This window comes from Lichenostomus cassidix, chromosome 2 (assembly GCF_008360975.1).
Source record: "Lichenostomus cassidix isolate B80296 chromosome 2, HeHo_3.0, whole genome shotgun sequence".
In the NCBI taxonomy this organism is placed as follows: domain Eukaryota; kingdom Metazoa; phylum Chordata; class Aves; order Passeriformes; family Meliphagidae; genus Lichenostomus; species Lichenostomus cassidix.
Genome location: NC_139482.1, coordinates 14,813,615 through 14,957,793, shown reverse-complemented (window position 1 = coordinate 14,957,793; position 144,179 = coordinate 14,813,615). Strand labels below are relative to the sequence as shown.

General features: G+C 44.5%; 2 protein-coding genes and 1 long non-coding RNA gene across 7 annotated transcripts in view; 2 read left to right on the top strand and 1 right to left on the bottom strand.

Annotated features, from left to right (window-relative positions):
* Positions 1 to 3,494, top strand: part of MTPAP (mitochondrial poly(A) polymerase) — a 14,075-nt gene extending 10,581 nt beyond the window's left edge. The window contains exons 7-9 of the mRNA XM_085050436.1: positions 640 to 732; positions 826 to 899; positions 2,615 to 3,494. Coding sequence (XP_084906562.1) covers positions 640 to 732; positions 826 to 899; positions 2,615 to 2,953 — 506 coding nt within the window. The 3' untranslated portion in view covers positions 2,954 to 3,494. The remainder of the gene's footprint in view (positions 1 to 639; positions 733 to 825; positions 900 to 2,614) is intronic.
* A 47,407-nt stretch (positions 3,495 to 50,901) lies between these two features.
* Positions 50,902 to 114,752, top strand: JCAD (junctional cadherin 5 associated). Of its 5 annotated transcripts, none has more exons than XM_085050431.1 (4): positions 50,902 to 51,056; positions 60,843 to 60,921; positions 94,923 to 95,284; positions 101,655 to 109,376. In XM_085050431.1, the coding sequence occupies exons 3-4, from the start codon at positions 94,983 to 94,985 to the stop codon at positions 105,397 to 105,399; spliced, it is 4,047 nt and encodes a 1,348-aa protein (XP_084906557.1). In that variant the 5' UTR covers positions 50,902 to 51,056; positions 60,843 to 60,921; positions 94,923 to 94,982; the 3' UTR covers positions 105,400 to 109,376. The 5 variants fall into 5 exon arrangements, with proteins under 5 accessions (XP_084906557.1, XP_084906558.1, XP_084906559.1 ...); XM_085050433.1 differs by lacking the exons at positions 50,902 to 51,056; positions 60,843 to 60,921 and adding an exon at positions 82,287 to 82,395 and having other exon boundaries at positions 101,655 to 105,304; positions 109,298 to 114,752; XM_085050432.1 differs by lacking the exon at positions 60,843 to 60,921 and having other exon boundaries at positions 50,907 to 51,056.
* On the bottom strand, positions 114,745 to 119,473 carry LOC146440839 (uncharacterized). Its single transcript, XR_014849692.1, has 3 exons — positions 118,078 to 119,473; positions 115,645 to 115,741; positions 114,745 to 115,447 (listed from the first exon to the last, which is right to left on the bottom strand). It is a non-coding gene; the product is annotated as an uncharacterized LOC146440839 (long non-coding RNA).
* Positions 119,474 to 144,179: the final 24,706 nt, after the last annotated feature.

The following is a 144,179-nucleotide window of genomic DNA, read 5'->3' as shown; positions in this document are numbered from 1 at the left end:
TTATCTTCAGTGAATTGTATGAAAGCATAGAGAATGACACCTCAAGTTCTTGATTCCTCACTCATGTCTTCTGCTTATTGACATGCTTCCTTGGAAGCTTTGAGTGCTTTCAGTGGAGAAAAAGGTCTGTGCTCAGTTGCTTTAAAATAATTTTAAACATTTCCATCAGAATTCTGTGGAATTTTTTATACACAAAACTCGTGTTCTGATATTTTACAAGAGTATTCCTAATTCTCTGAAGTTTTTCAGAAAAAGACAGTGGACACTGGGTCTGACTATTTTGAAACCCTCATGTGGGTAATAACCTCAGAGAGTTGTGCTGTTTAGCATATGCTACAGCCCTCTATGCAGAGATACCATGTTTGTTACTTATAAAAAGCATTGTCAGAGATATGACAATGTCGTTTATCTTATTCATGTAGGATTTACTCATGATGCTTTTCCTTTGCCCATCTGTAGACTATTTTCTTTTAATTCTTTTACCACTTAGGTTGAACCTGAAAGTTCACTTGTGAATTCCTAATTTGATTTATGTAATATGGTAGCATTGTTTTCAGTCATGTTTGTTTTCTGAATTTTGTTAAATACTGTGGCATTTATTGTTTATTGTTTGAAATGTGCCCAAAATTTTTCTTTCAGGTGAAAAAGACAAGCATATAATTGGAGGATATGATTGCTCATTTGTTAGTGATTTAAGGAAGATTAAACCTACAAAAAATACAGAAACACTTGGTAGGTAAATCTCCATCAATTTTGTTTTATGAGCATATTGAAAATAAACTTTTCCTTAATATTACTGATGGCCTTTGTTTTTCTTTCCCTTAGATGTGTTGCTGGGTGAGTTTTTTGAATATTTTGGAAACTTTGATTTCAGAAAGAATTCCATAAATCTTCGAAAGGTAAATGGATTTTAATTGCTCATTGTTATCAATTGAATCTCTCAATCTGCCATTTGACAAACTACATATGCTAAGCAACAATTTCTGTCATTTTTAATTGTACAGAAAAACTACATTTATATAGAAATGGAGTCCTTTCTGTGAAGGAGGAGTGTTTTGCTCTTGAAGCCAAAGAACTTTCAATTCCATTAAGATCATTTACAGTGTCATTACTTGGATATGCTGGAAAGCACAAACTGATACACAGCCAGTGTGATTTTACTAGAAAGCCCTGTAATAAAAGTAGCAGTTTTAAAACATTGAAGATATTTTCCTTCTGTGGGAAGAAAACTTAAAATGTCATAATGTCAGTCATAGCAAAAGTCTGTGACAAACCCTGTGCGCCAACAGACTTTGCATTTAAACTTGGGAGTCCAGACCCAACCAGAGCCTGCATTAAAACTCACAGCTGAGTTCTGGGGATGCTTTTGACACTGGAGTTTTCTACTGCAGTTTGTATCAGCCTGCAGTAACCGTACAGCAGCTCAGTAAGCGTGCCATAGCATGATAATTCTGTGCTATCACTTTAGTTTGCTTTATATGTTTAAGTTTTCCTATTGATCTGTGTGTGTATGCCAGTATAATAGAAATACATGAAAATGTAACTACTGTAACTCACACCTGTTCCTGCTGGGCTGCTTCCGGAATGGGGGATTCAGTGCTGTGCTGATGTGTGGATGCTCGTTTGTGTTCTGCTTCCTGTGTGGGCACTATGGATCACTGGCATAAGAGCTCTTTTTGCAGGTTGATGTAGAATTGGATTTATTTAGGTGGAGAACTCCTGTTTGCTATTAAGCCTTAAAAAGGCAAGCAAAAACACATTTGGAGCCTGAGCTAGTCAGGGGAGGTATCTGCACTGCTGTTTTTCTGACAGTCCTTTTGGCTGGCCCTGGGGCAAGAGTATGTAATGTGTACATAGACACTTCCTGGACCAGCAATAGCTGGTGGATTCGTGCTGGAGCTTCCAGGTGGAAAGGCTTGAATATGTTCTGCAATACAAAACCAGTCAGCTAAGAAACACTGATAAGTACTGAGATAGAAGTGCATTTGAATAGCAGACTGCATAGTTGTCAGCTACTTGTCTTGTACTACACCATGTGCTGAACAGTGGACCATGACCTGAGTAGTTCTGTGCTTAAAAGACAGACCAAACTGGGAGGAATTTCAGCCAAGGCAGCATTGCTGTTCAGTTACACCAGCTCTGTGAGCTCTCTGAGCACTGTGGGAGGAAAGGTTTGAACAGTTTAAATGCTTGCAATACATTATCAAACTGGACTTAATAAGTTCAGGTTAATATGATGCACTGATGCTGCCCATACACAAGTGGAGATTAGGGGTAGGAGGTTGCAATGGGTGAGATCTGAGTTTTGTTGGAAAGCAAATAGGAGAATGGCCAGAAAGATGTGTTAAGCTGTAGTTGTGTGTTCTTTACCTTGAAGGAAATCTAAGCTGAATGTGGCAAAGAAAACCAGCATTGAGAAGTTTCAGAGAACAAGAATCACATAGTCAGGTTGACAGAAAAATTAACTTGATTAATAACAACTGGGTGTTTTGCAAAATGTTCTCTAGAAGGTCAAAACACTTTTAATGCTAATGTTATAACTTGAGTGATTTGTTATTTGCTCAGCCTACAATGCACGTATGCAACTTCGGGTTTTTCTTTGTACTGTCTGCAGGGAAAGGAAGTAAATAAGCCTGAGTCGTCCCCTCTTTATATCTGGAATCCCTTTGAACAAGACCTTAATATCAGCAAGAATGTTAATCAGCCACAGCTGGAGAAATTTATAGCTATGGCCAGAGAAAGTGCCTGGATGTTACAGAAGGAAGATAAAACTCAGCAAATGATCGATAAAGAACCTTGGGGACTGGCAGCACTACTGATACCATTTGGAAAAAGTAGTTCCAGAAGGATGAAGAATAGGATGAAAGGAATAGGAAGTGAAACGATCAGAAGCCTCTTGGACTCCTTAAAGTTAAATAATGCAAACAGTCAACAAAAAGCAGTGGGAAAATGACTTGAAGCACAGAAATGCAGTAGCTAATATTCTGTTTTAGGAATTGAATGTGACACGCTGTCCAAAGAACATTACTTTTAATATTTCTATTATGGGGAATGGAGAATCAAACAATCTCTGTTTTTCATTGTGATGATTTTTGTATAGGTCTGCTTTCTTTCGGTACATTTTTCTCCTTACTCCTCCCTTTTCCATCTGTTTTATGAATGAAAAGTATTCAAATGTAAGTTTTACAGATGCGTTTTGGAAGTAGTCTTCAGCTGGGCACTCTTCTGTAAAAAAGGCTGACAGGAGCAGTATGGGGAAAAGCCTTTGGGAATTCTGTTGGCTAGCATACAAATGATATGCTAATTAAAAGCTCAAGACACAACCACCTTTCCATGAGACCACAATTTGAAAGAAGATAAATGTGTTGGAACCGCTGTTTCCAATCCAGTCATGTTTTGGAAGCCAGTAAAACCCAAGTGCATGTAACTATTTTTGCAATTGTTTTCCATTCATGTAGATAGTGCCAAGACAAAATAAAGAAAATGGAATTAGATAGTAGGGTGTGCAGTTTCATAAAGCATTTTACTACCACAGCTCTCCAAGGATAGTACAACTGTTTTGTGTTGGAGAAATGGGTTTGAACTTGTGTTTATTACCTGTTCAAATGTCTTTAGTCAATTCTCCTTTGTTTTCTCTACCCATAGAATACCCATAGACTGGTCCCCACCCACACTTGTTTCTTATTTTGCCTTCAGCTTCACTTTAAACCTGTATTTCAGGTTCAGGCAGGGGTTCTTGCATGCCCTTCTTGCTTTATCACTCTCCCCAAAGCTGCTGCCTACTAGGTGACATCAAAGCATTCTTGCAGAGGGATCTGTCTGATGCAGAGATCCACAGAGTCATGTATTATGCTGGAGTCCTATTTCCAATCTTGTCTTGGTTTCCATAGATTCAGCAGAACAGTGATTGTCCCCCTTGCAGATAAGTTGGGCCAGCAGAGTCAATGCTTTTCACTGACTTAGAACATTGAGTGCTGTTTCCTTCTGCCACAAAAAAAAAAGTCATTTCAGAGGAAGGAGGAGAGAGGAGGGAAGGAAGGAAATCAGAAAGGAAAATGGGAGAGCAGGCAAATATCAAATTTTAAAAGAATATTTGTGAGTATTTCACCTGTCCAGTTGGAGAGCCACTCATGCATTAAGACTAAATGGTAGCACTGTTAGCAATTCCACAGTGTTTTCTTTATTCTTAACAGAAATTCTGTAAAGGAAATTACTGTATTCAGAGATTATCATATAGATGCAACATCAGTCTTTATGATTACTGCTTCATTTTCAATACTTTTAGATTCTTTAATATTGCAGTGGTATATGAGCGTGTGTAGACGTTTTTCTAATGGTATAATCTGAACAATTTATAACTGTGTTTTCTCTTTTCTCTAATATGTTATTCATTGGAAATACTGTGGGCAATAGTGCATACTTCCAAGTACATGTAAAAACTGGGCAAGGAAAAGTATCTTCTAGGAGTTGGCAAACTAAAGGGTTAGAACTTCAGGTCAATTCTGTAATAGTTTATTCAGAGTTTAAAATAATACTCATATGCGTCCATTTCTGATTTATAAATGTTTTCTTAAATAATGACTCATATAGTCATTATCATGGTTGCTGAAATTAATTCTCATATTAACTTCAAGATTGAGCCTTGAATTTGAAACCTAAATCCTGATATTAAAACTTCTTTTTGCAGGCTGGTATGAAGTTTATTGTAACTTGTTATTGGTGCAAACCCAAAGCCTTTGATAGCAAGCTTGACAGAGATTCTGTAAGGAGCCTGCTGTTATCTTAATCTTTACAGGACCTAGAGGTACATTTTCTGCTGTTTACCCAGGAGTAGACTTAGTAGCTTTTTGAAGATTATGGCAGTACTTGTGAGTTTTCTTTTTTTTTACATTAACCAAATGGATAATAGTGCAATGATAAGAATATGTGTTACCAGGGACAGACGCATGCAGCAGAACTGTGGCAGTGTGTACCTACTTGCATTATATTCACAGTGATCCACTGATTTAGGTAGGAAAGATTTTATATGACTTTTGACACATAGATGCAGGACACTTGTAGACAAATAACAATGAATTTTGTATTTTGGTTACATGGTTGAGCCATGCTGAAGCATTTGTAAGTGATTATAGATGTTGAAGCTGCTTAGTATTCCTTAAAAGGCAGGGCAGAGTATGGTTACTGTACATGCAGTGCCTTTCAGTATCACTTTTCTGTTTAGACTGCCTGTCCCTTTTGGGAATAGTTCTGAACCCTTGTCATGGCTGCAGGCCAATTTCTGAAAAGAGGAGAAGGAAGCCAAAAGCATTGTAGCAGTGGAATGCACAGGTTATTTTTTCAGATATCTACAAGTCAAGGGAGCTGGTGACCAGGGAGCTGAAGCCTAGAGGCTTCAAGGGTCAGCTCTCATTGATGATGTAAATAAGCCCAGTGGGCAGCTTTGCTAGAGGATGCTGCAGCTGAAAGGCTGACCATGGGCTTCCCTAAAGTATGAGCTGTGTCTGGAGAAGAGCTGAGCAAAACTGAAGCCAACTGTGGGAAGTGAATCAAGACTTGAGGGGGTGTATTTATCAAATCAAGAGAGATGGTATGATTGTAATTTCCTGAGGGCAGCAGTCTTACACTGAAGATATTTAGAAACCATCAATATGGTTCTGGTACTGAAAACAAGAGCTGGATATATGTCAAGAAAGGACTATGATTGTGATCTGGATTTGAGAGCTCATTCATATGCTCCAGAAACACGTAAACAATGTCTCTGTGAGAGCAAGGCAGTAAGTTTTAGTTACTTGTCAAACTTGGCGCTGATCTGCTGTATTGTATGGTGGGCTGCTAGGGAAGTCACAGGAAAGGAGTGCCAGTGAATGAGACAGTTTTGCCCCTCTGCCCCTTTCCCTCACTGGAAATACTTTTTAGTGCAAGACTCACATTTCTTGGCTCTTAAATGGTTAGGGAAACTGAAAACATTCAGAAGTTCCTTGTCCTGAGAAAATGTGCTTTGGGATATTAACTTCAAAATTAACATTTGTTGCCAAGGATTTTTATTTTTATTTTCCTAGATGTTTGATGCTCACAAGTGTTGGAGGAATAGGTTCTGCTGCAACTGCCACTGTTCCATCATTCCTCTGTAGCTTCCTGGGAATCTGCTGCCTTGGCCTACAGCTGACTCCTGGGCTGAGCATCCTAGTGCCATGCTTGTGAAGACACAGTCACAAAACACACTTCTTGCCTGGGAGCAGATGCTCTATTCCTCTGCCTCCATTTCAAAACTACAGTTCCTGTCTCAGATTCTGTTCTTTAGACTTGGAATCACAGTATATTTCAGGCTGGGAGAGAACTCTGAACCTAGTCCAGTTGCTGTCTTAAATGGTATCAACTGTGAGATTAGACCAGGACTTTTTATCTAGTCAGGCCTTGAAAATCTCTCCAAGGATGGAGAATGCATAGCCTTGTTCTAGTGCTCGACTGTCCCCATCACTGTGGTGAGCTGGGCTGGAATATACTGCCCCATCCTTGTCACCCTTAGTGGCTTCTTTTCTGATTCTGATACATGCTCTCAATCAGACTGCTGTCCACTACAAGTGTTCAAGCTGCTCCTTCATGTAGAAGAAAACCCTGAATTTTCCCTTCTTCTTTCCCTGTCTTTCCAGAGGAATTCATCCATTCATCCATCCATTGTCAGTCCATCCATCACAGTGCTCCTATCACATGCAAGCACTCCTATCATAGCCGTTATTCCAACAGTGTTGTGGTAACAGCACAAGGAGCTCTAGTTCCTCCTGCTGGTTCCCCAGGCTGTCACATGTCTGTAAATTTTAGGTGGATACCTGTTCACAATTTTTTATTATTCTTGAGATTAATACAAAACCTTTTGTTTCTGTCACTGTATCCTTTTCTCTTAATCCATGACCACAAGCTGCCTGCCATAACTGGGGGTTATGGTTGTCCTCTTTATTGTTCTAGCTGATTGCTTTGATATGGCTACTGTGCACATACAGCTTGCAAAGTCCTTGTGACACTCAAATCCTGGCTAAAAATTAATTTCTAAAAGGCTCTGCAGGAAAAGAAGAGGCTGTGAGTATCAGGCTGGTATATTGCACTGGCAGAAAAGTCCCAGAAAGTACATGACAGCACGCAGAGGTAGTGATGCAGGTGCAGAATCACCTTAGGGCACAGTGCTGTGTCTCTGGGACCTTGTTGCTTCCACAAGTGCAGTAGTGTGGCACAGGATGCTGCTGCCCAGCAGAGCTTGTTCCAGGTGGATCTAACACGTTTGTGGTGCTATGTCACTTCTGGGTCCAGAGCAGTCAGGCTCTCTCAGCTGCAGCCTTTCTGTGCTCCATGCTTGTGCTGGGTCTCTGGTCATTGAGAAATTGTGTTCTTAGAACAGAAAATTTTCCGTCACAGAAACAAATTTCCAAGTTCAGGGTTTTTTTTATACTCTCCAGAGATACAGATTATGTTTTTGCTTTACAAAATTTTGTACCTTTGGAAAAAGAAAAGGTAGACAAAGAACCTCTCTTAAAATAGTTTTGCAAACAAACTAGTTAAAGATCCATGCCAAGTTCAGCTGAAGCAAGTTTAAGATTTCCAAGCTGGGCTGCTTTGGAAATATGCTGAATAAACAATTACGAAGTTTTTCAAAGTGAAATCAATCCTGTTCACTGGAAAGCTCTCTTCCAAATGGTTCACCCTGCTTACCACCAAGGTTCTCTTCTAGTACGAAATTCTTCTAAACATCATGGGTAATTTGGGGTCAGTTTGTTTAAAACAAGGGTTAGGATTTATATGAGGCTAACCTGTGCCTGGAGATAAAATCTCCTTCTCCATAAATCCTCTTAGTTGAAAGTCTTGATCCACTGCTTTTGCAGACCTGTTTCTCATACTTTCTTTAAGCAGAGGATTGGTTTGCTTTCTTTTGCAGGAGACCTCCCTGCTTCTTTTCACCCTCCTCATTGTCTTTTCATCGTATCTTGTCTGATCTGATCTGTAAAGAAATATTTCGCTTCCCATAGTATTTTGTGGAGCAATAGTGAATACAGCTGCATTCAAGAAATAGGTAGTTTTTAAAAGGTGGTTCTCACATTGCAATGTGATTTTTTTTTTAATACTGCTTCATTTCTTGTGTAGATTGAATTCCCACTCTGCATTTCCCTTGGCTTGTAGAGGAATCAGTAAGTTGGACTTGATGTGTCTCACCTTTATTCAATGTGTATTTTTGGGAAGTCTTTTCAGTAAAGAGACTTGTTTAACACAGTCTGTTGTATTACAAAGCAGAAGTCCCCTGCAAATTTTTGAGAGGCGCTCTACCCTTCAGGATTATTTCTGTTTCCCCTTGTTGTTATGGGGAAAACCATGTTCAATTTGTTTCACAGAATGACTTCAGAGATAGGTTTTTGTTCCCATGCTGAGCTTTCTTGTGCACACAGATCTGTAGTCAATGTAAACACTGCAGCCCTGTACAGGAATTTTGCATGGAACAACTCCCAGAATATGTCTTGTAGGTATTATGCTTGCAGCCCAACAGGGGAGGTAAAAGCCCCACAAATTACTAAGTCATAGCCTCTCATTTATGGTGCTAACTCCACAGTATGGAACAACTTCCATAATTCTGTATTGCTTTTTCTCAAGTTGGACTGGAAAGACATTGCTTTCCTGCAGAGAAAAGGTAAATAATAAAGGTTCAAAGTGGGATTGTTGGGGTGAAGAGCTGTAGTACTTAGAGTATTTCTGAATATTTCTATCTTAAGTTTAGTTTTCTAAAGCCCTTCTCTAGGAGCTATTGCTAGAGATTTTGAGGATAAGAGAAGTGGGAGAATACACAGAGGCTTCATATTTGAGGTAATCAGATAAATGGTACTTACTATTAGTTTATTATCAAAAGTAATTCTATTGGGGGAAATAATACATGTAACAATCTGCCAATAACAACAATCACTGCCTTGTCTCTTTGAACCAGTTTTTCTGCCTTAATTTTCTGTAGTTGTTCCAGTGGTGCACTATTTTTAAAGAGGGTTGGGATTTCGGATAGCATACTGAATGGAAACTACAGTATCAAATACATGGGAGAGTGAGTACTTAGCCGTTGCAGAAAGTAAAAAGAAGCAGTATCAACTCCATCATTAAATGAGATTCAAAGTTTTTTTTTCTCCAAAACCAAATTATATAGAATTGTTCTGTGAATCTTTAGGTGAAGATTCTTAGTTCTTCCTTTTGAAAATTATCTTTGGACAACAATCAAAAGAGGGTTTGCTGTAATTGCTTGATATCTGAGCTTGCAAAGTAAGGTCTCATTTGAAATGACCATGATCTGTTTTGTTGAGACACTAAGTGATTACAGTTCTGCTCTAAACCTCATGTTTAAGAGGGTTTGCATTGCAGTTGGCAGAGGAATCTGAAATATTATCATTTTCAGTCATCCTAAGAATGCAAGTGCATACAGTTAGCAACAGACTTTCACACTTCTGCCACTTAGGCTGTTATGATTTTAGTCCCCCTTTTTACTGTAGACAGTATTTTCAATCTTTGAACTGTGTTGCAGCAATTAATTTTATATTTCTTCTGTGAGATAAGTAATAAAGTAAAACATGTCCTCTGTATTTGTTCAGTAAGTTACTGTTCCATTGTGCTGTTGAAGTCTTTGATAAGATAAATAATAACATATTGGGTGCTTTCCTTCCTCAGATGCAGGCAGAGATTACTGAAATTAGGATGCATTTCAAAGACCAATGGTTTTGAACAGTTGGTCTCTGAATGCCCCAGTCCACCGTGCTCACCAAAGAAGTAAGAAAACAAACCCCTGAGAAAGCAAATCTCATTGTCAGCCAGCTTCAACTCACCCAACAGACATTTTTAACTTTGGGGATTTTCCAAATAAAACAGAGGTCAAAAAAAATGCTGTCAAGTCATGGTTGGAGATGGAGCATTTCTTGCCTTCCAAAATCACTCTATGATTAATAATTTGTTTAAGTTAATGGTGGTCTGTGAAGAGTATGTCTCTGTCACTTACAAAGCAAGGTTTCTAATTAAGAGAGCAGAAATAACACTTTGGATGTCTGACAAACTCTGTGAGATATCTCTTAATGGGAAGAGAAGAAATTTTTTCTAGCTAGATATCTAAAGTTCCTGAACCCTGCCCTGGCAAAAAACTTGCCTTTTATCCTTATGAATTATAAAGGGGGAATACAAGCATCTCTGTTTGTCTTTATTTAATTTTATCCCACATGTATAGGGTTACAAGTATGTGGCAGTTAGGCATAAGTGATAGGATTTTATGCTCCAAATGCTGGTAAGAGAGAAGCTTCAGATCACATAGGTTAGTGCAGGCTTGATTCAAAGACACCTAGTCCAAATCTCCTACACTTTTTTAGATCCCACCCACCATTGCAGCAGAAGACCATAAATATTAACCACTGCCAGCTGCTCACTCCTGGGAGGGATGACTTCCCCTGGAGTTAATCTTTCTAAGTCAGTGGAGACCTTTAATTGCCAAGCTGACTTCTTAAGCTTGAGAATGCAAAGAATGGTTTGCCATCTTCATGCCTCTTTCCTAGCAAGACTTTTTCCTCCTGACTCCAGGAGCAGCAGGACATATCCCTAAAATTCTTCTCAAATGCAAAAATAATGAACAATTATGCTGTAGCACGGCCATTTCTATTCCTCAGATGTGTCTAATTTATGGGTTTGGGTGTGTGCACAGCCATTTTTATCTAGCATCTTTATTCTGTTTCTCAAAAAAGATTGATGAATTTTTTTTGTTGTTTTTGTTGTCCCTGGAGTTTAATAAGCTAGAGATTTCAGAGCTGTGCTTCACTTGTTCCCATGTTTTTCCTGGCAAAGAGCAAAATTCAAAGCTGAGCCTTTTTCTGTTGGATGTTTTTCTTTTCTGTGATAAACACAAAGTATGCAGTTGGTGTCATGAGAGCAGTAGGTGCAGGATTCAGCTGACACTTCCCAGCAGAAAAGTCTCCATCTTGCCAGGCCTTTGAGGAGACATGACAATGATTCATTTTGGTGATAACACAGCAGGAACACAAGTCCAATTGTTTGCTATGTAGGTCAGAATGGGATATGTTGGCATCTCTGTTTGCAGACTTTACAAAAATGTCTGGGAATGGGAAGCATGACAGCAAAAAACCTATTCTGATATAAGTTAAATTGTTCCTCAGATGGAAGTAGGCTATGAACAGTTTGCTGTCTAGCTGGCAGAGCTGGACACTGTCTATATATGAGGAGGTCTAATTTTTCACATTAAACAGCCATTTACGCTTTACCCAAGCTCTGCAATTAAAGTCTGTCTCTGTGCCAAGGAGAAGGCCCTTAGAAATACTCAGTCTAGCTGTTCCAGTATGAGTTCCTTACAGTAGCTGATGTACATGTACATGATCTATCTAAAAATCAGAGGAAATTGACAGTTAACTTGGTTAGCTCAGGACCTTTCTTGCAGCCTGGTGCCTTTTAATGTCTGTGCTTCAGAAACTTGTTCAGCAGTCAGTTTGGGTTTTGCTTGTTCAGTCAAAACTGGCTTTGGGAATGTTATTTTTTGTAACACATTAAAACATTTTGCTGCACACCTCATTGCACATCGTGCATGAAGATGACATGTCTTTTTATGGGAGTCTACCAGCTCTCCCCTAATGTCTCTTCCTTCCAGGAAAGCCTCTGGTTGTTGAAGCACAAAAGTTTTGTCTCTTTCCCTCTGTGAGTGCTCCAATGGAGGGCCCTGGGACTGCTTTTGCTTGGGATGTTTGGATGTCATGCACTCTTTGGGCCAGGCGTGTCTCCCAGCTTATGCCTGTGCACTTGCCTCAGGTTCTCACTTCCAGGTTTGTCCCTCTGACCCTCTGTGTCCATCATCTACATAAACAGCAGCATTGCTGCTAATTCTGCTCTAAAGCTAGGAGAAGCTGACACACCTTCCTATTTTGGGGAGAACAACTCTTTCCCAAATGATGCATTTCCTTTAAATTGACTGTCAGCTTCTTCTCATACCAGTGGGAGAAATGTGCAATACCTTATAGCGTTGCGCAAATATATGTTGTGACACACATTACAGCCAAAACCCTACTTTTTTTAGGTTCCACACCACACACATTCAAGGAAAAATATACTCTCTTTGTCACATATCTGGAGGGCTGAATAGGTTTTTGAAGCATTTGGAGGCAGTGTTCCAAGATCAGAGATCAGATCATGTACCTTTTTTTTTCTTCTTGAAAGAAGGAAATAAATCCTGATGGCTGACCATAATGTTGTCTGTGATCATACTTTTTCTTGGCATGTTTATTAGCACAGTGTGGACATTTATGAGACTTCTCCTCCCTCTCTCAATCCTAAGCATTTATAGCGATTACTTTCTGTTGATTATCTTATGAAAATCTGTCTCATGCAGGAAAGATACCGAGTCAGATGATAATGAGTTTGAAATAACAATATGCGCAATGATTTAAAGTCCAACACAGTTCAGAAGGAAAGTGGGTGGTAACTGATATTTTTATTTCAGTCTCATCAAAAGAATTTGATTTAATCTATTTTTTTTTTTATTGCTGGTGAGGCTTATTTTAAAATAAATAAAACAACACAAAAATCAACCCAAGAGGGAAGTTCTGTCTACCTGCCCAAAGGTGAGATTTCTCCTCTAGGAGGGCTAAAGCACTAGACAGTGTTTAGGGAAGTATCTGTGGCTTAATGCTACAGTAGTCCCTAGCTGAGGGTCTTGATTGTTTTTGATTATGAAGAAAGGCATAAAGAGTAATTATGGGAGGGGGTCTTGATTTTTGCTACTGCACTCTTATGTGAAATGCATGCCAACACAGAGCAGAGCACCAAATTCTGATACAGAGAAGCATCTGTATGTAAATGAACTTCAGTTTTCAAAGGCCTCCAGTGTTGAGCTCCAAATCTTTTCAGCAACTTTGAAAATTCGCTAAAAAAATCAATTACAGAGCGATTTATGCTGGGAAGAGGAAACGGAGCATGGCCTCTGCTGAAGCATCACGCTGTGATGAATGGCCAGCAGGTCTGGTGAGCCAGTTGTCCGTTCCAGTTCGGTCTTTGTTCCTGTAAATGAGCCAGTGTATATCTGGAAGAAGGGGAAGTCGTCTGGAAACTTGATCCAACTGATCCAACAAATAGCTCACTTGTTGTTGTGATAAAAGCATAGGAGGACTATTTCAAACATTCAAATAATGGTGATTTTTAATTAAACAAGTTATTATAACCTTGTTTAACACTGTCATTGCTGTTTGTTGCAGAAATAAGTAGGAAAAAAAATGTAGATCATGTGCTACACTCTAATCTTTCCATTTAAATATCTCTAAAACCAGAAAAGAAGTAGCATGATAGGATGGAAAAACATCTTTTGCTAAATCTTTATCAGACACACTTTGACTGCCAAGCTTAAAGATTGTATTTAGATTTGGATGGTGGAATAATTGCTGTTATATTAGGCTATTTTTATATGCATTTATTTAATGCACTAATCTAAATAAACCTACTTTTAAGAAGTGCAAGATTTGGTCTGATTACTACAATAATTAAGAGAAATGGGATCCCCCTTGATTTTCTCCTTTGGCGCTAAGGGTGCAGCTGAGAAGATATTCAAAATTCCCACATTGTTCAAAGCTGGGTTTCTCAGTTGCTCCTGAAAGTTTTCTTGTTCCTCCCTCAGAGTTCTGAGGCATTTTATACACATTTATATAAAAGATTTTTTTTTGCATAGTTAATCAATGGAGGTAGAGGAGGGGAGTTTTCCCATAATCAGTAAAAAAATAAAAATATTAAATTCTGCTGTAGTCTAACCCCCTGCAGAGTGGAAGAATGGCCATTAAAAGTGTCCTGGACACAGCCCACATCCCCTGCTCCATCCCCTTAATGAACACAGGAAGCTACCAACTTGGTTTTCCTTTGCTTTTTTGAGCTCGTGCAGCCTGCTGGCAGTAAATACCAGACCAGTTTCTAATAACTTATGTTCTCTTTATGTTTTAATGAGCAAAAGACTGACGTGGGCTTTATTCCTAAGGCAACCATCCCTGCCAGGGCTGTACCGTGCCTGATGCCCACACAGCCTCCCGTGACGCAGAGAGCTGCTGGCAGCGCTGGGCTCAGGAGCTGCACTGCTTGGGAAATCCCCCGTGTGAAAGAATCCTTCTCGTGCAATAGCACAGACCTCACAGCTTTTGCTGCTAGAGCTGTTGAAGACGTAACCTGGAAAGCTCTATCCTCATCCAACATGATTTTGGAGCTGGCAGTGATTATGCTTTGATGCTTGAAGAAGTTGCAGCTCTGACTGGGGAAGTTTTAGGGTACGTGCTGTGTCTCACAGGGAGTTTCTCAGCATCCTCCCCCATTGCCCCTCCTCGAGGATTCCCTGGGAAGCTGCATTCCCCAGATCATCCGAAGTCCCTAGGGATGGGAGTGATGACTGCTCTGCTTTCTGTTGGCAGAGAAAATCACCCCAACCTTCCAAAAAGGGAGAGAGGAAACCCTGATTGCTGTCACACTCCTGGGTTTTGCTTCAATTCTGAAATCTTGGGCTCTATTTCTTCCTGAAAATGGAAATTCCAACTGATGAAAGTTAATAAATCTGTTAATACAGAAAGGGCCAAATTCCCTCCTTTGCCTATCTTGTCTGCAAAGTCCATGGGAGTGTTTCTATGCTGCTCAACCCTGTCAGAGATGCAATGCACAGCAAGTTTTCTCTTGGTCTAACACTTGAGGGAGAAGTCCCTTTCTACACAGACAGCATGAAAACTGTGTTAATTCTGTTTTTACCCTTTTAAGGCATTTACACAGCTTGAAGAAATTTTGCTTGTATTTTTCAACCTGAGAGGAAAGGCAGGTGGATGATTGCTGTCAGCATGAGTGGCTCTGTACTGCACCAAGCCTGAGGGCAGGCACAGCTGATGGATTTTGGGTGAGAACTGGCTTGCCATGAGCACCTGGATTACAAAACAGCTGGCAGTGAGTTAACTTTCCCAAAACCCACTTCAGTTCAAAACAGGAAAACTGTTGCTTCTTGAATGGGAAAGTCCACAAGAGAAACCCCCTCTTCCTTTCTGAGAGACACTTTTTTGATATGTGATACTTGGGACAGTTTGTGAGACTGGCATGTAAATGTGAAGCTTAATATTTGTAAGCAATTAGCTTCACGTTGGATAAACACAGCCCTTTCACCCATCACCCATCTGAAACACCAGTGCATTACAAGCTGGAGCCCCACTTCCCCCCAGGTGGAGATCTCTGAGGTCCTCAGGGGTTTGCTGTCTCCCTGTGCTGTAGCTGCTCTGCCCCATGTGCATGTCCAGGTGCTGTACCCTTGCAAGCAGCTGCTGCATCTGTGCCCTGCATGGTGTGTGCTAAGTGAGTGCCCACACCAGCAAGTCAGCTGCTCCCATCAGCCTTTGTCACCCAGCCTCTGCTGGCAGTGCCTCTGCAAGCCCCTACCACCCCTGCATCCCCACCACTTGTTTTCTGCACCACTTACACCTTTCTGGTGCTAAGTCCACATTCTGGGTAATTGTTGTCTCTCTTCTGCACATCCAACAACTGGGAAAAGGGCAGATCCTGACAGTCAGAAGGCAGCAAAACACTCCCTCCTGTTTTGACTCTGAGTTTATCCCCAGCATTAATAGGAAAAAACTTTTCTCTGACATAACCAGTCCTTGGTGATGGTAAATAGTATGTTGGAAAACTGTCCATCCCACAATGTGTAGGGACAACATGGACATGGCCCTGCAGTAGCCTGTAATGCACTGAGAGAGAGAGAGTTTGGGTGGTCTGCTCCCAGGAGTCACAACTCAGTGGGTGGGGTGGTGCTGTAGATTATAATTTTGGATGACTTCGGTGCAGCACAGAAGACTTAACTTCACACTGCTGTTCCTTGTCAAAAAATATTTACTGCTTAGCTGAACCACAGCCGAGCCTCCTCATCTCTGCTCTGTGGAGTTCCACGTGGCACCACAGTGTGCAGATTGTCCTGTTCTAAGGGTACATGGCCCTGCACCAGCAGAGGTGACAGGGGCCCACAAACCTGAGCATTTCCCCCAGCCAGGCAATGACTGCACTGATGGGCTCTGCCCAAGGGTGTTTAGAAACATTCCATCACAAGTGCTTGGAAAACTATGAAAAGCAAAGAAGATCTCTGGCTCTGCCAGCAAAAATATCTCCTAACAGGAGAAGATAAATTACTTCTTCTATGTGGTAGGCTCGCTTTCCAGAAAGACAAATGCCACCAATAGTGGTGGGAGGGATAATGGAGGCAGCTTGCATGAGGAGGTGATTTCTTTCAGCATGAAATTATACATCTGTTCTGCCTGCCACAGACCTTGCAGCATCAGCCCTCCCTCCCTTGGCTCAGCTTCTTTCTCTCAGCATGAGGCTGCAAGCTGCTGTGCTAAAAATATATATTTTTAACATGGAATAGCTGCTTCTGCAGGAGCACACGTCAAAGGCACCACAACACTCCTTGCAAGCTCTGAACCAACTTGCTTGGACTTCTCTCCTGAGGCTGGAACACAAGGCCATCGATTAGAAAGGGCTTTTTTGACATTCCAGGTGAACTGGGAAACCTTTCCCATCCCTCCATGGATTTCTCTAAAACTGAATTTGAAAAAGAGTCTTCCCAGAAGGTTTGTTCACACTTCTCTAAGCATGAACCAGAATAGTGTTACCATTTGTTCTGTGATATTTTCCTACAAATTCTCATTATTGCAGGGTAATTCTTTCAAGACCTGTTGGGTACATGTAGTAGCTGGTGTGTTTAATCTCTGTGAAGAGCTGTAGACTTTTCTGTTTGGGCTGAGAGCTGACAAAGTCTGGTATATCAGATGCTTCTTACCAACAAAAAATTGTCATTCACGAAATAAGTCATTCTATCAATCATTGAATGAAGAGATAAAAATCATAACAAATTGAAGCTGGGTAATATTGGAATCACAGACTGATAAGGCTGGATAAGAGCGGTGGGGACCTCTGGAGGTTATCTTGTCCAACCTCCTACTCACAGCAGGTCAGCTAGAACAGATTGCCCAGGACCATGTCCAGTTGATGTTGTCTCCAATGTCTCCAAGGATGGAATCTTCACTCCTTCTCTGGAAAGCCTGCTGCAGTGCTTGACCACCCTTACAGTAAACCATGTTTCTCTTGTGTTTAAATAGAATTTCTTACCTTTCAGCTTGTGCTCATTGCCTCTTGTCCTGTCACTGGGCACCACTGAAAAAAACCTCAACTCCTTCTCCTGTAAATCCTTTCATCACGTTTTTATACGTAAGAGTGAGATTCTCCCTGAGTCTTCTCCAGGCTGAAGAGTCTCAGCTCTCTCAACTTCCCCTTCTACAAGAAGGATGGTTCCAGTCCTGTAATCAACTTCATGAGCCTTCATTGGACCCTCTCCAGTGTGTCCATGTCTCTCTTGTACTGATGAACCCTGAACTGGATGCAGCACTCCAGGAGTGAGAGGGGACCTCCTGGCAAAGCTTTGTCTCATGCAGCCCATGACACCATTGGTCTTCTTTGCCAAAGTTCCACAGATGTTATCACTGCCTTTCCTGAAAGAGGATGAGTATTTTCTTTCTTCCAGTCTGCAGGTGCCTCTCCTGATTGCCAAAATTACAGTGACCTCGCAATGACATTGGCCAGCCCTTCAGCACTCGTGGGTACATCCCATGAAGTCTCACAGGCCTGCATAAATCCAGTTTGTTTAAATGTTCCCTAACTTGTCCACTGAAAGTAAGTCTTTTTTGTTCTGATCTCACGGTAGTTATAGCATCATATAGGAAAGATGTAATTTTCTGTTAATTCTCTGCAGTGCTCACAGCATATTGAGGTTTTTTCCCTGTTCAGTTCTACAGTATTCGCTAGAAAAAAACATTAGCTCAACAGCAGTTTTTCCATGTAATTATAACCTCTATATCTACCTTCCTTCCCTTCCTTTTCCTCCCACTCACCTCCAGCACCTCATTTCTAAATCCTCCTCTTCCCTCAGTGCTTATAGGGGAGCACAGGCAGTACAGCATGTCCATGGACTCACATTGACTGCTCTGAGAGGCCCAAGAGTTGCATGCTTAAACCCTTGTGGTGTATGCTTGAAAATTTCAGCTTCATTTTGCATAGCAGGAGAGCTCTGGTGAAGATTTTCCATTTACCTCATCCTATCCCCAGCACTGACATCATCAAATCCCCAGCAAGGGCTACTGTTGCTGCATTTTCACAGTGAAAAGGTGAAAAGACTCTGTTTAAACATACAAATTTAACTTGCTACCCAGGGTGTGCTTTAGAATACTGCAGAATTTTCCTGAAAGATTAATGATGTCAAAATGTGCTAATGGCAGGCGAGAGCAGCACTGTACATCCATCGGGGTGGTGCAGGCTGTGGAGCTGCTCCCTGGGGATGCTCTCCCGGCTGCCCCATGCACGGGATAGCACAGCATGGCCTGGAGCCCACCTGCCCCACCACTGTGAGCCTGGCCTGAGTTGATTGTGCTCTTGACAAGCCTTGGACAGGCCTGGGGAAGAGTTCCTGGTGGTTGCTGTCAAGCGTGCCAATCCTCACGCTTCCAGAGAGCAGGCGTGCTCTGAAATGACAGGTTTTTTCCAAAGTGCTTGTCTGTCTTTTATGTTTGCCTCCTCAAGCAGAAGAACACTCTCTGCATTAATACACCACTGCAGCCTTTTCAGAAGTATTGGCCTGGCCTTTGCCTGTCCATCTGCAGAGCCCCTCAGCTGGCTTGTGAAAAGGATGAGCCCTGCTCCATTGCTTTCTGTCTGTGCCTACATCACCCCAGCAACCTGCTTTGGCCTCAGCCTGCTCCCCATCTTCCTGTCTGGTCTGGATGCCAAAATGTGCCTCTGCTCCACGCTGACAATTTTTTCCTTCTTAGCTCTTTCATTGAGGCTGGATCTGTCTGTAGTTTCAGCCATGTGGTGACAGTTGGATTTTGGACACTGCTAGCTGAGAAGCTCCTACCCAAGAAAACATTACCCATGCTGTAGGACAAAAAAAAGGAGAAAAAATGTAGCAACTTGCACTCCCAACCTGGGGGACGTCTTGAGAGTGAGCATTGAGAGCCAGGCTTCATGTCCAGCCTGTTCCTGCACACCCAAACCGTGTTTGCAAGCCCAGAGCAGGTTGCATTTGGCATAAACCAGATGGCTAAAGCCAAGTATGAGATGGGCATACTGAACCCCTAAACAGACAGAACTGTTGGTCTCTGACTCCAAGCCCATGCCTCTGCCAGTTTGGGATTCTTCCAAAAAGATTTCAATTCCATGTTCTAGAGCACGTAGTTTTAACTTGCAGGGAGGGAAATCCTGCAAGGGTTAGAAAATGAGATGCTTCCATAAAGCACCTTCTTTTTTTGCTTGTAACAGAAAATTAATTTCCTGGTGTCCTTCTCTGTTAATCTGCATATGACCAGTGATTTTTACAGAGCCCAGTGGGTTAATCCCATTGCCAAGGCACACATTGCAATACAGCTGCTCAATGAGTCACCAGAAACTGGTGTGTTTTTTGTTGTGGAGGACACTGATGGGGTAGAAACCAAATTAACTATTCAACTGCCTGCTGGAGGAGGAGCCTCACCATGTTGAGCCGGGCTGTTCTGTGGCACTGCTTCCAGAGGAGCAGACTGGATCCACACAGCCTCTGTTTTGCCTCTGACGTGACAGAGGAGAAGCACTGCAGCAATTGCTTGTGCTCTGAGGTTGATCACATCTGACTTTCTGCAACCACACTCAATGGACAGAGAAGATTAGAGTAAATTCTGGGGCTCTTTGTGTCCCTCCAGTGCTGGGATGCTGACGAGCAGTGACAGTTGCACCACTGCTGTCCTTTTCCATGGTGGATATTGGAGATGGAAGGGTAGAGACATGGCAGTACATGCTGCTTCTTGCAGCCCTGTTCTGGGAGGCTTTTGGCCCTGAAGATCCTCACTGCCACACAGGAGAAATAAGAATTGCATTGGAAGATGTCTGGACCAGCAGAATATTTGTGTGGATCCATAGACATATATATCAGTATATTTATCTTTATTTCTCCAAGTCAATGTGAAGATCATTTTCTTTGGGGACAGAGGGGAAGGTCAGAGTGGACACCTTAGCTAAAGGCACCAGGAACCAGGTCATACTGTGTTTATTCCATGAAACAATCTCTCTCCAGATCTCTGTCACACTCTAAATGCCACCAAAGCCAAATTGCCTCCTGGTAACTTGTATTACCCCAGTTATGCCCTCTGCCCTCTTCTCCCTGCGCAATCGCTTCACTTACCTAATGATACAGCACAACCATGATAACACCCATAACCATATACCATTTTTCTGGAGCTCAGTGGGAAATCATCACCATCCAGAAATGCAATAAAAACATAGCAGCTCACAAAGAGCTGCGAAATCAAAGAGTCTGCATGTGTTTGAGCAGTTTGTGAAGGGCTCCTGCTACTGGAGAGGTGCCTGGAGACCAGCATGTGCTGCTGCAAGGTGAGCAGAGGCACCTGAGCAGTGCTGTCAGTGTGCTGCTGTCTGGGCTGAGGTACCCACTGCAGGGGATGGCAGTGCTGGCTGCACAAAGGCAGCATCCCCTCCTCTTTGAGTTCTGTTTGCAGAGCCTTGGTCTCAGTCAGCAGCAGCCACGCTGACATGGCCAGCGGGAAGGTGGTTGTATTCCAGGCTTCAGAGAAAAAGAAGGCATTTTCCTGTCTTCAAAGCCACTGAGCTGTGTGGCAACTGTTTGTAGGAGATGCTTCCTGTTCAGGGGGAGAGAGCTTTCAGAGCAATAGCCTCTCGTCTATCATTGGTGTCACATGGGACACTAAGCACCAAAAGGACAGTGGGACACCATGTGTTGGTTTTTATGGCCTAACTTTTGGTAGTGAGGGGGGCACAGAGGTGGCTTCTGTGAGAAGCTGCTAGATACTTCCACCATGTCTGGCAGAGCCAATCCCTGATGGCTCTGAGGATGGACATGCCACGGGCCAAGGCTGGGCTAATTAGAGATGATAGTTATGCCTCTATGATAACATATTTAAGAAGAAAATCAAAACAAAGTGAGGCACAGTTTTTTCTAGCCAGAGAAGAGAAGGAGGTGAGAACATGGGAGGTAAAAAACATGGAGACACCAAGGTCAGTGCAGAAGGAGGGGAGGAGGTGCCCCAGGCACCAGAGCTGAGATTCCTCTGCAGGTTGTGTTGCAGACCATGGTGGAGCAGCTGTGCCCCTGCAGCCCATGGGATCCATGGGGGATGCAGAGATCCACCCACAGCCATGGGGAGGTGACCCTGGAGCGGGTGGATGCCTGAAGGAGGCTGTGATCCAGTGGGAGACCCATGGAGAGAGAGGCCTTGCTCCCAAGATGGAGCAGCCTGTCCTTGGAGGCCTGCACCCTGTGGGTGAGGGACCCACACTGCGGCAGTTTTGGGAGGACTGACTGCCTGTGGGAGGGACTCACATTGCAGCAGGTTGTGGGTGTGTGGGTGTGTGGGTGTGTGTGCTGCTGCTTCTGAGATGGACCCACACTGAAGGTCACAGAGAACTGTCTCGTGTGTGAGGGATCTCACAGCACAGCAGGGGAAGGACTGCTCTCCCTGAGCAGTGGAAGAAAGACCTTGGTGATGAACTGACCCAAAGCTCCACACCCCTGCACTATTAGTGGGAAGGAGGGAGGGGCTGAGGGGAAGAACAGTGTCTTTAAGGGCTTATTTTACTTCTCATTATCCTCCTCTGAGTCTGTTAGTAATAAATTTATTTTGTACCTCTAAGCTGAGCCTGTTTTGCCCTTGGCATGTTTTCTCCCAATTCCTTATCTCAGCTCATAAGTGCTTTGTTAATTTTTTCCTCTCTTCTGCCCAGCTGTGGCAGGGGAGAGTGAGTGAGTGGCCAACGTCAATCCACGACAGACACTAAAGTGAAGGACAGGACATTTTGCTTTGAAGTTTCAGCACCTGATTGCAGAGAGAAAATAGTTTTAATATTAGGTCCAGCATGTCCAAATTTGTCAGTAGAGAGTGTCCAGTGGAGTTTTAACTGGTTTACATATTTAAGAACAGATGTGAAGCTGAAGTTCTGTTATTCCTGTGCATTTCTCAGTTATTCTTTGCCATGAGACATTTCATATGTTTTATATCCCAATGCATTTCCCCTCCCATTGCTATAGTTCTGAAGTATGTAATCATAAATGCACTTTGCAGAAGTGGAAAAAGAAAATATATTATTGCCTCTCACACACAGAGTAATTATTCAAAATACTGTTCTAGGGTCTCTCTTGGTCTTTGTCATGCATGAGGTGAAAGCTTGGTGCTGAATTTTTTTGTTGCAGCAGAAACAGAGGTCATTCCCACTGTCCACTTCAGCTGAGTCAGTGCAACTCTTTTTGAGGGCTGTAACATAAACTAAATCAGTGACATGATTAGGGTTAAGAAGCAACAAACCAGAGGGGGAAAGCTGCATCTGTTTAATATATGTTCAAGCAGAGAAAATAGTTTACTTTTCTTACCCATTTTCAGAAGTGTGGTAACTGTCTGATGCTGGCAAGTGAGGTAAGATGCTGGGCTAGCTGTGCCCACAGCTGTGCAGCCCCAGGCACAGGGGTTCCATGCTGGAGGCCACTGAGACCCCCAGGCAGGTCTTGGAACAGGGATTGGCTCTGCTGATGTGGTAATGAGCTGATGGCCTTGTCCCAGGACATGCCAGGACCTACATGCCAGCTAACAAGGGATGAGTTGGAAGTCACCACATCAGGAAATCCACCAGTAACACAGTGCTGGGAAATGTGTCATCCCCAGTGCAGCAAATACAGAATAAAGCCATGAAAATAAGTGGCCCAAAGGAACAGGGGCATTATGAGGCATTATTGCTCCGTTGTGCTCCATTTACAGACCAGGACCCTATGCTATATCATTCAGCTCCTTTCTTGTATATCACCAAGGGGTTCTGTGCCTGGCCATGCCATCAGCCATGGCCACAGTAGTGCCTTTATACTGCCTCTTTCTTTCCCCTGATCTAAGATTCTCTTCAAGCATTGCCAGCTACATGATCCCACTGTCATGAAAAAACAACAAAAAGAAGTCTTTTCCAGCAGTCAGGAAGTTGGCATATTTCTAGCTATAACAAAGAAAGTGGCCATAGCCTGTTTTGTACAGATGACTTCCTTTAGTTAGGCCAAAAAATGTGACTATTTCAAAGCTGATTTATGTTTCCAACTGAAGTCCAGAATCTTAATCTCTCTTACTGTTTCCCCTGTCTGAACTGTGCTTGGCTGTGTGCAGGGCAAGGAATTAGGGTTAGAGGTGGAAGTCAGAAGGAAGAAAGATCAATTGTTCCTATTGCAAAAGTAAACAGCAGTAAGTGCTTAATAATTTCTGTATTTTCTAATCAAGTGGATTTTTCAGACTGCTGCAAAGAGCCCTCAGTGTGTCCAAGCAGCACAGGCTGAAATTAAATCAATATCAATCCACATCCTCCTCCCCTTTTGAGGTGCTTGTTTTCTTGTAACTGGTCCAGGGCAAGGACAACCTCCTTCAGTGCTCCAGCCTTCTGCAGAGAACAGAACAGCAAAAACTTCACTTCTCAGTGGATCAAAATGGTGGTATCCAGACCCAAACTGGGACAGGTCTAAAGGAATGTCTGGAAATCTTACTGGATCACGTTCTGAGTGCAGCAGAGCAATGATCAGCCCCAAAAGCTGAGTACTGCCTTCACAGCTGCCACCAGCATCGAAGGACGACAGCACAGGGCTCTGACCCCTGACAGCCCTTGACACTGCTGGAGGAAAATAAGCTTCCGTGAAAACCAGCCCTTTGGTGAACACACAAGCTCCTGATACCTTGTTTCCAACAGGTTTGTGTTTGGTGTTTGCCCTGGGGAAGCGTGGTCTCCTATGCTATAAATACCAGAACAGTGGGGCTTCACCCAAAGCAAAAAAAAAGGGTGTTTTCCAAAAACTCACTCAATTTTCAGCATCAGCCATGCTCCGTGTGCTGTGGTCCTGATGCTAACCAGGCTCTGTGAAGATGTTTGGATGCAGGCAAATCACACAGCTTTGCACTACACGTCAGACTGTGGTGCTCTCACTGTCTGCAGCAGCTGAGTACCATGGAAAGCATCAACTGTTTTGGAACAAGTTCTGATCCCAAACAAAGCCACAGTCTAAGCCCCTGGCTGCCCACATGTTTGCATGTCTTTCTATCACCCCCAGGCTATCCAGGAGTTTCCCTTTCAGTGGGATTTTTAACTCTCCCTCCTTGCCCTCCTGGAAGTGTGCTATTTATTTTAGCCCTCACACATGTCCTTTAGAAACAAATCTTCAAGTAACCAAAGGCCAAACTGGGCTCTGCTTCAATCTGATTTTTAACAGACTGGCTGCCTTCAGCAGCAATGAAATCCTGCTACCCATATAATCCCTCTCCTTCCTCCACTCATGAAGGAGCTGAAGGGTGTAATTCTCCACAAAGACAAGGATGTTTGATGCTCTGGGACTGAACTGGGTTGTCGCGGTAATGAATGATACCCCTGTGCTTAAAATGGCCTTGTGGATATTGAGATGGAGAAGGATTGGATGAGTTTCCAGAGGCTCACTGTCCTGTATGTCGTACAGATGATTCCCCCCCTTCCTATTTTTTCCCCAAGGTTTCATGTGTTTTGACAAACAAATGTAACCAGGATGCTGGAGGGATTAACCAGGATCGAAAAGACTTTCTCCACTTGGTGATTTGGACTGTCAATCTTTGGTCTGCATTTCTCTGAGTCATTGGAAGGCTGCAGTGTTCCTGTGTGGGATGTAATGGGTGTCACATAAACCCAGGCTGCTACACCGCAGGTTAATTGTGAGAAGAGCAGAGATGAAGAAAGGAATTTAGCGTGGGCAAGAGGCACACCCTCTATTTTGGCAAGAAGCAGTTCACATTCTTACTCTGATTTACACTAGTTTATAGAGAAGGCTGTACTCAGTTCTTGAAGCATGTGGTAGTGTTTAACTGTATAAAACTTGGAATCAGCTTCAAGAACTGCATGTGGAGAGATCAAAGCTATTAAACTATATATTTTGTGTAGGAAATATCTATGATGAAGAAATAAATTCATCGAAGAAATAACCAACAGGGAGAACTCTTTGAAAACTAAGGCTGGTGTGGTGACGTCCCTCTGTTTACTTGTTTTGCAGGGAGATTGATTATTAGAGCCCCCATTTAAACATAAACTCTGCAAAGGCTGTGTACTTTGCCCCAAGCCACTCGTGCTCCTGAGGCTGAGGCCAAGGCACGCAGCAGTGACAGAGCTGGGCTCTCTGGACTCATGGTGCCAGGGCAGCAGCTCTGCCTCCCTGGCCAGGGAAGGGATGGGGGCTGCACCTTTTTTTCTCAGTTACATGGCAAATACTTTCCTCCTGGTGTAGTCAGGTTCATATAACTGCCTCTGGCCATGTGTTTCCAAAAGTGAAAGAGGGAGAAAAAAGCCTTTGCTTGGCTTTTTTTTTGGCACATTCAGTTGTTGCCTAGTCCAGATCAAGAGGAGCCAAGGATGAACTGCAAGGCCTGTCCTAGGGAATCTGTGAAAGCCCAGGGTCCTTCTGCAACCCTTGGCACTGGCGCTGACCTTCCTGCCATCATCATGGAGGGTCCTTTGCCACTGAGGATGACAGCCATTTCCTCCATCATCCTGTTCTGAGACCTCCCCTCTCCTCCTCCCTTCTTGCTTTGCCTCACCTAGTGCAGTTCATCTTTCATGTTCTGGTTATTTATCTGAAGCCTGTTCTCCAGGGCTGCCCCACGTGGCTATTTTAGTCATTTCCTCCAGCAAGTTCCTGCAATTGTTGGGCTGGCATTGTGTGAGTCACCCACCACACTTCCTCCCACGCTCCCTCCCAGATGGGAAAACCTCCTCCTGCTAGTTTTCCTTTGTTAGCCAAAGCATCCTGAAGCAATTCCACCTTTAACAGCACAAAGGCCATACTTGACTGTGGCAGCCAGGTGCTTTGCAGGACCAGAGCAGAGACTCCATCAGAGCAGAGGACACCACCGACCTGCCTGGCAAGTGGTGCAGGCAGGGGAAACCAGCTGGGCTGACCTGCCCCTTCCTTTTCTTCCTGCAGGTCCATGTGGTCACTCTGTCCCTGGGGCTTTTGATTGGGAGTGAAGCCAGATTTCAATCACAGACAGACCCAGGTCAATTTTGCTCCTGCAAGGTGACCTTCCTCATGGCCTTTCCTGCCTGGAGGACACTTGCACATTGCACCCAGTATCTGCTTGCCCCAGCACCAGCAAAAACACCCTGGACCAGCCTGTCTGCTTTAGTAGACACGAGGCACAACAAACTGCTGCTCAAAGCCACAAGTCTCTGTAAGCAGAGCCCTTTTGGTGACAGGAATGCTGGGGCTGACTGTCACCACGCTGTGATGGAGAGCAGGGCTGGCAGGAGCCATCCCAGCACGCTGTGTGTGCAGGGCAGTGGGAGGCTGCCCTGTGCATCTGGGCACCACATGGCCCTGGAAAATGGCAGCTCACACCTGGCCACACATTGGCTTGGCTTCCCAACAAATGGGCTGCTAGCATGTGAGCACTGAACTATCCAAAATATATGCAGGGCAGGTACCTAAATATGTGTGATGGGCATGTGTTTAAAATCTGAAGGAAACAGCCCAGCAAGTTTTTTTTTTACATTCCATCATGTTTCTTTTTGCCTGTTTGTTTGGTTTTGGGCTTTTTGTATGTTGTCATACAAAATAAAACTGCATTTTTTCACCCCTGAGTGCCAGACTGGTATGGCATTAACATTTCTGTCCCCGTAAGAGTGGCAATCATTGGCAAATTTGAGCCAAACTATTCCTTCTGTTTATTTGATGAAGGCATAATATTTTTCCTGCTTGTGCTGTGCTGGACAGACTAATCCTCAGGGATGCTCACTGCACACCAGCTTTGCCTCCATTCAAAGAAGTCTAGAGTTATGTTTGTGGGAACATTACCTTGGCCACAGGTCCCCCCAGGAGGTGCCCCAGGGCACCTCACCTCTCTGTTCTGCCTTGCACTGAGCATGGGTGAGGTGCAGCAAAGGAGCCCTTTGGAGTAAACCCATGTGTGCCTGTGGGTGGCTGCTGAGCCCCACAACAGCCAGGCAGGAGATGGCACTGACAGCTCCCAGGTGGATGCTCTTCTGAAGCTGTCCCTGGAAGACCAGGGACATACATGGGCTTTACACAGCTCCTCTTTTATATAAGAGGAAGTCTGGCATTTCTCCCACATTAGCACCTGAGAACATTGCCTCAGCTGATGTTATTTGTGCTTCTTGTTGGGTCTGCTTTTCAGTAACCAGTAACACATTTCCCACTGGGAAGACCTAAAATCATCACCCAATTGCAGGGGATAATTATCATTTCTGCAGGAGCGATCCTGATCAGCACAGGGCTATGAAGAACAACTGAGGGATGGTGCACATGTTCTTTTCAGTGCAAGTGCAAGCAGACAAATTTCTTATCCTAAACACAGTGTCCTTGCCCCACAAGGAACACAGAGATACCCTGTACTTTTGAAAAGGCAGGCAGCACATCCAATTTACTCTATTCATCTCTGGAGACATCAATTCTCTCTCTACCAGACAGCTGCAAGGAAGCTGTTGGCTCTGAGCCTGGTGCAACTGTGCAGCAACACAGGGGTAATACACCCAGACCTTTCCTTCCTTTGTAATTTCTCAGAGCATCTGGGATCTTATTTCCTCAAAAAAACAAAACAAAATCTGAAAATGACCTAAAACTCATCAAATCAGAAGACTGGGAGGGCTGAAAGTGCCTCCTCACAGCTGTTTGGGGTTGTGCTACACCCAAGGGCTATCCTGCTTTCTGAATTTGTTCCTCTAAACAAATCCCTTCTGTTGGGATGGTCATTGTAGGCAGGCTGCTGTGGGGCCCCAGAAACACTCTCCTGAATTTGGTGCCACACAGGTCCAGCAGATCCCTGCTGAACTTCTCTCTGCTCTCCTTCAGTAGGTCTACTGCACTTTCACAGGAGCAGGATTTTAAGGAATCTACTTCCTTCTGAATTTAATAGGCCTGGAAACTCTGAAACCTGGGGTTTGAGGTGAAGAGGTTGGTGAGCTGGAAAATGTTTGTTTTACTCCCAGTCCTGCCACCTCTGACACTTGAAAGAGCAGAGAGAGACAGTGAAGGATTCATTCCCTTTTTATTCTCTATGCCCACAACTTCAAACCCTTGTCTTCTCCAGGGCCATGGAGAACAGGATCCCTGGAAGTATTTTTTTCTAAAGATGAGCTTCCCCAGTGCAGCCAGCTGTTACCATGAGTTAGAGACTAAAATATCCAAGAATCTGAGAAGTCATATCCCAAGTCTGCCTCACAGAAAGCTGTCGTTTTGCTGATCTGCACATGCTACCTTGGTCAGTAGAGCAGGTATCCCAACCACTCAGGTACTCACATTAACTATAAGACTGGAGCATCACACAATGCTGAAAGTGATTCTCACATGAATTCCCTTCTACAGTTGTGAGTGGAAAAATCATAAGGGTAAGTGACTGGCCAGGGTCAAATGAATGTTTGCAGCAAACTGGTGTCCCCTGAACTGATTGTCACCAAAGTCATTGCAAGACTTCAGCAGAACTGGACCTGCTGGGACCAGGATGCTCAGGGGTGACTTAAGACCCCTCACAGCCTCTGTGCATTTAAAATGTGTATGCCTGCTCTGCTCTAAAGTCAGCCCTCTAAGCGATAAGGTTTTCTGGCACTGGCACAGGGATGCTCAACCTGACCTAATTTTACGTATCTTTCTCATCTATAACCTCTATGGTTCGTTGACTACAAGGATTGCTGCATTTCTCATTAGGGGTTAGAAAGTATTTTTATGCTTTTGCTCAAGTTGGCACAGAATGCAGAGCAAAATCTTCCATGTTATCCTTCTGTGTTGGTTGGGGCTGCAATCCATGAAGAAACAGCATCCTGCTGCAAAATCAGCTCTTTTCCCTAAGAAAGATGAAACCAAGAACACTGGGACCAGACCTACAGTATTCACACATAAAATTCTCCCTGTGTTTATATCTTATTTTTTTATGTATGCTGCTCAAACTCATGGCTTCTTTAGTGAGGCCAGTTCTCTAAGCTCATCACAGAGCCCACAAGAGGGTGATGAACAGCAGCACTTCTCCCATGGCCAAGATGCCCCAGGGGGTATTTCCATCCTTCAGACACCAGGATGCTTCCACTTGTTTCCTCTTAAAGAGCAACTAGCTGTTTCTCATGACAGAAGTAATGGAAAAAGAAAACAAAATAGAAAAACAAGAGGAGAAGAAAAAGAAAAAGAAAGAAAAAGAAAAAGAAAAAGAAAAAGAAAAAGAAAAAGAAAAAGAAAAAGAAAAAGAAAAAGAAAAAGAAAAAAGGAAAAAGAAAAAATAATTAAAAGAAACATTTAAAAAGAGCAGCTATTAATTAAGCGTCAGATTTCACAAATACCTTCTCAGAGGCTTCTGGTGAAGATCATATGTAATATAACATTAAATATTTAGTGTGTCCTCTCAAAAGGGATTTGATTTTTACATATGAAAAGGGGATGAGACTTAAAGATTAAACAGATCTTTTTAATATCCAGCTTCAGTTTCTCAAAATAACAATGCAATCTGCAGTGACTGAAGAATTTGCATAGGGGGGATTAGTAGGCAGAGTGATTAGACATTAGGGACAGAATGCAGGTCTGGGGAAACTGTGCCATATTGAGGGTGTCGCTGAGGGAGACACAGAGAGACCTGGGAGGAGAAACGCTGACAGCCCAAAGGGGAGGGGCAGGAGAAAAGTGACCATATGCATGAGGAAGGGTTGTGTAACACTCAGGTGTGGTGGCCTCATAGTTTCCCAGTTGACAGTCAAGCAAACCACACATCCTACTACACTGCTGTGGTATCTCTCTGTGTACAGGGAGGCTCAGAAGTCTTCCCAAAGGACTCTGAGGAGTCCCTCCTGCCCCAGATAGTGTATTCAAGCAGGAGACACCATGCCGTAGGTATGTATATTTATATACATAAATGCATGCATGTTAAAAAAGAGGATTGGTGAAACGTGTTTCATAGGCAGACAACAAAATATTTCAAAAGGCAGAATCATAGAATGGTTTGGGTAGGAAGGGACCTTTAATGGTCATCTAGTTCAACCCCCCTGAAGTAAGCAGGGACATCTTCAAGTTTATCAGGTTGCTCAGAACCCTGTCCAACCTGGTCTTGAATGTTTACATGGCTGGGGCATCTACCACCCCTCTGGGCAACCTGTTCCCGTGTTTCACCAACCTTCTAACAAAAAATTTCTTCCTTCCAATGTTTAAAAGCATTGCCCCTTGTCCTGTTGCAACAGGCCCTGCTTACATGTGTGTCCCCATCTTTCTTATAGAACCCCTTCAAGTACTGAAAGGCCACAATAAAGTCTTCTTGAAGTCTTCTCCAGCTGAACAACCAAGTCTTTCCAGATGGAAAGTCTTTCTAAGTCTTTCCAGGCAGTAAACATGTTCCATCCCTACGTAAGAAGAAAGGGAAAATCACAGCATACACAGTTTGATGAAATGAAGGGTTAAAAGAGAGGGATGCCTCTGCTGCCACAAACCCTTCTCTTTTTCTGCTTTTAAGCAAGAAAACTGTGAGATGAAGACAGGTCATGTCAGAGCCGACAGTTTGTTTCTCTAAATGCCTCTGGGAGAGCTTAACTAATGTGATGTGGCAGCAGCACGAGGCACAGCATAGAGCCCTGCCTTGGTAGAGACCAACCAGACATGGCCAGAGCTGTGGGGATGCTGCCCTTCACTGCTGCCCTGGCTCAAGCCCCTTTTTCATTTCAGTCTTTCCTAAACAATGCATTTATAATGTTTGGCCTGGGAAAACATGCTTGCCTGACCTTCTGTGAAGTTGATTTCAGCCCTTTTTTCCAAGTACAGCTCTGTGCCATTTTCATGTCTGAACGAGCAGCGACTACCGACATGGGAAAAAGGTGGGGGTGCCTCAGTCAAGAAAATAAGCCTTCCCAGACTTTCCACAACATTCCAGTTTCAATTGTGTCCCTTTTTGCTCTGTGGAGCAAAACCCTGACTGATTTCAGTCATTTCCCTTTCAAAATAATTGCTTTCCTGACACAGCTTTGGACAGCCCAAGCAAAGAAGCAAAGAAGTGTTTTTCTTTCCAGCAGTGCTGGAGAAGGAGTGGCAGATACTGCGAGTGAGCCCTGGTGAGCTCAGCATTACTAATGCCCATCAGATCCAGTTCTCATCACTGGATTGCGGCAACTCGCAAATCTTAAAATGTACTAAAGCTGGTGAAACCTGTCTTCAGTTTAGCATTTAGATTTGCCAAATACACAAGCAGAAGACATTCCTATACACATTTGTTTTGACTTCCCAGGCAGCTCAGGCCAGAGGTTCCCTGAATTAATCTGCCTTTGAACTGGAATATTTGTGTTTAAAAATGCGATGTAGGAAAATTTCTGGGGTTTGAAAATCCACCCCAGTCTATGCTAAATCTCTCCCATGTTTGTTTAATGTCATTCCTAAAACACTTTGCCTTTGATCTACACCCCACATCGTCTGACATGCAGCTCTAGATTTTGCTGCACTTTGTGTTCCAGATTGATGAGCTCTCTCACATTTTTATTCTCTTTAGCTTCACTTGCAGTGGGATTCACCTTGCCTTCCTTTGGGTAGTTGCAGTGAGGATGTCTCCAGCAGAGCAAGTCACTGCAGGCTCTTTATACTCGGTTGAGGCAAACAGGTACTTTGAGGATATATTTTTGTCACCTGCTTTAGACCTCTCTTTTAGAAGGAGAATTGCACCCCTAAAGTGCTTATTTTCTGTGGATTGACTTCAAAGGGAGTCTAAAGGATAAGTTTAAACTGTGCTTAGTCAGATGAGAACCACCCAAGCAGGCAGTGATCCCAGTGCTCTGACTTCATCTCTGACAAACTCCAAAACCACTCTGAGAGCCCCAAATGCTGCATTACAAAGCACAGTTATCACTCCTTGCAGTTGTGCCCATCACACTTCCCCAGTCCTTCCCAGTTTCCCAAACCCTTCCTGCAGTGGCTGCTGCCATGATTCACAGGATCCTACCACATCCCACCAGCCCAGCAGTCAGAGCTGGGGAGTGAGCTCCCTACCCATGGCAGGGGTGTGGCATTTTTTCATTGTGACATATTTCCAGGGTTTGTTTTTACCGTGTTTGGGGAGAGCTCCAGGGTCCATTTAGCAGCTCCATGTTTGCAGTGCAGCTGACACCTAAATAATCATTACCTTTTTCTAGGGGATGGCACATCTCCTTGTCCCTTGCAAGACAGCTCTCCCATGCTACCCCACTGCCTCACACAAAACACCGGCATGCACTGAAGGAAGGAAATAAAAAGGGAGATATTGTTGATACAAGGCTGGAATGGAGTTTCCTCATCTCTCAGAGAGAATAGTCTCACTGAAGAGAAAGCTTCTTGGTTTGGCTGGGTGAGCCCTGAGCAGAGACTAATATCTGGGAAAGACGGTTTCTCCAGGGAAAAAGCATCTTCCTGCTGGCACAGCAGGGGCACATCTGGCTTCCTCCATGTCCCATGGCAGAGGTGGCTCTGCAGCTGTAGTGACACCAGTGCTGGCTCTGACCACTGCTCCTGCCCTGGTGACAGGCACTGAAGCTGCTGGGCAGTAGTGGTGCATCCCTCCTTCCCTCCCTGCTTTCCCTGGACTGCCATTTCCCCTTGTCACCCTGCTCCAGGTGCTCTTTCTGGACACCCTTCTTCCTAGACAGCCTTTGCCTGCACCATTTATGTGTACTTTCACCTCATCCAAAAATGCTTGTTCTCTCCTAGGCCTTTCTCCAGGACACTGTGAACAAGGAGCAAGCAGACAGACTGACTGAGACCAAAACAAGAGGGCCTCATTTTCCTTCCCCTCATCAGCTTCTTGGGACTATTTACTGCTTCTGCAAATTCAGAGAAAACTTTGCATGCTATGGGGCTGTGTCTAGTTCTCTGCTGGGTCCCCAGAATGCTTGACATTCCCCTGGCAGCTAAGGGAAGGAAGAGAAGTTCTCTTTGTTCCCAGCCAGGAGTACTTGCTTACACCTTAGTCCAGCCTCCAGGCAAACATCCAGTGCCTACATGAGGGAAAGGAATTGCCACCTCTGCAAAGCAGCTGAGAAATGTGCAGAACAGAAGGGAACACAAAAAAAACCCAGACAGTAAATTCTCTGTAAGTGGATGGTTGGCACATTTGGAATGAACACCTGGAGAGATTGCTGACACTCCATCCATCCAGGCAGCTTCAGGCACTTCAGAGCAAACAGCACAGATCCAGCTGAGAGATATCTGCCTTCCCAGCCTGGAAAGCTAGTCCTGTCCCTGCTAGTCCTGTCCCCTCCAGCCTTATTTCCCTACATCCTGCCTCCTCCCCTGTCCCTTCTACACCTGTCCCCTCAGTCCTTAACTTCTACCCTTGAAATTCCATCTCTGATGTCCCCATAGGTTTTCCATTAAAATGCATAAAATGTGACACATTGTCAGCTGGGCTCATTGTAGCCACCTGGGCTGGAGGTAAAGGGAGGCCTGGTGAGAGATGGAGGATGAACTGCTGGGAACCAAAGGGTTCCCTTCACCTGCACATGGGGTGAGGATGATTTGGCATTGCCTGCTTGTGCTCTATTGACTGCTGGAGTTTAACATCCACCCCTGGGCACAAGGGGGCTTGGCTGAGCCTGACCCACAGCCAGAAGCAGAAGACAGAGCTGAGAGCCCCTGCTGTACCAGGGATTTCATGTGGGCTGGCCCAGCCAGCTCCAGCCCCACAGCACTCCCGTGGGACATAGCATGCACACCCCTTCTGTCTTTTGTCACTCATGCTCATGTGGGCAAGGAGAAACTTCAACCTTTTTGTATATTCATATTGCTTCAAAAGTAGTAGTGGATTACATATATTAATAGAAGACAACATCACTGTCACAGACTGAGGATTTTTTTCTCCATGGCCTGGCTTTGACAGAGATTCCTGTGTTTCTATTGAACTTTTTTTCCCATTAGTTTTGCTACCAATTCATCCCATACTGACTTTCCATCAATTGTGTCTTAGCTTTTGCTTTTACACAGTTTTTCAATAGCAGAGAATTTCTTTAAGAGGTAAACAAAACCATCATTGTCTGCAATTATTTATTGCTATTTTTTTCCATATGTTATTCATCACTGATCCATGGGAAAGTGGGTTGTTTTGTTTTAAAAATATGTCTGTTGAGGTAAAGCCAAAAGGAAATCAAACAACCTACTGGAGAAAAGTCTTGAAGGCAGTGGAGGGTCCCAACCAGGGATGCTTCTTTCCTTGATAAGAAAATCTCCACCAATGAAACAGTTCATTGAGCACAACTCTGGGGAAAGGCATTTGCCCAGTCACCTCATACTATGGATCTGGAAGGTCTGAGCTTTGGTCTCCCTGTCATTTCCTTCTGCGTGTAATTAGCATTGATCCTGAAATATAAAGCAGTCCTTAAGAAGGATAATACCTGCTAAGTAAATTGCATTGTTATGCACAAGTCTATTAAGTGTGTATTTCTCAAAGACAAACCTTAAGGCTTAATGTATGTTTGTATAAAGACATCAAACCTCCTCGAAGGCTGTAAAGAGTGGCACAGATAGAAAAGGGGGGGGGCAAGTGAGATAAGAGCAAACCCAGAATATCAGTATGCACAATGTTCCTTTGCAAGTGTGTCTGCCTGTCTCTGAGGCAGAGTCCACAGAGGTGAAGGAAACGCTCTTTACATTTCCATTGAACTGCATATATTGAAGGGCCATTCAAATCCATCCCAATTGTCAAAGGCATTTTCTTTTCAGATAACCCAAGCTAATATAATGCAGCAGCCTCAGGCTGAATCCCAGCTGAGAGCAGAGTCAGGTCAGTTATGTTACTTCAGTTTGTGATTGTCCTCACAAGTCCTTCATAAAATAATACAACTGTGGCTAAAGTAGCTTGTAGGTGACAATGAATACTGATTTGTGAGGAAGGATTTTCATGCTAAATGGATTATATAGAAATCCTATCAGCAGGCAGAGTGTGAGAGCACATCATTGTTCTGTCCCTGCAGTCACTGGGTTGGGCAGAGCTTGTCAGATATTGGCCCTTCATTAGGGCTTGAGGTGGCTCTCTAAACACCAGCTTTTATCTTCCTCTGTCCAAAGTGACCAACAGTGGCACCTTCCTCAAGAGATCCCCTGCCTGATGTGACCAGCCTGGGGTGGTGGCTCCCAGCTCACAGGCAGCAGGTCCATGAGCCCTGTGGTCACACTGACAAGGAGAGCAAGATTTCTGAAGCATCACATGCATGCAGCACATGGGAGAGACAGTCAGTACCTTTGGTATAAATGTATGGTATAAAACACTTAATGATCTGGGCTGCTCTCTGATTGTTTATTTAATAATAATTAATACTGGACTAATATACAATATTTTTATTCATAGAACTGAAAGCAAAATATAGAAATGTTAATATGCTCATATTACATATAGTGAAAGTGAAGCAGAGATGGGTGGAATGCCTTCAATGTCACACATCAGTTTACTCTCGGTTCTGGAAATAAAATCTGTTTTCCAAGTCTTGGTCCAACCTGGAGCTGCCAGGTCCCCTGACAGTGTTTTCTGAGTGCCTGTGACTGCTTCAATGACTCTCCCTTTGCAGCATTCCCAGAAACTGAAGGAAACCACTTCTGGGCCAGGGTTAACCCTCTTCACTTGAAGGTCACACTGAAAATCAGCTACTTGATAAGGATTTTCTCCAGGGGAGTTGGTGGACTGTCCCATCCTCTATGCCACTACCCAAACACAAACCACCACATACATGTTTTTCTTTCATGTTCCTTATGCTGTGGTAGCCTTGATACCCCCCACTCCATGCATTTTATTTCAAGATCACCTTGTTTTTGCAGCCTCTTCACTCTTCCTGGCTCTGTTGTTTGAATTTGCTGTGTATCCTCAGTGTGTGTTCTGCAGCTCCAGTTAGGGTTTATGTTCATCCCGAGGCCATGAGCAGAGGATGCCTTTTGGAACTGCTCTCCTCTGTCCACTTGTACAACGTGAGACACTTGTCAAAGGTTGTCTGACACCTTGCACACCATCTCTACAGCACTCACTGTCCCTGGCATGGACATTATGGGTTTTGTTGAGTTTGTGTAATATACAAGACCACTGGGAACCCTGTTGCCCTGGAGGTATTCAAGGATGATAAACTGTAAAGGTATATTTCTGTTTGTATTTTTACAAACTGAGATTTCCTGTATTTCTCGTATTTGATTAGCTGAATTGTTTTATAGAGGGAAAAAACCTCAACTTTATATTTCAGTGAAACAATACCTCCATCCTCTATATCAATGAGTGAGCTCCTGCTTATCTGTTTGCCAGACCAAAATTTTTGGAACATCTCTTTCAGACAAGGCTGTAATCCTGAAATAACACAAGTTTGAGCAATCATTTTGTATCTGGATATTCCTTGATTCCCCTCATATATCTAACTAGAAAGGAGAGCTGAAGAACAGCTGGGAGAAAGTGGAGTAATTTCTGTATTAGCTAGTAGCAGGCCAGAGATTTTTCCTAAGGAAACTTGCCCATTTAAACAGAAAGCTGAGAGCACACAGTTTTTTTCCTACATCTTCCACAGAGAGTGAAATTAAATGTAGGCATTAGTGTTAAGTTGTTTTCAATTTTTGTAATGGCTTAACATAAATAGCTTTTCCTACTCCAAGTCAGTACACCTGACAGCTGTTAAATACCCCTCTTGCCAAAACAGGCCCTTGTCACTTCAGTCCTCATCCCAGTAAAGCTCCCAGTTCCCAGCTGAATCCCATGCTGCAAGGGAGCCACTGCACAGCTCTGTGTGGTTCCTGATAATGGGCAGGCAGAGAAGCCTCTGCAGGGTGAGGCATTTGTGAGGAAAGGAGGGGAGCAGGAGGGTGTGGGGTTGGCAGCACGTTTCCCATGGCTGAGCATCTGACCTTCCTTCAGCCCCTCCAGCTTTTGGCACTGTCTGGTGTCCACCCAAAGGAGGATGTGCACCAGGGGGAGATGGCTTTGGGTCCCACAGGACTGGCTTTCTGATAAAGCGCCTCCCACTCTCAGTGGCACAGGTTAACCATGGTGACAATGGCTGAACAAACCTCCTCAGGCCCAGGCCAGGGGCACAAAGGAGCAACCAGGGTGCCACCATCAGCTATTGCAGCTGCTCCCTCCCTCTGCTGCCAGAAGGACTTAGCTGCCAGCAGAGCTGTGGCATCTCTTGAGAGAGGAGCACCAAGGGCAGCTGCAGTCCACTGCTATCCTGCAGCTATGGAGTAACAATGCATGAACCCACGTTATTTTTAGGGGAGTGTCTGCCATCTTGCAGAGGTAGTCTCCTCAGAGTGGGAAGGAGTCCTGTAAAGCACACTAGAAACATCCTTTCAGAGTGTCCTGCATTTCTGGGGCTGCTGCAGCCCCTTCACGTGTCATGGAGGAGTAGGTGACCCTGCCTCTGTGGCACCAGACCTCCTTCTAAAACCACCTCTCCAGGAGGTGAGATTACCAGCCTGGCTGGATGGAGCTGTTTTATCTCCAAAAGCCTTACCAACAGCACACATGTGTGTAATTTGCCCATTACACCAACAGCAAAAAGAAAATGTTGCTTGCTTTCTGCACCATTTTTCCCTGGTGTCCTTTCTCTGTTATTTTGTTCTTTTCCCTCACAGTAGTAATTTAAACAATTTCCAGTCTCACATTGACATGAAGTCATTTTAAGACGGCTTCCTCCTGTTTAAATTAGGAGAAAGGAAAGGGAAAGAAAATCTTTCTTGCTTTGCTTTGCTGTCAGTCCTCCAATATGAACAAGTAAAAACTATGTTTGTTGGAGGTAAGTCTCCTCACCATTCTGGCAGGAGTACCTTGCCTATAAAGCTACTGTCACATTGCAAATCTGAGATTAAAAAAGTGCAAGGCACTCCCATGAATGCAACTGCTAGGCCAAAAATATCTAGTGTGTTTGGTATTCTTTCACCAAAGTTGTGGCGGTTGTTATAGGCTTTCAAACACAATATTTTCATTATACTGATATTTTCCAATACTATTTTGAAATACATGCATTGTTAAAAAAGCTGATCTTGATCAGAGGAATTATATTTTTCAAAATTAGAATGTTATCCTGAAAGATAAATAAATAAAATATTGAAGGAAATGCTTCTGTGTATCAATGCAGGACAATAACCATTAAAACAAACAGACACCCTGCAGTACAGCTGCAGCAGCCAGGACACAGTCCCAAGGGGCTGGGGACCCACAGGAGAGGATGCCCCTGCACAGCCCAACACCTTTTTGTTCATCAGCTACAGATGTAACCAGTGGGACCACTTGTTTTTTTGGTCCTCTACCTCTGGCTGATCAGCCTGGCCACATCTGCTTCTACACTGGCTAAACTTCTTGGGTCCAATTCCTGGGGATTTTCTTTTTTTTTTTTTTTTTTTTTTTTTTTTTTTTTTTTAATATCACTTCTAATTGACTGCTGTAGGAGATGGGAGAGTGGAAGAATATACATGGATATTGTTCCAGGTATACTGGAGAGAGTAAGAACAGCTTTTCTGCTCAGCCAGGGGTACAGGCACAGCCATGACCTTGAACCAGGCATTTGCTCTGCTCCCATCAGCACCTCACCTGCTGAATGCTGAATGTGTTTGGGCAGTGCTCAGAGGTTAGGGCAATGAACACCACCAATGAAAGGAGGCTGAAAGAGGACATCTCACTTCCCAGTCCTGCCTCTCAGGGTATTTTTCCCAGCCTTTCCTCCCTCCAGGGAGCTCTGGGAACAGAGAGAGGTGCTCAGGGCTGCGGCACTGCGGCTGGATTTAAGCTGCTTGGCCAGGAAGAGCCACAGTGAAGGTGCTGCATCCCAGTGTAGGAGGGCAGCTGTCTCCATCCATGGCTTCAAGCACTACCACAGCCACTAATTAGTGTTGTTTATTAGTGCTGCATTCCCCTAGCATGCAGGGGATAACACTCCCTACCGCCCCAGGAAAAGCCCTGGAAGCAAATTGCCTTGTAGCATGCCCTGAGGGTCAGCTAATCCTGCCCCTGCGGGACCAGAGCAGATGGCTGGGCTTCAGACAAGGAAACCTCATGCAAAAAATCATCTGTTCAAGGAAATGATTAAGGGTTTTCATCTTCTCTGCAGTGAGATACTTCTTGCTGTCTGATGAGAGCAGACTTGCTGAGGATGCTGGAGCTGTAGGAGCTGAGAGTGATGCAGCAAAGTGCCCTCCCCAGTGCAGCCTGATAGGAGCTGGTGGTCTGAGCCCTCCAAGCACCTTCCAGAGCCCCTTCCTGCCTGCAGCACACACCCCAGCATGGCCAGCAGCTCACAGGGCAGCCTTGCCTGCACACCATGGGGCTGGAGCCCAGCAGGCACTGCTCAACACAGACACCCAGCAGTGATCCTGATGAGGAACACCCCATGGCACCACCAGCTCCACAGATGAACAGCACATTGATGGCAACATCTGCTCACACCACATCTGCTGCCAGCTCTTCTCTGCCAGTGACCACCACTGAGCTTGCAGAAGTGAACACTCTGGGGTTAAATGAAAGAGCAATTTGGTTTTGTCTGGCTGAAATGGGGTAAAAGAGGATCCAGCATACGTGCTCCTGGTGAGAGGATGGGAATTTGGCTTTGTCTAAGGCAGGACTGATATTCAGGAAACACCTCCACAGGGTGCTTGGTTGAGTGTAACCTTGCTGTCCCTCCTGGGTAACTTGTGCTTCCTCACACTCCTGTGCCATGTCCACTGCCCTCACCAAGTGGGCTTCTGCCAAGTCCACAGCAGTGCCCTCACTGCACACCTTTGCTCCTGGTGCAGCCTCTCCCCTCAGCTCAGCCTCTGCTGCCCCTCCCAGCACAGCAGTCCTGCAGTGGGGTGGCAGTCTAGCCCAATGCTGACTTTTGATTGATATTTTGTGTTAATAGTCATTCACAGAGGAAGTGCACATGGCCTGTGGCTTAGAGAGCTTCTTAACAGGCAAACAAAGGTCTCACAAGTGAGAGAGCACCTCATAAGTAAGGGCAAGCTGAGGGAGGAGCTGAGAGAAATCATCCAACAGCTCTTTAATTTGGGGATTTTGATCCCCTTAGTTTCATATGTTTGAGCTTTTCTCCTCAAACAAGCGAGCTACTAATATTTTCCTTAAATAAACTTTCACATAAGGCATTTTCACATAATCAGATTATTCCAGGAGCTGGAGTATTAGAGAAAAGCCAGAGCCTGTTACATGAGGTGTGAACACAGAATCCCCTGAGCACCAGGGTGCTGTCACTTGGATAGATGGAAGGCACATTTTTGCAGGGGGAGGATTATCTTTCATTTTTAAGATTCACATTTTGATCCAGTGAGCCTCCTGAACATTTAGCAGCCCATCCCAAATTTTTTCAGAGCCTCAAGGGACCAGTGGTGGGAGAGCAGTGCAGGAGGAGGACAACACAACATGACAGCACAAGGCTGCAGCAGCTGGAGAAGAGAAGCTGTGAAAAGAGCAGGGTCACTGAGAGGACAGTGCTTGGATCCTGGCTGTGGCAGGGATTCTCTTTAGTTTGATGCTAAATTCTGTGAACTTGGATTTGCCAGTGGTTTTGAGCAGGTGGTGGTAAGACGACCAGCACCAGCCAGATCACCCTCATTATTCTGCTGTGAACTTCTGAGACAGCAGAGTCAGATGAATCAGGCACAGGTCAAGAGCTGCTCTTTGAGTCATCAATCTGACAAGGACCCACAGTGTGTCTTAAAGACAGCAATTTAAAACCTCTCAGGTTTCTGTTCCTTTAACTGTAAAATGGAGCAAATAAAGTATTTCACTTTAAAAGCCTGAAACTCAAGTTTGGGTGACATATTGTAGAGCAAGGTTATGATTAATCTATCTGTGGATGCTTAGGAAATAAAAGTAAAAAAGAACTCTGGTCTTCAGTTTCCTAAGTTCAGAAATGATTTTATCTTCAGATTGATGCAACACTATGTTTCTTTTCTTTAAGAGGTATGAAGGGTCAGTACAAAGTAGATTGGGACTGTGAGGGTCTAATTCCTGCAATTTCTTCTCTGCCCTTTTGTTCATCATTTGAGTCTAAATGGGAGGAGAAGGACCAGGTTTGCTTTCAGGCAGCTTGGTTTCCATGGGACTTGGAATTATCAATGGGTTCACATCATCACCACAACAGCTGATGTGGACTGGCTACAGTCACATTCATGGCACTGCCTGGGTTGGCTGCTGCACAGTTTTGCTGCCTTTATATCCCAAAGCTGGCTCTGGTTCCTAGTGGAGGCTCCTCTTGAATTAATTTACTTGTGGAAGCCATGCCAGCCCCCAGTGTGTAAATGATGTGCCAGTGCAGCACACAGTGGGGACTGGATCAGGTTGGTTTTTCTCCAGCTGAATGTTTTCTTCCATTTGAAGATACCAGTTGGCCAGAATGGGAATGTTCTTCATGAATGTGTTGATTTTGACACATTGCAGCAGCCAGGGGAGTTAAAACCCATTAGTTCTGTTATTGGGGTTATTGCTACAAAGCCCTTCCACAGCAAAATGCCTTCAAACTCCACAGCAGCTCACACACCTGCAGGGCTGGAAACAGGCACTGGTTTTGCCTCCGGGCACCCTCCCCATTTTCCTCCAAGTAGCCTTCCAATGCTTCTGCAGGCAAACCAGGCAGGCATCTCTGCTTCCTCACAACAGAGCTTTCCTAAGCTTTTTCAAATCTTATGAGTTTTCCCTTAGTGGAAGTTTGTTTTTCTGCTCTACCTCAAATAAGAATCCTTAAAATCCCCCTGTTTATATGTCATTCTGGAATATCAGTACACACAGATGCATTGGAATAATCAATGGTTAACTGCTTTGCTTCTGAGAATTAGTAACAAATGCAACTCTATCTCTTTCAAAGGAAGGCAAACAAAATGGAAAAGAAAAATTATTATGAGACCAAGGAGACAAATGTGAACAATAATGGAAAATGTTGTGTGGGCCTGAATTTGGCAGCACACCACCTTGCCCTCCTCTCCCTGGACATCCTTGGGGCACAGCTCTCTCACATCTGGGCAGGGGAAACACCAAGCAGCAGCAAGGCACAGCAGCCTGGCTTTGTGCCCAGAGAGCCAGTGGTGCTCAGAGAAGGAAGTGCCTGTGATATCTCACTCATCTCCTCTCGAGGTTGAGGACAGGGTGTAGTGGGTTTTTTACCCCATCTGGAAACAGGGATCAGGATGCTGGCTAGGGCTGCTGCTGACCCTGCTGTGACAACGTCACATCTTCTGGAGCCTGGCCTAATTCATTTCATTTGAGCTGCCAAGTAGTTCTCAGAGGGTAAGAGCTTCAAACTGCTCCTGTCTTAAATTGATTTGAAGAGATTTGCTAAAAGCAAAAGACTTTGTATCCAGGCTACTCCCTTCATACAGCCCAGAGGATCCTCAGGAGGCTTTTTTGTAGAGAACTGAAATGTATTACATAGGGGGTGGTAAGGAATGAAAATCACACAAGATTGTTACTTACAGTTTAAAAAACTCAGCTTCAAACTGAGGAACATCCGTACAAAGGGCTAACATACCAAACTAAGAAATTTGCACCCCGGTTTTGCTCAGGTAAATGCTCCCACTTCTGTCTTCATAAACTCTTCCAGGTTGTGGGAAATGTCCCTGCCTCCCTGTCCCTGTCCAGGAGTCCTCCCTGGCTATGTTTGGAATGGTGATTTGGCACTGAAAACTGCAATGGCAGAGAGGGAAAGCACAGGAGTGTGGCTCTGTGCAGGGTGAAGACACAGAACATGGATGCAATTGTTAATCTTCTTGGGATGCTTTCTTCATACTGAACTGACCAGTGCCCAAATTAAGACTTGTGGCCTTCTGTGGGTTTTCTGGCTCTCTGTGGGCAGGTGAGAATAGAGCAGACCATGACACAGGGCTGACCCTGATTCTATCAGTAGCTGCCTTGTGATGAACTCCCTGGCAGGTAGTGCCAGTACAGCCCCAGCACAGCCTCTGTGCAGGATTTGGCCCATGAAGTGCCAAATGCCCTGGCTTTAGAAGAAACTAAAGGCACTTATAACTTTCTACAACACACTCAAGATTTCAAAAATACCACCTTGTCAGGCCTGCAAGTTGTGTCTCTGAAGGATGGAGCTCATCTGCTGCCCACTGTATTATTCTCCTTAATTTTACCATACTTCCTTGTAATTTTGTTGGGAATGGTTACTATGAGCATTTTGGTCTTAGTGCAAATCTCACTCTGATTTATCAGAACTTTGCCAAAAATATCCTTATTTTTCTCCATCACCTCTAAACTCTTGTGCACTGCCAATCAGTGCACATCCACAGTGTAAGGCTTTCTGGAATGCAGAGAGGAATGAGTTTTGGTCTTCTAGGGGCAGTGCATAATTTGAATACAATTACCTTTGCACCTTAGGTTGTGAGTAAATTTCCACAGCTTAAAGGAGCAGTTACAACACCCGAAAAATGCTATGCTAAACATGAATTTCAGAAAAAAAATCAAGAATTGCTATGGCCATAAAACTGAGGAAAGTTCAGTTTGCTCTGACCTTAAGTGAAGTTTCTCTCTACTTCCTGGGCAGTCCTGGTGTTTTGCTCCTTCTGATGCTTACCCTGGAGAAAGCATGCTCATCCTTATTCATCTTCATTATTAAAAAGCCAAAGAGGATTTACACTGCCTTTTGCAAAAAAAGTGACTACTAATCCTCCAAGTACACACAGCAGAAATAGGTCCCAAACACTCAGGATCTTACAAGAAGGAACAGATTAAAGTGCATCAAAGAGGAATCTAACATGATGTTTTATTTCTGTTTCCAGTGTCCTGCCTCTGTGCAGTTTACTTTTTAAAGTTCAATTCCTGTTGCCAACAGTGTGCATTTGTGTAACAGGGCCAGGCAGATGTGTGCCAGAGGTTTGTGCCCTGCCATGGAAGACAGGTTAGGACACCTCATGTGAGGGAGGTCTCACCACCTGCCTTCATGGTTGGAACAGAAAAGCCAAACAAAGGGCTGCAAGGAAAGATGGTTTCTTTCAGTGTACAGATGGGAATGGAGACAGAGAGGTGTAGGGATAAAATTTCCTAAGAACTCGGGGCTGCCAAGTGTGGGCAGGTTTTCAGAAGAGCTGTGCTTCCATTAGTAAGTAAAATAATGGGCTAATTTATCCAAAGAAATCTGGACAAGGGGAAATGAGATCTTCTGGGGATCTTGCCTCATATAGTTACTATAACGACTTGGCCTTAGTGCCAAGTGTATGAAAATCCATCAATGGTGATTTGCCAAAAGTGATGCAGGGAGTCTGCGACACATCTGGGGATCAAATCCTCATCTCTGAGACACAGTACGTTATTCAGGACTCTTGCTTGTTTGGAAAGGACAAGATTTAGCTTCAGCTTAGCTGTCTTGCTTTAGAACAATAGACAAAACGAGCTCAAAGCAGCTCTTGCAGATCCTTTGGGGCCTTTTAGTGTTTCCCTGGGTGAGCTCTGGGCCCAGGTTGGATGGGGCTCTGAGCAGCCTGGTCTAGTGAAAGGTGTCACTGCCCACGGCAAGATGATTTTTAAGATCCCTTCCAACCCAAACCAATCTGTGGTTGTATGATTCTCTCCAAGAGGAAATTTTATCATGCCAGGGCTGATATGACTGCAATAAGGCAGAGACAGCCCCACATCATCCTACCCACCCTGGACAGTGCAAAGGGCTTTGGGGCGTGGTACAGTTTTAGACCTTCCATGCACATTCCATAATTTTTGAACAAATTCCTTGGGGCTGCTAGGTGAGATGAAGGCTTGGAGAACGCCTGTGAGCAGGTCAGTGAAGCATCTTACCTCAAGTCTTATAATAGCATGTAACTTCTTGTGGAAAACAAAGGCAAAGCTTGAGCTCTGCTCTGCAGTGTGAGGGGTAAGCACTGGAGTGGTGCCACACTTTCTGCCCTTTTCATTCAGATACATCTCTGGCTCAGCATTTCCTTCAAGCAGGTTTTCACATTGCATCCTGGACAGCCCCTTGGCTAGTTGTAACAGAAGGAATTGCTGATAAGTATCTGAAGGCAAGACACACAAACAGAGGATTTCTTAGGGAGGCTGTGGTTCTGGATACACTAAAAAGAGATTTTTGCCCTCCCTGCCACATTTATGCATCCTGCCTTGCTGAAATAGTCAAGCTGTCACATGAAAATAGGCAAGGAGCCACTGAGGCCATTGGACAGGACTCCAGTTCCTGTCAGATCCATCCTTGCCTTCATTAGCAGCAATTATTCCTTTTCTCAGAGGAACAGCCATCATGCCACACCTGCTCCCTTCCAGGTGGCTGGTTTTGCAATTTGCTTTCATGGCATAGAGTGAAAAGCCAAAATGACCACCAGACACTGGCCATGTGATGGCCCCTTCCACTAGCATGGCTCATTTTGCAGTCCATGGTAATGGAAATTGCCAGAGGTCCCTGGGCTCACAACCAGGGGTACGAGAGAAACAAGAAAACCACTGCTATTGCCTGACAAGAACCATCACACCTTTGTCTGAATACCAATATTTTCTTTAGTTTAGGAAAGAGCTCTGCTGTTTTCCTCATTAGCCTCTATTTTCTGGACCTCTAAGATTTCTGGTACAAAACCCCCTGTTCCTTTCCTCTCAGCCTACATTTTCTCCATTTTCTCCACAATGTGCCCTGACACCTCCATCTAAACAAGGACCTTTGTTACTTGCTTCTGTCTCATTGAATGCAGCAGCTAAACCAATGACTTCATCCTGACATCTTGCAGCTGGACCCCAGAGTGGGATTCTCCAGCTGGACCCCAGTGTGGGGTTCTGCACCACAGGCTGCAAGAGGATCTGCTCCAGTGCCTGCAGCACCTCCTCCCCCTCCTTCACTGCCCTTGGGGTCTGCAGAGTTGTTCCTCTCATACTCTCTCACTCCTCTCTCCTCTGCTGTTATTCCAGGCAGTTTTTCCCTTTCTTAAGAAATGTTATCCCAGCAGTGCAATCCACTGTCACTGATAGGTTAGTGCATGGCCAGTGTTGGGTCTGTCTTGGAGTCATTTCATCTTTTGCTCCTCTGCAGAGTCCCACCCTGCAGGGTGAGCAGAGCCTGCACCATGACAGGTAGTTTATGATAAACTTTAGGTTTTGTCCAGTACTCACATACTAACACTCAGCACAACTTCAGAGGTTTCAGCCTTGTGGAAGGAAGTTCATTGCTGAAGCAGGGGTAAGCTGTGAAACTTAAACCTTCCTCCACAAGTACTCATTCCAGAAAGAGATTGATTTGAAGTTGTTCATCATGCTAGTCAAAGCCTGCAGGGCCTGGCTGTGGGGCTCACCCCACACCAGCATGTCCCTGCACTTCCTCAGCACACCTGGACTGCCTGGGGCTGGGCTTGGGGTACCCCCACTCCATGTACCCTGGAGCTCCCAGCTCCCTGTGGCTGCCTGGGGCTCTGTGCTCTCTCCTACATACCCTGAATGAGAGTCAGAGTCAGAATGCCATTAACTGGGATATCCTTGATGTGTTGGGTGCAACTTCCTCATGGTAGGGGAAAGACTTGCTAGGTTTGGAAAGGGGAAGCAATGCCCACGTTGGGTCAGTGTCTGCCAGAGCCCTTTCAGAGCCAGCCAACAGGGCCTGGAACCCCCAAGCTGAGCACCCACCCTTTTCCTCTTGGGCTTCACACTTCATTTAACGGGAAGCTCTTTGGTGGAATTTCCTGGATTAAGCTGCAGTTAACTGTAAAGTTGTTTGTTTTTAGCTTGTCATGTTGTTTGGTGTTTCATGTTCACTGATGGCTGTGATTGGTGTAATTTTAGAAATAAACAGAACAGAAGCAAGCACTGCCACCTAGAAAGAAAATAATTCATATGCATGAGCTTAAATTCAGGTTTTTTCCTGGTTTTTCTTATTTTTAATTTTGACAGCTATCAGTTTTCTGTCTTATTGTGCTTGGTATTGTGAGGGGCTGGTTCAGGGCCTCAGTTCATGGAGTACTTTGACTAAAGAAAACATTTGCATTCTTTTACAACAGAAGTAAGCACCAGATGTCAAAACTGTAGAGCAGAAGTGTGAAAATGTGGTCTGTTACCATTCCCAATGCGGTCTTTTCCCCAAAACCTTGTGTATTCAAGATCAATAATGAAGTTTTGTGTGAATCCTAATGGAAGATCCTTGAATGATGTGGATTGGCAATATCACTTCTAAAAACAGTTCTCAAATTCAAAAGAAATAGAAACTTTTTTCCTCCAGTTTTCAGTTCACTATATAAAAAAGGGCGAAAACATGCCAAATAGATGAACAACTATTCAAGTTCCTTTAACATGTAATTTCCCATTGACAATGTCTGTTACAAACTCTTCATCCCATTATCTCAGAAGGAGTGGCCAGTATAGGAGTTCTTGATGTTGCAAAATTGTACTTCATTGTGCAGTCCATTGTGCTTCACATTTCTTTTCATTTGTCGCTCAATTCATGCAAACGCTGACTGAAGTACAAAATTGAATCCCTAAACAGTTCCAGCACAGGCTATGTTTTATTCTGCAGGCTTTAATGGGAGGCAGGTGAGCACCACAGCTTCCAGACCTCAGCCAGTGTGATTATAGTGCAGAAATATCCAGCACCACATGAGGCTGCTGAAAGGGAATGCTCCTCTCACAGGCCAGGAATGATTTGTGGCTGTGTACACCTGGGAAACAGCCATTCCAACTCTGAGCCATGATGCTAGGTTGGGTGAAAAGAGAAAGGGAATTGTGGAGCTGCCTTTTTTTTGGAGGCAGCATGTTCATGGTCTGTGCTGCAACAGGGTACATCAGGCAGCAAGCAGGTCTGAAACCCCTTGAGGGTTTCTCCCTCAAGGCACGGGAGAAAAATAAAAAACTTCATCAGTAGGCAGGTGTTTGGCTTCCAAATGCTGGTTGTCTAACTCTGTCAGAGTCAGAGTCTAAGTCTGGCAAAGGTTTCAGACTGAAGTTGTTTTTTTTGCAAAATAATGTGAACTTGAAGGAACTGGTGGCAAATTTGTGTTCAACTTGTTGACTTGTCTAGGACAACAAAGGAAACAAAAACTAAACCCATCCCTCTGTTAGTACTTTTCTCCACATCCCAAAGATACAGGAACTATGTGGAATACTGAAATGTCTTGCCTTAATATTTTAGAAATGAAACTCTAAATTTCCTCAATGTTTGTTTTCAAAGTTTTTTTGTAAATTGAGCACAGGGTGTAAATTGAGCTGTTTTTTTTGTAAATTGAGCACAGGCTGACCCAAGAGATAAGCTAGAAAAACCAAACCATGCGTTACGATCAAAAGCTTTCACTTAATTCTAAATTATTTTTGCTTTCCCCACCTCCCACATTTTTGTTTTTAGTTTCTCTGGAAAAATGGACTCTTTTCAAGTCAACCTGCAGAGCAAAGTCTACTGGCCTCTCTTCCTCCTGCTGTTTCCTATTGAACCAGCTAAGCAAAAATGAAAAATATACCCATCTGCAGCACAGAAACTTCCTTTGTACACACAACATCCCCCATCCAGGTGCAACAGGGACCACAACAGAAGTCCTCTCTGGCAGATTGCAGCATTGGTGCACAGGTCTGATCCCTGACACACCAGTATGTGCAAACTGAGAGACCTGGGCTCTTCCACCTGGAGCTTCCTCCCTGTCCCTGCCCTGTGAGCATTTCTCACACCTGCTTTCCTTGTGAGCTCCCATGCAAGGGTGAGGTGGAGCCTGCAGCTGGAAGACAGCAGTGAAATTGATGTTATGACAATTACAGCCAAGGAAAGCCCACTTGGGTGGAGGGAGCTGCTGGAGTGGTGGAAGGAGAAGTTGGTTCATGATGCAGAGGTAAGGTGATGGGAGGTGTGGGAGGTGTGGGGACATTCTGTGTCTAGCTCAGGTGCACATGTCTGCCTGTGGCACAGGTGCTTGGGATCTGTCCTGGTTTCAGCTGGGATAGAGTTAGCTTTCCTCCTAATAGAGGGTACAGTGCCATGTTCTGGATTTAGTATGAGAATAATGTTAATAACACACTGGTGTTAGAGCAGCTGCTGAGCAGTGCTTGCACTAAGTGAAGGACTTTCCAATTTCTTATGCACGAGAAGCTGGGGGGAGCCATAGTTGGGACAGCTGACCTGAACTGGCCAAAGGGATGTTCCATACCATAGGATGTCATGCTCAGTGTATAAACTGCAGAGAGTTGGCTGGCAGGGGTCAATCACCAGCAGGTGGTGAGCAATTCTATTGTGCATTTTTCCTATTATTATTATTTTTTAAAGGTAAAATTTATTTCAATTATTAGACTGGCCTTACCCCTCAGATTTTGCCCTTTTCCAATTCCTCTCCCCATTCCACTGGGGAGGCTGGGGAGAGGGAGTGAGCAGCTGCTTAGTACTTGGTTGTAGGTTGGGGCTAAACCACAACAGGTTACCTAATTGGCCCATAAAACCCCAAGCTCAGGGGAGCCAGGCTGAGCCAAGCATTGGGGAAAGCTCAGAGAGCTCAGTCTTAGCTCTGGGAAGCAGGCTGGCAGCTCTGGAGGTGCCTCAATCCACCTGGGGAACCTGCAGGCTGAGATGGGTGTCAGGCTCTGAGCTGCTGCTGGTTGGTAAAGACACCAGACCTGTACACCAGAATGAGCTCTCTCAGCCATGCCCGGGTGACCCCACAAGCTGATTCCCCATGCTCCTGGCCAGCACCCCAGGAGCTGGGCACTGGCTGTGACACCCCAGCTCCTGCCGAGGGACAGGAGGCAGCCAGGCTGCTGCTGGATGCTCTGCTGCCTTCCTCTGCACAGCGAGGGCTCCGATCCTCCCGATCCTCCCGGCCAGGGCGGGAGCTCTGCCCGTTTTTCAGGAAGGATGATTACATCTGCAAAGCACCCGGCAGCGCTTTGGGATGAAGAGCGTTATGTAAGTGTAAGATAATGTTATTTATAGAGCCAGGTTTTATCCAAAATGGAATTAAACTTGTGTTCCTGAAGCCTCTGCTGTCAAAGACAAATTGGAATTTGTCCACTAGCCCCTAGTGCTTTGCAATTCAAATTGTTTTTCTCAGTTCATCCCAAAGTTTAGGAATGTGTTTTATTTACAAGTCATACATCTCAGAAAGTGAGGAAATCTCTTTTCCATCAGCTGTGAGGTGACCATGGAAGCCTGGGCTGTAGCCATGCTTTGCAACCACATCAGCTGTGGCACCAAAGAACCATAAACCAGGAAAGGAAGGCAGAGTTTGAGTTGGGTTAAACAACAAAACCACAAACACTGGTCCTAGGCACAATATTTTGCCTGCATTTAACACTCTCTGTAGCAATCCATGAGCTGCAGGGAGGGTATCCAGCTTACATCCCTGTTGGAGGTCACACTAGTTCATTGGGTTAATGTCTGTGCTCCCGCAGAACTACAGACCCTGTGACCTTTTAAAATCATGCATTATTAACTTAGAGAGCTTTACTTGCTCTTTTGAAATATTAGATTCAATTATCTCATATCTGTACTTTTTACAAGCCATGAAAATGCAAATTTCTGGGATGCCTGCTGAAATCCCTGCTAACAGGTGTTAGGAATATTGTTTTATGAGGTACAGCACCTTGCATAGGTTAGTTTGTAGAGTTCATCTGCTGCCCCTCACTTGTCATAATATCTAGCATGGAATTCCACACATGCCTTTTATTTAGGAAAGAGCACAAAAGTATGTTATCTTATTCCTCTGGAATTTTCCACAGTTATTTAACGTGTTAGTTTAAGCATAATTGGTTAGTGTGCTCTTGAAATCTATATCTTAGCTGTACTTATTTACATCGGGCTAAAAGTAGTTCATTTCAGTTGAGGTAAATGTGAAGCATTAGATTGCAAACGTACCTAATCCATCTCTCCTCCCCCATGACTAGAAATCCTGTGGTTAAAATAACACAGCCTCTATTCAGAGCACAAACTTAGAGCTGTGAGCAGGAGCAGGCTTGGGATTTAAACAACTCTCAGCAGATGAGTCTGTTCAAGGGTCTTTCTCGGGTTTGTTTTTCATCCTACTTTTGATCCATGAGAGGAAACCAGGCTCTCTCCTCTGGGCAAGCAAGGTAAAGATTTTCTGCATTCTGTATATGGCTGCATGTGCTTGTAAAGGAGCTTGTAAACATGATTGCAAAAACGCTGCTGCAAATGCAATTGTAAAAATGTTGCTGTTATAGAGCAAGAAGTGTTTGGCAAATGGCTTCGCAATCTTTAAACGTTATTCTGGTCTTCTGGCTATTTCCACACGACAGAGAAAAGATGAAATGATAAGCTTTGCACAGACAAGCAAGGAGCAGTGATTCTCCATCACACATTAGAGAAGCTGAGCATGTAGGAAATAGCAAACGCAGGTACTACGGTGATCTAGCCAGACTAAAGCAAAACTGGCATTTTGTTAACTGCCAGGTATTGCCCCTTCTGGGTTTGTCCAGCTGCTCTAATCCCATTTGGGAGGCTGAGGCTGTGCTGGAGGATGGCAGTGAGTCTGTTTACAGAGTATATGCTAATGCTGCTCCGGCGTGACTCTTACAGTAACGGCAGAACAGTGCTTTCAGGAATGTTTGGATGCGGCGTGCCAGATAATTAACTGCCTTTATTTGCTCTTACTGCTTTCCAAGTCACTGGGGATGTAGAAAAGCATCATCTTTCCTTGAATCCTTATTTTATTTGAAATCCAGGAAACAAGCGTGATGTCTGTGCTAATGCCCGTGGAACTGTACTCCCAGTGCCAGAGTCTGTTAACTCTCCCAGCCCTGTGCTGTGTTTCACAGGGGATCCCGAGTACCACATCAGTCCTCCTGCACCACGGTGCTCTAACACAGAGGGTGGCACTGCTGGAGAATATGGAAACACTGGTACTCACATTTTTGCTTAATTTAAAAAAATGCTGCCCCTCCTTTCCCCAGGGCTTGGGACAGTGTGGTTGTGTTGGGGGGACACTTACACTCTCCCTCCATTGGGGCAGCACGAACAGATGCTTCTCCAGGTGCTCCCTTTCCAGTGCTGGAGAGAGCCTTGTCTCCCACACAGAGATGCTCCCTTTCCCCTTCCCCTGCTTTCCACTCCTTTTTCCCTTCCCTGAGCTAGCCAGGATAGTATCATCTTGTCCTGTGTGCAGTCACTGGCCTCCCCTGGTCCCTGCTGTCCCACTCCACATGGCAGCATGCACTGCACTCCTGCTCGGCCAGAGGAAAGAGGAGGACTCCGCTTAGCACTACAGGTCCTCTCAGCACAGAGCTGCCACGCTGTGGGAAAGCTTTTCGACTGGAAAAGGTGCCTTCGTCCCTTGAGGCAACAGTGCTGCTTTGTCCTGGGGGAGAAATGCAGCTTTATCACATGGGTGCCCGGCAGAGGGAGGGACAAGCAGGACTATTAGGAATACAAACACACCGCTTTTCCCCATACTCTGAGCATACTGTGGCAGAGAGGGAGCTGGGAGGAGAGAGAATATGTGCAAAACAAAGAAATGCGGTCAGGCAGGAACTATAAAATTCCAATATAGAAAGTGGAGCTGATGTCATTTTAACATCCTAAGCAGTGCCAAGAATTCTAAGCTCCGTATCAAGATTCAGTGCAAAACCCCCACAAACTCACAACTTGTTCTTGTGGAAAAATTAACTTTTATGGAAAATATGCATGGGAACATGCCAGAGGAGTGTGTTGCTTTATTTCTTTTATTAATTTTGAATACATTAGTTCAGAGAGCAATCCCATTTTAGCATCAGCTGCCTCTATCCAAGGAGCCGAAGCTCACATATACAGCTTGCAGATACTGGAGGCGAGGGAGCTGTGTTTTTCTGGATGATCAGTTGTTAGATGGAAAGAGCTGTTCGAGTAGGAAGGGGTGTGGGAAGGCTCAGTGGGATGACTGAGTTAAAGCTTTTTTCCTGGTGACATATCTGAATCGTGATTAGGTGCACCTGAATGGAGCAGCATCATCAGCTATTATAGCTCAGAGTGCGTCAGAGGTGGGATCGCGTGCGGCTCCTGTGATAAAGGTTACTCATCTCTGTCCTGCTGCAGGACCGCCCTCGCTGCTGCTTATAACTTTGTCAGACTTGAGTTCTTCCAACTTGATTGTCTGCCTGGGGCTAAGTTCTTTTCTGGAAAATTTCAGCCAAAACTGTCCAGCCAGTTTTGTCCATTCCAAGAATGAGCATAGGGAAAAAGGAATTGTTGTCCATCTGGAAAAAAAAGAAAGGAAGAAACATGAGGGGGGAACCTGGTGATCCTTTCTTTGGATAGTTCTTATCCCTCTGTGCTCTGGAGTTGAGATCTGAAATTTGGCAGCATTCTGTTAGGAATGTGATTCTTTTTTTTAAACTTTGTAAATCTCCTCCAATTTGGCTTAGTGATAGCCTTTGAAGGGAGAAAATAGCAACTTCTTAGGGATGTGCTAAGGTTGAACAGTCAAAATCTGCTGATTCCTTCCCACATGAGTGAGCTCAGCCCAGCATCCCAGCAGCTCCCAGTGCTGACCCCAATGCTCCTGTGCAAACATTCAGTGCTATCAAGTTCCTGCAGATCCTGCTGCTTCCCCAGAGCACTGCAGGAATCCCTGTTCTCTCTCTGCAGTCCAAGAGTCAACCTCAGCTCAAGGAGCAGAATGAAGCTGGGCTTTTCACGGAAGGCTGCTCAGGGCAGAGTTGATGGTCAATGGAAAGGCAGGCAGGGAAAAACACACTTTGATTGTTTCCTGGCACAGCCAGGTGGCAGACAGGGACCCTGGGGATGCTGGGCTAAACAAGGGTCTGGTACTCAGATGCTAAATCCGGAGGGTTGCATGGGACTGGGATGGGGAATACATGGTACAAGTGAGGAGTCAGAGGGCTTGGGAGCAGGTCAGGAAGGTGTGTGTCAAGGTGTGAGCCATAGGGAGAGTCTGAACTTGCCAGAGCCTGACATGAGACCTCAGCTGCCCCATCCTTGGTCCCTCTTCAAGACTATGAGTGCTGCCTCTCAGAATTGGCGTCAGTCCCACTCTCCCTGCAGGGTCTTCTGTGCCAGGTCTTGCTGAGGCTCTCCCCAGTCTGCAGCAGTGGCTGTAGGGTGCCCTACTGTCTGCATGTGCCACAAGACCCTGCTCCTGAATGTCTGTGGCTGGGATAGGAGTTGGTGAGAGCTCTGCCTCGAGCATGCCCAGTGTGCCTGATGCTGAACACTCCTGAACTGTCCCATGTTTGTTGGTCACCCCCTGGAGACATCTGGGATGAATGACCAAGATCCTGATAAACTGGTGCCTGGCACAGTGAAGCTGCTGCTCACATGCCTCTCTCTATTTCTATATTGTTCAAATGGCTAAGGAACCACCACCTTTGAAAGAGGTACTAGATCTCAGGGACACTTGTGAGGAATCCAGATACCATAGGGAGGTGTGTCATTGTAGTTCCCAGTTTTGGGAAAATCAGTAATTTTTACTGAGAACTTGGGATGAAAAGAAAACCTAGGACTACACTGAACTCTAAAGGAAAAAACAAAACTATATAAAATATCCAGTGAAAACACTCCATCCTATACCATGGGATAAAGCTGAGACCTCTGGCAAAATCCTGTGTGTTCATCTAATTAACAATTGTATCATCATACATAGCACAAAGGAAGCCTAATTCTGGCATCTCTTGCTTCATGGATTTTTCACTCATAATGGTATTCTTATAGCCTATTTTTGTATGCAATGCATATGCAACATTGGAGACAGATGGTGAAATCTCAGTGTTCATTGTGCTACTTAACGTGATTTCCACATCGAAAGGTAGGGAGCTGCAGTCTGCTTGTTTCCACTGCTGCTGGAGTGGCAGGGAAAGGTGGTTCACTTCACTTCTTTTATGGCTGTAGACTATGGAGCAACCTGGACAGCCCCTCCTTCCACAGAGGCAGGCAGTGAAGTTTAGTCCTCTTCATCAGCTCCTGGGAGCTCCATGCACACACCAGGACTCAGCTCTGTGAGGCTGTGTAGAAACAAGACTAGGACAGGAGCTGTGAGAACAAGGTGAGAAGATCAGAGCTGCCTACAGACTGCTATTTGGAGAGGAGGGAGTGCCAAGGAGCTGTGAGACTGTTGGCCAGTGTGGTAGGCAGTGCTTGCTACACACCAACAGCCTCACCTTAGTCAAGGATGACACAACCAGGAGTTTTAAGCAGGAATTGGCAGGAGAACAGGAACAGAAAAGGAAAAGGAGTGGTGGATACTTATGGGCTTCTGCTCCAAGGGTCGAGGTGGGAAATAGACATCCCTAAAGTTTGATGCTGAATGAGTGGAGTAGAGACTGACAGTTGAAGGACCAGAGATACTTACTGGGGATGTCCTTGTGGAAGTAGTCACAAAATAAATAAATCCAGGAGGATGTTGCTATTAAAACATTGATGAGATGATTACAGCTAGGGAGTGACATCATGGATGAAGCAGTCAGGTCTGTGCACAAGGTTTCTTGCACAGATCTAAAAGAGCTGCTGCCTTCTCTGCCACTCAGCTGGTCCAGCCAGCTCCTTGCACTGCACACAGCCCTGGAAAAGAGTCAGGTCACCTCATGAGTGCTAACCCACAACCTTCCCTGTTTAGGAATTGTTTGACTTACTTGAGGCTCAGACTCCACACAGAGAATCCCATGCTCTTCCTACAGTTTTGGTCTGAATTAAACCGGCATGTACAACATGACTACTTCAACAATCACAACACTGTGCCTTGGGACTTTGCCTCTGCTGGAAACTAAAGTATGTGCAATTAATTCTCAATGAACAAAATGGAGCTTTTGTGTAATACTAATGCTCATTTGTTTCCAATTAGTCATGAATCATGAATTGTTTTGTCTCAGGAATTAATGCTATTTTTTCCCAAATTATCAGGTTTTACCTACTTTGCAGATCCCAATATTTCCCCAGATTGTGTGGGCCAGGTCTTCTGTCCTGATCCATGCCAGAATCTTGGGTTTCTGAATGTAATTGTACAGTAACGTTTAGGTGTCCAGATCCTGTGGCTTGAGAGAACCAGACTGTTCTCACACCTGAGAGAAGGTTGCTACCTTCCTGCAATTGCACTTCAAATATAAATACATCTTCCTGTTATTCTGCTGTCCAGTGATGTGGGTAAGGGTCAAACATCAAAGGAATTTGCTCATGAACATCATGATGTACAGATTTTTTCTCCTATCAAGGCATAGCCCTGTCTAAATACTCTTGTAAGTGACCATCTTGGTAATCCAAACAGTGTTCTCATATATAAATCAGATCCTGCTTAATACAGGGCATCTGCCATGCCTTCATATGCATCCACGAAACATGTGTCACTTGGGTTGTGTGACCTTTACAGAATCCTGCAATTTCAGGGACACTTTGGAAAAGTGACTTTGTTTTTCTATTGTCTTTCAACTCAGCTGCAGAGGGGGAGTGAATACAGAGTTGTATCAGGAAAGAAATACTCATTTCTGGTAAGGCAAAGGCCTTACCTTTTTCAAAAGATGGAGGCTAGCACAGGGTGAGGAAAAGAATTTCAGCCTTTTGTACTGTTGAATTTGGGAAACCCCTACTCAGACACAAATTCAGGTTTCCCACGGTGAGACAAGTGTTGTGATTCCCCCACGTCCTCTTTGTATTAATTCATTTATAACAGCCTTGTGAATCCTGCAGTCTGTATCTGAGATCTATGGCACACAGAGGTTCCTGACAACCTCAAACTCACTGAGCACTTTTAACTGCTTATGGGAAATAGTATCCTTGCACTTTTCTTTAGATATCTTGCCCCTCAGCAGTTAACTTCTTCTCTGCTACTACCAGATGGATGTTCATACTCTTGGCATTCTCCTCCTGGAGGGCAGACAGCAGCTCCTTGTTCCCACCATGGAAGGTGGCTCCAGCTCTGTACCCCCCGTGCACAATAAACTCTCACCTAAGTTGCCATCCCTGACCCTCAACCAAATCCAGAAGGGTTTTAAATCGAACCCTCATTGCAATGTGCAGCCTTCTGCCATCAAGGCTGTGCTTGTGTGTCCATCAGGGACTGGCCAGCTCATGGGATGGGTCATGCACAACCAGCCATACCCACCTTTTCCCCTTCTCCTCGGACTCTCAGTCCCACAGCTGCATGTTGGGGAGCAGCAACCTGTGGAGTTAAACCTCCTTCCCCAGCCACCTCCTCAGACAAAATGCCAGTGGGGCTTGCAGAGTGGCTTTCTTGCACTGTGCATCCACGGGCTATAACTGCCAGGGTTTGCACTCCTGCTGCACGTTGGCATGAGGCAGAAATTGCATTGTCAATAACTTACATTGGAGAAAGAGAATCAAACAAAATTATGTCATCCACCTCCAATGCCTTTGCTCATAATGGATTGTTTTGGTCTCTTGCATGTGTGTAATCAAATGCTGCTGCTTTTCACATGCTGCAGTTCACTGTGTTTAAGTTGAGAGAGCTCTCCCTTAAATATTTATTTAAACAATAATATCCCTTGAGCTCTTTATAAATTGCTGTACAAAACTGACTCCAAATACTACTTAAAAAATTTAATTAAACTGGTTTACTGCCTGAGCACAGTGTTGTGGGTCAGCACCTCCTTCTGTCAAGGCTGAAGATCCTGCAGCTCTGAAAGCCAGTCCCTGCTCCACAGGACTTATGGACCCAGCCCTCAAATTGTTCCAACAGCTCCTGGAGTTGCAGGGCACAGTTTCAGAGGTCATATTGTTTTTGCCCCAGGAACTCAAAAATCCTGTAACTTCCAGGAGTAGGTTCCTTCCCTGGATGCAGGAAAACTACTCTGAGAGCCATCTCTTCCTACTGGTACCCACACACCACGACTGAGGCTGGAAATAGCAATGCCAATCCTCTGCAGCTCACAACTGCTGGGGAGCAGGAGGAAGCTGAGGCTGCTGATAGTTTTCGATAGTGTTTAAATTATAACTTCATAACCTGCAGTTCTGGTAATTTTCTGAGCAAAAGACCCTAAAAATACATAAAACACATGACATGCTCTGCACTATTTGGCTGGAATCTGCAAATCTAAGGTGGACTCACCATCCCAAACAAAATATTTTTTTATAGTATATAAAAGAGAGGATTCAAACTCTTCATTTAGCAGGTCATTTTTTTTTATTTAATTTGAGTTAAAGGTGTACTTGCACAGAAGTGTGGCTAGTATCAATGCTATCTGTTAAAAAGCTTGCATTTGATTAGCAGTGTTCAAGTGGAGGAGAGCTACAGCCCTTCTTCTTCTGCTCTTTTAATTCCACATTCTTCCAGCATCTTGATGAATCAGTTATTGGCTAAATCTTCATAGTCAACATGGATTTGGGTGGAAATTGAATTACTCACCAGCTAAAGTAAGTGCAAAGAAGCTAATTCATTATGCTGCTCCTTAGCCATAATTGAGGCTCATCTCCTCATTTGAGGCTCTGTGTGGGTTTAATCATAGAGCTGAACTGGGGAGAAATACCAAAGCTTCTCTGAATAATTTTTATTCTTGCCCCAGCTCTTTATCATTAATTACATCAAGACATATCTCCAAGGAGACCAAGAATGGTGCCATCAGCCTGCTGTCCCGTAGGCTCCCCCTAAACCTTCACTTGCTTTGCTCAGTTCAGTGCATCTCTGGATGATCCCTTGGGAGCAAGAGGAGGGCTGCATTTTGCTTGAGATCCTCCTTGTTCTGAGTGCAGGCTTTAACAGACTAAATGAAAATATACCACCTTTATGGAGCAAATGCTAGTGGTGAAGCTGGGAGATCAATCAGCCTTTTCTTGGCTGAAGATGATTGCAGGAGCAGTTTTGAACATCAGGAGGGCATTGAGAGTTACTTTCCTCCCACAGTGAATACAATATATGGAACAAATGCCTCAGACATCCTTTTCCTTTTGCCAGTCTGAATGGGAAAGACCTCCTTGTACTTTTCTCTCCATTAGACAAGGCCACGGTCAGCAACATGGATGAAGTATCACAGTTCAATAATTTTCAAATCAATACTTCATTACTTTTCTCTGCTCAGAGGAAGCACATTTTTCTCTGCATGGGTTCTTAGAGACTTTAACCAGCTCTCATTCACCCAGACATCTTGTGTCAGTCTTAGGGTTAATTTCCTCCTTTTAATTTCCTCCCATTATTTACTCACAGCACCTGGAGTTGACCTTTGGCAGTGAATGTGTCTCAAATAAGATTTCCAGAATAAAGGGTTTTTTTAAATTTTTTGCCTGCCCCAGTCGATCTGAACAGCTGCTTGGTAGCTAGAAAGGGGTTTTTCTTCCTGTCCTTCCAAATGTTGCCTTTCATTAGTAGCTGTTGCATAGCCACTGGGCCTGGCAGTTCCACTTCAGGGGATCTTCTGAGAGTCATACCTTTGTCCACAATCGGGTCAGAAAGCCAAGTTACAGAAAATTTTATGGAACTGTATGGTCCTGAAACTGTTGTTTTAGACACGTCCAGGTTGCTTAATTCCAGAAACGAAACATTTTGATGGTTCAGAACGGAAACTGTTTCCAGTTTGAACTGAATGAAAACCTCTGACTTCCCCTCAGTTTGACATTAGCCCTCTCTTTTCTCTTTGGTGTCTCATGAGGGTTTGTGCTTGCCTGTAGCCATGTCTCACCAGCTGGGCTGCACACACCCCTAACCCACAGCAATCACACTCCTGTGTTGCTCCACTTTCCCCAATTTCCTCATGAACATACACACCTGTAGTGGAAGGTGCTCACCCAGAAAAGGGACTTTGGCAATGTGACCCAAAACACTGCAGAAGAAATCACATCTCCTCCTGGGAATCCCTGGGGAGCTGATGTAAGACCCTGAAAAATGGAAGACTGAGGAAACCAGCCATGTAGCATGACCTGAAACTGTGCCAAAAGAAGCAAGCCCACTTATTTCACTGTACTCTTGCAAGGACCAGAGCTGCCTCCTGGATATGGTGATAGTCACTTCCCAACTTTCACCCTCCTAGATCTGGAGAAGCAGCTCAAAGTATGGTGCCCTGCATCTGCTCTGGCTGTCCTACCCACCAAACCAGCTGCTTACATCTGCCCAGTAAGTGCTGGAGGGTTATGGACAACCTGGGCATGGGGCAAAAGCAGAACCAGGCACTGTGACCACTGCACCAGGCACCCCTGTAAAGGTCTCAGATGTTTGCATGGCTATGGTCTGCTCAAAGCAGCATTTGTTTAATTCAGCCCTGTTTGTGTGGCTTTGTGAGCACTGAAGCACTGTGAGTCCCAATGTTTAACTACTGTTATTTATTAGGTAGAATACTGCCCAGTCCTGGGCCTGAACTCTCCAAAATGAAGCTCAGTATATACAATCTGCCTTGCCTCTCTCCAAACAGCATCCAGCATCAATCACGACACTGTAAATTGTTTACACAAAACTGCAGACATCATAACTTATTAAATAACTCTCTTGTCGGTCAGATAAGTAAATATTTCGAAAGACTGAATATCGTGGCAAGCTGGAACTGCCCAGACCAGCTCCAAATGGATCCAAGTTAACAGGGGACCATATTTGCCTTGCCTTTGATATCCCTGCTCCAAACTGAGCTGAGAAGGGATCTGAAAACAAGCCTCCCTAAGGGAAGCTTATGCAGTTTTAAAGATGCTCAACCTTCTGTAGAGATAACAGGAAGAAGAAAACTGTGAAAAGAGTTTGCAAAGAAACTATCTTCCTGAAGCTGTGAATTTGAATTTGTGGGAGTCAGACCCTCCCCCTCCTTCTCCATGTCATTCTCTCCAAACCCAAACCACTGAAGTAGATGCTAGAAAGTCTCTGCTGCATAAGAGACTGAGGGTTCATTCCTTGGGCCATAGCTAGGGACTGCAGGCATGGGTTTGTTTCGCTGTTGGTGGCATGGATGGGGGCAGCAGCTTCACACAATCACCTCTTCTTGCAGGCAGCCATCCTGGGAGCTCTGGCTGTGAGAAAGGGAATGGTGTTGGCATTGACCCCCACACTTCCATTGCCTGCCCCTGGTAAGTCTCCTTGCTTTTGAAAACAGACCATTGCTAACTGCTTCAGAAACACACGGAAACATGTTGTTTTATGAGATATTTGTTTCCAATCATTTCCAACAATTATTTGGGATCTTTTTCCTTTGGAGTTCACTGAGTTGTACCAGCTCGCCTCCTTTTCAAAGGGGCTGTGTTACATGCAGGAATGTGGAGCTGAAAGGACCTGAGTTTTTGCAACAGGAATTTGTTTTGGAAGCAAGCGAGTCGGAAGGAGAGGAAACGGGCAGCCCACCAAGGGCTTCGGCAGGATTATCCCACCCTTTCAGCAAGTTACAGCCAGGGCAGCTCATGAGCTGGGGCTGAGCCTGCTTCCAGTGGGGGTAGGGACAGACAAACCTCTCTTACCAGCAGTTTCATACAGCACAGGATCTAGTCATGTCGCTTGAAACCTCAGCTGAAAAATCCCCTCCAGCACAGACCTCGCTGATGTGAATCATTGAATATCCTGAACTGGGAGGGACCCCCAAAAATCATTCAGTTTGATGTTGGAAGCTTTCCAACAAGTCACTGTGATGTTGGACAGTGTCACCTGGGTGAAGCTGGCTGTCAGCTGCTGCTGTTGGGTCACTGTTGGACATTCCTCCACACAGAGCCCTGACAAAGGCCTGGCACAAAGTCCATTATCAGATGAATTCTCATGGGCTGGAGGCTAACCTGGGGCTGAATCATTGGCTCAGCTGTGCATTTGGCATTTACTTGTTTGCTACCTGACTGGCACCTCCCAGCCTGTGTTTTCTTTAATAGGATTTTAATTCTTAGTCTTTTGAGATACCTCAACATCTCCTGTAGCTGGTGCATCTGGGCAGTTTTCTTAAAATATATGTTTCCTTGCACTTTGGGTATCACTTATTTAATGTTAGAGGCATGTGTGAGGCTGTCCATGTTTGCAAAAAGGCAGGGGTTTCATCCCAGGACTAAATCAAATGCTGCCAAGACAGCACAGTGCAGACATAAATAAAACATAGGTTGTAGAGACCAACTGTCAGGAGTTCTCAACTCCTTAAATATCCATTCCTGTTTGTGCACAGACATTCTTACTGGCGCTCCTGCCTCAATATATTCAGTATAAATTGATGATTGATTGAGAAAACAAGCTTAAAAAAAACCCCAAACCTGATTTTTTACACAAGTGGGTACATGTGGAGGGAGATGGGAAAAGGGTGCAGAGGCAACACCGACCTGGTGGCAAACAGGGCAGTGTGAAATGCTGTCAATACAGTCAATATGTTCATGTCCCACAGGTGCAGAGAGGTTTCACACTTTGCAGTAAATGTTTCCTAATTCCTAGACACACATGATAGAAAAGAACAGCACGCAGAAGGAAACACTTTCTGGTAAGCTGCCAAAAGATAGGTGCTATTTTTCAAAAGAGAGCTGGAAACACTCCAGCTCTGGATCCATATCCAGCTCTAGCCTCCAGCCATGAATACTAACCTGCATTAATGCCAACACCTAAGTGCCACCACTCTTGTGGGCTGTGTGCCATGCATACCTGTATGGCATTGCTGACGTTACTGTCACTGAATGGGGGTGTTCCAGTGTGCTGGATGAACATGCAGACATTACAGGAGGAATACCTCCCACCACCTGGAGCCCCAAAGCCCTAGGGCTCCCACTGTGCAGGACCCCACAGCTCCCACAGCCCATCACAGCTGTGTCCCTTCCCCTCTACTGGGGCAATGGGGAGTTTGCAGTGGGGATAGATCTGCCCTTAACTAAGTGCATTTCTTTCCCTATCTTCATTGCAACATATCACTGTTTTCTCAACCATTACTGATTTTTTTCCCCCTCTCTCTTAACATTGTCTCTGATTTCTGTGTCATGAGGGGGAGTATTGTCAGATCGCATTCTCGTGATGGGAGAGGCAGAAAATCCGTTCTGTATATCATGTGACCTTGGCTTCCAACACCACAAAGGATTTCTTCAAGCCCTGCTCATTATCTCGTTTTATACTTTAAAGAAAAGCGAAAATGCTGGTGACAAATGGCCTCGTTTATCACATTTAATTGACTGACTATCCTTTTAAGCCTCTGAAACACACTTTGGGCCAAAGCACTGGAAAAAGAACATGCCATTTACCCTGGTCTGCTGCCAGGTCACATTAAAAAATGTTCAGGAGGTGTTTTCTAGATCAGTACATGGAGCAGGAGTCAGTGTGTGCATTCTCCCCATGAAAGTGTCAGCCCTTCCAGATGCAAGCAGCAGAAATGAGCAGAAATAAGAATTTTGAGTGAAACTGCTGTGGGAAGGGTGAAACTGCTCCAAAGTTGTATGTAAAAGGTGTCAGTACTTCCCTGCTGACTAAGGGAGTGCCTAGAATGGGACTGTGGGGGCTTCCCTTCATGCCAGAACTAACAACAGATCTAACCAGCATTTTCAGTGACAGCTTAGGCAACGTGAAAATTAGTAATGTGCTTGTTGCAGCTATGGCAGGTGTTGATCTGACCATAGGTTGCAGGAATGACAACCTGGAGATAGGGATTAAAAGCCCCAAAGATGCAGTTTGGGAGGGGTGACTGCACAGCTTTGCCCAGCGTCCCTAAGCCAGGCTGGTGCTGACCATGTGGGCTGCTGGTCAGCCCTAAGGGCTGCAGGCTGTGATGGGTCATGGGCTGCCTGAGCACCTATAATGTCATAGTGTTGCAAACGAAATGCCCAAACATCCCTGCAAACTACACAGATATAAATACAGAGTGTAAGACATCTCCCATACCTCAGTTCAGCTCCCCTTGCTAGTGTGAGACTTCACCTAAAGACTTTTCTTATGGAAGGAGATTGTATTCCTTGAGAAAGGTGTATACAAGTATGTGCAGGAAGGCAGGCTAAAGAAACTGTCAAAATTTGGTTTGATTGAAGAACAGATGTCTAAAGAGAGAAGAAATTGCTTTCAAGCACATAAGGGGCTGAGCAACAAGAAAATGAATAAACTACTCTCTGTCCCTGCTGTAGATATTAGCCACATGCTAAAATTTCAGTGAGGGTGTGGACTGGGTCTGTCTGGGAGGGAGTTAAGAGAGATTTAATACAGATTTAAGGAATGCTTCTAATACTAAGCATAGTAAAACACTGAAATACTTTGTCTCAAGAGACTGTGGAGGTTCGTTATTAAAGGTTTTGCAGTACAGGTTATCCAGACATCTGTAAGGATTCACCTAGGTATGGGATGGAAGGATGGACTGGAGCCAGCCTGTGTCCCTGGGGACCCTTTGCATGAAATTTTCATCACATTAATGTGAACACAAGACTCTTCTTATAAAGTACTAAAAACACCATCCTGTTTTTTTGAAAAGCCCCCCAAAAGGTTTCAGTCTGGACTAAGCCTTAGACTGGATGGGGTCTCCAGTTCAGAGATGGAAATGTTTTGGCTCCTTTCCCCAACCCACCCTCAGACAAACCTGCTCAAAGGGGCCAGTGAACCCCAGAGTTACAGAAATCTTCTCTCCCTTCCCATCCCCTGCTGGCCTGGGACCCCTGAGCTGGAAAGGGCAGGGGGAGGACCCTTGTTCCAAGTGGCACTGGGGTCCTGTGCCCTGGGACAGCCATTCCCACATTCCTGCTCCTTCCCACGGCAGCACACACAGGATATCCCAAAGCCCAGTGCCACCCCCTTAGCTGCTCACCCCCAAGGAGACCAGGTGCCTTCACAGCGCCAGGCCACCCCCACTGACCACTGACCATTGGGGGACTCGGTATCGCATCCTGAGTAAAAGATTGACACAAATCCTGCTGTCCTGATTAGCTGCCCATCTAATCCCCGTGATGTCAGCAGGGTTTTGCCTGGCAGGATTTGGCCTATTGCCGAAGAGCTCTGGGTTTTATTGTCCTGGCTCTGGCTGGTGGTGGCAGGAGGAGGCTGCAGGTGTGAGCCTGCAGGAGGAGCCTGCACTGGCGTTTCAGATATCCAGCAAAATTCACTGCCAAGTTTTGTTCATCTTTGTGGGAAAGGTGTTTCCTGAAGAATGCAGAAAAATCCCACCCTCCAGTTCCTCCTTAACTACACAGCATGTACATATATACATACATATGTGTCTGGGTTTGATTATATCTATGTGTATAAATATATATATATATATATGTATATATAGCAACTATATTGTTTTCATGTTTTCTACAAGCACAGTTGCTGGGGCTGAGACAAGGTACAAGAGTGGTGGGGGGAGGAAAGGAAGAGATGGAAAGAGAGGAAACTGCTGCTGCACACAGCAGCTCTTGTCTAACCCCCATTTCTTACACTGATGGAATGCACCCAGCGACTGTTTCTACTATTTAAGGAAAAAGGTTCCTGTACAAAATCCTGTGGTTTTGAAGTGATCCTTTTATAGGCATAAAAAGATTTTTCCATATCCCTCTGTTTGATTTCTTTTTTCTACTCAGACCTGGCTACTCAAATAGATATTTGCAGAATATCATGCACTGGAATCAGACACTTCATTCCTATTCTTGGCACTGGAGATCAAATATCCCACCAATTTACCTCATAAAGCCACATGGATGTAAACTGAAGTTAGTGTAGCTGTAAGGCAGTGCAAGAGAGAGTTGAATTTGGTCCTGCACCCATCCCAAGGGATTTTGTGCTGGCAATGACCCATCAGAAAATTGAATGTGCTCTGTGTTCCACAGCAGGTTTGCCTCTCTCTGGCTTCTCAATGGTGGTGAATATTGGTGGTGTTTGTAATCCCATGGTTTGGAATAACCGTGTGTTAACATCAAGTTAATAATACAGGGGTTTAGGGTGCAAATCCTAAACAGCAGTTGGATGCAGCTGCACCTGGAGCAGGGACCTGAACCCTCATCCCTGCTGTCCCAGAAGTGGGAAATGTGGCATTCACATCTGCTCAGGCCCAAACTGTGGTGAGCACGTCCTGGACAGTGAGGTGCTGGCAGTGCTGTGTGACAGGGCTGTGCTGTGGGGTGCTGTGGCTGTGGCTGAGGGCTGTCCTGGGGGAAGACTTGTGCAGGCAGCACACATCATGTGCAGGGTTTCAGGTGTGATGCACACAGCCCAAGGGCAGGCGCTGAGCTGCTTGGCCCAGCTAAAATGCTGGGATGTGAAGCAGCAAAGCAAACCCTAGGGATTTACAAGCAAGTCCTGAGACCCCCAAGAGTTCCCTGTCTCCCTCTTCAGGCAACAATGTCCTTGGGGGCATCTGGGCACAAGGGCTAAACTGGGGATCCAAAAGTGGCATTGCAAGGCTCAGTGCTTTGTAAGGACCAACACAATCTTTAATTTATTACTCCAGCCTGCACAGCCACATACTGTGCTGGAGGTAGCTTTTCTGCACAAAACTACAAGCCAAGGGATTTGCAGAGCTCCAGTAGCCACTCAGGGCAGATGTCTATTATCTCATCACATACATATGCTGCAGGATGATGCTGGAGCTAATACTTTCCTTCACCACCACAGAGACACGCCTGGTACCACCAGTTTGTGTCGACATAAATAACAACCTGTCCGAGCATCTCCCCTACAAGTGCTGGGGGAAGGGGAAAGGACATGTGTTCCAGATGGAAATACAACCAGGGGCTGTGCCCTTGGTGGCTTTGAGTTATGTAATTTTATCTCAATGCAACCTGAGAGGAAGCGATTCCTCCACACACTGCGTTGTATTTGGCTGCCTGCTCACTTACTTTTTTATTAATGTAGGAGGACTGGTAATAGGGACGATGACAAAACTGCTGCAAAACAGCTGAGACCCCAGTATATCATAAAAAAATTAACCTGCTATGTGGCTCCCCCTTGTCAGATGAGGTATGTTCACTTTTCCCTGCGTTAAAGTTATGTAAATCTCTGACTTCAGAGGAATAAATTTTGATTTACTCCCACACTGAATGAGTGGGAAATGCTGAAGCTGAATTTTGGATCAGTGGTACAGGTCTCAACACTACAGGCTTTCAGGACTTCCAATTTAAAATCATCTTTTAACTGTATATGAGGTCACCACAGAAAATTATGTGATCCACATATGCTTCCAGCTCATCTATAAGGAACAAGGAATAAGTAAGGCCAGGCTGAAGATATAATGACAGAATGGGGATGAAAAACTAAGTGGTGTCTGCCCACAGAGGGACAAATTCATGGCAACCTCCCAAATTGTGGGTGGTCTATTGTGCATTGCTCTAGTCAATGAGAACATTACACTCATACATGCAAACCTAATTTGAAAAAACAGTATTTAAACAAACAATGAATGTATTGTAACCTCATAATTCACACAGAACCTTGGCTATCCATACTTCCCCAGTTCATAGTAGTCTTCTCAAAATCCTGCAATTTGATTTTAAAAAAGGAATGCTGTGGGTGTTCAGTTAGTGTAGAAGTACACAAGACCATTGATGACTCTGTTTCCATCTACACAGAGCATAAGGCAAGTAGGTGATTTATTTTTATTGGCACTGCTGGCAGATAAGCTTCCACTATTATGAAGTTGTCATGAGCTGGGTTGGCTCTGGCTGTCAGTCAGAGCATGCCCAGCAGAAAGCCTGACTCAGTAATTACATCCTCCTCAAGGATGTGTTGTGGAGGAAGGCTGTGATCTCTGCTTCTCCCATGGCACTCAGAAATAACCAGGAGTGCTCTGAGTCAACAAAGGACTTGGACTGTTATTGGTTTTTGTAAATGTTGCAGCACATAATGGGATATCACAACTATGCTACAACTGAGTGAAAAAAGTTCAAATTCAAATAACAACTAAACCCCGAGACTGAAAAATAGAAATCCCCTATAAAAATGGTGAGATTTGGGGCCACCAACCCCTTTTACAGACTTCAGCAGAGTGAGGGCAAGAAGAGCAAGTTGGGGCATCTTCATTTGGCTGTTGGTCTCTCAGCCTCTACAATATTAACACTGGGATCACCTGGACTCTGGAACTAAGAGGACAAACTTTTGATGGATATTCCCACTCTTGCCAAGTTGTAGCTAATTTATCCAAATCCTACACTTTCCTTGAAGGAGACCTTGATTATCATGCAAATGACATTTTTACCCTGTTAATCTGAGATCTCAGGAGGGAAAGGAATTTTTTTAATTAAAAATTGCTAGAGAAGTCTAGCAAGCAAAAAGACCATTAATACAGATGGATGATCAGGGCTGAATATCAGATTATATTAACAGCCCTGAAGAATTTCTATATAGCTTTAAATTTCTGTGCTGTGGGTTTATGTGTCTCCTCAGTAGCACTGACACTTCTTGGACAATGGCAGCCTACTTTGTACTCATTTCTGCTGTGGAAACATGGCAGCTCTCCTGCAGCTTCAAGGCCAACCACAAAGGCATCCCAAAGAATGGCAAATCACAGCTCCATATGCACATGCATGTGCTTTGGGCAGGTCTGAAAGTATCTGTGGTGGAGAGCAGAGCTACTCAGGCTTTTGTGACTTAAAAATGTTCTTCCCAAAACTAGAATTTTGTCACTGTTTTATTTAAAGTCATTTGTGGCACAAAAATGTTGCTTTGGACCAGGTGTTTTGCAGTGTGTTTTAAAAAGACAGTTGTAATTCAGGTCTACAATTTCTGAAAAATGAAATACCTTAAGGAATTTGAATATTATTTTTCCATCTTTAGTACCAGCTACATAAAAATTCAAAAAATATTTTAAAAAGGGTGTTCTTTAGATTTTAGGGTTTTCTTCACCTTGTTTTTCCATCTTGTTTGTATCCCCAAAGGCTGGGCCCCTCCTGCCTTTCTTGCCTTACAGAACTAGTTCACCTGAAAGGCTCCAGGACCTCAACACTAACATCACTCTGGTGCACTGTGCATTTTGGAGAGGGGTGAATATCCCCCGTGCCTGCTGTGCAGGGCAGGAGCTGCACCCGGACCTGATGGGACACCCCAGGTCACACCTCAGCCATGTGCTCTATGCAGGGCTGCTCCTGTGCTCCTTCTCCTCCCTGTTTCTCAGCCAGAGCTTTGCAAATGTCTGAGTTTCCTCTAGCTGGCAGCTGGGCATGCTGCTTTCCTTGATGAAATCTGTTTGGAAACTGAAAAGATCTGAGGACTCCCTCAGCTGGAAAATCAGATTTGGCTTACCTGAATGTCAGGTCATCTAGGCTGGAGTTAATAAACAGCTGGGGATGAAGAGGGACAAACAGTGATGGGGTGGCTTGTGGTAGGCTGTCAGATTGGTTTCCTGCAGAGTCTGGCCTTTGGTGCAGCCTCAGCCACTCTCTGAGCCCCCCTGCCCTGCCAGCAGCCAGCACTTGCCTGGGCAAAAGGGCAGCTGGTGCTGGGACAGAGCCAGCTTGTCATGTGTCCCAAACCCATGGGGACATGGTGGCCTTGGAACACCTCTGGCTGTACAGAGCCACACGCTGCTCCATGCAGATGGACTGACAGCACAACCTCATGAGCCTCCTCCTGGGGGGAAATAAAACATCCACCCTGTTGCTTGTCCCTGTCAGTCAGCTGGCCAGGCCCCACTGCTGCTCGGCTGCCACAAAATGGACCCAGGCTCACCCTACCTAACCACATAGCCAAGGCCCTCTAAAAATGTGTGTAGAGATGGAACAAAGTGGATTATGCAAGGAAACCTTCCTGTACAGTAGCTCTGAATACACTGAATTGCTTAAGGTTCTGCTCTGTCCGTGTTGTGTGTGCTCACCTCCCCAGTGAACCCCACACATCCTCTTTCCCTGGGCAAGTCCTGCCCAGTATGGAGCCTGAGCACCTCCACACTGAGCTCAGTTTCTTTCCAGGGAGGGAGAAAAAGTCAGACACCCCCCATGTGCCGTGGGCTGCTTCTAGGACTGTTTGCACAGGCAGGGCTGTGCCCACACTGTCAGGAAGCTGTGCAGGGAGATATCTTGCTCTGGAGGAGGGGACAGGGACAAAGACAAAAAAATGCAGAAAACCACTGAAAATGTGACTCCTGGTTACCATGGCTGTAATCCTCCTCATTACATCTCAACGCTGCGGCTGAAAGAGAGAGAGAAGTGGTTCAAGGCAGCCAGGGGCTCTGCCATGGGGATTTCATGGTCTTCAGAGGACATATGGGGTGACAGCAGGTGTTGCAAGGGGCTGCTCCAGGCAGGCACTGGTTTGACACTGCTCCTTCCCAGAGATATTCTGGGGCCCTGCCATGCCTGGGTTTGGACCCCTGCCATGCCTGGGTTTGGACCCCTTCTGCTGCCAAGGCATGAGTGTCCCTGGAGCAGGGACCACACCACTGCATCCTCCACCCCTCCTTTTGGGCACCACACCATGAAATGGATGCAGTGGGAAGGCACTGCTGGAGGTCCTCTTGGGATTCAGATTACCAGCCCTTACCATGTTTGCTCATCTCCTTCTAGTCAAAAACCAGATTATTCCTTTCAGCTGCCAGAGGCTGAAAATAAAAATGAGTCAGATCTGATTTTGTATCACTGCAGTCAGACTTTCTGTGCTGTGCAGGGGAAACAAAGAAAGGTGAAATCCCTGTAGGGAAGGATTTGCAAAATTCTGCGGGAAATTGGTATTACAGATAATTGTTTCCTGCTGAGGGGATATAACGGAACTTTGCAGAAAAGCTGCCCTTTTCAGCAATATCCACTGCAGCATACCCAGGCACAGAAGTCTGTCTCTAGCATAAATATGCTCCACTGCACAGTTTCCTCCTGCACCTGAAATTTAGTATTGGTTAATTTCCTTTAAAAGAGGTTAATTTCCTTTAATTTCCTTTAAAAGAGACATCATAGTGTAAATGATAAACCTGTTAAATTACAAATGAGGTAAAATTGTGGGTGCTTTGGCCTCTAGAGCACCAAAGCTTTGATTCTTAATTGTATCTGTTGAGACTTGCCAGTTGAAAACATGAAGAGAAAATTATTGACTATCAGAAGAAAATCCCTGCTCCTAGGCAGGTTCATGCTTCCAGAAGGCACTATTTTTTTCATGTTTGGCTGAGCATAAAAAAAGACACTTATGAGCAGCTTCTTTTTGTATCTAGTTCCCAGTATTTTGAGACTGTGTCCTTTATTTCTCCCTATTGAAAGTACCATGTTAAAACAAGTCAGCATGAATAAAATAAATATGACAATTAATGTAGTTCTAGCTTTTACCATTGCATATAGTGATGGATATGCTTATACATATTAAAAAAAAAATCAATTTTTCCTCTAAGCCAAGACACTGTTGGTAGGCTACTCTGAGCTACAATAATGTTAACAGAGGATGGGAGAGCAGGTCCTCAGACAAGCTCCTCTTTATTCTTCCACTGACCTTACCAAAGCAGAATGATGGCACTCGCTGAATCAGAGACTGCTGTCCATTAAATGAAGTCCTCTTGCTCGGCTCTCTCTGACAGCTCTAAACTTTGACCAGACAAAAGAAAACTCTGCTTATAATTATCACAGTAAGACCAAAACCAAGAGCACTGTGACTGTTTTATTAATAGTGTGCTTTACTGCTTCCAACCTTTGCAAAATCTGTGTATCTGGCTCTCCAAAAATATTACTACTTGGACCTATTTCATATGGATTGTGAAGGATAAAGACATTCCTGAAAGCTCACTTGCCAGCTCTGCTGTTCTGCCAGCAGCAGTAATTTGAGAAGGAATCATGGTGCCTTTGAAATCTGGATCACAGCATGGCTGGAGGATGGGGCCCAGCCAGACACACATGCATGGACAGACCTACAGGAGATTCATTTTCTGTCCCACAGTAGCTCTCATCTTCCCTCTTCTGCTGCTCTGCAGCTTTCCTGCTGAGGACACATGTAGGCAGAGAAGACACCAAATCTCATCTTTTAAATCATTTCAGAAACATCAGGCTCTCCTCCTGATTGTGGGAAGAGGTGCCAACTGCAGTAGGTTGGAGCAGGAAGTGGCTCAGATCTCATGTTTTCCTTACACATCTCAGTAATAGCTTTTTGAAGAACTAGAGCATTTTTGCAGAACTGAAGGGTGCTGATGGCATCTGTTTTAACATGATAAACCTTGCTTGTCATCCCGAATTCACTGGCTAGCAGATCAGCTCATCTGTTAGATGGGTCTAGTGGCTCCCTGACATCATCAGGAGCAAGTGTGTTATATCGATTAAGCCTTTTACAGCCCAGCTTGGATTCGGGTAAAGAGCAGCAACTGAAGGGTTTAATGAGGAAAACAGCTCGTGCATGTAGAGCCCTACCTGAGATATGCATTTGGAAAGTGCAAGTGTCTGTCACACACAGCCCTAACTGCTTTATCAGACAAGAAGAGAAACCTGGCAAAGCTCAGTGTTCTCATGGCAAGACACGTGAACGTGGTTGAGAGATGTCTGTCAGAGCACCCAAACATGCTCAGGGATGTTGCCAATCCAAATACCCAATTCCCAGCATGTGTGCCTCAGTTTGTCATCTATTCAGAGTGCTTCCTTGGAAGTAACTGGCTTCTTCAAGAGCAAGATGAATAAGATGTAGTAGAAGAGCAACTATGCTCTTTCTCATTCCCTGCAAGTCACTGGAATTTGATAACCAGATTTCTGTTACTATTTTGAGCTCTACCTTGGGAAAAGAGGCTTATGGACAGACATACTCTGCAAAGTAGTAGAAGAGTTGGTTATTGGAGGAATTTTATACCTTGCTAGGAATGCCTTTAAGCTGTTAATGTATAGATTTATATTGATGGGTGGCAGTATGAGCAGATTTGAGCCTGGCATCCTGTGGCCCACACAGCTTCTACAGAAGCAGCAGATGCCAGACCTGACTCCACCATTCCCTATGAAGTCAGCAGTAGCAAGGGCAGTGGAGGAGCGATCACCCATTTTCTGTGAAGGGTATCTTCATCACCTCTATTGTGGACCCCAATTAGAGAGCAGGAGAAGGAGTGTGGTACATGGGGGAAAGTGTACTCAAGCCAGACTAGTGGCAGCCTCGTCCGCCGTCAGCATAAACTCACATTTGTGTCGTATTCTTCATGACCTCTGGCTGCAAAGAGCCCCACTGTGGCTATATCAGCTGGGAAGACCAGCACTGGCCACAGTTTGAGCAAGAGCAGCTGTGGTTGCTGAATTCAGAGCTCAGGCACAGCTGCAGAGCATCCAAGTATCCCAAACACAGCCACCTCATGTTCAGGGCTGGACAGCACAGACACAGCAGGCAGGCTCTGCTGGCCAAGCCCAGTCAGGATGACAGCACCTAGAGTCAACCTACTGCTGAAGTCCAGGTTTTTAAAGAAGTTCAGGGAAGGGGTGTACAAAAGGGGAAACCTAAGTCCTTAGGCAGCTGTGAATCTCTGTCTTGGATTTAGGCACCGAAGTGCTTTTTTGGACTTCATCCCAAACACTTCATTGAGTGAGTGTTGCATTAACAGCAGCCCAGTCAGAGGATAAGCAGCGACAGAAATGCTCCAAGCTGCTATTTTAATGCATCCTAGAATGTGGGCAAATGATTGTTGCAGCAACAGCTGTTCTGGGTTACGGTGTCATTGCCCCAAGCTGTTTCCTTCATCACTTGTACAAGGAAACACCCCTCAGCAGAAGTTCCTTCACTACAAAACCATCAGCCCAGTGCAGTCCAGAAATCTATCCAGGCTAGAACCACTGACTTGGTGTTGAAATGGCCATGCAGCTCCCACTATCCATACACCTGATTCTGTTAGGGGGAAAGGTGGCTCCTGGGGGGTAGAGGGGGACAGCATTTTAAAGCAGCATTGTTATTTCTGAAGGGATTGTTTGCCTCTCTTTTTAAATTTGGAGTGGCCACTTGTAAGGACCTGACAATTTTTGCAACTCAGTCTTCAGCTGCACTCCTGAAATACATCAAGGACCTACATGGTTAGTGGTGCTGCTCATGACCACTAAGTTCATGTTGAATAGAAGAACAACAGAGGCTCTTCTAGAAATGATGGGAAGCAAAAGATAGAGCTGTGTGTGCCATTTTTCACTTTAGGCAAGCATATTCTGACTTTGGAGGATACAAGTTCAGGTGAACGCTGCCTGCAGGGCACAACAAAAGACAGAGCTGAATAAGAAGATTCAGTTCTATTTTAACTTTCCCCTTGGAGTGGGTGCAGCTTGACTTCTCTGATGTAGGCTGCCTGGCTGTAAGTTGCACTTAGAGGGGAGGATTTAATCTCCTTTCAAACAGCTGTTCTTTTGTAGGCTGGCTGGCTGCTTTTCTCCAGAGCACTCCAAAACAGCTTGAACAAAGAATCTTCTAGGTTCAGGTCTTTGTCAGGTGAAGGCAGATCTTGTGAGATATCACTCCATCTAGATTGGGGAACGTGGGACCCCCAGAATAGGGACTTGCCTGAGGGCATGACTCGGTTTGGGCACAGTGGTGATGTGATTATAGAGTGTGTGTGGTGGAAATGTCCCACAGCACCCTGGTCTGCAAACAGCCTGTCTCCTCCAGGGGATGCCTGCATGGTGCTTCTGCATCACAGTGCTGCAATATGCCCAAATGTCAGGGGTGAAGCTTGATCCAGGCAAGGAAAGGATGTGATAAATAAGGCTTCAGTGGTGTCTGTTTCTCACCTGACAGAGAAAATATGGTGAGGTAGAGGTGTAACTTGCACTGATGGGTCTGGAAGTCTTTTAATGAATTTGGGGTTGTATAAATTGTGCAGAAGGTGACTTCTGAACAAACCCACCTAGCATAATGCACATGATGCCTTTTGATTAATCTGAATTAGGCTCTGCCTAAAAAATCTATTATTTTGGTGCTTGGTTCCATTTTCTCTCTGGTCCTGGAAGGAAGGAGAGAAATGGAAAAATTCAGCTTGATAAGGAAAGTCTTCTGGTAGGAGAGCTTGAATTTCTCTGCCTTCCAAGCAAGATTTCTTTGTTGTATCAGTATAAACTTCTACAACATAACTAACAGATTCCAGTGACTTTCAAATCCAAATGCAGTCCCTACAGACCTGCAAACCTTCATGGTGCAGGCTGACATTCTGGTGCTGGTGCTGCAATCCTTTGTACAGTTGCTGCAATTTAAAATGTTGTCAAGCAAAACTGTGTTTCCATAATGCTGCTCAGATAAGTTCTTGGTACCAGTACTTTTCCATAAAAGTATCTCCTATCTCTTCAAGAAATAATTCCAGTGGAGAGTAGGTAAGAAAAGGGGATGACATCAGTATCTGCAGAAGTGCATGTAAAAGAGTAAGAGAGCAATTAAGAGTTAAATTCAAGACTAAAATAACCACGCTCAAGGTAAGTTTATTGCAGTGGGGCTGAAACATAGCCCTACTTGCTCCACTAAACCTGTCTACAAGCAGGTAGAAAGGGAAAAAGCAGCTTGGAAAGCTGACTCTGTACAGGGTTGCTCTTCACAGCTGTATTTTTCTTTTTTTGGTTTTCTGCATGAAGCAGAGGTGGGTCTGTACCTCCCCCACAGATAACAGCACACTCCCTGTGTGATTTCATAGCACAGTCAGTCATAGCAGAAGATTTCTCTATGAAGAATGGATTTGAGTCATAATCCCCTGACCCTGCGGCCCATCCGAGACGGCCGTGACAGGTCACTGCTCCCTGATAACAATTCCACGTGGAATTTCTCATGCTGGTGAGCTGCTCTGGGGAGGGTGCACATCCCTGGCCTCCCTCCAGAGCCCTGGGATCTGTGCAATCTCCAGTGTCAAGATGTGTTTGGATACGGAAAGCCGCGACACTCTGTTCTATATCAGAGAGATAACAGGAGCATCCCCTCGCCCGCGGAGACAGATGCCTGGTGTTGGGTGTTGAGTGGCCAAGGCCCTCCATCTGTGGGCTTCCTGCCTGCTCCTTAACCCTGCATGACAGTCACTTCTTCAAGGGGATGTTTTTTGGAAGATAAACATAGCTTTCCTGGTTCAAAAATTACAAGTCATTATCCTATTTTTTTTCTTTAACTGAGAGAGACTGTAATTTCAGCTTTTGGGTGAGGCTCTCTGTGGGAATGCACTGACATGAAGGGGTCTTGCAAACTCTTGTTGAACTTTTTGAGTGCTCCCATTACAAACAAGCCTTTCTTTACCCTGCCCTTGCTGCTGTGCTCAAATTCTCTTATTAAAAATACCCAAACAACCTACTGTAGCTAGCTTTCTCCTCTTGATCTCATAAAACCAGCTCAGGTAGATCCACTGGAGGGAGGCAGTATTTCAGAAAGGGCAGTGCTGTCTTTTGAAATAAGGTTTGAAAACTTATATTACCACAGCTAAAAGCTGAAATTGGTGAGTTAAATAGCTATTTATTCAGTCCTTATGGACTTAATAGTAACTATGACACAAAGTATTTTTAAAAAGAGCCTTTTTATTGTGTAAAACACAAATAAAACACACATTTCAAGGATGCTCTCCCCTCCCCGGGGTAACCTGTGCTCCCCAGGGAAGGGCTTACTGCAGGGACTCCAACGAGTGGTACCCAAAGTATGGCAAGTGCTGGGGGAAGGACAGTCACCCAAAGGTGTTTATCTCCAGCCTCCTGAGGGTGAGCAGGAGGACTTTGATGCCAAAAGCAGGCCCACAGCCCATGGCCACTGATCTGACTGCCTCTCCTGCTGCATGCCTTTCCCTGCTGCACATGGGTGCCTCAGCTCAGAGGTGCTGTGCTCCCTATATGGCTGTAACTGGGCTTGGGACAATTGGATAACCTGTTCCAGGCAGCTTTCCTTTATTTTCCCAGTAATTACAGTCTGACCAAAGTTTTGAAGGGTTTAACCTTTCCAGATTATTTCTTGATGTTTATTGCTGTAGCTATAGGTTCTTCTGCCATCAGTATATATTTTTGTTTGTTCCTAATAAACCCCAGGGCTTCAGTTGCCTCTAAATAGCAGTGATTTCACAGTGTAGATGTATCACTGTAAATAAATAAGAATCCTCTTATCTGTACTGTATTTGCCATCTTCCAGCTAATTGTTTATACATATATGCTCAGGAAAGGGAGGAGACGTTCCCAAATGACTTCTTGGGTTTCTAAATTACTTCACATACCTTCATCACTCTGGCCTTTGTGTTTCTCCTCCCCCAGATTCTCCCCTATTTAAAAGTCTGTTCTCCCAGATAAAGACCTGCTCAGCACCCATTATGTGTTTGCAAGGTAAATTATCTATATTAGTAAGAATATGATTGCAGCTGTTCTGAAGATGAAGTTGCTTCTTTTTCTTTTTTTTCCCCAAATAAATTTGAAATTCATTTAACAAAAAAGACAAAAGATTTTTAGCAAATGCCTGTGGGTAACCTCAGTTCGTTTTCAGTCTTCATTGTGACTCCAACAGGTCAGTGTCTGAACTTGACATGGTAAATCTGGAGTCACAGTGGGGTGGTACTGAGCTATAGCCAGACATTTGCTGGGAGGACAGGGGGAAACACTGCTTGACTAGACCTACTCTGGACATCAGGCATGACACAGTGGCTGCTGAGCACTCACAAACAAAGGTGAAGTGAGCATCTCCCCAAACATCAACACATTGTGGTAACTCATGAGATCTGACCAAAGGCTGCTCTTCTTTCAGCTTATTTGAAGTCTGTTTTCCTCATTCACTAGCCCACACAATGATGTTAATAGGATCCACAGCTCTTGCTAATTTCCTATTAGAGACATCAAGCTAAAACCTGTGCTTGGAAAAAGACCTTTTCACAGCTGCACACCCCTCACTTCCCAGTGTCTGTGAGATTTTCCTCCTTATCAAGTGAAGCTCATATCTCTTGCAGGAATGCCAACGTGGCAGTTACAGCTGAGCCTGTGTAGCCTCATGGAGATGGCTGCTGTAACATCTGTAATGTGCCACTTTGTACCCCTGTATGTAATGCATCAAATATACAGTACTTTATTAAGCTAATGTAGGAATTAGACTTCTCTGGAGCAGCAAGCATTCAAATTTCAAAATCAGAAAAATAGGATAGATACATGCTTTGCTACTGTGTAACTATTCTCCTTTCATTTCCCCTACCTTTGGGTATGGCTCTTCCTCCCCTCAACACCCTCCTGAGAGGCCAGCTGGAGCTTCTAATCCTTCTCAAGAGCTTTTCAGCTGAATGACTGTACAAATATTTTGGTCAAGAAACTCCCCTGAAAAACAAGGCTTAACTGTTCTGTTCCTCAGCTGGGTGACAGGGGTAATTATTGTGATAACTTCCCATCTCTCTTGGGTGTTATGATGAGAAACTCATTAGTTATTTTCTGAGTACCCTGAGCCAAGTCCTTGAATGAAAGAGCTGTAAGGATTGTTTTAACAATATTTAGCACTTCAAAAGTTTTGGAAGCTCTACCTAATTTTCCCAAATGTAAACCAGCTAAATTCTGCAGGGTAATTTGTGTGCCACACCCCTCAGCCTTTTTGTCAGTCTTCACAATGTTCAGGAACTCACACTACATGGGTGTACGCTTCCTCTGTGTAAACTAGTCTTTTATTTTTAGCTTTTTCCCCCCATTTTTTCCTCTCTCCAGCACACTTTCATGTGTCATACTTTAGGACTTTAAGGTATAACTGGCAGACGTGGTAGCTGTGTCCTGACACTTAAAGGAAAATGTTCTCCATCAGTGCACTACTTCTCTTTCCCAGCAGCCTGTGGCTAAACACCTTATACAGACACCAACTGCTGTAAATTAAACCATCTTTGCAGAATGGTCACAATCCAACATCATGAACTATTTCCCTCTATTCAATACACACCCGCCCCATCTGCTTTTTTGGGATGCTTAGGAAGCAATAAAGCAGTTCAAGAAAAGAATCCCTGAATACCAAGTCAAAGTAGAGCTAAAGAGGCATCAGAGAACTGGCAAATGAAAACCTCCCTTTCTCCACAGCAATGTTTAGTGTTTCCCTTGATGTAGCAATAAAATATCCAAAGTTTTTCTGTTCCAAGCTAAAAAGAGGTGCCAATTGTATAAACAGGTGATTACTGTTGGGATGGGCAATGTGAATTTTTTCTTCCAAAAAGGTAATAGCTGTTTTATTTATGACTAGCAGCTGTTCTAAGTAAGTTCAATATATCATGGCTGTAGCATGCCATATATGATGGACAAGAGGAAAAAATAAGCAGGGGTTTAATAGCACATCTGTGGCTAGTTAGTTATGGTAAACTTCAGGTATGTGGTGATTTCAGCATATGTTCCTAAATATTTTCCTGGCAACTGGATCTAAGACAAAACCTGTTACAGTCTTTTGGGGAGTAATTAATGCATCTAATCACTATAACCCCACCAAATTAAGAAAAAATCTGCTTGATTTCACTGTAAAAAGTACTGATGAATGATCACCTCCCGGAATGATGCCCCAAGCCTGCATCAAGTTCTGTAGGAACGGCAGGAAAGTTTTGACCCTGAACAGTGACACTGCTGATGTGACATAAAACATAAACAGAGAACTCCTGATCAGGGAGGTTTTGAGGCCAGAGAGAATTATAAAGGCATAAAGCAGCAATAACTTGCATCGAGCAGAGCACAACTTCCCATTCACTTGTCACAGCGATGACATGCTGCAGTGCTGTTGCTGAAGGGTTGGCTGGTGTGCAGCATGCCTCTGTGTTTTTCCTTTTCCCTTCCCTGTAAATTAATTCATCTGTATTTCCCCCATCTGGCCTGTCTTGCTCATGTTTCTGTGTTTCTGCTTTCCACAATTTCTGTCCATAATGGCCACTTGCAGGCAAGACTTACAGGCGCTGCTGTTCAGCTCCCAGGGAGCCAAGTCCTGGTGTTCCCTGCTTGCCCAGGCATGCAGACCTGCTCTGCCATGTCCCACAGGATCCTCATCTGAACCTGCCTGCTGTGACACATGGGATGCTCTACTTCTTGCTAGCTTCACTCAGCCCCACTGTTCTCCTGTCCAGATACCCAACTTTGTGCACACAGCCACCATCAGCTTTTGATTCAAGATTTCTTTGGCCTTCTCCTTGCAGGGGGACAATAATGGTTCTCTCCTCTCTTGCCCCATTGAGTCATGCTGCCCCATCACGCTGATTTTCACCCATCTCAGGAGTCCTACATGGCAGAACAGTGGATTTAGTGCTCTTTTCCACAAACTCTGTTTGTATGCTTCTCTTTCAGTCACATTTAGTTCTTTCAGCCTTTTCAAGGATGAAGCTCTAAACTCAAAAATGTTTGTCTATGGTACCCTTCTCTGGAAAGAGCCAGGAGAGGGAGACCTCCTCAGGCAGCTGCAGGACTGTGGGCTTTGCAGAGGAGCAGTGTTGCATCAGTTGTGCCATCATTGACCATCAAAAAGCAGAATTGCTTTCCTGCCTCCTCTGCTCTCCTTCATCTTTACCCCTCTCCTGGCAGTCTGCACTGCAGCAGCAACCTGAGACCACAACCCCACTGATCTGAGCACTGGGCAAAGGCAAAATCAGAAGTAATGTCTGCCCAAAGAACTTGCTTTCTAATAAGCCGAGGGCAAGATGTAGCAGGAGCAAAGGAAGTCCCTGAAAGCTGCACTGATGCTGAGAAGCACAGCCCTCAGACTTCCCAAATCACAGACTAATGGCTTCATGTGTTACACCAACCCTCTGGGCAATCCCCCTTGGACATGAATTGGGGCTGCCAGCAATTAACAACTATTTGTAAATTGCTGGCAGCCCCAATTCATGCCAGCCCAAGACATCCCTCATATTGTCTCAAAACCCATGTTTGCTTTCTGGTGTCTGACTGCTGAGCTATGTTCAGCTCATGTTTTCAGGTTTTTCTCTGACAGGAGACCTAGAGCCATAGGCATTGTTTTCTTTTTTTAGGAGTTTTCGCTCTGGTTTTTTTTAACTTTAAGGTCCTTTGACTTCACTCAGGGGAAATCTTCAGTGACTGCAGGACTCCAAAGAAATCTGCTGGAGTGTCTCCTTCCAAGGACTGCACCTTCCTTTGCAGCCCACAAAGTGTTCTCAGAAGAGATATCGCAAAAGCTAGCCCCAGGTGCAGAGACTCAGCTCTGAGGTGTGCCGTCCTCTGTGATTTTATCATGTTCTCTACAGGCAGTGACATCATGAAGACGAAAAGATGTCCCTTCTCTTCTCTTTGACATTGTTGAGTAAATGGTCCAATTTCAAATGGTTCAATGGAATAATCTAGCCTGTTCCCCCCATCCTCCCCCTTTTCCTATCCCCTAAATCCAGGGCCAAAGCAGCTTTCCCAACAGAGAGCCATGAGCTCCAGGAACAAGGGCCTGCTCTGTGTGGTGTACCACGACTACCCAACTGGAGCAAAAGCTTTTGGCTCAGGAAGAAGGGATGTAAACAGGACTGTCTCCTACAACCAAGGAGAACAAACAGCTCAGAGCTGCAGCCATGCAGATGAGAAAATCATTCTGGAAATTTTTTCTTACAACACAGTGGAGACAGGTATTTAAAAACCCCAGAACTCCCAATTTGCCTGTCAGACTCAAGATATTTAAATAATAACCCATAAATTGTGGCAGCACGGCTTCCTTGATGGAAACCCTTGCTATCGTCAGACCCACATGAAGCTGCTCTGTGACAAAACCTAAACCTTCTACCGACTGACTGCTGTGCCAGCTACAAGGCTTTACCATGGGAAAATACAGGTGTTTCCCAACCAGCAAAGCCACAAAGAACTTCTCAGGTACCCTGTAGGGACAGGGTGGAAGGGGTGTTGCTGAAGGTCCCCCTGCTGCCGGTGGCATTGTCCTTGGTGGCTACATCATGTGTCAGCAGCTGAAGGCTCAGATTGTCACTGCTGGAAGACAAAAGGAGATGTCCACAGAAAAGCAGGTCAATGACGATTACTCCCAGAGCCCTGTGAAACCAGGGCACCAGAAAACCTGCATTCAGGTCTGGGCACTCCTGCAGACTTCTCCTATGACCTTGGACTCATCATGTAACTTTACTGCCCTTGTTTTCTCACTATTAACTAGAGCACATATTGAATAGGACTCAATTTATGAACATGTCTAAAAGCGCTTTGATAGCCTGGGGTAAAAGTCAATTAAGACAGGGCGAATAGTTGATGGGCCCAACCAATTACTAAAGTAAATGATTCACAAACATACTCTTTTTTGAGAGTGTCATTAAACCAAAAGAGATTTGCAAATTATTCACCTGTTTCTAGAGGCTGAATAAATCATGGGGACGGTAGAGGTGGGGAAGCAGTAGAGGTTTCTGAAGCAGCAATATTTCAGAAACGCTTGAAAACCACCTTGAAGATAAGCCCTTTGGATGCATAGCCCAGTGCCAGCAGGAACAGCAAGTTTTAGAAAGGTCTGCTCTTGTCCCTCTCCATCCTCGACAGATGGAGATTTTCCTTGCGCTGAGAAAGTTGATGTCGTTCATCTCAGCTGATCCACGGGTTGTGCTCAGCTGCGGAGAGGGCAGGAGCTTCCCGTTGAGGTTCTCGGAGCAAACACGCTGCCTCCCGCAGCGGCTGCTGCCCCGCGGAGCCGCCCGGGGCGGGCCGGGGCGGGCCGGGCGCGGAGCGCGGGCGGAGCGGAGCGCTGATCCCTCCCGCCCTGCCCGGCCCAGCCCGGCCCAGCCCCGCCCGCCGCGGGCTCCGCGCCTCCCGCACCGCGGCCGCTGAGCGCGGCGGCCCCAGCCGCCACCCGCGGGTCCTGCGCGGCCGCCCGGAGCGGTGAGTGCCGGCGGGTCGGGGAGGGGGCGGCGGGCAGCTGCAGGAGGCGGGCAGGGGAAGCACGGCGGCGCTCGGAGGTGTCCCGGAGCGGGCGGCGATTCGCGGCTGTGGGGGGCACATCCCTCGGGTTCCCATCCCTTTGCACCTGCTCGTTCTTCTGCCCCCACTGACCGCCGTCTCTAGCGGGGCTCTGCCGGCATCCCCCGGAGCTCGCCCTGAGCCGAGGTCCCGGGGAAGTTGGTCGGTGCTGCTCGCCGGAGCCGCTCGCCTTCATTCACCGCCGGTCTCTGCGTTCCCCTGCGCCCGGCACCGGAGCTCCGGCTGCTCTCGGCGCCCACCGAGCCGAGAGGATGTGGCACCGGGGTCTGCAACACCAAGTGCCGCCCGTCTCGGTGTTTAGCTGTACTCCGATATTTACACAGTAGTCAAATGGATCTTCGGGATTTTTTCCCTTTCTGGTAGTTGTTTTAAGCCATGTCCTGTTGCAAAGGAGACAAAACCCCAGCTGTTCTGTCAGAAGGAGATCTGTGCTGTTATGTCATTTCATAATTGCCTCAGAATTGCAAATCATGGCCTTAGTCTGCCACTGGATCTGTGCCAAAGGACTCTTGCATCTATTAAGGATGGGTGGTTGTTTTTTCGGGTTTTTTTCCTTTCTCTTTTTTTTTTTTTTTTTTTTTTTGATCAAGAGTTGAGAATAATAGCTTTTTATTGGCGTGGACCCTACACATTAAATTACTCCAGCCCATGTCTTTAAGTGAACACACGATGTAACTGTTCTAAGTAGTCAGTCTGATTCAGAGTCAAGACATTAAATCTTGGCTAGTGACAATGAGAATTGTGTCCTGCTGAAAAGTATTCAACTGCACTTCTTTGCGTGAGCTGAAGCAGTTTCTCATTGTTACTTCAGAAGTTCCGATTCTGCCCAGAATGGCTGTTGCTTTTTGTGGGTAACAGACACATGGAAAATAGCAACCTTCCGGCTTCAAACTAAAGAATATCAGATTAATGACAGAGGAGGGCTCTACAGATCAGAGATGCAGCCACTGCAAGAGCTGTAATTTGTGCCAGCACTTGGTTTGTAATCACAGAGGCTAGATCTGCCCTACCCTACTATGCTGTGCAGTTCCACCACTCCACTCACCGTGGTACCACTTGGAGAAAAAACATGTGGTCCTGCTAGCTATTCCCTTTTCCGAGGACGCTTAGGGCAGCTGGAGCAGGAGGAAGCTGAGGTGGGCTGCTGCCGTGGGCTAGAGAAGCTGGGCATGGCCGTGCCCCTCAAGGCAGCATGGTCTCTAAGCTGTGCCACCGGGGCACATTAGCATACCAACTAAAATACCAATTTAGTCTGTCACTTCAAAGGCTGGGCCCTTCTGCATCCTCCCTTCCTATGCTGATGTTGAGTATTTCTCCATGTTGCAACATGTATTTGCCAGCTCTTGGAAATGATGGATCTTTCAGGGTTCACCAGGCTGTGTGTATCAACTGGCATATTACAGTACTATATTGTTCTTTGGATGCATAATTTCACTGGCCTCTTATGACCTAAAAAGCACACAGAAAATAAACAAGGGCATATTGTTCAGTGGGAAGGATGCAGAAAGTTCTTCTACATTAGCTGTTAGTTAGGGAAACATTACTTTTAAGTGTTTCTCCTGATTGTCAGAGGAATGACATGGCACATGTGATCTTGTTTTTTTGCCAAGCAAGCTCTGTTTGGAAGGTGAGGCATTTCTGAACTTTTTGGTCACCTTGGAAATAGTTACGAGTGCATAGCAAAGTCCTGCCCAAATCTTCTCTTCTAATTAATTTGGCCAGAGGCCATCCTAATTAACCTTGAGGGAGTTCAGGGGTGGGAGAGCTTGGTATGAAACAATTGTTCTCTTGTAATTTGCTGTTCACAATGTGTTGACCAAGCCACAAGCTGCATCTCTGAAATCCTCTGGGTCCCTTGCTAAAGCCATTACACCAGTTTATTTGCTTTTTAACAGATGTTGATTTCTAATCCTTGAGTGGAAAGGGTTATCTTACTTTCTGCAACCTTGTTATTGTGCGTTGTTGCAAGGGCCAGTGGAGTTGGGCTTGCTGGGGAAACTTAGTCATGAGTTCCAGCTGTGAAGGAAGGGGTTGGTCAGCCTTTCAGCACTCCTGATGCGATTGTTAAGGTCTCTATGTGAACTGATGGCATCTTTTCACATCTACCTAGAAATAACCCTCAGTTCTTCTGGTATTGGCAGTGCCTGCAGGGAAAAAAAAAAAGCTGCAGGAGCCTCTTTGCCCAAGAGTATTACAGTTAGGATATTAATGGAATTTGTCAGCCATAACTTGTACTGTGTCAAATGGTGAGGAAAGGGAAAAAATCTGAGATAGTCGAAAAAAGGAAAAAAGTTAAAGGCTGGGTTCTGCTTTTTGAAAATTCTGATGGCACTCTGCAATTCACTAAGAGCATAATGAAGAGGGAAAAATGAACAGCTGTTTCTGAAATTTCAGGATGGTCCATCTTCCCCCTTGTGATGATGACTGCTCACCTTGTTGGTCTGGGGGGCTTATCTGTGCTCAGGAACTGGGTCACCCTTCGCTAGCCTGGGCTTACCTTACTGGTGGGCAGCCCTGCCTGGCACACACAGTGCCTCAGCAGCACAGAAGTACTTGTGTGCAGCCTTCTCAAGCATCTGTCTAGTTTTCTTTTCTATGCTAATGCATAAAAATGCTACTTTGGCGTTTGTTTTCTGGTGGAGCGAGGGGTCGAGGGGAAATCCTGCTGAGACTACCAGTCAGGACACACAGATCCAAGAAAGAAAGATCAAAGGCTTCTGTAATACAGGAAGAAGCAGAGGGTCAATCTGGAAGAGAGGGCATTTGATTGTACGTACAAGGGTAATATAAAAGGGATAACACACAGGAGAGGATGGTAGTGTCTGAAAATGAGTAAACAAACAGATGTGTAAGACTATGCTGAGAATTTATTTACTCCAGAAGACACAATCCTTATCTCTTTGAAAGAAGGGAAGACCACAGCAACCTTGGAACGCTTCTGCTCGCAGCCACATTTGTGAGCAGGAGAAAGTGTTTGTTTATGGATCCCTCCTCCGTGAGTCCTGGCTTGATGGGCTGGCCTGTCCTGCTGTGATTAGTAGGATGCTAATGTGTGTAATCCTTTTGATCACAGAGCCCAGGCTCTATAAGTCATGTCACTGTCACCTCAAAGAAGTTCAGCCATGTGATAGATCCCTTATTAAAAATTTTTGCTTTGAAAGATTTAATACAGTTATTACTGAGATCCTTTTCCTTTTTTTTTTTTTTAATTTTGTCTTGTACAGATGGAGAGCTTTCCTATTAAAAAAAATACAAACAATAATACTTATTCATGTAGTCCTAATGTGAGAGTAGTTTATTAGGACTTTGCACATAGGTATTTTAGGTGGGATGATTAGCCCATATCTTGATTTTAAGATGTGAGCAACAGATGTGATTCCTTGTGCTTGGTTCCACCAGAGTGGACTGCTCCATACAGAGCTGTGGACAGCATGGAAACATTCATCTGAGTCCTAAAAAATATCCTCTTCTGCAGTTCCTTTTTGGGAGGGAAAGAGTTGACTAATTATGCTTTGTTTAATAAAATGTACTATTTTGTTCTCCTGTTGAGACAGACAAAAGCTGTCATTTGAGGAAATACACCATATGCTGCCAATTGGTGTAAGGACTGGTTATATCTGGAGCACAGAGTATCAGTGAGTGCTCTTTAACAATTGCTCCTTCTCTGAAAAAAATCTGGACCAATTTCAGTGGACTAATGTGCTGGTCTGTCATCAGTTGAAAGCAAGCTGTTGACATTTTGAAAACCAACTAATACAAACAGTGGTATCTGTGCATGCTTGGACATATCCTCTCTCCCTATTATGCATTTACATCTATTTGGATGCTTATGAGCCTCAGCCTATCAGTGCTCAGTCAGGGCTGGATTGGTCCATGGCAAATTTGAAAATCAAACTTATTTTGGATACCAACTCCCATCCATGCACAGTCAGACATGTTTTTCAGCATTGTGTGAACCCAGTACTCAAACACCCACATTACTTTAAAAAAATAATATCTCTCTCTACCATTTTTTCTTGGCAAATGTGAGAAAGCAGATTCTGAAACCTCCTGACAAATGGAAGCACCTGGAGAGCAGCTGTCACTCGTTGAGATCTGCCCCAGGAGATGCTGTGCACACTCTCTCATGCCATGGTGGGTTTGCAGATGCATGTGCGCCAGTGAGATACAAGACAGGAATAACCACCTTCTGAGAGTTGAATAAACTCTTTAAGACTTGCTCCTCTCATCCTTCCCACTTCCTAATTTTATTGGAGACACATTGTATCATTAATTTGTTCTCTGGCACAGTTCCTCCGGGATTTCAGTGAGGTCTTTTTGCTCAAAGAATGCAAAGAAGATGTGAGCTGTAATTTTCACTGTCTGTGAATCTCTGCATTAGAAAAAAAATGTGAACTCTCCTGCCCACAGGTAATGAGAGTTAAACACAAAAATTCACATATTTCTTTTTAATTTCTTTGAGGTGCATGGGAGGGACTGGCCTGGGAAGACATGCAGAGCCAACATAAAGTTGGCTTATCTTCCAGCAACGACTTTGGCATGTCTTCCTCTCATGTAGTCTGCAGAGGTGATTATGCATGTAGCACTAGCAGTTTTGAAGCCTTCAGTATAGCATTGAGTGTAATGGGAACTTTCTTGAAGCTTTGCCTGGTGCATATCTGTGATCTGATAAGAGGCCTTTGGTCAGGACCCCATTCTGGTGCTTCCACGCAGCTCATCTTCTGCCTCTCCTCTCCTCAGCCAGTAGTGTTTTGTGTCTCAGCCTCCCTATCCCTCCCATCCCTGGAGGAGAGGCAAAGTTTCTTTTTCTGCCCCTGTGCCAGACCTGCTTCGCCTTAGCACCCCCATCACTCTTCCCTGCTTTGAAGAGAATGTCAGGAGAGTGCAAGGAGAGTTGTAGCAGGGGAGGGAAAACCACATTGTATTTGAGGTGAGGTGAGGTGGCTATTTGTAAGACTGAGAGACTTGTACAGAAGAGTTTTGTTTTTCTTGGAAATATGTGGGGCATGCTAACAAAACAATAACTTTTGTGGGAGGAAGGTTGAGGAAGAATATTAAAAAGTTTAGTTTCCATCCCAAATCCCTAGTTTCTGAGGCAGGATTGCTTCAGCTGCACCATTTCTGATTGATCTTCATTTAGTCTGTTCTTGAAAGCCTGTATTGATTCTCAGCCTGCCAGCATAAACAGTAGATAGCTATCATTATGGCTAGACAGTTCCTCCTAATATCTAATCTAAATCACCCTTGCTGCCTCCATCTGCAGGGAGTAGGACAAGATTATCACTGCCTTTTAGCAGCCTGACGTATTTAAAACTTGTCATCTCTCATTCTCTCTCACCCTCATTCCCCCACACTTTTCTTCCAGCCAAAAAAGCCCACTTCTTGTACCCTCTTCTCTAGGGGTCACACTTGGCTAAATTTTTTATCATTCCTGTGAGAATCTTGCATTAGGTAGGGCCCAAACTGGATATAGGGCTGAGTGGAGTAAAGAGCCTGATGTGTGATGCTCCACTTGATATGTGTACCAAGCCCTGTACTGCTCTTGTCATGAAACCATAGGATTGTTAAGGTTGGAAAAGGTCTCTAAGATCATTGAGTCTAATGCTGACTTCAGTCTTTGTGGCTCTAGCCCCAGAGACTCTTTTGCTGTACCGCTCCATTTTGTAGTTTTGCATGACATCTTTTTTCTTCAACATGTTCTTTGACACCTGCCTGAATTGAATCTCAGTCATTCATTTCAGCCTGGGACTCTGATTTATTAAGATTTTATTCTAATTTTAATCTCTGAAAATGTTCACAGCATTCCCTCGAGATTTGTAATTGTAATCTTCCTCCTAATTTACAAGTCATTAATGGAAATATCTAATAGAGCAAGACCCCAGGCACAGCCTTTATGTGTCTTTTCAGGTTGACATTGGACTTACTACTGTTCCTTGAGTACAGATTTGAAGCATTTGTATGCCTGCCCACGGTACATTATACCTCAATTGTATTCACCTGGTTTGCATCTAAGACTATCACATGCATTCATCAAAGCTTTCCTCATTCCAACGTGTGACTTCTACTGTTTTTTCCTCCCTAGTCTCTGTGCTCCCAGCTCTGTCAAAGAAGAAAATTAAATACATTGGACTTAATTTGTTCTTGACAAGTCTGTGTTTTCTGTTTTCTCATGACTTTATCATGTGGGAGTGGATGCAGCTTCAGTGCAAGGTGGCAAGCAGAAAGATGGAAACTCTTCTTGGATTGCACGCTTGCTCCCTCCTGCTCCATGATAAATCAATATTTGCTATAAGTATTTACAAGTGGATTGAATAATAATTTGTCTGATTTGATATCAAAGCAAAGCTGTTTGGTCTATGATACCCCAAATCTGTCTCCTTCCCCCTTTTGTTTGAAGTTAGATAATATGTTTGCACTTCACTCATCCTTTGAGAATTTCTAGAAGGTATTTGCTCATGGCTTGGAGGCAGCCCTGACTAATGCCCTACTCCTTCCTTACTCCTAGCCTGCACTTAATTAAGCTCCTTCGAGTTGAATACATCCAACTTGCATTCATATTCTCCAATCTCTTTCTCCTGTGTTCTAGAGTATCTTTGCATTAAATATCTAACATTTGATCATAGTGAACATTATTGTTGAAAGCTCTTCAAGCACATGAATTTTATCTTTCCTGATGGAGTGTGTGTCTGCAAGTCCATGGATGTGGTGCTGGTTGTTCCCATAGCAGAGGGCAGGGGCATGGCACTCCAGGGTGGCTGCATGCACAGCAGCACTGCAGCCTGCTGGTTACAGTCCCATCTGACTTTATTGTCCCCAAAAAGATGAAACTGGCAAGGTAAAAGCCTTGTTTAATGTGCTTTGGATAGGCTGTTTTATATGCACACATGCAAAACCAGAGTGAGAAAACAGAAGCAATTATAATGTCCAAAGCCTTAGATATTCTCCTGGGATGTAGCTCAGGGTTATATTTAGACAGAGCAAGTAGCACCATCCAGTATTAAAACAACCATAAGAACCTGTTTTCCATTGCTGTAGTCTGTCAGGCTTTTATCACTTGATCTGAGACTTTCAGGTTGTGTCTCTCTCTCAGGCTAAGTTTATTTTAATATTTTCAGCTAAACCAATTCAACCATTTCCAAGAAAAACTAGGAGGAGAGAAGGAATGTTGTTTTGCCCACATTAGACAGGGGAAAGAAAATAAATCCTCCAGCTTTTTGATTGAGAGCTGCTGTGCCATCACATTCAGGAGTGGGATCTGTGGTGACAAGGCTTGGAGACATCTGTGCGTGTTCTCAGCGGACTCATCTCTGTTTCGAGCTATTCCATTTTCTGAAGACTTTTCTCCCCCGGCCTCTGGTGCTGAGCAGCTCACTTGTGACCCAGCCCTGTGCTTGTGCCCTAACTGCTCCAAGGGATGTGCCAGCTGAGCATGCCTGTGTAGCCCCAGCCCAGGGTTGTGCTGCTGGAGTGGGATCATCCTTGTAATGACAGCTTCTGCTCCTTCCAGGTACAGCTGAGATGGGGTCTCAAATCTGGGAGCAGAGAGCAAGCACAGAGGTGCTTCTGTTGGAAATGTAGACAGGACAGAAGGGGTTCATCAGGAGGGGAAGGAAGAAATTGGGGTGATGGATGCAAACTGAGGACTGGGCAGCAGAAGCTGTAGGAGTGCAGGAGGAAGGACAGGCTGACTACCACAGTGGTGGGCTGTGTGGGAAGAGTGGCTGAACTGGTGGGACCAGGAGACAGGAGGGCAGGGAAGGAATGCTGGAGAAGAGGGGGAGGTTGGTGGCAAGAAGGATGGGTGAGTGTGGGAAGGGGGAAAAGAAGGCACTGGGGCACATGGTGGTGAGGAGTTAACAGGGGTGGAGGGAAATGAGGCTTTGTGGACAAAGTATTGGTGTTGGATTAGATGGACAGAGGAATGGAGGAAAGTGCAGTACACAAATTACTGCAATCAGGGTTTTTGGCTCATCCCCTGTCTTCATTGTGTGGACAGCTATTTGCCACACTTGGGTTGATGTGCAGAGGCCCCAGGTTCTTGCAGTGGTTGCTTTGAAAGTACCTAGTTCACTTTTAAAGATAAATCCTTCAAAAAACCAGGTTATAAGCACTTCAGACTGGGTGCCTGGAGTGGAGAGGGTTGTTTTCACTTTAGTCTGTCTGCATAAATACTTCTGTCTGGCACATGTCTGATATGAAATGGGAATAATGTCATCCAGACGTGAGTGAAGATAAGCTAGTTTAATGTGTGACCCATCTAGATAATACGCTTTGTAATTCAGATGCCTGTTAGTAACTGTGTCTTCAGAACAGTGTTTGAATAGGTGCTGTAGGGACAGCCCAGGAAGAACTGGCATCACCCACCCTGCACATCAAGTGAGGCAGGAGTCCTGCAGAATTCAGTAGCCTCAAGTCATGTAATTACAGACCGCAGCAAATTGTGTGTCCATGCAGGGTGCCTTGATTATGGCAATTCTTGATGTTGCATGCTTCATTTTGCAGTATGAATCACATTCCTTCGATTTTTCTTTTCTTGAAAGTTGTACAAAATCATTTACATTATTGTTATAAATAGTTCCGCAGAGGGCAAATCATGCGCAAGAAGGACTTCAGGGGTTGTATTCAGCCAGTTTAAGGGTTGCCATCTTCCCCTTTATTTGAAGTAGCAGAGGGCAGGAGAGATGTTACAGAGGGCAGCCAAGGCCAAATTCTCTGTCACTTCTGGTCTACACCTGATATGTGGCTGCTCAGGACACTCTCTGGAACTTGGGCTGAAGGAAGGAGCCTGCCAAGGGGGTGCTCAGAACACCAGGAAGGGAGGAATCAATGCCATGCAAGTTATTTCAGAGCATGAAGGTAAGACCTGCTTCTGCCTCAGCTGCAAGTGTTGGCATTCATCATCACTGGTTCTGGTCATCATACAGATGGTGGTGGTAGCCCCCCAAAATAATAAGGCTTAGGAACCCCTGCTACTGAAAAAGACTGCAGACAAAGGCAGATCATGAATAGAAAACAGTATGTTTCTCCCACTGAGAATGAGTTCCAGACGCAGCTCAGAGGAAACTAGCACCAAATTTCTTCAGGGTGTTTTTCAGGAGTGCTTTGGGCTTTTCTCAGGCCAGTGGTGAGATCTGTGCTCATGGACGGAGCACCCCGAGGTGAGGTACTCTGATGACATTTCCATCTGGTGGTCCCATTGTGTCCTGCTTGCCCAGGCTGTGGGTCTCCATTGTGTCTGTCTACATGGGGGCTGATGCTGATTTCCGCCGTTCATGCTGGTTTCTTTGCATCTGAGAGTGCTGTTGAGAAGTTTCCAGAGAAAAGCTTGGCCCCTGTTTCCAACCTAATGCAGAGCTGTACCGGCTGCCGGGGACAAGTCGGAAACGCTGGCAAGATAGCAGGCATCCTCAGGAAGCAAACCCTATCAGAAAGCACTGATGTCATTGGCAAACAAAACAAATGAGAGCTGGAAAAACAAACTGTTTTGCAGTGTTGTTGATCTTCCCTCAAATTAGAAGCTCTGCACAGCCTTTACTCTGTGGTCCAGTCTGACAGATTATTTACATGACAATGCTGCAGCAATGGTTTTGTTACTCCTGCCAATCCAATTCCTTTGATTTTATTTTTTTAGGTTTATTTATCTAAGGGAGGGTGGAGTGAGTGTCCCAGAACTCTAGACAGATTCAGAAAGCTGGCCAGTATCTTTGCAGATGATGGGAGCTGACATGGCTGATGTTCTGCAAATTTTGATCAGGCAGGACCTCCAGCTTCTGTGTCCTTGATCAGGTCTGATGCAGGAGATGCTACTTCCCCATGACTTCTGCACAGCCCTTTGAGGCTGTGTCCTGGCAATGTCCCAGCTAGTGGCCACCTGCCATCACTGCTACTGGATCCTTGGAGCTTGTGCCATGAACATGGAGCAGGCTTCTCCACCTTGGTTGTTCCCATTGTGGTGTTGTGATGGGCATGGTTATAGCATCCCTCTCCCATATGGGCCCCCTCACCACACATAACATCATGGGGTTTCCCCTTCTACACATGGTGAGTTTGCAGAGCAGGAGGAGACAGTCATACCAGTTCCTCATGGCACACTTCCACTTGTTGCTCCTCACCACTGGTGCCAAAAGAAGGATCAGAGTAAACCCCATGGGCTGGAGGTTTCTCACCCACTCACCTTTGCCTCTCTGATGGTTGCAGTGGGCGGCAGAGAGGGGGTTAAGCTCTGCTCCAAGCCAGCCTGATAATAGCAGGAAAAGCACATTTCTTCCTTGCACCTGTGAGCGCTTCGATGGGCTTTCTGCTGTTTATGGTAGTCACATTGGATCTCTCTCTTGTTAGAAGCTGAGCAGCTCTAGCAGCCAGCTGTTCCCTTTGCTTTGCTCATACCTGGCTCCTTGCACAGCCCAGGCAGGAGGTGGATGGAAAATCAGCTTTTTAGGTCAGCATTCAAAAATAGCCCACAGAGCCTTCCCTTCCTTCCATGAGGGAAGGGTCCCACTCCTCCCTGCTTTCTGCCTGGTCACCTACTCAGAGCTCTTACTGGGAATTCGGAGTTCTGTTCTAGCAAGGGCTAATACTTTCAGCACAAGGCTTTATTTCTCTGTTTTTAAAGGGTGTGTAGTGTTACATGTGTGAAAAGGGAAGAGATTCATTAAACTCTAGGGACAAACTGGTTTTGGTGTTAGCAGGCTCTCAGGCTGGAAAGCCACTTCTGCAGCGTTCCAGGTTGAATTGTGGCTCTGCATAAAAATTGTGCCTGTTTTTCTACACTGTGAGTTCTCCTCAGGCGAGTACCGTGGCCACTGTGGGCAGTGCAGTGCAGAGGCAGCTGGAGGGTCCCTGCATGCCCAGGAGCTGCACACCAGGCTGGCCCAGAGTAGCTGGCCAGACCGGCTCCACAGCTGGCAGAGCATCCAGGAGACAAGGCGGGACTGAGAATGGATGGGGAGCTGGATAGGCAAAAATTGGCTGTAATACACAGAGTGCTGCAGCACAGAAACTCGTTTATATAGAAGCTAACCCATCCACTTCTGTGTATATGTAGCCTGAGAGATTTAGTACTTATAAAAGTGCAGCAGCCATGTCAGTAGTTGCTCCATTTCAAGTAAATCCTTGTAAACAGTAGTAAACAGACTTCTCCCTTTTTTGGGCCCAAGAAGAGCATTAGGGACAAGTATGTGAAAGGTACTTGTAATGATCTTTTCAGAGACAGTCTCCTTTTAAGCAGCTGCCAGTACTGGGCTCATTATCCTCCGGTGGACCTGCTACTACAAGGGACACGCAGTACTCACTAGGCATGTTAAATGAACTCTTCATGCAGGGAAAAATCATCTTGTGCTTTATATTTTACATAACAGATCTACTTCTGTGTGTTTTACCTCTTTATCTACCTTTTAAATATTTCTTTCTTCTGGTAACACAGTTCAAACAGGGAGGAATGTATCAGAATGGGTCTTGTTTGTACAACCTCCAGAACAGAACATTACCTTCCACTCATTTTAAAACTGTGTAAGAATGGGTATTCTATAATTGCCATAATAAGCTGTGAGAGTGGTATAGACAATAGAGGTTGTTTTCAGCCAACTAATTCAGTTTGCTGGGTCTTTGCTCTAGTCAGTGCAGAATTGAAGGCTGTCACTGGGGAAGAAAAATCTCGACCATCCTGTGTCTTGGAAAGACTTGAGACACAATGCACATGGGCATCACGTGTTGTTTCCAGTCACGTCACACAGTGGAAGTGTGCTGCAAAAACAGCTTACTTTAAATCTCAGGTTTTGTGTTATTCTAGCTGACGATTGCAGCTGGCCAATGCAGGGAGAAAAGAAAGTAATCTGTAAAAAGGACTGTTTAGCTGGGGTATTGCATGACATTACCTGCATTTCTCATGTGGTTGCATACTTAATTTTTGTTCTTATGCATATTTTGTCCTTGTTCATGTGAATATTTTTTTTAATTGGAATATGCAAAGCTTTAGGGAGAGGCTAATTGCTCTGTAATCCACCCCCTCCTCCTGCAGTGACTTAAAACATAATAGAGAGCACACCCCCCCCCATGACTGGAGAAAAATAATTTTCTAAGGAAATGCCTGCTCAAGTTGTGGCCTTACCTCCAGTGCAAAGTTTTCTTTCCTGAGATCACATTAGTGAAATCTGAAAGCTGCAATCACCAGTGAATTCTTGAGTGAAAGGGACTGAGTCAGCAGCAGCAGCACAGCATCTGCTGCTTGGCTGAGTGCAGGGAGGTGTATTGTCTAGGGAAGGTCAGCACATGATTCATCAGCATCTGCATGCACTTTGCTTCATCTGTTTTATTAAGAGGGTGGAAAACTGAACAGCCTTCTAGCTTCAGTAGCCTACTGGCTGATCAAATATATCCTTTCTTGTCTAAAGTGGCCTTCTGCTTGTTTTTGTTTTGTTTTTGTTTTGTAGTGATGGGTCCAGCTGGAAAGAGCTTTCTGATGGCACAGCTGTGAGTAAAACCAGCGCAACATGTTCAGTGTCCAAGACCTCCTGATTTCTCATGGATACAAATTGTCAAAAAACGCCCCCGTTTCATATGAGAACAGATATGACGGATACCGGCATGAAATCACAGGGAACAGATCTACGCAGAGAGCAGCACTGAACGGGATTGAAGCTGAATCCAGAGCTGGGGCCTACAGCAAGAAACCTCTGGTAAAAAGCAGCTCAAGCAGCACTGAAAGCAGCTATGGGAGCCAAGGGAGGCAAGCGGGTCCTGGTTACCACCATGACCTTCAGGGTTTGTCCACTTTTCATACTTCAGAAGGGGGGTAAGTTTCAGCATCATGCCATGGCTTTGCTTTCTCTTTCTTTTGGTCTTGACAGATAACTAATCTGGACTCTAACCCTTAACACCATCTTCCTGTGATCCTTTCCTGCTTCCATCCTAATAACCATTTCCGTTCACTGGGTGTCCACATCCAGCAACACATCCATTCACCTTCTGCTAGAGAAAGGCCTTGGGAGTACTGGGATAATGGGAAGTGGCTGAGTGTGGGAAAACTTGTTTTACTAATGTGGTCTGCATAAGAAAGGTCTTTCTGATGGGTTTAGGAAAGCTCAGTCCTAGCACAGGGGGAAAAAAAAAAAGGAGAAAAAGGTCTTCCTTTTTTTCAGTTTTAAAAAACTGTGCCCAGCTTCTTCTGCCACATCCACGCCCCAGGTTTTGCTGTGGATTCAGCCACGTGCAGCTCTTGGTGGTTGTTCCTACATGTACGGAGGACTTGCTTGTTTTCCTAAGGCTGCTCTGGTGGAGTAAGAATGAGAAGATGCCTGTGCACTTCTTTTTTAAAACAGCTCCAAGCCAGTGACACTTCTGTTGACACTCCATGAAATGTGCTTGTACAACCACGGCTTGCTCAACACGGAGTACGTGCTCACCGGGGCCAGGGCCGGCTGGGCAGGAAGAGCTGTGTGTACACACCAGTGCTCAGCCATTGTTCTGCAGCTATTTGAGTGCTGCAGATGAACAAAGGAAAGGGGCTCGAGCAGGACTGGAAGCCAGCCCAGGTATGACGATAGTTTACAAGGAAAAGCCCCTTCCTCCTGCCGAGTGGGCTTGAAACTGAAAGCAGGACAAAACACTGTCTCCTTGGGAGCTCGTCCTCTTACAAAGACCTTCAGGAACATGTGGCAAAGCCATGTGTCCCCTCACTGCTGGGCTCATCTGCTCTTTCCCTTCACGTCTCTTCCCCTTGCAAGTCTGTTTGCCTGGAGCAGGAATGGCTGCTGGCTGCCAGGTAGGATAATGGGCAGGAAGAGATGTGAGCCCTCTAAAGCAGTTACAGGACATCAAGACCTGGTGAAGGTCTCCAGGTGGAACCATCCATTCTAGAGAAGGAAGGACAAAACACAGATTTAGAGGTAATTGGGAGGATCCTTCTGGTGTGTTTTGGAGGATGTAAAATGGACAGCAAAAAAGTGAGGAAAGATACTGAAAAAGAAGGAAAGGGAAAAAGGTTTTGAAACAGGGGGAGAGAGCATGCAGTGGTGCCAAGGAAGCTGGTGCTGAGTTTACAGTGTAGAGAAATACTGGTGTGAAAAAGATACGGCTGTGCAAGGCTGGAAGCTCCCACAGCACTGCTGCTCCTGCACGCTGTTAGTCAGAGCCTGTGTGGATGCACAGGGGTTTGGGAGGGCTGCTGCCTCTGGTGCATCTACAGGAGCTCACACATCTGCCCCACATCTTGAATAGGGCAGATATATCTGTAATTGCTGCCTTAGCTAAATACAAAATAATGCTCTCTGACAGTTTAAACATCTCTTTCTAAATGCAAGGGGTGGGACTACCAATCTACAGCATAATTAAATATTATATCCTAGCTTTCAAAAGTGGCTGTTCTACATAAAATAGGGAACACAACCCTGGAAATGGCTTTGTCACACTTCCATAAAAATAGAAATATTTTCTTGCTATTATTGTTACAGCAAGCTCTGATTCCCAGTGAGCCTACTGGGAACTCTCACAAGGCACTAGCAGCTGGGAAAACCTTTGTATCAGCCATCCCTTCCTTGCCATGCCTGGGAGCGTGGAGTGCCTCCGGTGTGGAGCGTGACACAGCCGTGGTCCAGCTGGTCCAGGAAGGGAGGAGGGAGCTCTCCAGGCCAGATCCAGGGAAGCTGCAGCTGCAGCACTGCAGCACCTGTGTGTCAGCTCCTGAGCCCCAGGTGACAGTCCCCCTCCAGATCCACTCCCAAGTCATAAGGCTGACATGTGCATGTGAGCTGCTCTAAAACTGAAGAGACCTGTGATGGCACAGTTTGGAGAGCTCAGGCCTGTGACTCCACCAGACACTTTGATATCACTGCCTGGTTTCTGGGCTGCTATGGGAAATTGGCTTCTGGTTTCCAGGCTGGGAAAGCACTGCACACTGCAGAGACCTGGGGACAATCTGGGCCCAAACTGGAGACAAGCACCCAGCAAAATACTCTCTGGGCATCACAGGCTTCCTGCCAGCATTTCCTGGTGCTGCTTTCCCAGTCAGCACAGAGCAGGAGAGGCCCTGAACAGGCAGTGTCTGTCCTTCACAGATGGTGACAGCTCCACAACAACTCAGGGCATGGCTCAGGCTCCTCATCCAAGAAATTATCTACAAAATACTCTTGTTTACACCACTGATGTAGAAGAGCTAATCACCTCCCATATACCATGGAAGAGAGTGATGTTGCCAGCCTCGTGGCTGCCTTTGCAGGGCTCAGGGTGTTCTGTGATGGCAGGGGATGATGCTGTTGTCTCTGCTTATTAAGGTTGTTCTGCTAATCAAGCCTTGCTAAGGAGGAGAGAGGCTTCATAGCCACCCCTCCTGCTGCTTGTGAGGGGAAAGTGATGCCCTGGTAGAATGGGGAAGTGTTGTTAGGCTCTGTCCTGTTGTTCTTCAGGCCAAGTGTGAGTGAGTAGATGGTGGGAGGGCTGTCCTGGCTGTTCTTGCTTAACTGAACATTCAGAGGCAACATGGTGCAGGTTTGGAAGAGGAAACAAGTCAAAGAAAGTGGGAGAGCTGACCCGATGGGTACAGATGAGAGTTCTCTCTTCTCAGGAGAATTCCCTCCTGATTCTCTTGTAAATGGAGAGAGGAGGCACTTTACTTAGCTGTTTGTGTGGGAGGAACTATGTTAGTAGCTAGCAGATTTAGTGATAAATAGATATCATCGTTAATGAGACTGCCTGCTGGAACTATTAGAAAAGTATACTGGTATTTTCCAGTGCTGGGTCTCAGAAGAGTGTATGTGAGGATAGGATCCCAAAATAGAACAGAAGCTGCCAGTGTCCAGAAAAGCCATCTGAAAATTTTTCTACCTTGCTGACTTTCATAACAGTGCTCTTTGTGGGGCACAAAGCCTGTGCCAGTGCCTGCAGCTCACACAGGGTGAGTACTGAGTGCCCAACACCTTCCACCTGCATGCTGGCAGCCAGCAACACGAACACTCCCTACATAGCCCTGCAGTGGCCTCATTCTGCGGGGTTTGGACTTCGATGCCTGTGCCACACTCCTTCACTTTTGGCCCCATTAGCTGCATCACGTGAGGTCCTGCTGGTCCAGCGTCACCCTAGGGAAAATGGGCAGCTTCAACCCACTGCTCTGAGCAAGACAGCTCAGTGAAATGTGGCCATGCAGCCAGGGCAGGGTGGACTGATGGCCTCATTTCTTGTAAAGGCCTAAAATTCACAGAAAGCTAGAAATAGTTTTGGGGGTTTTAAACAGTTTTAATTAAATTAACTTTATGTAGAATCAATTCAAAACACTTTATGACAGCAAGTGTGATACGCCTTAGAAGCAGGTCAGTTAGAAAAGAGTTCATAATGTTAAAATCTACCTCTGTGGTCCCTTGGCACCATTCTGCCCCTGGAACTTAAATCTCCACAGCTGGTCCCATGGGATTGCTCCATCCTTAGCGCCTCTCTGAGCTGTGTGGCACTTGCAAGCTGCTGTGTCTGGATGTACATTTCTTTGTGTGTCAGTACCAGTACATCATGGAGAAACACAAAATTGTGGAGCTGTGGCAGTCAGAGACAAGCTGCTGCACAGAGGGGCTGAGAGGTCTTCTCTTTGTTGGTATATTATGGGCACAAAGACTACACCGTGACTGGTACTCACCATTCAGAGATCTAACAATTCTGAGGCTGTAGTGAAGCATTTTGAACTTGGAGTGGCTCTTGCAAGCTTCCCCTTCCACCACTTCTTTGACTACGAGACCCAGAAGTGCCACATGTCCTGGAAGGAGGTACTCTCTGCTTTAGCTGTGGCCACAAGCAGTGTGGTTGTGCTGTGCTGCCTCACTGCCTCCTGCCTGCCATGCCTGCATGCGGGTGGTGCAGGAGCTGCTCTCCATCACTGACAGCAGAGGAGACTTCAGGATGGAGCTATACTGGAGGGTCCTTGGAGCATCCTCTTCCCACTGTGTCATCTTCAGAGGTTTACAGGGTCCCTGATAGAGGCTGGCTGTGTAACCACTTCTAGTGCCTTAGCCAGGACCTAGAGATATTGTCTGTCCTGTGAGTGGATCTTAGAAAGGATCAGGCTTAAAATGCTATGAACACCTCCTTTAAAATGTGTTTTTTACACTTGTGTTGCAATGATGACATAATACAGGTTACATGCTGGTTTGTGTCATGTTCTGAAGTTCAATACTGGAGCCTAGTAATTAATCTTTAAAAATAAATTTAATATTTTAAACAGCTTTTAATAAATGGAGGAGCAACCTTTTTGTTTATAAGAATTTGGGTTTACTTTGTGGGGTTTTTTTAATGGTGAATTAAGCTTTGCAACATCACTGGAAATTTAAAAATCAGGATTTTTAGATACTTTTCTAAGAGATGCTACCACTTAAGCAGGAACCATTTCAAAGAAGTTTGATGGCCTGTGCTGAGCAAGATGTCAAACTACATAATTGTAATGGTCTCTTCTGATCTTGGGATCTACGACTGTACTTCCTACAATTTCTGTAGACCCTTTTACAATGATGGATAAAATTAATCAGAAAGAGCAACCTGTCCATTCCCTCCTCACTCTTACTGGACCCTGTTTTTCACCTCATTCTGTAAACACAGATATGAATGGTGCCACAGCAGTATGGGAATGAGATGAAAAGCTGAGATGAATGAGATGAAAAGACAGAATTTGTTCAGCTGTATGTTTCCACATGGAAATTTTGGTTATTGCTGCAGATTCTGGTACAGGAGGTGTCCTGTTATATCTCACTGATTAACGAAGATGTCTGTTCCTTCTTGGGGTTCAGCGATCGAATTGTATTTCGTGCTTCAGAGGCAGAACATTTTGTTCAGAAGTTCAATCTTAATCCAATTGAATTAATATGAACAAGATACTCCTTATACCAGTCTGGTTTTCAAACTTTTAGACTCATATGATGAAGTTAATATACATAAAAGAAAATGGCTGTGGATCTAGACGGCTTAATTTTCATTCTGAATTTTGACTTGTATTATGTCTTTACAAACTCCTATTTAAGTAGATCATTGTTTTTAGTAAAAAAGAGCCAGATGACACTGTTTATATACCTTGCAGTGGAGAGAAGAGAAAGAATCCAAGAATTTCTATCTACATACTTGTCCTATTTATGTCAATTTTGATTTTTCTTTCCAATCTTATGCTGGTGGCAGGCACATAGTGTAAAAGCAGTTATATTGTTGGACACCTTAGGTACAAGAATAGAAGAATGCAATTCAAGTAGAAAATTAATTATTTATATAGAAGGGTACCAATTTTGTTCTGCAGGAATGTATAAAACAGTTTACACTCTGTTCAGAACAGACAAAGAAGCTATTCTGTAAATGTAAATCTGTGTTCTGAATATCTAATCTGCAATAAAATGTCTAATGTCTTTCAAATTTCATTAATAGATTCTTTTATTTAAGAATTTTATACTTCTTTTGAAGTATTTTACATTTTAAATATTGGTTCCATCTTATTCAGAACTGTGTTGATACATCGCCATTGTTGTGACATGTGTCATTTAATCCAAAGCACCCTGAAGAAATTTGTTCCCTCAAAAAGATGAACAAGAATCAATTCTGGAACTGACATGTTTAATTTCAGCACTTATACTTGGATGCAAATCATGTTTCTTACAGAATATGTCATATGAAATCTTACTAAACAGTCATCTACCTGTTCTCCCTACTTCTGCTTCGTGGAATCCTATTAAACTTGAATACCGCAGTAGTCTCCTTGACATCTGTAGATTTTGATTTAGCAAGGTGCAGAAGTAATTCAAGATAGTCACGTTTGGTTTTAGAATGGCATCTTAGAATCAGAGACTGTTCTGGGTTGGAAGTGACCTTCAAGATCCTCTACTTCCAAGCCCCCTGCTGTGGGCAGGGAATTTTCTAGTGTCCATCAAGGAGAGCTGTGCATGTTAGCACAGCAGGTAACTGTGTGCATTTGTCTCTCTTTCTAACATCTTGCAAGGCTAACAACATGTCAAATGAGCTTCTATCCCTTCCTTTACCCATGTTAATGACTGACTTTTAAATCCTCTCATTAAAATAATCATCATCTGGTTGCAAATAGATTTCACAAACCCCACTGGCATAACTCATCATTTGACCTCCTAATGGCCTTACCCATGTGAGAAAAAACAGGTACTTGTGCACACTGCCTCTGACACTGCGTTTTTTTTCAGGGTTTATGACAGACCTCATTTAGCATGGTCTTCCCAGCCCAAGCCTGAGAAAGATCTCGCCTACTGGAGAAGACGAGGACAGGACTTCAGTGTGCTACTGGGCTATTCTCAGAAGACCAGTGTGGAGATGAAAGGCCTGGCTGCATCCCCAGGGGCACCCCGGCACTCCAAGGAGAATCAGCTGAAGGTGGGGACAGGAGCAGGGTATGTCAGAAGAAGCGGATTGCAGGAAAGCTGTGAAGTGCCCAGTGATTGCAAATGGCAAAGTCTGAGCGTGGAAAGCTGGAACCAGCCAAAAAAGGTAGGGAGGCAAATGTCTGAGGGTGACAGGGAGAAGCTGCTTCAAGAGCTGTATTCTCTGACCCTGGGAGACAACGTACTCAGCACCCAGAGCAGAGGGAAATCACAGTCATTGCCAAGGGTCCTTTCGCCTGAGAGCATGAGGTGCGTGGAAATGCCCTCCCTGACCAATAGTAACAACGCACTCAACGTCACTAAAACCACCTCCTATCCCCCAAACAGACTGACTGTGGAACCAGCCAAGCACCACGGAACAGGAGGCCATTTCCTGGTGAAGCCCAAGTATGGGAGACCTCTCAAGCCTCCATCCTATGAACTGCAGCGGCAGACTAGGGCTCCTGCAGAAACCGTGGGTTTCCAGGACAACCACCAGAAAGAGGAACCCATCTCCTACTTAGCCAAAGTTAATGAGCCCAGGCAAGATGCTTGCATTCCAGACTCTGCTCTGGAGCCCCCAGTGTATGTACCTCCTCCTTCTTACAAATCCCCACCTCTCCAACACGTGACCCCACGTTCCCCCAGTGAAGTGCCTAACACCGACACGTGCGCCAGCAGTGATCCACAGGGTCCTGCAGAGCGGGTTGTCCCCTGCCAACGACCAGCCATGAATACTTTTGAAGTGGGGGGTGACCCCTGCAAGGACAACCATTTTCCTCATGGGAAGCAAAGCCATGCAAGGCGCCCTGCTGACCACCTGCGTTCCGTTCAGTATATCCCCTTTGATGATCCTCGGATACGACATATTAAAATTGCACCACTGGAAGGTCTACAGGGCAACTCTAAATACACTGAAAATGCACGTAGTCCCAGTTCTGGTGCTTCGCAAGAGAGAAATCTTGAAGTACAGTACAACAGTGCCTTTGTGGATGCATCAAACTTGTCCAGTTCTGCAAAGGGAGAAAGAACTTCTGACAGTTCCACCCATAGCAACAGATGGTTGGCACCATCCGTCCGAAATCAGGAAAATTGTGCCTTGCCGGACCAAAGAGACAATTGTAGTGCACCTAATCACAGCCCCCGTAACGAAGCCAGCACAGAATACATGAAAGGCAAACTTTCTGTAAAAAATTCACATATGGACAACACCTGTGAGACTGTTACAAAAGTGAAAAAGTTTGAACCTGGAACTGGGATGCAGAGCAAAAAGAGTTCAAAGAAAAAAATGAATGAAACTATATTTTGTTTGGTCTCCATCCCAGTTAAATCAGAATCCAATCTGCCAGATACAGATAGGAACAACAACATAACTCAGAGCCCTGATAAGAATGGGTTTGATAACAATGGGGCTTTGCAAGAACAAAGTCTCTTAAGTATGTCTTCAACAGACTTGGAGTTACAAGCGCTTACAGGAAGCATGACCAATAAAAACGAGTTACAAAAACAAGAGCTGTGGAAACCAGAAGAGTTCAAACAAATGAATGACCTCAGATTTATTCAGCCTACAAAACACAGAGAGCTCAAATATTCTGGCTCCTGGCCAGGTGATCAGTACAAAGACCAGCAGACACAGACCAGTTTCTCTGAAGAACCTGAGAGCCCACAATTTTTCCATGGTACAAAGCCTGGGCAGCCCGATAGTAGCAAAGTACTATCTCCAAAATCCCCAAGATGTACAGCATCCACAATGGGGGCAAAACAGACAGGGTCACCTTCTGATGAGAGAGACTGCAGGCAGGGCAGTTACGGTATGAAGGGCCAGACACACCTCAGCCAGTCTAGCAACAGTGCATTTTCCAGGACTGCCACCAAAGTCCTTCAGGCTCCCTCCCCAAAGGCCCACCAGAGCCAGCCTGTGCCTGTCCAAGAGAGGGAAAATGGCCTTCTTTCCAAGGGAGATGTAGTTAAGGGAGAACCAAGCTCTCCCTGCAACAGTAAAGAGCTGTTTGGCCAGTTCCTGTTGAAACCTGTAAGTCGCCGTCCCTGGGATGCTATAAGTGAGCTAGAAAGTTTTAACAAGGAGCTGCAAAGTCAGGAGGAGAGCACAAGCAGTGAAGAAGATTTGGAAAGTGCTGCAGCTCCTCTGCAGGCAGGTGCCTTTATGCAGAGGAAGGAGTCCAGAAATGAGAAATCAAGCCAGGAGCCAAAACATGGGGGGAAATCAGAAATGGTTGTGCCAGAGGTGCCTGTATTTAGGTCAGGAAGGGTTAAAAGTAAGTCTGAAAGTTGGAGCATGGGGACAGAGCATGGTGGTGAGTTAAGATGTGTTGGCTCTCGAGGCTCCTCAAAGCCAGGAGGGAGCAGTGAAGGAGTCAGGCCACCAGATGGAAGTCTGATAACAGAAATGGGGATGGGGGAAGCCAAGAGCAGAACGAGCAAGCAGCCAGTTCATGTGGGCCCTGTCAAAAGAGTTTTGTCCAGTAGCCCAAGTAGTTCATATCACAGTAATCCTTTCAATAACCCTGTCTTGCAGGAGATGAGCGAAGACCAAAATTACCTAGCCTTTGTTAAACTGAGCAAATGTGCAACTCCCACAAATGATAGGGCATTAGAGAGAGGGTCAGCAGCATGTATGTCACTAACAAAGAAAAACCAAAGGTGCTCTGAGCCAGATTTGAGGTCAGTGGGACTTGATGTGGCCCCAGAACTTGGTGCTAACAACTCCGATCACTCTTCAGATGCAAATGCAGTGGAAATCCCTGTGAATGAGTCATTGCAGGCAAGAGCTGCAAGAATTTTAGGTATAGATATAGCAGTGGAGTCTCTCATTCCAGATGATCATGTTGGGCCCCAAGCAGGCACTAGCCCTGCAAATGGTGCTCAGGACTTTGTGCCATCATCAGTGGGGAACACAGTAAGTAAAAAAGAAGGAAAAAAAGAGGATTCTTATGAAGGCAGACGAAAGTGTGGCTGGACAGAGAGTGCTCTCTTTGTCAGAGCTGGAGGACGATCTTTAGACCCTGATGAATGCCAGGCCACTCACCAGGAAGCCAGCACCAAAACACTGGCAACTGAGCAAGTTCTTGAACAACCTGTGAGTTCCAGCCAAGGTGAAGACCAAAACTTGGTTTGCAAGTCAGCTGTGTACCAGCATTCAGAAAAGAGAGTGCGGAGCACCTCGAAAGTGATAGAGACACTTCAAGGCAAGCTCACATCTCCACCCAGCCGGACTGCCATGGATCGCTTGGTGCGAATGAAAGAAGTTGACTCTGTGTCACGAATGAGACGTCTGAGCATTAAGAGCGCAGACTCGGGAGAGGAGGTGGATGAGGAGAAGCTGTCGAAGGTACCAGAGGAGAGAGGAAGCAAACTGGCAAGCTCAGGGGCTGTTTCCAAGCGTGTTATCTCTCTCAGTGAAAATGGATGTTTAGGTGGAATGGACAAGAAGAAGATCGACAGAGATTTTTCTTTAGGTAAGACCCTATTATGGGAGATCCAGATGGGTATTCATTCCTTATGTAATGGGCGCAATCACTTTGCTTATGCCCACGTAGTGCTGCTCAAATAGTAACAGGCTGTAGGTGGTACTATCCTCATCTGGGAGCCACCCACTCTGCTCTCCTTGTGGAAAAGATGAGTGTTCTCTGATCCCATTTTAAGAATAGTTACTGTAGAGCTCACTTGTGATATGGAAACTCATTCACAGAGACTGGAGTGCTCCCTAAGGTGTTATCTCTGTCTAATTGTTTCAGCGAACGGCCAGGCTAAAACAGTGGAGTTCAAAGACAGTCACTCTAATGCCAGTGTTCGGAAACATGTGGTGATTTAATCTTAGCTGTTTCTTGAATGCCAATTTTTTTCCCTCTCTAATACTTAAGTAGTCATATACTATATCATAGTTCAGAAGAAACTGAAAATAAAAATCTGATGTTTTTCCATGAAGTCTCTGGGAAACGGCTGCATTTAGGGGTCTGGAAAATTCTCTCTCTCTCATGAATATTTTCCAGATCAGATGCTGAGAATAACTGTTAACCTCAGGACAAATGGAAAGTTGACTTTTTCAGTGAACACCTTTCCCCCGCCCCCCATTTTTTGGTGTTCCTGATCTCTCTAAAACATATAAACTTGTGTAGTCCATATGCATCCCCAAAGTAACATGAGCTGTTCCCTCTCTAAAACAGTTTTCTTACAGCATTGTGTTGAACAACTGAAAATCAGTTGTTGCCACAGACCTGAGTAAAGGCATAGATCTCCTAGGCCACCTGCCTAGTCCATTTAATAAATTGGAGTGAGCAAACATACAGTGTGAAAGTTGTTAAATTAGTATTAATCTCCTTCCTTTTTCCATCTTCTGTTACAGCTGACACTTTTCCTTGAAATCTGCACAGGTTATTCTTTACCCTCATTGATATAAATCTGTTCACAGTTTCCCAGTACAGAGGGACTGAATTTAAATGGAGTATACTTTAAACTGGATTTGTGTATTTCCATCTGAAAAGAAATGCTTATATGAGTTCTAAGTATTGACTCATCTCCTGCAGTCCTGCAGCCTTTTTCTCCATGTCTTTTCCTGTATCCCACATCTTTGTCTCCTTCTGCTCTGAACTGTGTTTCTCCAGACCAGATTTTTCAAATAGACTAATTCAGCTTTCTTGTACCCATCAGGTCTAGTATGCCCCACATGCATTTCATGTGCTTTGCTCCCTTGGGGTTTCTGCTGGAGTGAAGAAAATAACTGTTGTGGTGACATGACTTCAGGGATGTATCAAAACAGATTGTGTGCGTTTTATTGGAGAGTTATTCTGCAGTAAATTAGATCTAAATTTATCCCTCTTGCTAACAATGCCAGGCTTGTATTCTGCAGTGTGTTCCCATTGCAGCAGTTCCCTCACAGCCATAACAGCCCTCCCTGTTTGGATGGCATGAATATCCCTTCCTGCTGTGCATGTCCAGTACTGCAGGGTGACACACATGGGGTGGGCAGGTGGCTGCTCCACTGCCCTCGTCCCATCCGAAGAGACCCTGATTTGTTGATGGCTCCAAAAGCTTCACCTTACCTTAACACGGCAGGACTGAAGATTCATGTTCATAGAAAGGCCTGATGTGTCTTTCTCTGTTAAGTCTCACTCCAATTTCCAGACTAGCTCATCGGTACCATTGAAAGCCCAAATGGGAATTAATCCTGGAAAACCATTGTATTTGTTGCTTGTGGAGAGCAAACCCTCCATTCTGAAAGGCCATTGTTTTTGGAGCTAGGTAGGGTGATGTTAGTCTTATAATTGCAGACTAGGCCTGTCACTGAGGCTGCAGCCCTTAGCAGAAACAGGCTTTCACATGTATAATGCAACTTGGCAGATGAACAGTCATCTTGGAGTAAGAGCCCTGCCAAAACTCAGTGCAAGAAGCTCATCTTACTATGCAAATACTGCCATTAGGAGAACATCTCCAAGTGTTCCCAAATGCATTGAATGCCTTTTCTCCTCTGCTGCTTGAAGACATGAGGCTGCTAATCTGGCTTTGTTTCTGTAGAGAGCATTTCAAATGAGCTTAACCAAATGTTGAATAAACATTTCTGTATCAGTGCTCAAACTCCAATATCTGTCGCCCTCAAAAGGGTGACCTGGCCTGTCAATCTGGCACTTTTGTGTCCTTGGTTTAGGTGCTAAGGGCATGGGTAAACTTTCAGGGAATATACTGAGCCATGCAGAGGCTCCATGTCTTGTGGCCTGACTTTCTCCCTTTCTCCCCGCCCTGTCCCGCCACTCCCTGTAACAGTAAGAACCTGAATTTTTGTGGGGAATTCTGTTAATGTGAATATGTCTGGCCTTAGGAAAATCAGGTTTTGCAAATGTAAATCTGTTTTTATTCTTAGGTCAGCCTGTCACAGAACAGTTCAGAGTTTTATGTTCTAACAGTTTAGATGGCAAAATATTTACAATCAAAAAAATGTTACTGCTTTAGAGGTATCTTCACACACCATCAGTGCATTAAGCTTAGAAATTTGCAGCATTATCCTGTAGTGCACTAGCCCTCAAAAACTTTTTTCCTGTTGATTTTTCTGCATTTATGTGGTGTCTGTTTGGAAATACCAGAGGAGGCTTAGCAGAAATCATAGGTGTTGCTGGCACAGACTCCTTTCTTGACTGGCCTAGCAGCTTGAGGAAGGTGGGCAAGAGAAGTGATAAAGAATTCTGCACCACGAATCCACCCACTGGGGCCAAATCCAGAAGTCCTTTCTTAGCCACTTCCCCCTTGACATGAGTCTGGATGCTGCAGATGGACATTTGCACACAGGAGCAAAAATTTCCCTGGAGGATTTTTATGCTTTTTATGTTTGAATGAAGACATTCACTCACATCAACATGAAAGTCCTGAGGATGAACGTTTTACTCCAAAGTGTGATATTTATGTGTGGAACTATTTTCATGCTCAGCTGTTTAAATGCGAGCGCTGTGGGAGTACAGCCTACGGGAGGGACGTTTAAGGTTAGCACAGATACTCCGGTTGCGTAAGAGCAGAAGCAGCACGCGGCAGCACGGCTGCAGTGCCGGTTTGTCTGGGCCCCTCTGCGCCTGCAGACGCCTCCCTAGGTAGCCCTGGCTCCTGCACGCCATGGCCGTGCACCCCGAGGGCAAGTCAGGTGTCTGCATGATGGCACTGGGCAGGCAGACCTAACAAGGCAAAGCCTTTTCATTGCAATCTTATCCCAGAGTGACGAGGGTAAAGGAAAAGGCTCATTTCTGCTCATTTCATGGCCTGTGCTGGGAGAAATCCAATTAGAAAAATCTGATAAAAGAGTGTCCTCAGGGATTTGGGAAAAGGAAAACCAACCTGAGGTATGTCCTGTAAACTGGCAGGAGCAGGGCTGGAAATGAAGAACAGTATTAGTGAGCCAGTCCAGTGCTTTAGTGAATAAGGCTAAAACGTGAGCTGCAGTTTTGCAGACTGGAGCGAGACAGACTAACCATAATGATGCAACGCAGCTGTACTTTCCTGTTTTCTGTTGAATTTATCTGAAACGAAGGATTTGCAATTAAATGAAAAGACCCTGATGACTGCATGACATAATCGCTCCTTCAGCCACCCTTACACACCCTGCTAGGATGCTTAAAGTGTTTACTGGTCCTCAGTGTTCCGTATAAGGGGGTGCAAACCTTATGTCTTTTTCTTCATATCAAAGCATCTGAAAACTGGAAGTAATCACTTAGCATTCAGTGTGCTTTTCCCTACCTACCCAAGGACTTCCCAAATTCTATCTCCATGCAATTGATCAGAATTGTTCCCAAATTACACTGGTATAAATACAGAATTTGGGTCAGGAATGTGATGTGTATCTTGAATGCGGGAAGTCCATTATCAGCTTCTCTTTTTTTTAATAAAAACTAAGGAAGTGTCATTTCCACAGCTAGCAATATTGAGTAGATTTCACAATACATTATTAATAGTGTTTTCTTGGTTTTTTCCAGATACGTATGACCCCACCAAAGTTGAAAAGGTGTGAGATTAATGAAGAGGAAAATAGAGAGATTTCTGCTCTACTAAGAATGTTTCGCTGTTTTTTTTTTTTCTGGGTGCTTTTTGTTTGGTTTTTGTTCTTTAATGTTTGGAAATTGTCTCCGTTTGTGGTGTTCATGGTGTACTGATAATGCCTTTACCACTGCCACTAGGAATTAGCTATTCATGTCTGAAACTGTTGCGGAGACCAGAGAAAAATCTGACTTCTACTTTGGAACCATCTGGCTTTGTAGTGTTTAAGACAATACTTACCATTGGCAAAGAGTTTTCATCTAAACTGTATTTCAGTCTTCAGCAGGGATGATGAAATGCATCAATCATTGGTGTAAATGTAAACGTGGGAGATTAGTGAAATGATTTTTAAAAGAATGTGAATCTATAAGCTAAACTTCTAAGTATCTACATTCTACACTTTGTTTAACTTAAGGGATTTTTGGCCATAAGTAGAAAGTGCTGCTGCACTCTGTGAGGGAAGGAATGTGAAAGAACGGTAGCAGAGACTGATTGTGAAATTATCTCTGACTTCCAGAGTTTGAATTTACTTGGATTAAATACTTACTTGCCACCTAGAAAGAAGAAAAACAAAATCTAAAAGCTTCTAAAAGATGGAAGACTTTTGTAGTACAGTGTACAGAACATGTAATTATAGTAGCTGGCAACTATGTTTCAAACCAATGCAAAGTATACCACTGGCTGTTTTGCACTCAGTATTACCTATTTTTGTTTTGCTGTTTAGAAATTCTTTATATGAAAGAATAGTAGCTGGTTTAAAATAGCCCATTTTAACAAAGTAACTATATTTCTTGTTACAGAATACTATCTATTTTTCTACGATGTAAACAATTGCTAACAAGTGGCAAGTATAAAGAAGTATTATTATTATTATAATTATAATTATATTTTAAGAAGACTTATTCCTCTGAGTGAAGGTGCCCCAAGCAGATTTCACTTGTATATCTTAATGCACACACCATATTGCCACTTACTCAGTAGTGCTACCTTATTTTGTTCTGAAAGAAAGAAGCCATCTATCTATCTATGTATGTATGTACTACAGGGTTAATTTCTATTTTTTCCCACTCAACCCTTGGATCGTTCTTGGAGCCACTTTCTGAAACACCCTGAGAACTCTCCGGGCTGGTGTTGCTGCCATTCCATTCCAGGGACGCTGATTACCAAAAAGTGGGTTTGGATCTTTGTCCCAGTGTTGCCGAGTGGCTCAGATAAAATACCTGCTTGCTTTCTTATACTTTGTTCCCTTTTACAGATTATGAGTTTGGATTAGGCCAGTGCACAAAAATAAGCAAAACTGGGTTCTTCCCCAAAGTCACCAGGTGTTGCTGGGGAGAAGTTCAGGTGTCTTTTTGACGGCATTTAAATACATGGCTTTAAATATATTTTATCTGCACACACAAATGCATGAATTACAGAATTTATAATAAAACCTATGCATTCTGCCCTTTGATCCTGAATTAGCCTGCTTAGTATCTGTGTCTTAAAAGCCTTTATGTCCATTCCTGTATGTTTTTTGTAAGTACCTGTGTACTAACATTCTTCTGATGACTTGCTCATGTACTTCACCAGACTATTCTATTGGCCTTTTCTGAGTTTTAGCATAATTTTATTTTTTAAAATCTTGTAATTTCTTGAAATATTTTTTCCTAAGTCTGTAATTTGGAAAGAACGATCGGGAAAAACACTCATCCTGTGTTTTGGCAGCAAGAATTTCTTGTCTGTAACACATGATTCTGTTACATATGGACTATTTAAAGCTTGCTTGAAAAGAAAATGTGGTGTATAATTTATTTTATTAACTCTTGTGCATGCTGTGTAGCAGAACTTGTTGACTGTTCCTACCACTCTTTCTATATTCATCTCTCTTCATCACCATCTAGGACATCTGGGGACTTGTAAATAGCTACAAAACATGTTTTTCTCCCTGGTACCCCCCACCTGAATCCTGCCTATGAAACCCAGTTCAGAAAGAACTGCATCAACTCTCACCTTCCCCATTTATCAGTAAAGCTGAGATGCCTAGCAATTAATTGAAAGTTTTGATTTATCCTTGATTGCTGAAGAATTGTAAATTGTCCCATATAAGCATTCCTGCTACCTTCTGTTTATGTCTCCATGGAACAGAAGTTTTCTGTGCATTTCATTTTCTTCTGATAGGAATAGGTTAATTGATTCTGCAATGCATCTGTTTCATCAGTCATGTCAAGTAATTACTTTTCCAAAGCACATAAACATCCAAGATGTTGAAAAAAAAATGGGGCAACAATATTGCAGGGAAGGTTTTATGGGCCAAGAATAAGAAATTAAAACCTAAAAAGTGGGTAAGTTTTGTTTTGCAGTAGTATGTGACTGACCAGCAGATGAAGGAGCAGCATTAGGACTCTTTTAGAAATGGTATATTCCTTTAACAACACTGGTAGTTTCATTTGATACTATGATACAGACAGCTGAGAAATCCATAGGGTACAGTTTTCTGAACAATTGTGCCTGTGTGTTTCTGCAGTGTTTATGCCATGGGTCAGCTATTGGAATGGACTGGATGGTACCATAGCTGAACCACCTTTCCAGAAACCTTTCAGCATTTTGCAAACAGTCAACAGAAAGACCCTTTCACACCAGACATGGTTAAAAAACAGTAAATGGGGACTGCCAGTGCCTGTCTCAATGGGTACATAAAACTGTCTTGGCAACAGCTGTCACTAGTAAGGCAACAGCAGGAGCTCAGGGCTGAGCGGGTGGAGAGGTGGAGGGTGCGGCAGGCTGCTTCCAGTGCCTCCTGCCATGCAAGCACAGTGAAAAGTGAGGAACTGCCTTTATTCTAGGGGGAAGAGCAGTGCTAGAAACTCAGAAATTACGTTTTTACAAGCTGCTGTGTATCCCACTTGTGTTGCTGCTGTGCTGTTGCAGCTGGGGAAGCTGAGGTCGGGGGAAGATACTGGTTTCATGAGCATTCTCAGAAATTCTTGCCAAAAACCCCTGAACGTCACTGACTCATCCATTAAAAAAAAAAAAGTTTAATGGAAACACTCCTCAGGACCTGGATGGCTAAAGAGGACCTGCCATCCCCTTCCCTTTACCCTGCTGAGATCCAGAAGGGACAGTCCCAGCCTGAGGGGTTGGTGCCAGTAACAACGACTGGTGGCAGGGAGGTAAAAACGAGCACGACGTGCCAGGCTCCTATCTCCTCCCATCCGAGGAAGAGAAGCCACCCGTGAACTCCGGGGCTGCTGAACGGCCCGAGCCCCGCGGACAGGGCAGGACGGCCCCTCCCGGTGCGGCAGCGGCAGAAGCAGAGCCAGGGAGAGCAGGAGCGGGAGCGAGATGGGGAGCAGGAAGCGGGGCGGGGGGCGGGCGGGCTCTGCTCGGAGGCGGCGCATCTGGGGAGGGCAGAGCGCTCCCTCCTGCGGTTCCCGAGCGCCAGCGGGAATTTGGTTTCCCTGAAGAAGCGCTGATTGCGGGCCCCACGCCATCCTTCTTGCTTGAGTCGTCTGGAAATAGACAAAGTGCGGTCTGAGCAGAGCCCTTCAGTGTTTGAAATCCCACCGCCACCACAGCTAAAGGACGGGATGGGAAGGCGAAGGAGAGAAATGCCTCTGAACGACTTGAGACCTCTGGTGACAGAAATGCCCAGTGATGCGATACACCTGACCAAGTTAATATCACTTGTCAGATATTAACTCAAGAAGCCTTCCCCAGGCATAAGAAGGGCTGTTGTATTTCATACCACAAGTTTGTCTTTATTGCAAACACCAGCCTCATGTAATCAAAACCATCAAATTTTCTTGACTCAGCTCCTGATGTGGGGAGTAATTCTTTGTACTAAAACATCCAATGACTCTGGGAAAACAGGAAGGACAGCATATGCTCAAATTAACCTCTCACCCTTAGAAAATAACCAGTCCCATCAAGCTTATTTACAGATAGATATTGGAATTTTGTAAAATATTTCTGTTTAATATATAAAATCAATATAAATATCTAGGGTCAACATTCTGTTGCCTTTGCCATGTGGACAGTCAGCTGAATGTTAGCTTTATAGTGCTTGACCTTCTTTTTGGGTTAAAATGTTGGTATCTTCTTCACTGCCCCCTTTCAAAGGAGAAAAAGCAGTCGAGCCATTGGGAGAAAAGTAGAAATCAAATGTTCTTGCATTTTAAATGACAAAAGTTCTTGCAATTGCTAAGTGGGTCCCTTTGTCCACATTCAAAATCTGATAGAGACAAGTATGTGTGAGAAATGAATCTTTACTTGGCAGGAGTCTTCAGCTCAAAGAAGATAGACAAAACAGAGCTAAAAGGAATGGAAAGAACTGACAGCTTGTCAGACTTTTGAATGTTTTATGTAAAGCTGTCCTTTTGGAAGACATTGGTATTTTCTTGGTTGAGGATCAAACAATCCCTTAATTTCCCTCCACTGGCAATAAGCCACAGTGCTGTAGCCCTAATTTACTGGAGTTAGTTTTAATTACAAATGGAGTCTATAAAATTTAAATTTCTATTCTTCTGCATAATCCAAATAAAGGTCCAAGCTGAAGATTTCATGAGATGATGACTGTATCATTGAATTAATTAGAAAATTTGGGAAACTGTGATTTCTTATTCAAATTTGCATTAAAATGTTTACTGTACCTCCCCTGTGGACTAAATGAAACCTGTTTACCATCAATTATATCTTTAAAGAAAAAAAAATTTCAAAGAAAAAGGGATATCCTGATATCAATAGCAAAGCCCAAAACCACAGTGCTACCTCCCACCCATGCTGAAAAATATGTTTGCAATATGGCTTGCAGAGTGCACAGCAGGGAGAGGGTGAAAGGAACTTAACAGAATTGACCGACACATGGCTGAGATTAGAAATAGAAATGAAATTTCCCAGCCAAGAGAAACCACAATAACATGCATATTATAAAATGAAGGAGGAACTTTCTACCCTTAACAGCCACAATCTGAGCTTTCTTTAGAGCTCTGGGCCAGCAGAAAAAATAATCAGAACCATTCTGAAAGCCATTCCTGACCTAGAAGGCAAACAAGGAGATGTATGTGCTAGACAGTATATCAGTATCCATGTGTCTTTGTCTTTACAATACAGATAATTCTCCACACTGACTTTTAAGATACTGTGGCCTTTCTCCAAAACTAATACCACGTCATTGCCTTTATTTTCTTCTCTAACTAGTCCACAGGCAGACTTAGCAGGATAAAAACAGAGGAAATAGGGTTAAGCAATTATAATACTATTGTTATAATATCAGAAGATGAATGTGTTTTAAGAATTTTATTTGTATTTTTTTCTTGCCCAATGCAAATACTGTTTCTGGGCTTACGTGTAAACCGGAGGGGTGCTGTTATTCAAAACAAGACATTTTCCAAATAAAGATTTTGCATGAGTACACTCCTCTGTGATGATGTTGATAATGTTATCATGAGGTAAAATGGAGCATGTGCTCTGATGTTTGCACTGCTATCAAGAAAGATAAATGTATTGGTGAAGTGTTAAAAGGCTGCAGTATTCTCCATGGGTCTGTTACTTCCAAACCTGGTGTCATGACTGGCCTGTTACAGCATCAGGTATAGAAACTGTGTTCACTTTAAAGAATTTCTTTCCACATCCATGCTGTTTTAGATCAGCACAAACTGTAGTTCTCTCATTTCCAGGTTGTGATCTGTTTGTTTGCTACCTGTAGGGTGTGTTCCGCCTCTGTGCAGGAGTCAATTCCTCCTTTACTGCCTGGCAACCAGCCATCTGCACTGGCCAAACATACGCTGTCAGAGCATTTTCCATTCCATGTCAGTGTTTTCCCCTCCCTTTGCAAAAGTTGATATGGCACTGGGATAGTTTACTTTGGCTCTGTTGCATTAAAGAATGGCATGTTCTGTATCTGTGCTGATAGGACTTCAAGAGAGCTAAGTTATCAAGTTAATATAATTTTTTCCCTCAGGCAAAAGTGTAGGTTGCTCATGGATAGAATGTGCAGCTCTGTCTTTTGTCACTGGCTCACAAGCAGGTTAGACCTTGCTGTCACCCTCACATGTATTGTGTAGAAGCAGTGGATTCATCCCAGTACTTCTCACCTTTCACCAACAAACCTGTGGAACGAAACACCAAATAGATCTGGGAAAGCTGAAAATAGAAATAATTGTGGCAGTTTTTCTCTCCTCTTCATCATGTGGCTAACCTGATCCATTATGCCTTCTCCTTCCCCACCTGCTTGAAGTATAAAAATCTCTAGACCAGCATAACCCCACCTTCCACCCAATTTGAGTTGAGAAATCAATTTTCCTACCTTTTTTCTGCTTGTAGGAGAATGCAGGCATTCAGTTCTTTTCAACTGCTGATATATGGGGTTTTTCTGTTTGTACTCTTCACCTTAGTTTTGATCCCTGCATCAATTCAAACATATTATTTCCTACTTTTTCCAGATGTACATAACAGAATGGGCCCATTAGCTATCAGATACAAAAGATCCCCAAGGTCCAAACCATCCTGTTACTCTGAGAGCTGAAGTTTCTCAGCAAAGGGCTGGCCATATGTTGGGGAAGCCACACACAGCCCCATAGGAAAGCTGAAAGCATAAGAGTGGAGACTTTTCTGCACTTGTTCCCACCCACCCACACCCACCCTCTCTGCTGTACCAAGGCTGATGCCAGCCCCTCCAGCAAGGAGCCATCTCTCATTTTTGCTCTTGGATGTCACCTGGCCAGCACTCTCATGGCATGCTTCAGGGGGCACACAGTCTGCTTGCTGCCACCAGACAGGGACTGAGGTGGCCAACACAGTCTGTGCTCCCTCCAGGCAAATCTGTTGGTGCTCAGGCCCACCCTGGCCTGCAAAGCACATCAGTGGGAAAGCATAGTGGTGGCTAAGGGTGAGCAGATGTTGCTCAGCTCTCACTCAGAAGTTTTCTTGCTAAGTCAACTAAAAACCCTCCCAGTTGCAGAGCTTCCCTTCACTCCCTCATCAGCACTAGCTGGGAGAGTCACCAGCACACTCACCCTTTTTGCCATTCAGGCCACACATGCCTGACCCTTTATAATCACATAAAGACCCTCAGCTCTTATCTTACTCAACACATACCTCATCTCTCACTGATCTCTCACAGCCCCTTTGTTTGACCTTTCTGGGTAACAATGGTATGTTACCAGGTTCAATTAAAGTTATTTTATCTCTCCAAATCTTCCCTTTCTTGGGGGAAAGAAAAACAGCCCCCTGGGGAATCCCTTTGCACCATTTATGCAGTGAGGTGCTAACACCAACCTGCAGAAGTGTGATACCTCATGAGATGATGCAGAAAGGAAGGAAGCCAACTCCTTCCTCTTACTCCTTAAAAGAAGATTGCTTATTAAAAAAAAAAATAATTAAGATCAAGGCAAATATTTGAAAAAATAAAAGAAAGAGGAAAAAAAACCCATCAAAATGTCCTTGAGACGTTATACTATGCTTTGTAGCAGTGTATTTACAGGCCAGCTGTAGCTCACTTTGCCATCCACAGACAATCCTTGGGAAAGGCTGGGCAGATGTTGCCCTAACCAGGCAGCTTCAGTTTCTCCTCTTATTCCTTTCCTACTTGATTTAGTCTGCAGTGTATTTAGACTTTCTTTCCATGTAATGCCCCAGGTACAGTCTTAAGCCTCTGTTGCAGCATAGTAGCAACAACAGCCAGTAACCTGAAGCCCACTGAGCCATGAGCATGGTGACCTGGCCAGCTCACGTCATATGAAGTGGCAGGGTTATGACATTTTGTGGGCAGGAAAGCTTGTCATTTGTCCCATTTTCTCATTATTATTTTAGCATAATGTTTTGAGTATAAAGGAAGTTCTCTGCTCTCCCAGTGGTGGGTCACACTATAAATACCCCAGATGGCACAGGACAACGAGGGTTGTAAAACTCAGGATGTAGGTCACAGGATGGCTGTCTGCTTGCTGTCTGGGAGAACACGATAATAAACTCTTGCAAAGAGCTCTGATAACACCACATGAAAGGAATACAAACACTGTGGAGGAGATCTTTGGCTGCTGTAAAATGTCACCGCTCTCTTCAGTTCATGATATGCTGCTTTTCTTATTTCCTTCCCTTCTCAGCCTCCTCCTGAGTGCCTGAGGTTGAAAAGTATCCACAAACCATATTTTGCCTTCTGCATTTCTTTTCAGCTCCTTTTTCCTGTCAGTGCAGACACACCTCCACGCTCCTGAAACCACCTCCTTACCCCATGCAGCTCTCACACAATTCTGACACCTCAGCCAATGGTCCCCTGAAGGATATCAGCACCATGCCAAAAATACAGGGGCCTTTCCCTTGCCCTCAAAAGTCACAGGCACTGCAGGGAGGTGAGTCAGGCCAGTCAAACAGAGGCCACCAAGTTCCTGGGATGGATTTTAAACCAAAACATTCCTTATGTAAAAATCATCCTTTATTCCCCTGGAGAAGTTAAAAACAAAATTCAGGAATGTTGTCAACTCTTGCAATAAGGGGATGTTCACTGAGAACATTGTGCCTTTTATTGCAGCTTTATTATCAAAATATTATTGGTTATGGCGTTGGTGTTTTAATAACCCTGGGATAATAATAATTTGATAAGATTTATAAAGAGAATTTGGGAGGAGTGGAAATAATGAAACAATCGTGGATTGATTTCAAATCTTCAGAAATGGTCTTTCCAAACCCCCTTCCCCCCCCCCCCCCCCCGCAAAGTAGTTTTTCATGGTTTTGATCTGAGTACCTGAATATTCCCCCACCCTCAACATGTCAAACCACCAAATCCTGGTGTGGACACAGCTCTGTGGAGTGTCTATTCGGCTGAAGTTCAGTGGTTGGTAAATGTTGGGGACTGCATTTATATCTGTAAAGCTTTGTTAACGGCGTAGAAATGACAGTGCTTTAGCTGTGCGAGTGAAGCAGTATAGTTTTGTAATGTAAGTCCACGTTTCACCCAGACGGGGTTGAAAGGTGCAACTCATGGCTCCTGAGGCAAAGCAGATTTATTTCTTTCTTATTCTCCTTCCCCCTGCGATAGGAATTGCCCTCTGCTGCTGAATCAGCAGGATGTGCCCTGTGACACCGACTTTAGCTGGCTGAAGAGCTGTTAATGGGTCTGAAATCCATCCCCTACCCCAGCCTCTCTCACACAGCGTTCACGGGAGAGGCAGGGAGTCGAGCAAACAGCATGGGAGAGGGAAGCGGAGACCCCTGATACACACAGCTGTTATCTGTGATAAGCTGCATCCTGTGCCATGCTCCACCTCGCTGCAGCAGGGAAGGCGTTTGAACTCCAAGACCCTTTCTCAGTTCAATCCCTATCTGACAAACACACAGCAGGCAGCTGGAGAAAAAAATAGCAAAGTTCAACCCATCCCCAATGACTCAGTTTCTAAGATTTCTGACCAATTTCCTAAAACTCTGCCCTGAGGATTTTTTTAGGCAGTGTCGGTACATTTGAACAATATAAATAACTGAAGAAGTTCGTAATAGCTGTGGGGTAGTGAAGCAAAGAGATCGAACTGAGATGGGGGGAAAAGCCTCAATAACGTGCAGGCAATAAAAATCCAGGCTGCTTTCAGGACAGCGGCTTGTTTGAAATGGCTGCAGCTGAGCTCTGGTCTCCCACACGCCACAAACCCAGCCGAGTGATGCTGTTGGCTTGTGTGTCCCCTTGGCAGGCCGTTCCTAGGAGCTGTCCCTCTGGCAGCTGAGTGTGACGGTGTTTTTCAGCAGAAACTGTTGGGAAGGCAACGGCAGACCTCCTTCCCTACGTCCTCCTCAGGGACCCTTCATCCTCCTCACGTTATCAGAGACAAAAATTACGGCTATGATGTGTGTCTGTCTTAATTTCGGGTCATATATTTGTCACGGGGCTGCGCCGCTGCCCTGACCCCTCCTCAAGCGTGTCCCGGCTCTAAGCCTCATCCCAGGGGAAAGCCCTTGTTTCCCACCCGGCGACAGCGCTGTGCTCGGGTAGTCACACACCGCTCCTCTGGGGGGAAGGCTGCCACCGCCTATGGCTGCCTGTCTGCTTATTTTCCACAGAAGATTGCTCGTCAGTGAAAAATTATTTCGCTTTTGTTGTGTTTACATTGGTGTTCTCGTGCGAGGGAAAAGCCGAGCGGAGCGAGCCCGCCTCAGCCCAGCCGCAGGCCCGGCGCGGCAGCACCACCTGCCGGCCGGGAAATGGCGCCGGGGGCGCTGCCCGCTGCCCTCAGGGAGCGGCGGGGAGAGGCCGTGCCCGGCCCGACACCCCTAACCTGATATGAAAACCTGACATGAAACCACCCCTGACATGAAAACAGGCTGTGGCAGGACAATTTAGAGGGAGCATTTAGAGACTGGGTGGGAAGGGTGGCAGGCAGGTGGGATAGGTGGGAGCTGTTGTGTCAAAGCCCTGCTGAACTGGAGCCTGGACAAGGGGTGGAAACAGCTGGTGGGAGGTGAGGGTGGGGAGGCCAGGTATATAAGGTGTGTTGGCTTGTTGGTCTAGCTGTGACATACTGTTAGAAGCGTCATTTGGCAGACATGGATAGGGACAAAAAATTCAGAAAACCTTTCAACAGAGTTCACACTTCCTTGGATTTACCTGTGAGGCATGTGTCATAGAGTCATGAAATGTCCTGAGCTGCAAGGGACTCACAAGGATCGTTGAAGTCCAGCCCCTGGCCTTGCACAGGACCACCCCAAGAATCACACCATGTGCCAATTATGCCTGTCCTGAACCACTTCCATTGCAATTCTCTTTAGGATAGACCTGCCTGGGATGTTGTACCTGACCTCTGCTCCCGTCAGGTCTGCAGAGGCACCCATTACAGTACCTAGCCTAGAGTCGTGCTTCTAGGTGGCCAATCCATCTATTGCCATCAACCAGTTTGTCCTTCCAGAATCCCTGAGACGTGGGTTCTGCTTCAGCAGATTCCCCAAAGGCAGGGGGACCTGCAACTACATTATGAGAGGATTTCCCAGGATTAAAACACGCATGAAATTACTCAGCAGTGTCACCACATTCGCCAGCTACCACTGACCTTTGAAATCTTCTGTGTCTACTTCACAGACATGCGTTCTTGGTTCTGAACACAACACCTCTACTCTCACTGTAGCCAAAACAATATTGTCAGCATTTGACTCTTCAGTAAACCCCTTCAGAGCATCCTACTTACCATCCCTCCCATAGCCATCCCTTCCTACCCCTGGTGTCATGCCTGTTTTAATCTCATTTATGTCTTGCACTCTGGACAAAACCCTGTGTTTCTAATTCTTTCCTCTTTTTAAACTGGAATGCCAGTAATAAGTTATTGGTCATGAATTTACACCAATTAATAGCCTTTACAGACACACTTTATCCTAGTCTTACTGAATATCAATTTTTTGAATACAAAATAGGATTCTTTTAGAAGGAAAGATTGACACACCCCAAAAATTTAATAAAAAGGAATAAAAGTCAATGCATGGCAGCCACACTCTGCTCTGCCTGGATCAAACCCAAATTATGAGGTTGGACTTAGATACTCCAGCCTGCTGGACTCTTCTGGCAAGGGATAATCTTTTATTTTTAATGAATATTTCAAAAGACATGGGGTTTATTCCAGTGATGGTTCTCATGGAAGCAGAGCAATAAGATACTGTTTTTAAAATTGCATTAACCACAGTTTCTTCCCACTTGCCAAAACTTAGCAGCCAGAACTCCATAGCTCTTTTCACGCCAACCATACTATATCCCAGCCCAAAACATGCAACTCATAATCCCATTTAACTTTGATACTGCAAATGAATTGTTCCATCCCAATCCTGTGGTTTCAGACCCAGCACAAGCAAATTTGACATTTCACGCTTGTGTGGAAAATAGCTTGAGGGGGCAAAAATTTATGGAGGTTGGCTTTGTTCTTCATTGTTGGTTGGGTGGAGATGGCTAAAGAATAGCTGGGAAGGGATGAGGCATGTTAGCTTCATTCTGGATGAGGAAAGCTGTGTCTTGGCATTTCTTTTATGGGGAGCTGGTCCCAGGATGACTGGGAACACCCACTGAAAGGAACAACTAATTGTTCAGCTGCTCATTAACCTCACTCATCACTTACACATTTTTTCTCAAAGTTTGAAAGAGTGTTGCTAAATCAATACAATATTTTTCCTGAAATCCAGCTCAATTCCAAGTCTACCTTAGATTTTCTCCAACCTTTGAACTTGGTGAACCTCAGTTATGGGGACAGGGACATTTATATTGAAAGAAGTCCCAGCAAGATGTGTTGGGAGAAAGAAAAAAAGGAATGTTTCAATAGTGCAGGAGCATGGAGGTGAGTTTTCACCCTTGATTCTGATGTAAACAGATCTGGTGAATATGGCAATGAGTTTTGTGTGCTTCCCATCTTATAAAGCAGTGAGGTATTTTTGAGGTCTGAAGGTAGGAAAATGCACTAGCACTACATATTTATGATTGTGTTCTCTGTTGTTTCTCATCTGTTTTTCTTAAAAGGTTTGTTTTTCCAGCTGTCTACCCATCTTCTCTTTCCTGGGAGATATGTAAATACCTTGCTCCACCTCCTTCTCTGTAGTGACACAAGAGGCAGGCAGTGCCATCCCATTGTCTGCACTGTGTCGGCCTTGGCTTGTTACATAGTCCTTGGAATTCACACAGCAAGTCACACAGCACAGCATAATGATTTTTACCTGTGCTGGTCCCTTTGGTGTTGTAGACTAGGGATGAAGGCCAAGTAATCCAGGTCTGTCTGGGGGGGAAGAAAAACATGGCAATTGCACTCCTTTTGTCCCCCCTTCTCCCCTCAGCTTCTAACACTGCCTGACACTTCTAACACTACTGATAAGGTAGGGTATCCATATGAAAGATATTGAAGAGGGAGAAGATCCACAGTCATGACAGCAGGGGAAAAAAAAGAAACAGAAAAGGTTTCAAGTCCTGCAAAAAGAAGCTACTCTTGTTTCAAATGAGTAATAAATCAGTCTCTCCTCTGCAGGTCTCCAGAAGCATTTATCTGACTTTTTTTACTGAGCTGACTAAAATCAGAGCACAGGCTGCCCTAGAGGGAAATGCCTGCCAGCCACAACCTCCAAATAAATATTTCTCAAATTAAGTCTTTTTTTACAAGAAAGACACAAAATCCAGTGTGATAGAAGTCTGCACGTAATGGAAAGAGCCAAGCAACCCACTTCAAGCACTGGGAGCCAGGGAGGGGTGAAACCTCCCCAGGGACAACTATCACTTCCTCAGGCCCTTCTTCCTGCTCCCACTGTGGTAAAGGCCAGGTCTGAATCCAGCAGCTGAGAATCTCACCCTCTGGCCAGTTCCCAGCACCTGCAGGCTGCTTCCTGCAGAGCCAGGCCAGCTGCTTTCCAGGGTCTCTAAAGGGCACAGATTTTTCTTACTCTGTTTTTCCGCACAGATTTATTTGCATAAAATAAATGTTCTTTAAACTCAGGTTCTTTTTTTTTCCTTTTTTTTTTGAGATCAAAAGCCTAATGCCCTTCACTGCAGCTGTGTCTGTTTTTGAACATGTAAGCCAGTTTTAAAAATCTACACAAACCAGCTTTAGGGGGCTCTTCTTTCCTGCAGTTCAAGGGGCTTTAGGGAAAATGTATCAGTGAAAACTAAATTTAAAAGAATAGACATGAGCATGATGCAAAAAACCTGAAACATAATTTGGGATGATAAATATTCAAGCATATCATACATTAGATATCTAAATAAGAGCCTTTTTGGAGTTCCTGTTTCAGTTCCCACATTTTAGCCCTCAGAAAAATGGGTGAAGAAAGGCAATGCTCATACAGACAGTGTCACAGTAATGCTTTTTCTTTCTTTTCCAGACAGGGTATTCTATAAATGAATACTAATATTTTTGAAGCAGCCATCTGTAGGAAGATAGAAGGTGATTTATATGAGTATTTGTTGTCACTTTGATTTAGTAAGTGATCAGTTATGGTTTGTGAATGAGCCCTGCAGATTGTTAGTGTAGAACAGAAATGTAGCAATTCAGTCTGAAGAGCCTGGCTACTCACATCAAGCAAGAGACACTATCTCTTCTTGGCTGGGGATTTAGTTCAGTACAACTCTTGGTGTCAGTCTAATCTCAGTGAATGTCTAGAGGAAGATGTAGAGGATTCTCTGCGGTCCTTCTAGGTCTTTATAAAACACCAGTCCTAGCTTATTAGCTTTGAACCCTATGTGGAGGATCACTTTTAGATCTTATATAAAGTGCTATTTTGGAGAGATCCAGCAAGTCTACTAATTATTTGGGTTGAATAGATTTCTCTTTTATAAATCCCTAGTCTTCCTGTTTGTGATTTTGACAAACTTTTAAAAACGTTTCAGCAGGAGATTTTTCCATGACATCCAGCTTAAGCTACTTTCAAGATCCAAGTTAAGGATGAAAAATGCTTTTTTTTCATGGTCTGAAATTCTTGAGTGCCCTTTCCTGTACAGGGGATACAATGAGTGACAGTTCTTCCACTCTCTGGAAAGGGCTTGCAATGTGACAAAAAACTGACTATAGTGCAGACTATGGAGAAAAAGAACAGCCTTTGAAAGACCAGAGAAGTTTTCAAGGTAAGGCTATGATTTTAGAACCTCAAGAGTCCATCCTCTCTGAGCACAAACAGAAGGAAAGCATGTATTGCAGCCAGGAAGGACAGGGATAGAAAGGACATTACTGCCCCAGAAAGATGGACTGTCCTTGTCTGTCTGTCCCCAGGCGATGCAGGACACTTCGTTCAAGCATTCATTACTCACTCTGAAGAGGTGGGTGGTACCACTGAAAGCCAGTGGTAGCTGTACTTTGAGCAGATGAGGTGCCATGCTTAAAAATCCTGAAAAGTCCGGAAAGACACACTTCAAACAGAAAAACCAATTTTCTGGCAAGTTATGGCTGTCTTGATTTGTATTGGTGAGTACAGATGGGATCTTCATTCATGGAAATGCTAATTACACAGACTGTGTGTTTTCTGTGGAGGACAGTGATGACTTCCACAGGAGGATAACATGGCTGTGTCATTCCAAGTCCTGAAACAGAGGATAATGACCTTATTTCTGGTATTCCCTAGTTTTTGAATCCCCATTGTTCATCTAATAGAAGTTTAATGTGCCCAAATATGACTGTGACAGGCTGGAATGCTAATTATTAGGCAGACTTCTTAATCTCTTTCTAGTTTTACTGTTCCAACACAGAAAAAGCTAAGCCCTGAAATCGGGTTATGAAATATGATTGATCTAAAACTACAGTTTTCAGTCATCATCTGTGGATCTCTGTAATGACTGCTGTGGAGTTTATCCAAAGCAACTAACTGCTTGTTGTTAGTCAGTTTGCATTTGAATTTTAGGTTCTTCCCCTCTACAACATGGTTCTTGGTTTGGAAATGAAAAACATGGATTTGCAGCATTAAGGCTGATTGTCCTGGTGTCCTGTTGCTGATGGCTTGCCAGTGGGGTTTAACTGGATGCACCAAAGTGTTGCTATGTGATTAAAACAGAGTAAACTTCTTGGAATAAAGATCATATTTGAACAGTTTATATATATTTTTAATTGACCACAGGCAAGTTATGACTATTTACAAAATTTTTGCTTAATCAAAATTACTCAGTGGATAATTCCATGGTCAAAAGCAATTAAGGAACAACCTATATCTAATAGGCACTATTTAGACACTGAGTGAGTTGAATGAATTCATGACTCATAAGGATGGTTTTGCACCTTGTTCTCCCAGTGGGCAAGTAAAGTTTAGCTTCAGGTTTTTTGCAAGATCACTCCCATTGCACAAGTCCAAAATTTCCCTTTTCTGTGAACGTTTCCAAATGTTCCTTAAAAATCTACTGCTTGGCACAAGCAATAGATGCTGTCAAATTCAGTGTGCACTGGGACACCTGCAGGGCCTCTGGAAAACAGCTCCTGATTGCTGGACAAGTATGAACAACTTAAAGGCAGTAAAAGCTTCACTTCACACTTCCTTTTATTAAAAAGTCAACAAGATTTTTTGGCCTATATGATATCCCTAAGTGAATCACTTGTAAAGATGTGAAATAATGTTTCCAGAAAATCATTTGTACACACAAGATCAGGCCAGGGAAATTGTTTGGTTGTATACATGACACCCTCTGAAAGAGCAGTGTGTCACTTGTAGATCACTGCATCATATCAGGCACTGCAAGAGCAAAATACTTATCATAATCAAAACAAGTAACAGTTTCCCTTGTTCACTGCTATGGGTCTGTTAACTCATTGATGTTGTGGATTTTGACCAGCTCTAACAGGTCTGATACTAAGCTGTACATTACTCATTGGCTTTGTTGCTCTGTTAATTATATTATAGCCTTTTATGAATTTTGAGAGAAAAATCTCATAAAAAATTAAGAGCTTCCACATTTTTTGATAAAATAATTTACTTCTCTTTTAATAACAAATATAAAGGGTAAAAGGACAGGAAGTTTTACTCAATTGTTTTGCACTGTAGACATAAAGGCTAATAGGCATAAACTGGTTTTAGGGGAGAGGGAAAAGGGAAGGCGACTAGAAGAGTTTTGGTCTGTCCTCAAGATTTCCCTTCTGGATGCAGTAGTTGTGTTGTTTCTGCCAGTACAGATAGCACTGCACATAGCTGTGGTGTTTGTATTCTGCCTCATGGGCAACTGTGACTGGAAGGTTGCAATTGGGCTTAAATCAGGATCAGTGGAAACACTTGACCTCAGCTGGGTCCAATCAGCACCCTGGTTCCCTTTGTAGGCAATGAAAAGAGAGGGGCTGTTGGGGACCCTGTTTTTTTAGACACCCATTTAGGATGAGACATGCTCAAGATTCCACTGCTTGCACTGACCAGCTCTCTGCTTGCTAAGCATTTATTCATTATTCCATAGCCAAATGTCTCTCACATCTCTTGCACTCTAGCTCCCACAGCCACTCACACTAGAGCTGCAGCTCCCCTTGCTAATCTTACTGGGCTGTGCTTGCAAGTCTGGCTGGAAAGTCACTCCAGGTGTAGAAGAATTCTACAGGGCCTCAGCATTTAGTTGAGAGGTTTTCTGAGACAGGAGAGCTGCACTGAGGACACAGTGAGAGGTGGGAGCTGGGGCCACCCTGTTCCTTGCCACCTCCCCTAGAGCTGCAGCAGCGCACAGGATGGTAGCAGGAGCAGAGTGGTGTACAGAGCACCACAACAACCCCAGTGTGGTTTTGTCTTGCTGAGACATCTCCTGGGATGTCATCAGGTGAGAGCAGATTGAATTCCTTCTCCTCCAGATCTGTGTCTGATTTCCATACTAAACTATTCTCACTCCAAGAATTCTGCGCACATGCACTTCTCCCCATAATTCAGTTTTTTCTTTCCTCTGTAAATCACATGCACTATAGAGCCCCATTTATGAAAACAAGATCTGTGACAAAACCCTCCTAACACCAGTAAATCTTTTTTTAATGAATTGGGCCTGTAGCCTCAATTATAAAGCTGGGATGTGAGGGCTGCTGAGTGAGCCATGCCAACAACAACACTGAGGCAGATCACTGTCATAAGGGTGTTAGGAGAGTCTTGGGAAAGGCTTGGACACTCCTTCTTTCCCTTCAAGCACTTTCACATCTGCACTGTATTATATCTCCATCCAGATGACTTTGCTGGGATCTCCAGTGTTCTTGGGAGTATTTACATTATAAGAAAAGAAACCACTAATTTATTTGTTCAGTCTTCCACATAAATATACCCATAGCCTAGTGTGAAACAGCTCATATTTATCTGGTTTGTTTTGTTTTCAAATGCACCTAGCCTGGATTTTCAATTTTACAGTGTATGTAAAGAATTAAACCCTTTAATTGGATTCTAAACCTTCTGGATCATATTTTACTCCGTTTCTGTGCACTACATACCATAAGACACTACTCTCCTTCAGCATTACTAGGAATACAGTACTTTCAGGTATCCTGTAGGAGTTGGATGGGCCACTTTCAGGCAGGGGCAGATCTAGAGGTTCCCACATGGACAGGTGATGTGGGGAGGATGAAGGTGCTATTTCTGTCCTCTCCTCTGGGAAGTACGTGTGGGCCATCCATAAGACAGGGTGTTGCCAAGCCCAGTTTTCTCTTTAGCAGTGAGAAATTGCTGGTGGACTGACATGTGATAGGTGATGCTCTTATCCTTCTGGCCTTGGGAACAGAGAAGGATGCAAAGCACAAAGCAAATATTCCGTTTCAAATCCTCCTGCTCTCGTCCGTGTCCAGTGTGATGATAAAGGCACTGGGGTGGAGGGATCAGATTGCCTCAGGTTTTGGCCTGTGCAGGACCTCAGATATCCATCTTTAATATAGAGATCAGGATGATTTTCACTTATTATCATCATATTGACACCTGTAGCAAGCTTTTCTTGCTACCTGCTTCTTCTGTTGGCCTCACAGAGTAGCTCTCTTGAGCCATCTTGGTACTGTAGTAAAACTCACCATTGCAGAGGACCTCTTTGACTCCATTTTAATTTTTGAAAGTCTGCACTTGTCCTGTTTCCTGTCTTCCTGCAGCAGTCTGGGTCATGTTGATTTAGTGATGAAAGAGCCCTTGGTTGAGAAGTGGGAGAAAGGAATATTAAAAGAATAAATTTCACTTACTGGAATGCTTGGCCTAGAGACACCTGCTCCTGTGGATTTTCATCATTTGAAGTGGATGCTGGTCTAGTAGATTTATTGCAGCACACAGGCTGTCTTGTGGACTGCAAGTTTGCTAAAGAGAGTCCTCTGAGCACTGAGGAGAACTCCTATAGTTTTTCCATGTTGTACTATCTTCTTTCCCTAAGTTACATGGTTTATTCCTACTGGTAAGGAAGAAAAAGATATTGAAAGTATTAACATTTCCAACACATTCATCTGAAATTAGGCACAATGTTTATGATCCAACTTTCTTTTGCTTCTGTTTCTGTGAAAGTGCCTGGCTTGGACAGGAGTTTCAGTTTGGGGAAAATTTCAAGGAATTTGGGGAATATTTAGCTGCAGACTTCGTGGTTTTCTTATTAAAACAAAACCAAAAAACAAAAACCAACACAAAAACAAAAGGGAATTTTTCTTTTAAGGATCATATTCAACAATTCAAAATTTCAAATTTGGTTGCAGCAAATATGTATTCTCATGCATTCTCTTACTTTCAAAATATTCCGATTAAAACAGAATACATTCTGCACAAAACGTCTGTTCTGCTTAGCCCTACTCCAGTCCTGAATTAAGGGACAGTCCTGCACAGCATCGCTTGGCAGGGGAGGGGTGGCCGTGCAGGAACTGTGTGTACAGCTGCTGGAACAAAGGTATCAGCTGTCGCCTGTGTGAGTACCCAAGCATGGGAGAAAGGCTGCAGATGTTTCAGCTTCTGAAGGGCCACAGCAATTTGGGGTAAAGCACAGGAGAGAGGTTTGGGTGTACATTCGGCATTCTGGTAAATAGCCACATGACATCTATAGTGCTTGGGAATATGAGGATGAGTATTTCCCCTGATATCTCCATTTCTGAAAACCAGCTGGGGGCACTTCAGCAAGGTCAGGCATTGCTCATGAGTCAAAAATGACTCACTCTTTATCTAGATATCAAACTGTAAATGTTCTGGTCTGGAAAATCATTTGCCGGTATAGACTAACCCCATGGACTTGAGGTCAGCTGCATAACCCAGAAGGAGATTTCAGGGAAGGGTGTGGCTGAGAAATAAAGAGAAAAGACCCTAGGACTGCAGCCAGTTTTAGTCAGAGGAGCTGCTTTGTTATTGTATTACAGCTGCATGGTGTTTTTAACCACAAACTCTGCTTCAGACCCAGGCTGAAACGGGTGCCACAGCAGTTTGTATGGCAAAACAAATTACAAATCCCACATGACACAGTGTTTGAAAGTCCTTTGAAAGCATTGTTTGGGCAGCAGCAGGACTCTTTTCAAACCCTACTCTGGTTGCAGCTCTTATTTCTAAAGGTACAGCTATACAAACAAGTGACTGTGGGGATGTGCATGTACATCACATCATGTTTTCCACAGCAAGATCCCATTCACAGCCTGTGGTAAGTTAAAAGTTCCCTAACCATAAAGGGAAATTTGCTTCAAGGCAAGAGGAAGAAGTTGCTACTAGCGGCTACACTGGCTCTGTAAACCCACACCTCCATTCAGAAAGATCTGGGTAGCTGTAACCTGTGTGTTACTAAAGCACTTGCTAGAGGTGCAGTGCTGCAAAAAGCAGCTGTGCAGGAGGTACCTGCAAAGTGCAGGGGGTGTTAGAAATGGATATAGCTACTTGTGCTGTCAGTGGGAAAAGAGAAGTGTGTCCCTTTACAAGCCTATGTGTTACAGTGTTACCTGCCTCCTCCATCCATTGCTTGGAAAATTCTGGTTAGTGGAAGGTTTTCTATGTGAATCCTAATCTAAGCTCTCACAATTAAAAGGAGATTGACTGAACTTGCTGTCTGCTCCATCGGACACAATGCAGTTCAACAGCATGGTCATGTCAACAGCACATGGAAATAGTGGGGACCTGCTGTAGGTTCTTGTAGCATCACAGGGAAACAGCTTCTGCACTTCTGATGAGCTCCTATGGGCACTGTATGTCATGGGTGGGTGGAAGGCCCATCTCAGGGTCTGGAGATGCCATAGACTTGGTGTGGACTTCATTTTATGGACTTCATTCACAGACTTCATTTAATCTGTTACTCCCCTTTATACGAGCAAAAGGGAAACAGTGAGTGAATGGGACAAGGATTGTATTTGAAGTCTACCCAGATTTCCCCTCCAGCTAGGATTTCTAGTGCTTCTAATTCCCTAAATTGGTGATGAGGTTAAATACTGCCAGAAAAATATGGGCTAAGGTTGAACCTCCAGCCAGCTAATATCTAGGTAATAATTTAAAATGTATTATTCATGAACACTTTATTACTGTTCACATTAAGCCATTATAATTCTTTCAGTACCAATGTCCCTGCTTCACATGAGTGGTATTTAATATTAGCTGCCGTTCAGCCTTTTCCAGCCAAATACAATCAGTCTTAGTTCATTCTGTCTTGCTTGGCTCAATAAACATGGAACATAATGAACTCACCCTGCTCTGTGGCTTATCTTGCCAGGATGGGAAAGGGAATGCACCACCACAAAATATTCCCCAGCACTTTCCTTTGCTAGCACACAGTCCAACTCATGCAAGGACCATGACAGTGCCACAGGATGCTGCACCCTGCCAGCTCCTCTGTCTGCCAGCACAGGAGAGCCACTGTGCCTTCCCTCTTTGACACAGCTCCTTTGGGAGGCCAATACAGCAGTGCAGTGGGTCCTACAGTTAGAGTGCTTTCCAGAAAGACTCAAGGAGGGATATTCCCCAGCAGCAGCCTCTCTCCTCCCCAGTAGCCCCTGTCCAAGGCACCAGGTTGGACACTGTGAGTACAGCCCTGGTGCGGGGCTGGCAGCACAGAAGGTCCAGGCTCTGCAGCAAGTGATGAGAAACCGGCCTATCCTTTGGGTGAGGCTGACACATAATGGTGGAGACTACAAATTTTGGGTATACCCAAACCAATCTCTATCAAGAGTTTGAAAGCTGGGCACTGCAAATGTTTTTGAACCACAAATGCAATGCCAAGAACAAAATCATAGAATAATGTCAGGTTCTTTCAATTAAATCTAGATTTTTCCCATTATTACTTGAAAACTAGAAGCAGACAAAATTATCCATCATGTTATAGATAACTTGGCTGCAGAAATATGGCATCAGCATATGCTGAAAAGTAAAAGCTAACATGATTAGTAGACTATTAATTCTAACATCAGCCTTCCCTGCATGAGATCCATATGTATAGAAAATAAGGTCTTTGGAGTAAAGATCAGAGTTTCTGTGCATCTGTAAAGCAGGTGGAATAGGTCTGAGCATTAGACTAAAAATTGTGGTATTGAAAAATTGGCAGTAGCCTTTAAAAATGTTTGCCCATTGGAAGAGTTGCCACAGTCTTGTACGTCTATTGATCCAAAGCTGGATGGTATCCAGAAGTTTAATTCCATTGAGTTGGTTAGGCTGACTTGGATCTGGCATACAGATATGTCCATCCCAAACCTAGGTTTTCAAAGTACATTGCAGCTCCTGGAGTTCATAAATGCTGTGATTACAGAACTTGTAGTCAGTGCTCTGTGTGCTGCAGTTTGCACGATAATGCTCACTGGCCCCCAGGCCTCCCAAACCTCTGGGTTGTTGCACTTGCTGTTTCCAAAGTGCCGTAAATCAGAAACTTCAATTACCTCTTTCCTCATTTATAGGGAAAAAAAATAAATGGACTTGATTAAAGACTGTTAAAAACTTGATATCTGGTAGCATGATTAGCCCCACACTACTGCAGTGGTTTTCATTTCCCAGGGAAAATGAAGAAGAAATTGCATCCTGCTGAGTTTTGGCAACACTTGGGCAGGGGAAGGTCCATAAAGAAAACACTATCGGCAAAGGTCTTGTGAAAAACAAACTTCAAGATCACTTGATCCAAAAAGTCCTGTTAAATCATGTTAAATGTTTTGTATGCATCCATGAAGGGTATGACAGCTGGTGTCTCCATATCACTGCAGCCGGGGTTAAGTTACAAATTATACACATACCATCCTCTGCTAGCCTCCCTCTCATGAATCCAGCTTGGCCCTTCCAAATCAATTTGGCTATAGCTTTTTCTGGCCTGATCTTTAGTATTATAACACTAATAATGTGTGTTGCATTTCATCTATCCCAGGATTTTTGTTTCCTTGGTGGGATCCGAGGAAATTTGTGTCCCCTTTCCCGGGAAAGGCAGTGATTTCCTCATGGTGGGTGAAAGCTTGCCACTCTCCACCGAAATAGCTGTCCCTCATCCAGGAACATGCTGTGCTGTGCAGCCCCAGCCGTGCCTTGTCTGACCTCCAGAAGTCACCCCACACCACATCTCAGTCATGGGAATTGTGACAGCCAGAGCAAACCCACAGAAGATCAGAGATCAGTAGACTCTTTCCTATCCATGGCCTGTCTGTCATTATAATGTCACCACATTTATTTAATTACAGAAATTATGTTATACATCGTCTTTGCAGATGAAGGAGAAGCTCACCATATACTATTGGAAAACAGTAATTTAAGAATCACTGCTAGTCTAGATCTAATTGTTACAGAGAAAGAAAGAATAACAGTGCAGTTAAAATTGTTTCACACACACCTGATTTATACCCCTTTTCCTGGTGTCAGGCTGCTCCTCCATGCCCTGAGGTGGATGGTCTCAGTCTGGTGGGGCTGTGGGCATTGCAGTGAGTCAGGGCCATCCAGAGTGTTTTGCGAGGAAGATCATGATGTTCAGGTCAATGGTGTTTCTTTTCTTGGCCTAGAATCCACTTTAAGTAATTTTTGTAAGTTTTCCAACTTAATTTTTTTACATCTTTCTCTTTCTGCACTGGCCTGTAGCTCCATATTTGTCTAGAATTTACTGTATGTAGTGCCTTTTACATATGTTTTGTTTATTTTTCATTTTATCCTAAAACCAGGTTTGTCCAGCTCCACTTTTATTTAACTTTATTGAACTAACTGTATTGAATTTGATGGAAGGGAGAGATATTTACAGCTGTGGGATCACCAGTGCCAGCCTGTGCCACATCTCTTGCCATCCCATGCCTGTTCTCCTCTGTGCTGTATCCTGTCTGTCCACTTCTCCATGGATGTTGTAGCCGACCTGTCCACCCCTACACTGCATTATTGTATTAATCAAAAATAACTCATTCTGCTTAGAATAACTACAGTCTCTATGAAACTATGGCCATTGCATGCAAAGATATACAAAAGTAAACGAAACTAACCTTGCACACTGGTCACTTAGAGAACTTACTGCCACATCTAAGCAAAGTAAACAAAGTAAAAAAAAACCTGCAAGCAGGTCAAGAAGAGTTCAGACAGAGCAGAGCCCAAAAATCTCTGTCCTGAGTATTTTGAAATCCAGTGCAGAGCTTCTGGCCTGAGAAAGGCAGTGCTGCACTACAGGGCTACCTCATCACATGATGCCCTGCTCAGCTTCACAGGCAATAGATTTTCCAGTGCCTCACATGAAAATTAGATTGCAGGCATTGGAGCATGCAAGGATGGATGACTGTGATACACAAAGGCAACAGCATGTTTCAAGTGTTAGACCAGTCTGTGCTTGCTTCTTTTGATTGGCTGTTTGAAAGCTGCTAGTGGAGAAGTGCTGCTGTGGGTGATGGAACAGGTATCTCTTGCTTTTCATCTCTTGAGCTTCTGACCTGTCTTAACAGAGGCAAAGGCTGGGTTTGACAACCCAGCTGCATCTCAGCAGGCCTGGGAAGGTGCACCTCTTCAGGATTACCCTGCTTGCTTCCAGAAGGCAACAAAGCACTTCACATTTGACATGGGCAACATGTCAAAATTCTTTTATTTTCCCTTTCAGACACATCCTTTCCCAGATAAATAGCACCTAAGAATTTTTGGCATCACTGCACTATATCCTGTCCTTTAAAGAGATATGAGTGGCCATGTCTGCATCAGTCTGGCTTTCACTGAGTTAGAGCCATGGCACTGGGCACTTTTATCTCAAGCTGTCAGTAGGTCTCTGACCCTGACAGTCCTGCTGTAATAAGATACTTAGTGCCACCAAGCAAAGAAAATGCCACTTCTATTTGCAAAATGGACACACTTCCTTGGGTAATAAATGAAGCGAGTCACTGTCTGCATGGGCTGGCAGTTATCTTCACCTCCTTGCTCCCTGATTTACTGTGTGTGGGAGCAGCTTGGCACATCAACATTGCAAATTAAATACCAAGCAGATAAGTGATCTTTTGAGTTTGCATCTGGGAAGGAAACAATTTCAAACTGAGGTTCAGCTCTCCTTCAGTTCAAATCATGGCACTCAACTAATCAAAGTGTTTGATCAGCAGTTTTTTTGCAGCTCCAGTCTGCAGTCTGTTCTGGGCTTTTTCTTCTCCCTCTTCCTCTCTCTGTCTCTCTCTTTCAACAGTCAAATTTTACTTCAAAGGCTGGTTGAAGCTTTTAGACTAGTATTACACCACTCACTGGTTAAGTGGAAGCTGCTTAAAATCCTGCATAATTGCATTGTCTTTGTATATCTGTTTTCCTTGGGGCCCTCCTGGCGTGTGGAATAAGTGGATCTCTTAGAACCATCAAGGCCAGGCACAGTTTAGCCAATGAAAATGCTAATTAGGATGGAAAAATATATTGTATGCATTCCACATGTTTAGGTCTAAAAAAAACCCAAAAAAACCCCATATCCTTAACACTCTAAAAATGTCAGATAGTTCTCCAAGATGATGTCTTGGGAGTTCTATAAGCCTCAGCAGAGATTATTTTGTTAATGCCCCCCTGATAATTAGATCCACATGTGCATACGATACACCATGAGCCCTGTCTTGCCTTTCAGCTTCAGGCCTGTCACAGTGGCTTGTGTTGAACTTCAGGGTGTGTTTTAAAATAACACGAAAATATGTCAACTAAATATTGAAGCTACCAAATTAAGCCCCTGGGCTATGAGAGGCCAGTACCCACCCCTGTGCAACCCTCCTGTGCTGCCTTGTGTCACGTCCTGCACAGACAGATGTTCTATCTCCAGTAGGACCTCTGTTTCATCCAGGGTACAGCAGCCTAATTAGCCAAAAGCTAATCAAGAGGTGAGTTTCGTCCTGTTCCTCATAGGGTAATCCAGGACCTTGGGTCCTGTACCCTAGGGCAGAGTCAAAACTCAGACCCTACAGCGGGAGCTCAGCAGAGGGTTGCCAGCACTCAGGAGAGCTGGTGAAGATTTGACTGTCCTCTACCTTCTCCAGATATCCCATCCACCCCAACAGACATGGCTCCTTCCTCTGCCATCCTTCCCTTCTTCCTGTGGGCAGACCCTACTGATTTCTCTGTCCTTTACTTCTAGCTAAAGGCAGGATGTTGAATCCTATCCCTTGCCATTCTGTTGGCAAAGGGACATTTGGGACCCCATGAGGGAGCATGTGGATAGCACAGAGGGACCATGGGGCAGCAGGAACACGGTTTGGTGGCATGTGTGGCCCAGTGCTGTGCTGCAGCAAAGGGCAGTGGGGCAAGCTCACTGCTGGGGCACCTCGAGAGCTGGGCAGCTTCTGTCTCTAACAAGTACATGGGAAGTGCAAGTTCTCTGAGGCAAGACTGACCTTTAACTCAGGGGATGTTCTCAAAGGGTGTATATCTGCAATGGCAATGCCAAACGGCTGCTGCAGCACATGAGTAGCAGGAGGAGGCTCATCAGAGAGGCTACAAAGAGGCTGTTAATGTTTACAGTGTGCTGAGCAGTGTATATTTTATTTTAGCCTTACTCTTGGAAACAGATGAGCTGTTTTATACTGCACTCTTAGTGTCACAGAGCCTCTTGTAATACCAGCACTTAGCTACAGACCATTTCTGAAAGATGAAGGCAGTGAGAGCACATTTGTACCCACTGGAGGAATGGCTCACTTAGCCACTTGCTTTACAAGCCTCCCCACCTGCGCCTTGCACTGGGTCCACAAAGCCTTTCGTGTGCCCCAGGCTCTCTGCTCTGGCATCAGTTCAGGGGTGAAGAGGCACAAGGGGATGGTTCCCCCACATGCACGGCATGTGTCAGGACTTGTATTCCCTTCCCTCAGCCCCAGGGCTGCTGTGGAGACATGGAGGTTATGCATTAGTGCAAGAGGAGGGGAATCCTCTCCTTTGGAGGAGGAGAGCACTAAAACATAAATAACTTCAGAAAATGAAAATGATGTTAAGGAAACAAGCCCAAAGGTTTTAACCGTTAAAGTGGAAAAATAACATTTCATAAACATAATCTTCCTAATACTGCATAATGTACTTCTCTGTGTCACGCAGCACAATAATTTCCTGTTCAGCTTCACTTTCTGAGCAAAAGCAGAGACCAAGATTGGCAAGCTGTAACAGGAGAGCCGGGGCTCTCCCCCAGCCCCAGCCACCAGAGAGCCTGCTTTCTCCTGCCTTTCTCTCAGCATAAGCCCGTTCAGCCACCGGGTGATCCTCTTGAATCGCTTTTTAACCGAGTCAAGAAGACTTCTATGGCAACAGCCTTGTTTGTGTGTAAGGAAGGGGATTTGTAACGAAGTAGTGAAGGGGGAGGGAAGAGAAGATATTTGGCCGAAAATTGCTTACACAAGTAAAAACCATATTTCCTCCACATCTTGCTCCAGAGTAAGTTTTTGGAGAATGAGGGCTCTAGAAGCACATAATCACCATTTGCTTTCTCTACAGATTTAATTTTTTTTTTTTTTGTCTTTATGGTATTGCTGTTTGTTGCTCGGGTGGAAGCCAGCTTGCCTTGCGGACTCTCACATGTACCTGCTGCTGTGTTCCCAGTGAAGACACAGCTCTTGCTCGGGGTCTGTCCTCCCTGCACTGCAGCTTTCCTTGCTCAGCTGCCCCCACCAAGAGCCGAGTTTTGCACACTGTACAGCAAGTCCCGCCTTCCGAGGTGTGAGGACGTTTGTTGATTGTGCTCGACTGAATCCAGATTGTTTTTCCATTTTGGTAGAGCTATATTTAGGCTGCCCGGTAACCGTGTCCTGGACTTTCTAAAATAAATCAATGCACAAGGCTCTGATTTAGCGTCCGTCGGTGCCAGCGCTGAGCCCAGCCTGCCCCTGGCTCTGCAGGCTTTGAACAGCCGCGGGCGGAGATCTGGTTCCACGTTCAGGGTTTAACAAGTCTCTTCTCCTGCCCCGCTCTGCCCTTGTGTCCCGCCTGCCACCTGCTGACCTGCACTCAGGTTCATATAGCTCTGGTATGAATTCAGCTGAATTACAGATTTGCACCTATGCAGAGAGGTCAGAGCTCCTGGGGTATTTTCCTATTTTAACCATCACTCGGTACATATTTAGATTGGTAAAAAAAATAACTGCCCTTCTTTGACCTCTGTAGGAAACAAGTCAAACAAAACAATCTCTTCTATTGCAATTTTGGTCCTAAATCTGTATTTTAATACCAGGGATCCTCTTACAAACTGAACCAAAGGTTCGGTTTACAATCTGAACAATTACTGACTGTAATTTTCCAAAGCTGTTCTGCAAAACTTGGAGAGCCAGTCACAAGAAATTTTTTCTTTACTCATCGAATACTTTTTTTTCCCTTAATGTGGACTGCACATTGTGGAGCGTGTGAGAAAGTAAGTCTGCAGGAATTTGGCCTCAAAGCTTAAATTCAAATTCCTCCTATTTCAAAAGTATAAAGACTGCTTTTGGTGTATGTCTTTACCCACCAGTAGTTGGGTTTGTAGCCACACACTGTCGCTCAATCCTGTGGAGACTTTGCAGTGTTTCTGTAAGGCTCACTGACATATTTATCTTACAGACTAGCTGGTGATGCTCCCTGCTCGCAGACATCAGCTGTGGTCTCATGCAGTAGCATCCCCCAGAGGTTTTTGCAGAACTGAATTCCCACTGGTCTGGCAAGGATGTGTGCCAGCAGCCTGTCTGGCCCCACAGAGTGGAGGATCTCCAACATGAAACTGAGTTTCATACCTAAAATATTGAATACAATCACAGTGTCCTTTATTTAGAACTCATTTGAGACTATGTTAGCAATTAATTGGCTGTTCAGTTTTTGTGGTTGGGACAGGACTTTTAGCAAGCTTGTGTAGTTGAAGCACACGTGGGTCACATTTATAAATAAAAGGTATCATTGCTGGGGTCATGTAGATCTTGAACAGCACCCAGCTGTTCACTGAGGTGCAAACACGCCAGGCAATATGAACTTCCAAAGTTCAAAGGAATGGTCAAAGCCTACCAAATTGCAACATTTCTCATACATAAAAATGCTGCAGTGTATCAGCTGTCAGGAATTCAGTGCCTAATCTGTCCCATCATTGACTGGAGTGATAGGGACACTGCAGTTGGAAGGATGCCATTCTGGAAAGCTATCACATATAATCTGCAAATTAATTCTTGAAGATTTTCAGCAGTTTTGTCTAATTAGCTTTTTTATTGCTGTTTTCTTTTTAAGAAACCTTGTGATTTCTGCTCCAGTGATCTGGCCAGACCCAGGAGTGAGGGGCTGAGAAGCTTCAAATCAAATCAGATGTGAGAACTAAATAATTTGGGGGGTTCTTGGCAAGACTTCTCAGAAACATAGAAACAGATGTAAAAAGCGGCACAGAAGAAACAGCAGTGCCTCAGCTGCTCCTAATGAGGGTCCCAGCAGGGAGCTGGTTAACCCTGCTCAGGGACTTGCAGGCTCCTGGTTAACCAGAGGAGAAACTGAAAATGCAGTGTCAGCACGTGCAGGAGTTAAAATGGCTCTTTCCAACCTTGTGAGCTGCCACCACATGCTGCTGGCATTGTGCTGTGCCATGCATTGCACAGCCTAGCAAGGCTTCTGTCCGTCTTGTGAGTTCTTGTGCAGCAACCATGAAATGAACAATTCTGCCATTTTTGGCAAAGCTTAACTAGGGAATATGCCTGAGAAAATGCAGAAATGCATGGACTGTCACTGTCACCAATGTAGCATGTTTGGTGTGAAATTCAAGGTATATGAAGGATTCAAGAAGAGTAATTTTCCACTGATGCCAGATTCAGGGCCTGTCATGCTGCACTGACAGAGCCAGCAAACTCCTTACTGAAAGAAAAAAAAATAGAAAACATGTCATAAGACCCTCCCCAGAGAAAGGTTGCTCTGAACACTGGCTGGAAAAATTCCCATGCACTTCAAGTGCTTGTGGTTGTATTAGTCATGCAATGACGAGAAAACAGCCTGCTCTGGGGGCTCTGCTGGTGGTGGCTGGGGGAGTGGGATGGAGCTGGTTTCTCCCAGCTCTTCCACCTTTCCTTTCCAGACCAGCCACAAAAGGAGGAGAAACCACTGACAATGATGCATGGCAGCTCAGGTCTAAGCCAGGGAAGCTGATGTGCTGTGGAAGCCATGCTGAGGATGGCAGGAGAGGAAGACATGCACTGGTTATTTTCAAGTACAGAGAAGCAGTGTTTTAGCAACTGCTCTGAAATGCAAACAAGAAGAGGTTTACTGCATAATGTTTCCTGGCTTTGAGGTAATCTTTGTTACAAAAGCAAATTATCAGTTGTAGATTTTGTTTCATTCGTGATTGACGAAACTCCAGACTGCCTGCCTCTGGAATAGTCCTATTTTGTGACTCTGTCATTGCTAAAAAATTAAAAAGACAACCCTTAACTGGCATGAAAGCTCTTTTCTTGCCTTTTTTGGTAGTGTGTCCTACTACAATAATTCTGTTGAAACACAAACAAAGGGCACTTTCTAATTGCTAAGCAAAAAGCAAAACTAAAAGCATAAAATATTCAGTGGGGTAACTCATGCTTTAAAGACTATTTCTGAGCATTGTGTCACATTCTGATTTGAGTGGTAATGCCCTGCAGCTCCTGTAGTGGTGAGGTTTTCAATGCTGCTATCCAGCAAGCAGGTAAAGAAGTAAATAATTATGTAAAAACTAATTTTTTTACATGGGAAAGAAATTAACTAAAAGACTAACCAAAATCGATCCTTACTTTTGCTGGAAAATAGGCATTGGAATAAGTATATTCCGTGGCAGTGGCTCACAGGCCCATTCCACTGCCAGGGTGTAGCTCCCATGCCAAAATAAGCTTCACATGGAGCCCCTGGCATCAGTGTCCCCTAATCCCCAGGGGCTCAGCAGGCTGCAGGAGACCCTGAGGAACAGAAGCATGGAGCTCGATCTGGTGGTAATTTAGGAACGGCAAAACTTAAAAGATTCTGGTTTCTTATGGCTTCTAGGAGTCCACTCATTCCATAAAAGCCAACACTGTGGAAACTGAGTGGCATTAAAAATGCAGTTTTCATGGAGGAGTTAGACTGCCTGGAAAAACATTGGCCACTTTCAGTAACAAAAAGCAACTTGTGGCTGAGCCTGTCCCAGGGAAGTAGCTGCAAAGATGAATGTGCCCCATAGTTAGGAGGGTTTCCATGCCTCTGCATTCCTGGCCAGAGAGGAAGGGCTGAGTATGGACATAGAGGAGCAGAGCGGAATGCAAGGCAGGTCACGAGCTGCAACAAGGACAATCAGATGGCCAGTGGTAGGTGTTTAGTGTGTCTGTCTCATGGTTTTACAAAGTGAATTTAAAGTATCTATATAAGGAGAAGCTGAGGTATTTATAATCCATTAAATTTGACAAGGAACAAACATTACTGGATATAATATTGTTTCCCAGCGGTCTTGCTGGATTTAGAACCCTTGTTATAACAGCTATTCCTATTTGTCTTGTTATCCTTGCTAACCCCTATTTATCTCCTCTCTTTCTCTTTGTGTTTATCTTGTATTTCTTTAAGTTAGCACTTGCAGCATCCTGTGGTATTGGGGAGGAAATCTACACATGAAATTGCACAGCAGGGAGAAAGTTCTCTGTAGCAATAACAAGCAGCAAGAACAGATATGCAACATTTAACTTGTTCCTTGCTTCCTTGCCCTGGGCAAACAGGTACAAATTGTATCTACTGTTAGACTACTAGAACTGGAGAGGGAACATGGGATACCAAGGGATTTAGCTAACAGGAAACAAAATGTGTTTGTATTAATTGCTTAGTTCTCAAATGTGTTGAAAATATTTATTTAACAATAACAATCTATTTCATAGCTTACGTATAACTTGGTATTTCCAGACTATGTTAAACAACAGTGCTTTCTGAAGTCTCTGACAGGGAGGACAGTTTGTATGCACATTAAAGTAGATGAGTTGTATGCAAATACACATTATATTTTCTGGCAGAAGTCCCAAACTCAGATCTAAAACTTGGGGAATTGATAAAGTTATGCATCCTTAGCAGAAAGTTTGGGCAAGATTATGTTCAAGGAAGGCTACTTTTGCTTTGTCTTATGGTACTGCAGCCAAGGGAGCAACTCCAGATACAAAGCCAAAAACCACTGGCACAAAAAATTTGCAGGAAATCTGCAGCTCTCTCATATCAGCGTGTTTTATGAATGTCCAGAACTGCTCTAAATCTCTCCTTGTCGAAGTGGAGTCTCACTGTTTTTGAGAACAGCTAGAAAATAAATTACAAGTAAACCAAGCTGTACCAAAATTAAATGCCAGCCTCCCAGACAATATATGTTTGAGTCTCTGCATAGCTGCGATGTACATGTCTGAGCAGCTGGACTGCCATTGACCTTCTCTTCAGAAAAAAACAACGAAAAAACCACCGGGGGGTGGGGGGAGGAAAAAGAAATCTCATTCCAGATAACGAGACCACAGAGCAACTTGTTATTTGGAAATTGGTTTCTCACTGAGCCGCTGTGTCTGCAAGGGGCTGAGCTAATCCCCAGTCCCAAGCACTAGCAGGATTGATCTTGGCTGAACTTTGTGACTCTTGTCTGTCATGCTCAGTGAGAGAGAAGCCAACAGTCCCTAAAATACTCCATCCCCCCCATGGCCAGGCTGTTGCCCTCCATTACTGATGTGAGCAGCACTGCTGCTCCTCGCATGCCAAGCTGTTGGTGACAGGGTGAGAGCAGAGTGCTGGAGACTGTACAGCAGCTGTGCACAGCACAGGACTCCAGTGCTGAAAAGTGACTCAACAGAATTGTTCAACTCTGGCTGGCCTTAAAAATATGAATGAGGGAAAAGTATGAGAATTACATTGAACCTCTAAGTCTTATAGACAGTAGAGACAGAAGTCTGACCAAGCCAACATGCTCAGATCAGGGGAATGCAGCATGAGGGCTTGTGTGTTTCTCTGGGTTGCGTGTGTGAAGTGACCAACCCAAACAAAATCAAAGTGGTTTATAGACTGCTAAGAGCACAGCACTTAGCAGTTAGGCTGGTTTAATTAACACAAATCTTTATGCCATAACAAGACTTGCTTTTCTTGAAATGTGTATTTGAGACCTTGAGCAACACATCTGAGAAACTATAGAATAAGAATAGATGTAGTTCTCTTTGGAATAATCACCTTGTCTTGTGTGCACCTTTAAAACATTCCCTTACAACCTTTTCTGTAAAGTTTGTGGAACTTCACGGCCCTCATTATTAAAGGTACTGAAGTAATTTTTATCAGGAAAATTGTTTCTCTGCATCACTTCACTCTGAACCTGCATCAATGCCATTTGATTTTATGTTATTTCTTGCGAACGTGACCCAAGCCCACTCCAAAATCAGAGGAGAGAGAAAAGGTCAGAACCATAAATTTTTGACCTTGCTGGGTGAAAGTAGACATGACACTCAAATCCCTGTTACTAATGGTTGCTATACTTCATGGCAGTGCAGGCAGCGCAAAAGGGCACCAGCAATGACATCTTTCATCACTAGTGCTGAAACGCTCTTCACTTACTGCCTCTTGCATGGGGTGCCAGCGAAATGAGATGTAAATGGATCTGTTGACAAACAGGTTAAATGTCAACACCCACAATGATACATTGTTAATAGTAAGGGCACAAGATATTACAGAATTGTTTAAAAGGGGCAAGTGCTGAAAGGTGAGAAAAGTTGTCATCACGGTTATTTACTGCATAAGTACCATGGTTGGACTGCTGGCTCTGGTTCAATGCAGTCTCATCCTAATCTCCCTTTTCTTCCTGACAGTCTCGCTCTAGACTTTGCTGCTGATCACCCACAGCCTTGTGGTTCTCCTGCCAGTGTTGCAACGCAGCAGGAAGACTCAGAGGACATACACGGAGGCACCAAGCCCTCTTGGGACCAGTAACTAGGGACTAAAATGCCTTTTGCTTGCTGGAAGCTGTCCTGGGGGATGGTGAGAGATCCTAATATAAGAGATGTTAGATATTGTGCAACTCAGGGCAGCTATTAGATGTGACGCTCCTTCTGTGTGCTCTGACTTGTTTGCTTTAGAGGGAGACTTTTTAATCACACTGGTATTTACATTGTTTTGCAATGTTTTTATTGCTATTCTGAGTCTCTGTTCAGGGCAGAGAGTCTCTGTTTTGCTAGGCACAATTTAATAACTTAATGCTGTTATTCTCACTTGATTTTCAACTATAATAAGCATCTTGAGATGCCAAGAGCTGCTACCAAGGGAAGCAAACTGAAAAAATTATTTTCTCTAATACTGAAGTATACAGGCTTTTCATGGGGAAGAAGCTGGAGTGAGTGACTGCTGCTTGCTTCCACTGTGCCTCAGGCAAAGGAGGAAAGATCCTACAGAAATATGTTAGAAACATACACAGACAAGGTGGTATTTGTGAATGACTTAGTATCTTCCAGGCAAAATAATTTATATGCAGGATAGCAATTAGACAAATGATTCATTCTTTTTGTAAAGCTGTATTACTGTGTTATGTTTAATCCACAGTCATGCCCCCATGTCCCGTGAAGGCCTGCTGTCTTAGGTGATGTGTAAATGTGGTGAGGTATATAACAGGCAAGATTAGACTTATTCCAGTCAGTTTTTGATGAATAAATATTTTGATGGGACATTTTAATGATGTGAATGGAGAAACTATCCCATGAAAGGATGTTAATATAAATTAGCCAAAGGGAAAAGGAACTTCTAACAAGATACATGCAGCTCTGAAGCCAGTGTTTCCCGTCTTAAGCTGATGGATTTGTCACTTCCTCCCTTGGCTCTTTCCCAAAAGTAGATGCTAAATGAAACAAAAATAATAACTAGAGATTAAGATCTTCCTAGAGAATTAGAAGAATCAAAAATCTTCATGCAGAGCATTAGCAAAGTATCTTCAGGAAAATGTAATGTCAGCATAAAATATAAGAATGTCTCTCACTAGAAAAAGAATATATTTTAAATAATAAAAGGAAAGCATGACATGTAAGGTCAGCAGGAATTTCTGTGGAAGCAGTGTTGGGTTGTGGTTCAATCAGGCATCATCTCAGATGTTTCCTACAGCTAATCCTGAAATAACTTCTTCTGCTAAAACAACACAACTTTGAGATGAGA

Bases quoted from the DNA above. Each gene is read 5' to 3' on its own strand.
- JCAD (XM_085050431.1), top strand. From the start codon at position 94,983: ATGTTCAGTGTCCAAGACCTCCTGATTTCTCATGGATACAAATTGTCA. The intron at 95,285-101,654 runs GTAAGTTTCAGC...GTTTTTTTTCAG, and splicing joins TTTCATACTTCAGAAGGGGG to GGTTTATGACAGACCTCATT.